At 38.7% G+C, this 144,179-nt stretch overlaps 3 protein-coding genes and 1 non-coding gene across 4 annotated transcripts; 1 reads left to right on the top strand and 3 right to left on the bottom strand.

Annotated features, from left to right (window-relative positions):
* Positions 1-34,429: 34,429 nt before the first annotated feature.
* On the bottom strand, positions 34,430-43,974 carry LOC128199439 (uncharacterized). Its single transcript, XM_052888891.1, has 5 exons — positions 43,915-43,974; positions 43,305-43,350; positions 42,736-42,858; positions 42,172-42,210; positions 34,430-34,671 (listed from the first exon to the last, which is right to left on the bottom strand). The coding sequence occupies exons 1-5, from the start codon at positions 43,972-43,974 to the stop codon at positions 34,460-34,462; spliced, it is 480 nt and encodes a 159-aa protein (XP_052744851.1). The 3' UTR covers positions 34,430-34,459.
* Positions 43,975-44,950: 976 nt separating this feature from the next.
* Positions 44,951-45,023, top strand: Trnav-cac (transfer RNA valine (anticodon CAC)). Its single transcript has one exon. It is a non-coding gene; the product is annotated as a tRNA-Val (tRNA).
* A 1,510-nt stretch (positions 45,024-46,533) lies between these two features.
* LOC112051830 (uncharacterized) lies at positions 46,534-81,259 on the bottom strand. Its single transcript, XM_024090632.2, has 15 exons — positions 81,092-81,259; positions 73,268-73,451; positions 68,418-68,580; positions 63,707-63,796; positions 63,246-63,422; positions 62,080-62,315; positions 61,026-61,224; positions 59,185-59,277; positions 58,361-58,557; positions 57,604-57,735; positions 55,078-55,174; positions 54,362-54,529; positions 53,726-53,826; positions 52,958-53,022; positions 46,534-46,892 (listed from the first exon to the last, which is right to left on the bottom strand). Exons 1-15 carry the CDS (start codon positions 81,124-81,126, stop codon positions 46,727-46,729), a joined length of 2,103 nt encoding a protein of 700 aa, XP_023946400.2. The 5' UTR covers positions 81,127-81,259; the 3' UTR covers positions 46,534-46,726.
* An 803-nt stretch (positions 81,260-82,062) lies between these two features.
* LOC112051843 (octopamine receptor Oamb) lies at positions 82,063-109,445 on the bottom strand. The gene is made up of 9 exons (XM_052888919.1): positions 109,328-109,445; positions 103,615-103,757; positions 94,233-94,469; positions 91,198-91,411; positions 89,330-89,486; positions 86,986-87,265; positions 85,837-86,054; positions 84,732-84,896; positions 82,063-83,994 (listed from the first exon to the last, which is right to left on the bottom strand). Exons 1-9 carry the CDS (start codon positions 109,443-109,445, stop codon positions 83,991-83,993), a joined length of 1,536 nt encoding a protein of 511 aa, XP_052744879.1. The 3' UTR covers positions 82,063-83,990.
* Between the last annotated feature and the right edge of the window lie 34,734 nt (positions 109,446-144,179).

Below are 144,179 nucleotides of genomic sequence, written 5' to 3'. Positions count from 1 at the left end.
TTATAATTGGAAAAAAACTTACCGAAATATTCAAATTTCCCGCGTTAAAACAAAGATCAAATCGACACTTTTATTTTACGTGAGTAGAACTTTATCTCGCTCACTACACGTCCGTATCTCACGGCGGTCACCACGGCACTGAAGCGGTGAAGCCTGAAAGCTTCGCACTACGGAAGCAGCCTCCCGATTGCCGACCGATCGGGATCGGCTTGAGCTTTGACATATAATATGCAAAATATACGTGTTTTTCGCAATGCGTTATTATTTGATTTCGTTCAAAAAGTTTTTAAACGAGTTGTTTCGTTAACAATGTTTGCAATGATCATTAATTTTTATATCACGCATTTTTTTAAGCTTTTTTTATTCTAGATGCGCTATGGTTTCCCTTAATTCCAGTTGCCATGGAAATACGGGGATAGATATATTTTACAGTAGGTACTTAGTGAAGGTATAGTATAAAGGAGTATGAAGAATAATTGTACTAAGTTTCCTTAAAATCCGTCGAGTACTTTTTGTTTTTATAGCGAACATATAGACAGGCAGACAACAATTTACTGATTGCATTTTTGGCATCAGTATCGTTCACTAATCACCCCCTGATATTTTGGAAATGTATTTCATGTACAGAATTTATCTCTCTACATATTTATTATAAGTAATATTATGCTTTTTAACCCCCGACGCAAAAGAGGGGTGTTATAAGTTTAACGTGTCCGTCTGTCTGTTTGTCTGTTTGTCTGTCTGTGGCACCATAGCCCCCGAACGGATTAATCAATTTCAATTTAATTTTATTTGTATGTAAGGTGACTTATGTGCGAGTGTTCTTAGACATATTTGATGGAAACAGGTCAAGCCGTCTAAAAGTTCTGGGAGTTGAAAGTGGGGAAGAACAACTGAATGTCTACAAATATACTCGAGTGGGGTCTCAAATAAAAGCGTACTGAAAAATAATATTGATGACTTGATCGAGAGTGTAATTAATAATTTCTAGACCTTCGGGGTTTTCAAAATTTTTAATTTTATGTTATGAACTACAAACTCAAAGTTGTCATCAATACAAAACGTTAAGCTACTGTTAAACATGCTCATTTCAATCACGAAAGCATGCTACTATTGAGCAGTTACTACTTATTAGCATGTGTATTGCAGCATTGCTAATAATGGGCATGCTTATTTCAAGCTTGTTCAAGAATCAACAGTCATGTGATTTATGAGCATGCTACTTGCTGCGTGGGTGAAAGGCGGCGTGCTTTTAGCGCGTCTGAACAGGTTTGATTATTGAGTATGCTAGTCGATCAGCATTGCTATTCTGTATTCTCTTCTCCTTCATCTCTCCCTGCCTAACACGATAGACAGAGAGCGATAGATTCAAATTAGCATGTGTAATTGGAATGTTTGCTTTGAGCATGCTTATTCAGGAGCATACTTAAAAATAGCATACTTATTGCTAGCAAATGATAAGCATGCTCGTATGGAGCATACTTAATAGCACGTTTTTAGCATGCTATTTTAGAGCATGTGTAACGTTCGTGATACCCGATTCCGATTGCCATTACAATTGCTCCCGCAATCGGTATGCGACATGTCAGTCCAATCCATCGACAGAGATGATAAGGGCTTGAATTTCGCCTGATTTGTGAATAAATCAGGCGTTATTGATGCTTTCTGAGATTTGAGAATGAAATTAATGATTTTGAACCATTGAATCAAAATACGAGAATCAGAATCATTTATTTAAAAAAAAACTGTACATTTTATAATAGAGAGATGTTCTTTTGTTTATTCTTTAGAAGTTAGCTCTTGACTACAGTACACACTTGATGGTAAGTGATGATGCAATCTAAGATGGAAGCGGGCTGACTTGTTAGGAGAAGGGTGAAAATCCACACCCCTTTCGATTTCTACGCGACATCGTACTGAAACGCTAAATCGATGCTGCACGTCTTTCCCGGTAGGATGGTAACTAGCCACGGCTAAAGCCTCCCACCAGCCAGACCTGACCAATTAAGAAACCATCAATCGGGACCGAACCCAGGACCTTGTAAATCCATCAATCCAACAATGTTTCAATATCAGCGAGATAAAGAGATATTTTCTCACCACCGCATTTAAAGGAACCTCCTTACGTACAGCTGGGAGTCAAACCCACGACCTCTCTGTTGGGAACCACATCATTACCAAAGATGTCGTCAATCAAATCAATTATTGCTATACTAGCCCGCCCGCGACTTCGTCCGTGTGAAGTTTATTTTTTCACAAATTCTTCAAGTACCACGGATTTTCCGAGATGAAAAGTAGCCTGTGTTAATACAGAGTAAAATGTATCATCAATATCAACCCATATTTGGTTCACTGCTGAGCTCGAGTCTCCTCTCAGAATGAGAGGGGTTAGGCCAATAGTCCACCACGCTTGCCCAATGCGGATTGGCAGACTTAACACACGCAGAGAATTAAGAAAATTCTCTGGCATGCAGGTTTCCTCACGATGTTCCTTCTTGACTGACGTGACTTTCTTCACCGTTTGAGACACGTGATATTTAATTCCTTAAAAAGCACAAATCTGCAAAGTTAGAGGTGCATGCCCCGGATCGGATTCGAACCCACACCCTCCGAAATCGGAGGCAGAGGTCATATCCACTAGGCTATCACGGCCTAATTACCACGGTTAAATGTATGTCTATTCCAAATTTCAGCCAAATCGGTTCAGTAGTTGCGACGTTAAAGATTAACAAACATCCAAACAAACTTTCGTGTTCATAATATTAGTAGTGGGGGAAATGGGACAGTCTGTCACCGGCGCTTGACCGGAATGGACGTGTGCGGGTTGCTAGCCATACCAGTGTAGGAATGAGCCAGTGATTTGTTTATCTTATAGTAAAGACGAGGGTCCTTACAGTAGGAAAACAATTAAAGTCAAAATTGGAAGTAAAGTCTCGACCTACTACCATTATCATCATTTTGTAGTAAAACAAAATTTCCCAACGAGTATTCTCAACAAAACTTTGGTTTTAACTGAAAGCGAGCCAATTATATCGAGGCAAGAAAATAACTACAAAAGTTATCGCTGAGTTCAGACGATCCGCGGGACTACTTTGAATCGTTGATAGCATTTTAACGAAGTGAAAAGTTCTCTCCGAAGCGAAATCGTTCGATACAACGTTTAGTGGTGCTTCGTTGTGTTCCGAGCTTTTGATCTGTGTCTAAGTTTTTTTTGTATCTATACTAACAGACTACAAGCCCTTGAACAAAAATTACATGTGAAATGACCCAACGTGAATAACGCTTAGAAGGCTGTTACTATATCAGAAAAAACTCTTAACACTATGCCGTCATTTCTGAGCGGTACAAGTGAGTACACGAGTGAAGACTAAGGCTTATAAGTATTCCGACTCCTGCGCTGGAAAAATGTAGTGCCGTACTAAAATCAAAATACCGTTACAGAATAGCCTAGCAGATCTTCATAATATGAGATTCTTGGTTTTGGAGTAAAACGTACGTAAACACAAGGATTTTCGATCGGATCTAGGTGACATTCTCACTAGGAATGAGAATTCTGAATCCTATCAATGCAGGTACTCGTATGTTAAATGAAGATGGATAATTTTAAAAACAAAAAAAATAAACAATGATAAATTTAGTTTGCTACTAAACTAATATCGTATACTAGAATTTTCAGCGGCCCAAAAACAGTTATTATTTTTGGAATAAAAGCTATTGTTTTAGTACTCTTGACAATGTGAATGCAAAATTTGACAATGAAAAATTGGTTGAGTGGTACGATTACTTACAAAAAATAAATATTATTTGCATTCATAAATATAGTTAGAAATAAATAAAAGGCTGGTAGCTGTACGAGTGTGTAGGTATTGTATAAAACTATCGTGCAAATATTTCTAAAACCAACTTATTACGTTTAGTTAGTGGATCTAAAAGAATTAATGTCATATTAAATAACTATAAAACCTATACTTAGTCTGAGGCCGCACTGCGATTTTTTTCAGCAAGCGATAAATCGCTACAACAGCGAAACCGCACGCACACACTACAATTAAAAATCGCGAAATGACCAGCATTTTGAAGATGGATTACAAAATAGTAGTATGTGTTGTTGCACATAAGAAAAAGAAGACAATATTGAATCCATATTTAAAATAAAAAAAAAATATATTTGCCATATCTTTTATAATAAGACCAATATTCCCATTCTCCTCCAACTAGTCGGGAAAGACTGTATTAGGAGTGGGTACGACAATAGACCAACGGTGTGAGGATCGAACCACCACCCCTTGGTGATGAGTCCGACCGCTCTTACCGTTGAGCAATTGAGGCTCTAAATTGTGCGCCAACGCTCTGCTCTGGAAGACGGTCTACCGAATACTGACCAAAAAACCGCACGCGGTATACGCCAGTGCGTGCGCGTCATGTAGATTACAAATTTTACCGCGGTTTTTTGTAGCTAATCACGGTTTTAAAATCAGTCGCGGGAGAAAACCGCAGGTGCGGCTGCTTGTATTAGTTTTCTAGGGGCACAAATTCACGCGATTAAGACACAGCGGTTAATCTGTAGTGTGACCTAAGCCTTATACTACTGACGAAACGGTTAGTAATTTAAACCTTAATATTCCAGAAATGAATACCTAAATCGGAAAAAATGTTTTGACCGACCTCTCACAACAACTAAATATTTATAAAGACCTACTCAACAACTATAAACAAGTAAAAAAACATCCACTTTTCACATGTCGTGAAGGTGTCTTAAGAAATATTTTTCAAGGTAATATTTTACGACTTTGTCGACACTTATAATGTAAACTCATACTAAATTACAGCTTTCGAATAGTCTAATAGAGAGCCGTGATAGCCCAGTGAATATGACCTCTGCCGATTCCGTGGGTGTGGGTTCGAATCCGTTCCGGGGCATACACCTCCAACTTTGCAGTTGAGTGCATTTTAAGAAATTAAAAATCACGTGTCTCAAATGTTGAAGGAAAACATCGCAAGGAAACCTGCATACCAGTGAATTTTCTTAATTCTCTGCGTGTGTGAAGACTGCCAATCCGCATTGGGCCAGCGTGGTGGATTATTGGCCTAACCCCTCTCATTCTGAGAGGAGAGTCCACCTCAGCAGTGAGCCGAATATGGGTTGATAATGATGAATAGTCTAATAGCTAAACCACGGAAGAATAGACAGATAGACCTCTAAAACTGTAAGGGTTCCTTGTAAACTAACGAACCCTAAAATTTGCTAATATTCTTTTAAAATAAATTGGCAGAATGTTTTAAAAAGCTCGTAAAAAGCCCACTTGAAATAAGCGAATTTGTATTTGAATAAAAGTCGCCAGTCCATAAAATACAGATAATTTGTGAGATCTCGGTGTAGAGGGGTAGGTACACTACCCCTCCCCCTACCCCTATCCAGTGCGCTCCAAAACTCGCCCCGCGAACGCTTAAATACGCTAAGATTCAAGTGAAGCGACTATTTTATCTCGGTTTGCGAGTATGACACAAGGAGTTTTAATTCCTTTAACATGATCATCTTCATTTGCAATCGATTTTGACAGTAATGGCTTTTTTTTCGACCTGTGTGCCTAGTGGGAGTTTTCAATATTTTCATACTGTGCCTAGTGGCAATTTAATACTTTTAAATTGGCGTTAACGTAAACGCGAGTTTATATGGTATTAAAACAGTTGTGCAGCAGTGCCACTAGATGGCGCTGTTTCAATTCCTTAGAAGTTCGCGTTTACGTTAACGTGATAGTAACAGTATCAAAATGCCACTAGGCCCTCTGTGTTAAGCTGTTGGTTTAAGAAGTAGAAGTAGAATACTATTGAAGGTGTAATCTCCAAAATAATAAATAATGAGCTTTTACTGTAATTGTGTATCATGTTAGTCGTTCTTATCGTCTGTGTGTAGTATTCATCTCTGTAACATGTAATTTCCTGTTAGTTTGCGCCGTACTATCTACCGCTCGCAGGGCCGTGTGTGTCATCTTATATACATTTTTTAAAATTATTATTTACAAGTTAGCCTTTGTGCAATCTCACCTGATGGTAAGTGATGATGAAATCTAAGATAGAAGCGGGTTAACTTGTTAGGAGGAGAAAAAAAATTCACACTCCATTCGGTTTCTACACGACATCGTACCGGAACGCTAAATTGCTTGGCGGTACGTCTTTGTCGGTAGGTTGGTAACTAGCCACGGTCGAAGCCTCCCACCAGCCTGCAGACCTGGGCCAATTAAGTAAATCCCAATCGGCCCAGCCGGGGATAGAACCCAGGACCTCCGTCTTGTAAATCCACCGCGCATGCCACTGCGCCACGGAATTTTGATTGAGTTAATTATTTTTTGACATATTTACGCCCATACAAAAATAATGCATAGACGCAATATTATGTACTGACAAGTGAATCGTCAATCCGTAGCTCTTTCGTAGCATAACGTAGCATCTCGTAGCATCTCGTAGCTCTTCTTAGAGCCCTATAGCTTATTTTCAATATTCAGTTGGGAATTCTTTCATTTCCAATCGAGAGTTGACCATAGTTCAACTGATGGCTACTTTTGCAACTGTGAAGAGATTTTGGCCGTGGCTAGTTGCCACCCTTCCAGCAAAGACGTACCTCAACACTAATAAAATACATCATCATCATCATTATCAACCCATATTCGGCTCACTGCTTAGCTCGAGTCTCATCTCAGAATGAGAGGGGTTAGGCCAATAGTCCACCACGCTGGCCCAATGCGGATTGGCAGAGTTCACACATGCAGAGAATTAAGAAATTTTTCTGGTATGCAGGTTTACGTGATATCTAATTTCCTACAATGCACACAACTGAAAAGTTGGAGGTGCATGCCCCGGACCGGATTCGAACCCACACCCTGCGGAATCGGAACCAGGGGTCATATCCACAGCTCTCGCGTTTTCGTATTCGCGTTTTACTCACATAGTTATCATATCTACAAAAACTTCTTAAGCAGTTACTAAATCACGGGAATATTGTCAAGTTTTCCAAACTTTCCCTCGCATTTTCTCCTTTTCCCAGCTACAACTACTAAATCATGCAGCAATAGTGCTCGTTCGCGAGGCTCTAGCGAAGTGCGATTTAAGAGTATTTCAGATTTCAGCGAATTCAAGACGAAGTGCAAATTGTATTACATTGAAGCGCTGACAGCCATTCACACCAGTGAGTGGAGCGATACTTGGATTACTTCCTGCTAGAAGGTTTCGTGTGAAATGTTGCTATTTTTTCACTAGGGATAAATAAAGTTAAAGAAAAACATAGTGTGGAAACCTGATACCAGAGAATTTTCTTATCCTCTGAGTGTGTGTAGTCTGCCAATCCGCATTGGACCAAATATAAATTATTGGCCTAACCCCTCTCATTCTTAGAGGAGACTCGAGCTCAGTAGTGAGCTGAGTGATAATGATGAATGATGGTAAATAAAGTTATTATATATTAGCTAAATTTATAGTAAAAAACTCACTACATATTTTTTTTGTTTTTGTTATCATCTAACAAGTATTTCAAAATAACATTGACTGCGCCATTTCATATCAAGTGGCAGTAATATTTCGTTTTTATGATCGTCTCTCATGATTATTTCAACAAAATCACGTAAATATCAGTTTTTCGTTAAAATAAAGTTATTACTTGCTACTACCGCTACTGTACTAATGCTTTTTTACTTAAAATGACGATAATTATGTCATTTTAATTGATTATGAAACACGGCTAAAACTCACGTGATATTAGGTCGGAGTATCCCCGATTAGCTTCGAACCCATACGGGGCCCTTAGTCATGAGCTGGTCCTTGCAACGCGGCAGGATCCAAACTGCGACGCGCAGTTGCTCGCATCGCGCGCTGGGAAAGGGGTTGAGTGATGGGGAGTGAAGGTTCCGTTACACTCTCTGACGGTTCATTAATGTCATCTTCATTAGACTCGTCTTCTTGTAAGCAGACCAAACTAACGCTATCTTGTTCCAAATTAGTTGTATGTGACAATGAAAGAAATAGCGGTTTCCACGCTGTCGGCAGCAATCCCGATTAAAATTCGGGTGACGACTAATTTCAATCGCTTCTCGTAGCGAGGTACTAGATACTTTTCCATAATCAATTAATATGAATAACACTCACGATAGTTTAAATAGGGATGATGACAGTTTTTTAATTTGTATATAAATTAAGAGTTTGCTAATAGTAAAGAAATTTTGTAAAAGTAACAGGGTATCTGCGATCATTACTTTCGGAGCTACAGGGATTTAAAGAGTCAGATTTGCGGCGCTGCCGTGGATCCCTGAAAAACGCCCCATACAAAATGGTACGAACTTATATAACGTCGTAGGCAATTAATGATCGTTAGATTTGTATGGGCGTTTAAACAAAATTACTAATATCTTTGTTATTTCTGCGTTTATTTTTATAGTTTATATATATAATGATAATTATTTCACATAAATGTGATAGTAGTAATAAAAGCTTGATTGTGTTTCTATAAATAAAATATAATTGTTATTTACAATATTTTACATTAAATTATTAAATTAAATACTAAACTAAAACTTACCTATAAATAAAATATAAAAACAACATTCAACGCTATTATTTACATTTACTTTATATTTTAATAAAAATTTTAATGTTTTGCTAATAAGTCAAAAATAATATATCGAATATTTCAAATGTGACAATGTCATGAAAAAAAAGTACCAAAAAGAAATAATATTAAAGAGGTTTTCTTTTTACATCTCCCCCCCTTAAAAAAGAACTTTATCTAAATAATGTTCTCTAATTTATAATTGTTCTCTCATTAAGAACAGGATACAGTTTTGTGATATGATAAAAGTTTGATTCCGCTTTTTTGTGGCCGGTATCAACTTCATAGATTGAATTGGAAATCCTTTGTACAATTTTGAACGGTCCAATTCTTAATTCATCGGTTTTCTTTCTATTTAAACGATTTCCGTTTTCTACATATACTCTATCTCCTATTTTCAATATATATTCTTGCCTATTCTGGTCGAATATTTTTTTATTATAATTGTGAGATTTTAGTGTGTTTTCCAGAGCTAGTTTTCTGTCTCTTTCTAGATCGTCTTTAGTGTATCTTGATTTCAGTTCATTTGGCAAAATATTCACATTTTCTCCTTCTAAAAGGTATTTTGGAGCAAATTTCGTAACAGTGTGTTCTGTTTCATTATATTTTTCTACACATTTTTGCGCAATTGTACTCCATGCTGTTTTATTCTGATTTTCATTAATCTTACACCTTATTTTATTGACTAATGTTTGATTTAGCCTTTCATTAAGTCCATTTGAAAAAGGTGTATCCACAGCAGTGAAAATCATTTTTATATTTTCCTGGTTCAGAAATTCTTTGAATTCCTTGGAATTGATACCAGGGTATTGGTCTGTTAATACCATATCTACTTTGTAAGTTTCTGTAACATTTTTCATTAGTTTAATAAAATCTGTGGAGCTTTGTGTCTTAGATGTAGAAATATAAGCATATCTTGTGAAATGATCAACTAAAAGATGTAAGTATTTTTTTGTTGATCGTGATCCTCCAAAACCGCCAATGGTATCAATTGATACAATGTGAAAAGGTTGTGTTGCAGGACCTAAATGAGACATTAAACCATATTTTGATTTCTTCCTTGATTTGTTTTTAATACAAGTTTCACATTCATCACACATTTCTTTAATGTTTTTGATGAAATTTTTTGCTGTATAAAATGGTGTTAATTTATTTATCATCTGGGTCCTCCCAATGTGACAATAACTAACGTGAACATCTTTTATAAGATTTATGCTCATCTCTTCTGATAATATAATCTTTTCCCGTCTTTTATTCTTTTTGTAGTAAATTCCATTTTTGTTAATAAGTTTTTGTTTTTGCAGGTCTTGATTTCTATATTGGTCATTCTTTATATCTTGTAGACTTATTAAATTTACAACTTTTAAACAATCATCTCTGTTTTCGTGTGGTTCTAAAACTGGGTTTCTGCTTAAGCAGTCGGCTTCCTGGTTGGATTTTCCTGGGTTATATTTTATCTTGAAATTATATTGAGATAAATAATACATCAAATCTCCTAGTTCCTCATCAGTCCTTGATTTAATGTTCATATTTTCTAATGGTTTATGATCTGAATATACAATAAATTCTTTTCCCATAAGCCAGTGTTGCCAATATTTTATAGATTCTTTTATTGCTAGGCACTCTAGATATATAGCTTTCTTCTTTTTTTGAGTTTCAGTTAACTTTTTTGAGAAATAAGCAACTGGTCTTATATCCTGATTTTTATCTTTTTGTTTCAAAACCGCTCCTACACCCTTTATACTAGCGTCTGTATAAATGTATATTGGTAGTCCTGGGTCAAAAATATTTAAAACTGGTTTTGAACATAATAATGTTTTTATTTTATCAAATGCTTCTTGACATTCTGCAGTCCATATGAATTTCACATCTTTTCTTAATAAATTGTGTAATGGATCTAAAATAATTGCACTGTGTGGTATGAATTTATGATGAAAATTAACTTTTCCTAAGAATTGGCGTATATTTTTTTTGTTTTTGGAAGCGGAAAGTTTTTTACAGCAGACAAATAATCTTTCAAAGGCCTTACTGAATTATTTTCTATTATGTGACCCAAATATTTTGCGTATTTTTCCGCAAAAGTACATTTTGAAAATTTCAGTTTTAAGCCTTCCTTTAGTATTGCCTCAAGTAACTTAGATATATGTAATATATGTTCTCCAAAAGTTTTAGAAAAAATTAAAATGTCATCTATAAAGTTTACTGCAAAACCAGAAAGTTCGTATTTTCTTATAATATTTCCCAATATTCTTTGAAAAATGGCAGACGCAGTCTTTAATCCAAACGGAAGACACGTCCATTGAAAGTGTCCTTCTTGTGTAACAAAGCCAGTTTTGTACCTGTCTTCTATTTTCAAAGGAATTGACCAAAAGGCTGAATTTATGTCAAAAGTAGAAAAATATTCGCAATTCACAGCTTTGATCATTAAATCTTCAATCAATGGAAATGGTTGTGATTGGGGAATAACAATTTTGTTCAATTCTCTAAAATCTATACATAGCCTTGTTCTCTTACCATCTTCCTTTTTATATGCTAAAGTAACTGGGGCAGCAAATGGGCTATAAGATTCCTCAATTAAATTATTTTTTAATAGTTTTGATATCTGGCTTTCTATTTCAATTCTGTCTTCAGCTGTACATCTGTAAGGACGTTTGCAACAATATTTATCTACACTTAAATCAATATGTGCTTCATAATCCCGTACAGTGCCGATATCATATTTATCCTTAGCAAACACTTGTTTATATTTTTCTACCAACTTATCAATTTCTGATTGTTGGGATAAATCAAGATGATTTACCAATATTTCAAAATTTGCCGTGTCAATATGTTCATTGAAATTCACTTCATATTTATTTATGTCTTCATTTTCTTTTGGATCATTAAATTGTACGATTTTTAGTTGTTCATTTTGCATCAACTTAAAGTTTTTAATACAATCTAGTCCAATCAAAAAGTCATAATTAAAATTTTCATTATCTATTATGAAGATATCCATAACTCTTTCAATATTGTATATTTTTATTTTAAGTTTTATTATACCTTTTGTTTTCTTCTCACCATTATTAGTTTTCAAGCTTACTATTTGTGTATTCTTTGAATTTTCATTTTTCTGTATTTTTAACAATTTTGCATTAATCAATGATACATTTGAACCTGAATCATAAATTCCAGAAATATCTAACGTATCATTCAATAGTAACTTTACTTTTATTAATGGTGGCACATCTAGTTTTTTGGACTCTCTTCATTCAGTTCAACTTCCAATTCAGAGTTATTTACAGTTTTAACAACTCCTGTTTTATCTTTATCCTTAAACCAACATTTTTCTATTAAATGGTAACGTTTCCCCTTTTTTTCTTTCACACATATGGGGCATGGTTTTGTTTGTTCCTTTTTATTTAATTTAGTGTCAGAGCAAATACTGTTTTTATTATCATATTTATTATTTCTTACAAGGTGTTCCAATTTCCCAATTTCATAATAAAGATCCTCAGTACTTTTTAAAGCTGCTCGATCAATCTGATCCCCCACATAATTCGGTAATCCAACCGCTATAAGGTCAATAAGTGTTTCGGTATCAATTGATTTCCTTACTTCCAGTAAAAGTTTTTCTTTTTTTAAACCATATGCAAGTAATGAACCTGTTTGATATTTAAAGGACAGAGCATATCTAATGGGTGACAATCCTTTGTTTGCAAATGTTTCACAAAAACTTTTTTCCCATTTGTCCCATTTTGATTCTATTGTATGTTTCATTATCATACAACTATACCAATCGACACTAGATTGCTCCATAAAATTTTTTAAAACTTTAATTTTCTTTATATCTTCTTTTATATCAAAACGTTCACATTCTTTATTAAAATCCTTTAGCCATTGATAAGCATTTGAGTTTCTACCATTGAATTTTTCAATCATGAAATCTTTTGCAATATTCCCTAAATTTTGATTTTCAGGTTTGTTATGTCTTTCTTCAAGCATTTTTTCTAACAATTTTTCTAGTACTTCATGTGAACTACTAGGTATAATTTCAGAATAGTTTAGAATTTCTTCGAGATAAAAATCATAAAATTGTACATTTTGCTCCGCATCCAAATAAATATCTTTTACTAGCAGGTGCCCGCGACTTCGTCCGCGTGAAAATCGATGTACATTTTCGACGCCGTCGCCCCTTCTATTTATATTTTCGTATGTTTTATATATAAAAATTATAAAATCACAGCCCCGGCCGAAGGCCGGTGTACAATAATGTGCGCGTTTTTTGTGCTTGGGTAAAATGCAAAGTCGTAGCCATCGTCGGAGGCCCTATCCAGCCCCCGGCCGACGGCCGGCGTGCAATTAATTGTGTCTGCGTTAAGTGCCCAGCCGTAGCCACGGTCGAAGACCCTATCACAAACTCCCGGACGAAAGAGGGTGCACAACAAAGTACGTACTTTTTTGTGCTTGGGTAAAATGCCCAGCCGTAGCCACGGTCGGAGGCTGCATCACAAACTCCCGGCCGAAGGCCGGGCCACAATACAGTGCGCGGCCGAAGACCGCGCGTCCCGTATTTTGTGCTTGGGCAAAATGCCCAGCCGAAGTCACGGTCGGAGGCTGTATTACAAACTCCCGGTCGAAGGCCGGGTCACAATACAGTGCGCGGCCGAAGACCGCGCGTTCCGTTTTTTGTGCATCGGTAAAATGCCCAGCCGTAGTCACGGTCGAAAGATCTATCACAAACTCCCAGCCGAAGGCTGGGTTACAATACAGTGCGCGGCCGAAGGCTACGCGTTCCGTTTTTCGTGCTTGGGTAAAATGCCCAGCCGTAGTCACGGTCGAAGGCTGTATCATTAACTCCCGGCCGAAGGCCGGGCCACAATACAGTGCGCGGCCGAAGGCTACGCGTTCCGTTTTTCGTGCTTAGGTAAAATGCCCAGCCGCCAGCCGTAGTCACGGTCGAAGGTTGTATCATAAACTACAATACGGCTACAATACGGTGAGCGGCCGAAGGCCACGCGTTCCGTTTTCTGTGCACTGGAAAAATGCCCAGCCGTAGCCACGATCAGAGGCCATGTTACAAACCCCCGGCCGAAGGTCGCGCTTTTTTTGCTTGGGTAAAATACCCAGCCGTAGTCACGGTCGAAGGCTGTATCATAAACTCCCGGCCAAAGGCCGGGCTACAATATAGTGCGCGAAGGCTCTATCACAAACTCCTGGCCGAAGGCTGGGCTACAGTACGGTTCCGCGTTCCGTTTTCTGTGCATCGGAAAAATGCCCAGCCGTATCCACAATCAGAGGCCATATTACAAACCCCCGGCCGAAGGCCGCACGTTCCATTTTTTGTGCTTGGGTAAAATGCCCAGTCGTAGTCACGGTCGAAGGGTTTATCACAAACTCCCGGCCGAAGGCTACGCGTTCCGTTTTTCGTGCTTGGGTAGAATGCCCAGCCGTAGTCACGGTCGAAGGCTGTATCATAAACTCCCGGCCGAAGGCCGGGCTACAATACAGTGCGCGAAGGCTCTATCACAAACTCCCGGCCGAAGGCCGGGCTACAATACGGTTAGCGGCCGAAGGCCGCGCGTTCCGTTTTCTGTGCATCGGAAAAATGCCCAGCCGTAGCCACGATCAGAGGCCATATTACAAAACCCCGGCCGAAGGCCGCGCTTTTTTTTGCTTGCGTAAAATACCCAGCCGTAGTCAAGGTCGAAGGCTGTATCATACACTCCCGGCCGAAGGCCACGCGTTCCGTTTTTTGTGTTTGGGTAAAATCCCCAGCCGTAGTTACGGTCGACGGCTGTATCATACACTCCCGGCCGAAGGCCACGCGTTCCATTTTTTGTGTTTGGGTAAAATGCCCAGCCGTAGTTACGGTCGAAGGCTGTATCACAACCTCCCGGCCGAAGGCCGTGTACAATACGGTGCGCGGCCGAAGGCCACGCGTTCCGTTTTTTGTGCATCGGAAAAATGCCCAGCCGTAGCCACGATCAGAGGCCATATTACAAACCCCCGGCCGAAGGCCGCGCTTTTTTTTGCTTGGGTAAAATACCCAGCCGTAGTCAAGGTCGAAGGCTGTATCATACACTCCCGGCCGAAGGCCACGCGTTCCATTTTTTGTGTTTGGGTAAAATGCCCAGCCGTAGTTACGGTCGAAGGCTGTATCACAAACTCCCAGCCGAAGGCCGTGCTACAATACGGTGCGCGGCCGAAGGCCACGCGTTCCGTTTTTTGTGCATCGGAAAAATGCCCAGCCGTAGCCACGATCAGAGGCCATATTACAAACCCCCGGCCGAAGGCCGCGCTTTTTTTTGCTTGGGTAAAATACCCAGCCGTAGTCAAGGTCGAAGGCTGTATCATACACTCCCGGCCGAAGGCCACGCGTTCCGTTTTTTGTGTTTGGGTAAAATCCCCAGCCGTAGTTACGGTCGACGGCTGTATCACAAACTCCCGGCCGAAGGCCGGGCTACAATACGGTGCGCGGCCGAAGGCCACGCGTTCCGTTTTTTGTGCATCGGAAAAATGCCCAGCCGTAGCCACGATCAGAGGCCATATGACAACCCCCCCGATCGAAGGCCGCGCTTTTTTTTGTTTGGGTAAAATACCCAGCCGTAAAGACCCTATCACAAACTCCCGGCCAATTGCCGGTCTATAATAAAGTTTACGTACAAACTTTCAACCCTTATTTCACCCCCTTCTGATTTTATTTTCGCTATAAAAAGTATTCTATAACCTGCCCCGTATTATGTTCTCAAACCGTGCTAAGTTTCATTTGAATTCATTCAGTAGTTTCAGTGTGATGCCCGGTCAACAAAAAATAGGGACAGACAGACAAATAATCGAAAAAAAATGTTTTTGAATTCAGTATCGATTGTATAATGCCCTATGATAATTTTTTTTTTAAATTAATCAAAAAGTTCTGTAATTTGACCTGTTACAGTTTTATTATAAGTATATAGATAAGTATTTAATAGCTATTGCGCCAAATTCGTGCTGTTTTTATAGTAATAAATCTTGCATAACATTATACGATAAAAAAGTAGACAATGTGACTATTTAAACACAAAAAGGATTATTCAGTTTGAACCTGAACTTTTAAGTAGTTCCTGAGATTAGTTTCGCGCGTTCAACCAAATAAACAAACAAATTGGTCAGTTGAGTATAGAATATGTGCCTCAATATCGATATTACACAGTTTTAGTGGAAATCTCGTTTCTCCAAATAACGCCTGCGAATCAATTTGAGCAATCCGGTTTTTTCAAGATAACTTTTTTCTATCTGTCCGATTTTAATGAAACAAAGCCTATATGTTGCCCTGAACTTTGCTTAATCTATTTGTGAAATCCACGTCAAAATCCGTTCAGCAGAACCAGAGAATAGCACGAACATACAGACAGAAGGACAGACAGACAGACAGGCAAAAAAATAAAAAAATATATTTTTGTATTCTATTGCTCATTTCTAATCGCCCTAACTTGATTTTAGTTAAATTTGGTCAAAGTACAGACACTCGATTTCTACTCTTTTATTATAGTATAGATAAATAGATAGATAGATATATGCTGTCGCGACATTTTTTGTAGAAAATGATGTGTGCTGCGAGTGAATGACGCTGCTGTATTTGCAACCCCTTGGCCTTTTGAATAGCAATGACAATGCTTGAGGGAATTAGCAGACTGTTGGGAAGGCGCCATGTACACCTTGGGTTACATTATTGGAGTTTTAGGAAGGATCCCTAATTTTTTTAAAATAAAATATAGCCTATAGCCTTCCTCGATAAATGGGCTATCTATCACTGAAAGTATTTTTCAAATCGGACCAGTAGATCCTGAGATTAGCGCGTTCAATCAAACAAACAAACAAACAAACAAACAAACAAACTCTTCCGCTTTATAATATTAGTATAGATTTCCTTAGTTAAGGTTATCCAGACTTTTCTCGTTTGGTATCTTTTATTGAAGGATTTTTTTACCTTAACAAAGTTTGGAGTATTATAAATGGTTTGGTGGAGATTTACCGGCTGATATTCCTCTGGTATACTGAAAGTTTTACCATCAGGTGTGGCAATCGAAGTTACACATATTGCGTTTGATTTTCCATCACTTGTTGGTTTTACTTCAAAATCAAACCTCAGTTTCTCCATTTTTCGTAAAATAGTTAATAAATGTTGTTTTATAATGATAATTATTTCACATAAATGTGATAGTAGTAATAAAAGCTTGATTGTGTTTCTATAAATAAAATATAATTGTTATTTACAATATTTTACATTAAATTATTAAATTAAATACTAAACTAAAACTTACCTATAAATAAAATATAAAAACAACATTCAACGCTATTATTTACATTTACTTTATATTTTAATAAAAATTTTAATGTTTTGCTAATAAGTCAAAAATAATATATCGAATATTTCAAATGTGACAATGTCATGAAAAAAAAGTACCAAAAAGAAATAATATTAAAGAGGTTTTCTTTTTACATATATTAAAAAAATGTCACATTTAATGCAAGGAAGCTAAAACTGTATGAATTTTCATCTAATTACGATAAAAAAAATTTAATAGATTTTGAAATTTTATAATCTTATTTATTTTGCAAATATCCAAAATCAATGTCAATCTTTGCTTTTTATGTATAAATTAGTTAACGTTGACCTTAGTTACCCGAATGTATCATAAAAATCAATATATTCAAACCTAGTCATCATTCCCATTCTAAAATTATGTCATTTCGTTGAAAAATCAATGTTAGATATAGTGACTGATTTGTATGGTACACCGAGTTACATAATAACCCTGCTGGTCCTTCGCGCTACCCTGCCATATCTGCTACCCACGCAAAATTTTACCATAATCAGAACAAACAATCAACACTTCTTATCCACCAATTAGGTAGGTATCTATTTAACCAGAACCCTGTAGCAGACAGGGGCTGGGCTATCACGAACATTATTTAAATTCCGATTGTAAAAGTAACCGCGGAGCCGAAAGGGTCGTAATTTATCCACCCCCTCCCCCCACTTGTGGCACAAAGAGATTAAAACAATGACTGGTGAACAATGGTGTTAATTCTATTCAAAAATAACTTCACTTAATCGACACAGTTAAAAATTTAAATGAGTAACTTAACTTTGAAAATACACACCTGTATTTTAAGTGTAAACGAGCTGCTTTAACAGAATAAATCTTGGAAATTATCAGCTACTAGCTGACGCCGCTCGGTTTCTCTCGCGTGGTTCCCGTTCTCGTAGGAATACCGGAATAATATATAGCCTATAGCCTTTCTCGATAAATGGGCTATCTAACACTGAAAGAATTTTTTATATTGGACCAGTAGTTCTTGAGATTAGCGCGTTCAAGCAAACAAACTCTTCAGTTTTATAATATTAGTATAGATTGAAGGCCTACCATCTTATAGGAAAAGGGATGCTTAGGCCCATCACGCTGCGCCCATGTGTGTTGGTGGGCTAAGAGTTTGTTTATTGACAATAGGCTAGTTGACACTTTTTTTTTAATGTTCTTATATTGTTCATTATCATTCTACTAGATTGAAAAAAGAATTTTAATATTTTTTTGTTGCGTGATTACATGAAAATTTTAGTTTTTATATATGTTTTTGACGGTCTGTGTTTCAACTGTTTCATGACGTTACTATAACAAATCCCTTACAAACGGAGCGTTTGACAAAAGTATTAGATAACAAGTGACGTCACAAAATGGACGAGAGCCATTTTTGACATTTAGAAAATTTTAAAAAATGCTTGATATTTAAATTAAATTTTTTAGGAAATCCTTAACTTTTATGAAATAATATCGATATATTTCGGACCCTTATTCCACGTACTACACGAAGTTAATACTGTGTGTATTAAATTTGATATGAATCCACAACCCCTATTATCGATGCATACTGCTAGACTACACTTAAGTCAATTTAGAAAACATAAAATCTTAATCTGAAGGTACTGAGATCGAACCCAGGACCTCGGTAAGATAGTCCTTGCTTTTCACTCAACGTATTTAACTCTTTAATCATTTAATTAATATCGCGTGGTATGGATATCCTTGTAGTTGTGTATGTATCTGTAACTCTATACTTTATACATATAACTAAATTTTGTTAATTTCGGCATTCTGAACTGCCCTACAAGCAAGTTTAAAGATGTATTTGCTAAAAAAACCAGCCAAGTGTGAGTTGGTGCAACGTTAAGGTTCCGTAAAAATGAACTTTTTAAGTAAATTAGGGGCGGTTTTTAATTTCTTACAATGGAGAATGTTACTAGGTATGCAAAATCACTTGAAACATACAGAAAGATTTTGAAAATAGAGAACATTCTCCATTATACCTAATTGCCTCCTTGGTCTAGTGCTTAAGATCACGAATTCCTGGGATCCTGAGTGTTTTAGTCCTGGGTCCAGATGTGAAATCCAGGCTAAACACTAAGCTTTTCTTTCTTGTAAGGAAAAAATCCGCAGACGAACCAAAGTCACTGACATAGCTCAGGGAGTCGCAAAGCTGAAGTGGCAATAGGCAGGCCACATAGTTCGAAGAGCCGATGGACGTTGGGGTCCCAAGGTGCTGGAATGACGACCCCGCACCGGAAAGCGCAGTGTTAGTCGACCCCCCTCTAGGTGGACCGAGGATATCAAGCGGGTTGCAGGGAGCCGCTGGATGCTGGCGGCTAGAGATCGTTGTGCTTGGAGGCCCATGCAAGAGGCCTATGTCCAGCAGTGGATCTAGATCAGCCTAGATTTGGGATGTTATTGTTACACCCCCGTTCTTCGGAAAGCACGTTTAACCGTCGGCGCAAGTCTTTGTAAAGAGTTAAACATAAATTATTATCATTATCTTAAGATGTAGGCATAAGCTTCTTATTCATTCTTCTCTTAAAAGGAAAATACTAGATTATGGTGATTTAATATTTAAACATTATATTTTCATCATTACCGTACTCATTATGTTAATTATTAACTAAAGTAAAGAGAGCCGGATATGACCTCTGCCTCCGATTCCGGAGGGTAGGGGCTCGAATTCGGTCCGGAGCATGCACCTCCAACTTTTCAGTTGTGTGCATCTTAAGAAATTAAATATCAAGTGTCTCAAACGGTGAAGGAAAAATATCGTGAGGAAACCTGCATATCAGAGAGTTTTCTTAACTTTCTGCTTGTGTGAAGATTGGGCCAGCGTGGTGGACTATTGGCCTAGCCCCTCTCATTCTGAGAGGAGACTCGAGCTCAGCAGTGAGCCAAATATGTGTTGATGATGATGATGATGATTAACTAAAGTAATACAACTTTAGAAAATTATTGTTGTTGTAACGGAACTCTAATAAAGTGTGTAGGTTAGCTCGGGCGCCATGTTTGTTTAGGCGCGGAATTTGTTTGCAATCAGAGCTTATTTGATATAATTAATTGCCTGCAGAGCGCTCATTCAGCGCGCCCTTCGCTGGGGGCGATATGTGGAGGTGCACTCATGATATACATAAGTCAAAGATACTTATAATAGCTTTTTTTATTTAATGACAAGGCCTTGACTTCTACTTTATGTTATGAGACAACAAGTGGACGCCCGCGACTTCGTCCGCGTGGAATTTAGTTTTTTACAAATCCCTCGGGAACCATGGATTTTTCCGGGATTAAATGTAGTCTATGTTTAATCTATGCTATAATATATTTTAATACCAAATTTCAGCTAATTCGGTTCAGTAGTTGAGGCGTGAAAGAGTAACACACATTCATATCATCAAAATCATCAGTTTTCGCAAATCTCGGGAAGCCATGGATTTTTTCGGAATAAAAAGTAGCCTATGTGTTAATCCAGAGTAAAATCTATTTCCTTTCCAAATTTCAGCTAAATCGCTTCAGTAGTAGCGGCGTTATAGAGTAACAAACATCCAAACATACATCCAAATACCCATACAAACTTTCGCATTTATAATATTAGTAGGATAGGATAAAAAGATAAAATCTTCAGTAAATCCATATCCATGGTGCACACCTTTAGATAAATGAATAGCGCGGAAAAATACGGAAAAGGTGGAAAAAAATATGATAAAAGCTCAGCTTCTGTTTATTTTCCCGCAAGGATTACCTGCTACGCCGTGCCGCTGTTTATACCTAATTTGCTGACCTTACGTTTCTATAGGTTTCGTAACAAAAAGTAAATCGAAATTTAAAATTAAAAATTAGTTTATTTCAAGGTTTTCAAGCCCTTACCTTTACTTTTTTTGACGGCCTCCGTGGAGCAGTCGTATGCGCGGGGGATTTACAATACCTCTGGTCCTGGTTTCGAATCCCTGGTGGGCTGATAAAGGTTTTCTTAATTGGTCCAGGTCTACCTGGGAGGCTTCGGCCGTGGCTAGTTGTACCGCCATCATGGAATAAAGGTCAGCAGCCAAGCCAGACACTACCAAAACTATCACCATCATCATTTATCAACCTTATTCGGCTTACTGCTGAGCTCGAGTCTCCTCTCAGAATGAGAGGGGTCAGGCCAATAGTCCACCATGCTGGCACAATGCGGATTGGCAGTAATCAAAAAGCAGATAATACCTACGAGTAATTAAGAAATCTCAGTTAAATTTTATTTAATTGCTAATGACTTTCTTTTTTAATTTTAGATTCTAATTGTCTGTGTCTTTATAAATTGTTGTATGCCATAAATGGTCAAATGCATAATTATCTGTGTATTCTCAACAAATAAATGAATATGAATATGAATATTCTCTGTTATGCTGATTTCCTTGCAATGTTTTTCCTTCACCGTTTGAGACACGTGATATTTAATTTCTTAAATAGCACGTTAATCATAATATAAAAACAATGAAAAATTGGAGGTGCATGCCCCGGATCAGATTCGAACCGACACTTTCCGGGATCGGAGGCAGAGGTCATATCCACAAGGCTATCACGGCTCAACCTTTACGATATTTATTGTTAACTAGCCCGCGACTTCGTCCGCGTGGAATTTAGCTTTTCACAAATCCCTCGGGAACCATTGATTTTTCCGGGATAAAAAGTAGCCTATGTGTTACTCCGGGCTATAATATATTTCAATACCAAATTTCAGCAAATTCGGTTTAGTAGTCGAGGCGTGAAAGAGTAACAAACATTAATATCATCAAAATCATCAGTTTTCGCAAATCTCGGGAAGCCATGGATTTTTTCGGGATAAAAAGTAGCTGTGTTAATCCAGAGTAAAATCTATTTCCATAATCAGCCAAATCGCTTCAGTAGTAGCGTTAAAGAGTAACAAACATCCAAACATCCATACAAACTTTCGCGTTTATAATATTAGTAGGATAAGATTAACCTCGCAGAGGATATTTGTTGTGAATAAACAAATCCGTTATTTTCCTACATTTCTGAACTCATTTGGAGTTTCAAAGGACGTCAATTTCAATTAGTTGCCGGCCGCCTGTTGTGGGAGTTAATGGAACGCGAGGTTTAACGGATTACACATAATTGCTGTTTATTAAATTTATTTCCAACTCGTTAGTAATAAGTAATAAAATTTTTAACTATTTACCCGAAAAGGTGAAAGATATGACATTGAATGAATTCAAAAATTATATTTTTAATAAATTAATTAATGCAAATATATATAACTACAAAGACTATTTTCAACTGAAATTTCGACTAATTGTAATAATTGACATTTTTTAAAAAAATTGACATAATTTTTTCTTATATTGTTTTTTTTTTTGTTTTGTAATTTTGTAGCTTTTGTAATTTAGGTATTGTTCCATTGACACATTTCATAAATATTTTGCACGCCTATAGGCAAGACATGTTTGGATCGAATAATTAATTGTATATTTAATTTTATAACAAGTGTAACCCATGTTTAAAGCAAATAAATAAATAAATTATTATTATTATTATTATTAATTGAGTTAAGTAACAACGTGAACCATAGCTTGACCGAACTCATTTAATTACCCGAGTACGGTGAAACCAAAAGGAAGTCGATCATCATCATCATCATCATCATCATCATCATCACCATCATCATCATATCAGCATCATTTGACGGCTTCCGTGGCGCAGTGGTATGCGCACTGGATTTACAAGACGAAGGTCCTGGGTTCGATCCCCGGCTGGGCCGATTGAGGTTTTCTTAATTGGTCCAGGTCTGGCTGGTGGGAGGCTTCGGCCATTACTAGTACCACCCTACCGACAAAGACGTACCGCCAAGCAATTTAGCGTTCCGGTACGATGTCGTGTAGAGACCGAAAGGGGTGTGGATTTTCATCCTCCTCCTAACAAATTAGCTCGCTTCCATCTTAGATTGCATCATCACTTATCATCAGGTGAGATTGTAGTCAAGGGCTAATTTGTAAAGAATAAAAAAAAGAAAAAAAGAATCATAATATCAGCCGATGGACGTCCACTGCAGGACATAGGCCTTTTGTAGAGACTTCCAAACATCACGATACTGAGCCGCCTGCATCCAGCGAATCCCTGCGACTCGCTTGATGTCGTCAGTCCACCTGGTGGGGGGTGTACCAACACTGCGCTTTGTAGTTGTTTGCGCCATTCCAGCACCTTGGGACCCCAACCTCCATCGGCTCTTCGAACTATGGTGCCCCGCCTATTGCCACTTCAACTTCGCGACTCGTTGAGATATGTCGGTGTCTTTGGTTCTTCTGCAGATCTCTTCATTTCTGATTTATGATATCGTATTATTTAAATTATCATGACTGCAAGGGAAAGCTCTCTCTGTGGTTACAAGGGCACACACAACACGCTCACACACACGCAGACACAAGTACATGCACACACACATACACACAATTTTATTCTTATTCTCACTTCATATTTTGTACGTTAGAATTGTAAGAAAATTGTTAAAAATTGTTTGTCATTATTTAATTAAGTTAAAATTATTGTTATTGTTCTATAATTATAATAATATGTATTTCTCCGAGTCTCCTCTTAGAATGAGAGGGGTTAGGCCAATAGTTCTCCACGCTGGCCCAATGCGGATTGGCAGACTTCACACACGCATAGAATTAAGAAATTTTCTGGTGTGCAGGTTTCCTCACGATGTTTTCCCTTCACCGAAAACCTCATATAGCCCAAGATAATTTGTTTCCTAAACTATTGGTGTAGATAATAATAATAATTATAAAATTACAATCTACTGGCTTACAAACTAATAAAAAACATTAAAATAACTTAACGATGTACAATTGTAAGTTAGTCTATTATTACTTAATTAATATTAAACATTCAACTGAATGGAACGCTGCCTCAGCTCTATGCTACAGCTTAAGTTAAGTTATGGAATGCTCTCCCTTTAAACATACGGCAATCAAAGACACTGGACATTTTTAAAAATGCCGTAAAGTCTCATTATCTGGTGCAGTAAAGACGATCTGTATATATTATTTCTTTTCAATATAAGGTATTTATTAGTATATTTTGATATGTATTTTATTCATTATTGTAGGTATTTGTGTAATATTGAATAGAATAGAATAGAATAGAATATATCTTTATTTGTCCACACACGAGTAATAAAATAAAATAAACAAACAGAACATATCATACAAATATCTGGTCGTGGACAAAACAGGTATCCACCTCAGCACAATGCCACAGCGAGCTGTGGCGCTGGTTTTCAGGTGAAACCTTGTGAGTTCACGGACGTGTCTACGTGACGTGTCTTAACTTAAAACTTATACATGAATACAAAGTAAAATAAAATAATGAAACAAGAACGAACAGAGTAATAAAATAATAAAATCAACAATAATAATTAATTAATTATTGTTTATGTATTAGGATGTAAATTATTTGTATGTATGTGTATTACTAATACTATGGTTATTTTTGTTTTATGCCACCTGCTGATGTCCTTAAGTTTTCCTAAACCGAAGGTTGCCTGGAAGAAATCGCTACTTAGCGATAAGGCCGCCTTTTGTATGCTGATCTCTTCCTAATTTGTTTTTTATTTCACTTGTTTTTGTCTTTGTGGTGTGCAAATAAAGTATATTTATCTTATCTTTATCTTACAGCTGAGATACTGTAGCGCTGATTTTCAGATAAAACATTAAAAGCCTCAATGCGTAATAATACCGTGTATAGGAAGTATTTACCTACAAAATATTATTTTTCATTATCCCAGCGCGTCCTAATAGCCAGGGAGCCGGTGGAAAAGTTTTTACACCATTAATTCATGTGCTGAAAGTTGAAAATAGGAAAAGTTTTCATTGTGAAATACACTACCACGTTAATAAGAATAGATACACTTCTTACACGTATTCAGTTTTTCGTTTAATGTAATACTAGCGAAAGCCCGTGACTTTGTCCACGTGGAAAATAATGTTTAACTATATGTATTACTAGCTGACGCCGCGCGGTTTCACCCGCGTGGTTCGCGTTCCCGTAGGAATACGGGAATAAAATATAACCTATAGCCTTCTTCGATAAATGGGCTATCTAACACTGAAAGAGGTTGTCAAATCGGACCAGTAGTTGCTGAGATTAGTGCGTCGATACTGCCACCATATAGTAGTGGTATACCACCATATTAATTTTTAGGTACAGCATTATTTCAAAACTATTGGAAAAGTATGGCTGTTGGTGAAGTTACAGCTACAAGAGGCTTTAACCACTTGAACGTTCACGAACGTTGATAAAAACATTAACCAGGATAACACTATAACACCGATTCTAAAGTAAATTATAACGTCTATACACTGCTCCTACTGAGCGTGCTACGAGAAGTGGGGGTCAGCAAATGCGAGAATAAGTCTGTCTGTCCGTCTGTTACCTTTTCTACTAACTACGGCCCCAGAACAGATTTGGATAAAATTGGACCTTGGAGCAGAATATAGCATTCTTTTTAACCCAGAAAGATCCATAGTTCTCCTAGAAATTATAAAAAACGCGAACGACGTAGTGGGTGTCTGCCATTACCGAATACAACCTTCCCTAAAAAAAAAAACATTTTCGAACATTTGAAAATTTATCATCAATATCGTAACTGCCGCCGGCTCCCCGACTATAGCACCTTACTCGCAAATAAATAACCCATTTCTCTGAGCATGTTTCCAAATAGATTATTTATTTTCCGTCAGCGAGCGGCACGCGTTGTTTATGGCCCCACCCTCCTCCTCCCGCAACCCCGGGCGGAGCCACGACCTCTTGCATAACGCCAGCTACACACGGTCAAGTATATACAGTCCGTGTGTAACTGGCGTAAACGACTTAGGCTCTTACTACTATCGAATTACTTATTGGTTTCGTTATTTTCAATTCATGTCCCCATTCCAAGATGCTGGAATCTTTACCTTACCTTACCTTATCAGCCGATAGACGTCCACTGCTGGACATAGGCCTCTTGCATGGATCTCCAAGCACAACGGTCTCGAGCCGCCAGCATCCAGCGCCGCTGCAACCCGCTTGATATCCTCGGTCCACCTAGTGGGGGTCGACCAACACTGCGCTTTCCGCTGTGGGGTCGCCATTCCAGCACCTTGGGACCCCAACGTCCATCGGCTCTTCGAACTATGTGGCCTGCCCATTGCCACTTCAGCTTCGCGACTCGCTGAGCTATGTCAGTGACTTTGGTTCGTCTGCGGATCCCTTCGTTCCTGATTCAATCACTCAGAAAAACTCCAAGCATAGCTCGCTCAATCGCCCGCTGAGTGTCTTTGAGTCTTCTAATAAGACCCATAGTCAGCGACCAAGAGATGCTGGAATGCCTGAAGACAAAAGTCTTGAAAACAGTGCATATTACCGATGATGACCTATGGTTCCGAGACTTGGTCGCTAACTATGGACCTCAAAAGAAGGCTCTGACTCATATTGGCGAATGATCTCTGCGTGATGAATCAGAAGCGAAATAAGAGAATCCGCAAAAGAACTAAAGTAACGAATTAGCTTAATAAGCCGCAAAGTTGAAGCCGCATCTTATGTATTACGGAGCATTGGCTCACTAACTCACAGCTGTCAGTACTTAATATTAATAATTATTCATTGTCAAGTGTGTTCTTCAGAAGGGCTGGTCAAGGTGGCTCTTTAATTATTTTACATAATAACTTAAAATGTAAGGATCGAAAAGATATAGTTAGCCTTTCTGTAGAATGCATTGTTGAACTATCCTGTGTGGAGTTGGAACAAATTGTTATAGTATGCGTGTACAGACCCCCTCCGGCTGACTTTGATCAATTTGAAGAGGTAATGGAAGATGTAATGAGGCGATTGTGCACATCTTCCAAACAAATACTGATTTGCGGCGATTTTAATGTTGATATTCTAACAGAAAACTCAAAGTCTGTTAGATTTCTTAACTTATTCAAATGTTTTGATTTGACACATGCTTTTAACGAACCTACTAGGATAACCGCAACTTCAGGTACCTGTCTAGATAATATATTTTATAATTGTGTGCTTGAGAGAAAGAAGATAATAAATAAATTAAGCTCTGATCATAGTGGTCAAATAATTACTATTTTAAATAATAAAACCAATAACAATCAATGGGTAAAGTATAGGCCAATAACTGAAGGTAAATTAGAGCGATTCAAAAACACAATTATTTCTAAAATTCCAAGTCTTGCATTTGAAAATAGTCATCCAGACTTGCTCTTTGGTACACTTTTCAAGACAATAGACAGAGAGTTTAGTAAAATTTTTAACTTCAAACGCATTAATGCTAGCCAAAAATTAAAGTTTAGCGAATGGGCTACTGTAGGTATCTATAAAAGTAGAGATAAATTGTACGAGTTGTACGAAGAAAAACAATACACTCAAACGCGAACTTATTTAGATTATGTAAAAAGATACCCAAAAATTTTCAAACGTGTTTGTATTCTTGCGAAATCGTTACACATCAAACAGAAAATAATTGAGTCTGAGAACAAGATACAAACCACCTGGAATATAATTAATAGAGAATCAGGAAAAATCAAACTGCGTGATACGAGTTTTGAATTAATTGTCAATGACAAAAAGGTAAACACTGATAACGAGGTTGTTAATGCCTTTGAAGATTTTTTCCAGAATGTTCCTATCTTGTTAACAGATTCACTGGATTCGTCTGCTACGGAAGCTCAGAGACTATTAAGAGGCAATGTTAAAGAGTGCAACGATCTTTTTGAATTTCACCATATCACTGTATCTGACATTAAAAAATCTTTCAATTTGTTAAAATTAAAAAGAACTGGAGATCTGTGGGGCATGTCAGTGAAAGTAATATCTAATATAATTGATGTCATTGCTCCCCACTTAGCCATTATTTTTAATGAATGTGTGGACTTAGGTATTTTTCCGAACCTAATGAAGCATGGCAAATTGATACCACTTTTTAAATCAGGAGACAAATCAGATCTTAATAATTATAGACCGATTACAATATTGCCAACACTTAGCAAGGTCTTTGAAAAAATCATATTAAATCAACTTTTATGTCATTTTAATTTAAATAACTTGTTTCATCCTGAACAGTATGGTTTTACAAAAGGTCGCAATACTACTGATGCAGGGGCTAAACTTTTAAAACATATTTATGAAGCATGGGAAAGTTCTAAGAATGCTATTGGTGTGTTCTGTGATCTGTCCAAGGCGTTCGATTGTGTTGACCATAACACTCTTTTACTCAAGTTAAGCCACTATGGCATCAAAAGTGTTGCGCTTGATCTCATTGCCTCTTATCTCAGTGATAGAACACAAAAGGTATGCATAAATGATATAAAGTCGCACGGTTCCACTACCAAAATGGGCGTCCCACAGGGTTCAATTCTGGGTCCTTTTTTATTACTAGTGTACATAAACGATTTACCATTCCATGTCAGCGGCATATGTGAGATTGTACTGTTTGCTGATGACACATCCTTAATTTTTAAGACGGACAGAAATAAAGATAACTCTGACGACGTAAACCGTGCCATGTCGCATGTGTCGCATTGGTTCACTGCAAATAATCTACTTTTAAATGCCAAGAAAACTAAATGTATTGAGTTTTCATTGCCAAATGTAATAAAATTAGAAAAGTCTATAATGATCGATGGTGAAACACTGGAAATGGAGAGCTCCACAGTTTTCCTGGGAGTGACCTTGGATTGTAAACTTCAGTGGGGTGCTCATATAGAAAAACTGTCTGGTAAACTCAGCTCAGCGGCATTTGCAGTGAGAAAAATAAGACAGTTCACTGATGTTGATACAGCTAGGCTAGTTTATTTTGCGTACTTTCACAGCGTAATGACTTACGGAATTTTATTGTGGGGCAAGGCTGCCGATATACAATCTATATTTGTACTTCAAAAAAGAGCAATTCGAGCAATATATCAATTAAAATCACGCGAGTCCCTTCGTCAAAAGTTTAAAGAAATAGGTATACTAACAGTAGCCTGTCAATATATATATAACAGTATAGTCTATGTAAGACAAAATATTAATTTGTACAAACGAAAAGGAGATTTAAACCCACGTCTTACTAGACACGGGCATAAGTTAGTTATTTCTGCATATCGTCTCCAAAGAGTAAAAAAATCTTTTGTAGGTTTGGGTGTACTCTTCTATAACAAGATCCCCAAGACTGTGATGGACCTGCCAATGCATAGCTTTAAGCAATGTGTTAAAAAACATTTACTTAGTCGAGGTTACTACAACATTGATGAGTTCCTTAAAGATAAAAGCGCTTGGAGGCCATTGGATCAGCTTCCACCTTCACACAGGAAATAAAACTATAAGAAATTGTAATTGTTATCAATTGTAAATTATAATACTGTATGACTTTTTCAAAAGAGCAACTGTTGAGTTTCTTGCCGGTATCTTCTCAGCAGAACCTGCCTTCCGAACCGGTGGTAGAATCTTTACAAATAGTCAACTGACGTGTCAAAAGTGCTTGTAAACTGAGCCTACTTGAAATAAATGATTTTTGATTTTGATTTTGATTTTGAAGTGGCAATGGGCGGGGCACATACTCGTAGTTCGAAGAGCCACGGGACATTGGGGTCTATCGGCGCAGCGCAGTGTTGGTTGTCTCTCCACAAGGTGGTAGATTAAGCATGTTGCAAGGAGTCGCTGGATGCTAGCGGCCCGAGACTGTAATGTCTCGAAGTTTGAAGTTCTACGTCCAGCCGTGGACGTCCATTGACTGATAGTGTTAAGGACTAGCGAACGTCCCGCGGTTTCATCCACATAAATCCCATTCCTGTATGTATGTTAACCGATAATTCCGTTAATAATGTGGATCGATTTAAAAGGATATTCTTGTAGGGTATTCTCACAGGGTGGTTTTATAATAAAATAATAATTTTGAAAATTAAAAATTTTTTGTATTTTTTTTTTTATTATTTTTCCTGTTTATTTCGAGTAGTGTTACAGAGCTTGACTTGATCATACTCGTAGATACTCCTGGAATAAGTAAATCGTTATAAATATTCGTGGATACCCCTGTAATTTAACCTCTATAGCTAGTACCCGTTCATGTAGGAATACGGGAATCTATACTAATATTATAAAGCTGAAGAGTTAGTTTGTTTGATTGAACGCGCTAATCTCAGGAACTACTAGTCCGATTAGAAAAATTCTTTCAGTGTTAGATAGCCCATTTATCGAGGAAACCTATAGTATATTGTCTCCGTATTCATACGGGAACGGGAACCACGTGGGTAAAACCGCGCGCCGTCAGCTAGTAATATATATTTTCGATCGAATATTAGCAAATTAAATTATCTTATATATATAACGAAAAGACTGGCATCTATTCATTATTCATATATTCTACTCTAGGTTGATAAGTGATTTTACATGGTGCCGAAAGTTTAAATTGGCGATATCAACTTCTTGCAGAGTGATTTTGGGTTATGACCCACCACGCTACTACATTGCAGATTGGCGGGCTTAAGACTTAATCGATGACAGATTTTGATGCAAAAAAGTCGGACTGCTGAATTTCTTGAAAGAACGAAAAAAGTATTTCATAGTAGTCTAAGATCAGTATTAGAAACGACCTTCACCCATCTGTTTAATGGATGAAAAGTGTTTTATATCTTTAGTACGTTGAAAAATATGCCTGCAGGCAGTTGGTACAAATTGACATTCGCAATCATAACCTATATGTGAAACAATCAACCCAACTTGTTTTAAAAATATGAAAAGTTACTTACGGTTTAATCGAGTACATCATAGGTGTTCATATACTTGACCAAAACATTCCCTGTCAATCAATAAAACCTTCAAAATATTAACATCACAAAAAAACTAGCAAACACCTGCGATTTCGCCCAAAAGAAATTCAGTTTTTCGCAAATCCCGAGGAAAACTGGGTTTTTTAAAAAAATAGCCTATTTGCTGCTCTCTGCCTCTGCCTCTAATCTTCCAGTGAAAGTCCTATTTAAATCGGTTAAGCCTTTTGAAAGATGAGTCCAGATAAAGATTTTAACGGGATAAAAAGTAGCCTATATGTTTATGTAGCTCAATCACCTCTATCTTTTAGTAAAAGTCCCATTAAAATCGGTTCAGCCGTTACAGAGATTAGCTCGGACAAACAAAAAGTCAGACAGACGGACAAAAGAAGAGAGGAGGCTCGAGCTTAGCAGTGAGCTAAATATGGGTTGATAATGATGAATATTGGCGTATTAACAACTTACCAAAGTGATCAACTGAAAATTGTAATAATTTAAAAATGGGCAAAACATAATATCAGCTTAATACAATTATACAATAATTATAGTTAAATTATTAGAAGCCCGTGAGTTTACATCGCATCCAATCGAGTATTTTGGGTGGTGGGATACTTCGGCCGAGGCTAGTTACCACCCTACCGACAAAGACGTACCGCCAAGCAACTTAGCGTTCCGGTTCGATGTCGTGTAGAAACCGAAAAGGGCTGTGGATTTTCATCCTCCTAACAGGTTAGCCCGCTTCCATCTTAGACTGCATCATCACTTACCATCAGGTGAGATTGTAGTCAAGGGCTAACTTGTAAAGAATAAAAAATAAAGTTTTATAGATCAGTGTGCTCTAGTGGGAGTTTTCAATATTTTTATTCCGTCACTATCGCGTACGTAAACGCGAATCTAAATGGAGTTGAGCAGTGCCACTAGATGGCGCTGTTTCAATTCCCTAGAAATTCGCGTTTACGTTAACGTGATTGTCACATTATCATACTGCCATTAGGCCCTCAGAAGTTTCATACAAACTTCCCCTCCTATTGTCTTCCGCCCCTTCTCCCCTTTAAAGTAAAACAAACATACACTCTTCAATTGTGTTATATTGATTTCATGAATAATTTTTTTTTTATGACAAAGCTTTATTGAAATACTACCGCGTGTAATACTTTCGTCCGCGTGGAAATTAGATTCCACAAATACCCCGGGAACCATGAACTTTTCCGGGATGAAAACTTTCGCGTTATATTAGTACAATGTATGGAATGGATGGGAAGAACAATAAATATTTTGAGGCGAATTGGTAGACTATTTGCCTTATCAGCCGATGGACGTCCACTGCTGGATATAGGCCTCTTGCATGGACCTCCAAGCAAGACGGTCTCGAGCCGCCAGCATCCAGCGGCTCCCTGACATGACACTGACATAGCTCAGCGAGTCGAGAAGTTGAAAGTTCAATGGGCAGGCCACATAGTTCGAAGAGCCAATGGACGTTGGTGTCCCAAGGTACTGTAATGGCGACCCCGCACCGGAAAGCGCAGTGTTGGTCGACCCCCCACTAGCTGGTAGATATATTTAGCACACTTACTATCTACATCTGTTATTTTCACTTCATGTTTCTTTTCAATAGCTGTAACAAAATAATTGTGTATATTAAACTTAACTACGAACCTTGTAATTGTATATCTATTTAGATATACAATATAGGGTGTCCCATAAATAGCACAAAACACTCTACAGTATGATTGGAAGGCTTCGGCCGTGGCTAGTAGACACCCTATCGACAAAGACGTACCGCCAAGCGATTTAGCGTTCCGGTATGATGTCGTGTAGAAACCGAAAGGGGTGTGGATTTTCATCCTTCTCCTAACAAGTTAGCCCGCTTCCATCTTAGATTGCATCATCATTTATCATCAGGTGAGATTGTAGTCAAGGGCTAATTTGTAAAGAATAAATAAAAAAAAAAAATCAAATCGGTTCAGGCGAGGTAATCAGTGAAAATACTTAAACAATAAAAGATTCCGACGAATTGTTATTTTTTACAAGTTAACTCTTGACTACAATCTCACCTGATGGTAAGTGATGATCATGATGATCTAGAATGAAGAACTTTCAATTTCCTTTTTTTAAAATCGGTTAAAAAGTGGGACACATCGTAATAAATCTAGTTTAGTCACTGTACGCAATTATTTTTCAAAAATCGGTTTAGATAGAATCCGTTGTCTTCATGATCCATGGTTAAACTTAATGGACCTCAGTTACCCTGAATGGTGGGCTGTAGCATCTCCATGACCTGATGTCGCGCGAACAGCTGCACGAGGCTCTTCACGAAGTCCTGGAACTCCGCCAGCCACGAAGCCGTCTGCAACCCTGACCCAAGAATTCAATCTATTAATTGCCCGGACATCGGCTGAAATTCAACCATTATCTAATATATAGTCAAAGTCAAAGTCAAAATTCATTTATTTCAATTAGGCTTAGTTTACAAGCACTTTTGAAAGGTTAAGGTTAGGTCATAATATAATTTAATATAATGGTGGTAATAATAGTCGAAAACTTAAAACTAAAGTTACGAGGATTCCAAACGCGCCTTGGTCCGAGAAGAGCCCACAACAAACTCAGACAAGGTTTTTTTTTAATAAAAAATAAAATAAAATATAAAATTCTCATATCTGAATGTTCGTTCCCATACTCCTCCGAAACGGTTTGACCGATTCTAATGTAATTTTTTATGCATATTCAATAAGTCTGAGAATCGGCTACTATCATTATTTTTCAATCCTTCTATTTCAAACCCCTAAGTGATAAGAGTTTTCCACCCTAACATATTTTTCTATATCTACAAACTAATCAAATTAGGGTATGTATCTTTGAAGATTTCATTTGGGGTTGATCCAATAATTAATTATTATTATTAGGAAATTATTATTATTTTTTATTTTATTTTATTAGGAAACACCAGTGACGTAGCGTGCCTTGAAGGGGCCCTGTATCAAAATTAGTTGGGGGGGCCCAAATGAAAGGTAAATTTCTCACAATGTAAAACAAAAATGCTAGTAAAATCAAAATCAAATCAAAATCAAAAATCATTTATTTCAAGTAGGCTCAGTTTACAAGCACTTTTGACACGTCAGTTGACTATTTGTAAAGATTCTACCACCGGTTCGGAAGGCAGGTTCTGCTGTGAAGAAACCGGCAAGAAACTCAACAGTTCAAATCATACAGTATTATAATTTACAATTGATGGTAAATTGATGATAACATTACAATTACTTATAGTTATATTTTTTGTGTAAAGCTGGAAGCTGATCCAATGGCCTCCAAGCGCTTTTATCTTTAAGGAACTCATCAATGTTGTAGTAACCTCGACTAAGTAAATGTTTTTTAACACATTGCTTTAAGCTATGCATTGGCAGGTCCATCAGTCTTGCATCAACTAAATATGACAGTGACTTTAACATAATAAGTAGGATGTATCCAACTTTTGGCTGCTCGCTTAACCCGGGAAATAAAGACATTCCTATTTTACTTTGCCGTTTCTGAAGTGAAACTCCAAACGCAGTTTTTTTTTCGGAAAGCACCAGTTCGGTGTTATTCTGGATTAAATTTTACAATTTTACAAAGTTTTTTTTCACGTGATAAGGGGCTCCTCTAGTCCGGAGGCCCCTTATCATTGATACGGCGGTAGCTACGCCCCTGGGGGACACCCTGTATACCTAGTAATATTATAAATTCGAAAGTAAGTCTGTTTAGGCTTAAACTGATAATTGGAACTTGAACATTTTCAAGCTACTTATTAAATAAAATGGTATTTTTATTTCCAACGGTATTTGTGAAAAATAGCGAATTGTCACATAAACGGAGTCGTGGGCAACAACAAGTCTTCTTATACTATTTATAATTATTGTGAAAATACCTTTTTTGTGTCTGGCTTTGAACATGGGCCCAAATTCTATAGAGGAAGTTCCTGTAATTTTTTAACATATTAGCACTTATCAGTCTTCATGAAAAGATAGATTCATCTTTAACATTCTCTATGATATTAATTAATAGTTGATGGATGAAGCGGATCATGTACCCAATGGTAAATGGAAAACAGTCTTAGTAAGGAATGAGTAGGTGTAACTTATTAGTTTTCTCCCAAAGAAAGTTCTTGCGAGCGATATTTTTTTAATTGGATCAAAGGAATGTGTTCCAAATTCAATCAACGCCAACGGAGTAAGCTATTGAATCATAGTCATATTCATAAAACGCAATCAATCTATGCTCTATACTAATATATAAAGCTAAAGAGTTTGTTTGTTTGTTTGATCGAACGCGCTAATCTCAGGAACTACTGGTTTTGATTCCAAAAAATCTTTCAGTGTTAGATAGCCCTTTTATCGAGGAAGGCTATTGTCTATTTATAATTCCCGAATTCCAACGGGAACGGGAAACACGCGGTGTCAGCTAGTAGGTTACTAGCTGACTAGTAGACTAGACTACTCAGACTTACCGTTTTCCGCAACTAGAAGCCATAATATAAATATTAATTCAATTAAGAAGTATGTGTAATTATTATTAATGGTAAATCCAGGATAATATACCCTACGCAGGTGTGTGGCGGGTTTGTGAATAAGTCCACACAATCAGTTCGGATATTTATTAATGAAACACAAATATAAACTTAAAGATACGTGAAATCTATAAAACACATGGCGCGAGCACAAGTAGGTATCATATCTTTATTAGCGGCGGTAAGCGACTGACTTCTCTCGAACGTGCGGCGCGCGGACGGCTGTCGGCGCGCGGCGAGTCGCTGTGACGTCAACGCAAAACCGGTTTATAGATAAGAAGCTAGGCGGACGGCTCGATGCGCGCGAATTTATGATGTTAATATGCACGTAATATTTATGATTAGGTATTCTTGTTTATATGTAGTTTGTGTATATAAGTTATGTATTATTTATTACTGTAGTTATTTATATTTATTTACTTAGGTGTTATTATTGGTGTGTGTTTAGAAGTGTGCTGGTATATCCATATCACTCCCTTCCAGAGGCCGTAGCTACGGACGATAAAAATCCGGAAATCGGACGCGTCTGCCGGATCTCGTCACGCGTGTGGTATCCGAACTACTGTCCGTGACTTTGGGAGTAACTTGGGTAGGTGGTTTGGAAATTGTGGGGAGATGTGTTTCAGGAGTGGGGTCGGTGGCGGTGTTAAGTATATAGGCCGGCTTAAGGCGGTCTATTGAAACTGTTACCTCTTTACCTTTTAGCCTTATCTTGAAAATTTTGTCATCTCTTTCTATTACTTCATGGGGACCAGAATAAGCAGGATGGAATGTACTTCTCAACGCGTCTTCTCTAAGGAATACGTGGCTGGAGGTAGCTAGATCTTTGTAAATAAATATTTTATTTTTACTATGACGTGAAGCAGGACATGGCTGTAATCGTTCGCAAAATGAACGAATCCTTGCTGTAAAATCAGTAATGTCCGTTGTGGTACTCACGTTGTTTTCGAAGAATTCGCCTGGGAGTCGTAAGGGCTCCCCGTAGACGAGTTCTGCCGACGAACATTGCAGATCGGCTTTGAAGGCACTTCGTATACCTAGTAGCACCAGTGGTAACGTCTCTGTCCAGTTACTATCAGCGTGGCATGTGATTGCTGTTTTAAGTTGGCGATGAAACCTTTCCACTAGGCCATTGCAGGCAGGATGATAAGCCGTGGTTTGACGGTGTTTGAATCCGGTTATTTTGGACAAGCATTTGAATAAGTCTGACTGAAATTGGGCTCCCCGATCTGTCACAATGTCTGTTGGAACTCCGAACCTTGAAATCCAACCAGACAGAAGAGCTTTGGCGACTGTTTGAGCCGTGATATCTACAATGGGGATGACTTCTGACCACCTAGTAAAACGGTCTACTGCTGTCAGACAATAACGATATCCGTTTGAATACGGTAAAGCACCGATAAGATCAATATGTGCGAAAGAAAATCTAGCTCTAGGTAAATCAAATGTACCTAAAGGTGCTGAGACGTGACGATGGATTTTAGAACGCTGGCAAGCTAAACACGTACGCGACCATTCTCTAGAGTCTTTCCTAACAGCTGGCCAAACGAAACGCTGAGCTATGAGTTTAGCGGTGGCATTCGCGCCTGGATGACTTAGTCCGTGAAGACTGTCAAAAACTTGTTTACGTAAGGACGTGGGAACGAAGGGTCTAGGCGTGCCGGTGCTTGTGTCGCAAAGTAATTCGATTTCGCTTCCAGGATCCTTTACTTTAGCTAATCGAAGTGAAGATTGATCGATCAGGTGTAAAAGCTCAGGATCGTCAGTCTGTGCTTTAGCGAGAACTTCAAGGTCAACTGGATTTTGTATTTCATCTACGCGAGACAAGGTATCTGCAACAACGTTATCTTTGCCAGATATGTGACGAATGTCACTCGTGAATTGTGATATTAAATCCAGGTGTCTATACTGACGCGGGGAGCAGTTATTCTTCCGATTGTGGAATGCATAACATAAAGGTTTATGGTCAGTATAGACTATGAAATGGCGGGCCTCAAGCATATGTCGGAAGTATTTGATTCCTTCATATATAGCAAGTAATTCGCGGTCATAGGGCGAGTACTTCTGTTGTGAAGGGCTAAGCTTCCGAGAAAAGAATGCCAAGGGTTGCCAGGCTTTCTCTTTATATTGCTGTAGCACGGCACCTATTGCTAAGTCAGACGCATCTGTGACAAGAGCAAGTTTGGCTTCGCAATCAGGGTGTGCTAATAAGGCTGCATTACATAAACTGTTCTTTGATTGTTCGAAGGCGATGAGAGTTTCGCCTGTCAGGTTTACTGGGTGCGAAGCTTTTACAGAACCGGTTAATAAAGCGTTCAGAGGTGCTTGAATTTTCGCGGCATTAGGTATGAACCTCCGATAAAAGTTAAGCATACCTAAAAAACGTCGAAGAGATTTCACTGTCTGTGGCTTGGGGTATTCCCTGATGGCTTGCACTTTGGATTCCAGTGGCTTAGTACCAGTGGCTGAAATATGATAGCCTAAGAACTCTACTTCTGACACCCCAAAAACACACTTAGAGGTGTTTACTAGAACGCCATACTTCGTCATCCTTTCGAAGAGTACATTGAGATGTCGCTCGTGCTCCGTAGCATCCCTAGAGAAGACTAAAAAATCGTCTAAATAACAATAACAAAAATCCAGACCTCGGGTCATCTCATCTACGAAACGTTGAAACGTTTGGCCTGCGTTCCGTAGTCCAAAGTTCATAAATGGGAACTCGAAGAGGCCAAATGGGGTTGTGACAGCTCCCTTAGGGATGTTAGGTTCGAAAACTGGGATTTGGTTATAGGCTTTGACAAGATCAATGGTGGAAAATACTGTACAACCAGATATGCTATGAGCAAAGTCATGAATGTGTTTTATCGGGTACTTATCTGGTATAGTGCGTGCGTTGAGCTGCCTGTAGTCTCCGCATGGTCGCCAGCCGTTGTCTTTCTTCGGGGCTAAATGTAGGGCGGATGACCAGGGGCTCTCGGAGGGACGCGCTGTTCCATTTCTCAGCATCAGATCGAACTCTTGCTTCGCTATTTTTAACCTGTCAGGAGCTAATCTACGAGGGGGGCATGATATAGGAGGACCGGGTGTAGTGCGGATGTAGTGTTGTGTGTTATGTTTAACTGTGCCTGGTGTACCGGCGGGGCGGGTGATATCGGGGAATTTCAACAGAATATTATGATACCTACTGTTTCCGCCAGCCGGTATCTTAACACTAGTTACGCGCGAGTCGGGTGACATAATACCAGTTATACTACTAATGTTGGTTAGGCTATCGATAAGCTTACGGTTACTTATATCTACTATTAGTTTATAGTAGGAAAGAAAGTCTACGCCGATAATAGGCTTTGTGACATCTGCGATTATAAAGCGCCATGGAAAGTCGCGGCGTAAACCTATATTTATTGTTAATTGAATGTACCCGTAAGTATCGATAGCCGTACCGTTTGCCGCACACAATGTAAAAGAAGTTTTCCGACATTCGCGTAGTGCACTACTCGGGTAAACACAAACATCACTCCCGGTGTCTATTAAAAAGTTCCTCTTGGTGACGCGGTCGGTGACAAATAGGCGACCCGGTGACTTTGAGCAGTCGTCTGTCGCCATTATCGACTGCCCTGCGAGTTTCCCAACCTGCCGTAGTCACATGGTTTGGTACACTTCGTGGCCTTAGCGCCAAACTTGGAGTGGTACCAGCAGGTTGGGAATTTTTCATAGTTACTCGTAGACCTGGACCTGGAACGTCTGCGATTGTTGTAGCGCTCGGGGTTTCTGCCCTGCCTGTTTAGTTGCATCGTCAGGTTTTTCACAGCTTGCTTCAGCTCCGCTATCTCCCTTGACATTACTTCCATACTGGAACCTGGGGCGGCTTGGGCTGCAGAAGTTGAACAGGCGTTGACGTGGGGAAGCGGCGAGACGATGTCACAGACCCTGTCGGCTAGGTCTGCTAAATTATCTAATGCTCCAGAGGGTTGTGAAGCGATCAACGCCTGAATGTTTGGTGGCAGTCTGCTGCACCACATGCTTTTAATAAATTCCTCTGGGATAGAGGGGCCAGCCAAGCTCTGGAGGTGACGTAAAAATTGTGATGGCTTTCGGCTTCCCAACTCCTCATATTTTAGCAGTTGTTGTATCTTCCTGTCGCGGGAGGCCGAAAGCCGTTTGATAAGCTCCTCCTTTAATTTTTTGTACTTGTTGGTCGCCGGGGGGGAGGTAATCAGATCTTTTACCTCTTTTGAATGTACATTGTCGAGGTTACTCACGATATAAAAAAATTTTGTATCCTCTGACGTTACCCCGGCGATCTCAAACTGGCTTTCAATCTGTGCGAACCACAACTCTGGGTCGTCCGGCCAAAATGGTGGAACCTTTATTTTTATATTATGGTTCAACGTTTGTTCCGCTGTATGTACCGGTTTTGTACGCTTCTTGCATCGACGCGTGGTAATTCGGTCTTCCGACTTAACGGTGGCATCCGTGTCACTGCTGTCGTTCTCCATTTATATTTTCACGTGTTCCAGCGGGGTCACCAGTGTGGCGGGTTTGTGAATAAGTCCACACAATCAGTTCGGATATTTATTAATGAAACACAAATATAAACTTAAAGATACGTGAAATCTATAAAACACATGGCGCGAGCACAAGTAGGTATCATATCTTTATTAGCGGCGGTAAGCGACTGACTTCTCTCGAACGTGCGGCGCGCGGACGGCTGTCGGCGCGCGGCGAGTCGCTGTGACGTCAACGCAAAACCGGTTTATAGATAAGAAGCTAGGCGGACGGCTCGATGCGCGCGAATTTATGATGTTAATATGCACGTAATATTTATGATTAGGTATTCTTGTTTATATGTAGTTTGTGTATATAAGTTATGTATTATTTATTACTGTAGTTATTTATATTTATTTACTTAGGTGTTATTATTGGTGTGTGTTTAGAAGTGTGCTGGTATATCCATAGGTGTACAAAGTTTTTGATTAGAGTAAACTCTGCCTCTAGGCAATATACGTACTAGGCCTGTAGCCATGTGGCACGTCGATTCTCTTTCTACTAACGCTACCTATCTTACCTTATCAGCCGATAGACGTCCACAGCTGGACATAGGTATAATAAAACGACTTATGTTGCACCGGAAGAGAACTAAACTTTATTTGTCTTTGACACACATTGTTACACAGCTTTGATATGTGCGTAGAGTGACGAATCAATTGTTAATATAAGCTTCGCTTTCGTTTTCGCATCAACTGCGGCTTCTTCAGGATCCGACTTCGTGACTTTGATGCACTCCAAAGTCCCTTCCAAAATGAGAAAATTCTCCGCGGCGAAAGCCCATTCCTGGTAGTTCTCTCTTCCTTTTAATTTGGGCACACTCACAACATAATTCGAAGCCATTTTATTCGTTCGTCGTCGTTATCAACCCATATACGGCTCACTGCTGAGCTCGAGTCTCTTCTCTAAATGAGAGGGGTTAGGCCAATAGTCCACCACGCTGGCCCAATGCGGATTGGCAGACTTCACACACGCAGAGTATTAAGAAAATCTCTGGCGTACAGGTTTCCTCGCGATGTTTTCCTTCACCGTTTGAGACACGTGATATTTTAATTTCGTAAAATGCACACAACTGAAAAGTTGGAGGTGCATGCCCCGGACCGTATTCAAACCCACACCCTCCGGAATTGGAGGCAGAGGTCATATCCACTGGGCTATCACGTCTCAGCCCAGTGGATATGACCTCTGCCATCTCAAACCATTTTAATAATTTATTTTTACTGGGCCCATAACCTATAATAAAAAGTTTAGTTCTCTTCCGGTGCAACATAAGTCGTTTTATTATAATAGGCATCTTGCATGGACCTCTAAGCACAACAGTTTTGAGCCGCCAGCATCCAGCGGCTCCCTGCAACCCGCTTCATATCTTCGGTCCACCTAGTGGGGGGTTCGACCTACACTGCACTATCCGATGCGGAAAAATTCATCCCTGCGAATGACCAACCCGCATGCCCAGCGTGGTCATTCTTTGGGCATTACCCTATATCAGGGGTGGCCAACTTGATTTGACCCAAAATCTCCTGTTTACTATTGAAACCCTGTACGATCTACCAATTACATACCTAATGAAATCTTAAATGAAACAGGATAGCACAATCATGTAGTATTTTCTTATTTTATTAAAATAAAAAACATAAATGAAAAAATAATTCACTAGGTACTTATTTACCTACTCGTATATATTAATGTAAGTAGGTATTGCGTCTTTTGTAACCAATTCATAGATATCACTATGATCAATGGAATCATTAAACCGATGAATTGAACCAACTTCTCAAATTTCTGAAATCGCTAAAGCGAATTTCGAAGTCTGCTATCACTGCTCTAATTTCTGTCGATTAATTCTCAGAAATTAAGTTGTAGGTAGGTTTTTCATAATAAGATCCTTGATATTTACAAATTGTTCAATTTTTTTCTTTTTTATGTCACTATCATTTATTATAATTTTTATAAAAATTATACAAGATGATGCGTGAAGGAGTTGGTGATTACGTTGTGCAGTCTGGTCTACGTATTTACTTACATTTTATACCTCGACACGATCTACTGGACTAACAGTCGTGATCGACCGGTCGATCGCGATCGACATGTTGGCCATCCCTGCCCTATATGGACAAAGACAAACGCTAACGCTTCAAAATTTTAACTGGAGGTGACTAAAACTCACATTCCGTACTAGGTGGAGTCTGTCATACCCCAAAAACAAAATTTAAACATCGAACGGTGAACGCACTTCTTCAAATGGCTCCTTAATACTACACCCGGGAATTTTTCTCTACCTCGCGATGATTCCATGAGATGCTGAGATATTCGTCTCATAGTGCTATTTGAGTAATAAAAGAATTGTGATGATGATAACTCACTCACCTTTCACTCGAAGAAGTAGGTTTGTTGAATTTTCGGCATCTTAAACAAAATAGCGTAAAATGATTTTCAAAAACCGACTTCGCATTCACCTTTAATTCTATGCAGTGTTTTATTAGGTACCTTCTAACAGATGCTTGTAATAACTCTTCATACACACCCTTAGACCAGTTATTAATGGTCTAAGTACACACCCTACAAAGTGCCGGTCTGTGTATGAATCTATACAAATATTATAAAGCTGAAGAGTGTGTTCGTTTGTTTGATTGAACGCGCTAATCTCAGGAACTACTGGTTCGATTTGAAACTTTTTTTCAGTGTTAGATAGATTAGATGTGCCCGTTTATCAAGGAAGGCTATAGGCTATATATTATCCCGGCATTACCAATTTTCAATTCCTTGGAAATTCGTTACGAATAGAAGCGATAGTCGCAGAATGAAAACATTGAAAACTCTCACAGAACACAGTAATGCTGTAGGTATAGGCGGCAGTATGAAATATGGTGTAAGCATCCTACTTCCCCGGACGACCTCTGTCATAAAAGTACTACTACAACTATAGAATACCTTCAACTATCCGTCGTATATAAGGTCCGGCGTTCTGGTACCCGTGACTCAACACGGCGCGAGAGATCCTGCCGCGCAAAGTCTTGAGCCACAGCGGCTCTGACGATGGTGATGCTACCGTAGCTGGAAACATACAAGGTATGACAGTGGCGCAGCGTGACTTAGCACGTTCGCTGCGGCACTGATTTTTCTGTACTTTCCCCTGACGCGGTACGAGGTTTTTTGACCTCGTACCGTACCTTCTGTTATGCGGAACGGGGATTATCAACCTCTTAACTCTTGATGACGCTAAATTCCTTTTTTTATGGTATAGCGAACGTGTTAGAGGGGTCCTGTATTAAAATTAGTTGGAGGGCCAATAGACGAGAGGCAAATCTCGGAAAGTTTATTTTTCACCAGATTAGGTAATACTAGAGGTAATAATTAGATTACTTATTACAATTTTTTGCTTTCACACGTAAGGGGCCCCTGTAATCCGGGAGCCCCTCATTGATACTGATACGACGTTAGCTACGCCCCTGATGACGGCTATGTCGTAATAGGCTAGTTGACTAATTTTAAAAACTTACTCGAATAGTGGCTGCCTCGTTCTGCAGCAACATATTGTGTAAATTGCTGTGTAAAATAAGTAAATTATTATGGACGAATTAGTAGTTAGCAGAATGTTTGTATTATTGTAGTAAGTACCTACAGTAAATACCTAAGCATGTTCGCACTAAGTGTCGCCACACACGGACCACACGCGACAGCCACAAACGCCGCTACAAGAAGCAAGAAGGGGTCACAAAAGTAGCTGTAGCACGCGACAGTCACTCGTGGCTGGAGGTCGACACTTGTGGTCGGTGGCTGCTGCTTTTTTAACCCATAGACCTTGTACAGAAGGGGCGAATTCTTCGCGAATCGTATAGCGCGAATTCATACGCGCGTTGTCGAAGTACTAGACATCAATACATCGCGTCCACAAGCATCGCGCGAATTCAAAATACGCGCGTAAATCGCGTGCACTACGCCAGACTTTCGACTCGCGCGTGATTCGCGCGTATTGCGCGCGAGTCAAGATACTAGGGAAGCCTTGTTGCGTCCAGTTAACGCGTGAACCAAAGAGTAGAGTAAGTATAGTGAACTCTAGAGCGAATGCACGTTCAACTCCATGTTTCGTACTGAATTCCTCCCCAATACTCGCGCGTTGGTACGCGCCTTGTGGGCCCTTTCTGGACAAAGCCATACATGCAGTATCATAATCGCGCGAGTGGCGTTTGGCGGCGTTTAGTGGCCGGTGCGGGCCATAAGAAGCGAGCAGCGACGATTGTAGCGTGTGGCGGCCACCGGCGTCAACCGTGTGCGGCGAGTCATTATAAAATGTATGAAAACTACAGGAAATATGCCGGTAGCGGCGTTTTGTGGTTGTGGCAGGTGGCCCGTGTGTGGAGAGCCCTAAAATAGGGAGGTACCTACCTAGGTACCTTCCTATTTTACTTTGTAGGTAAGTCTGTATAATATCATTAACTATCTTTTTTATTTCAAAGGGTATACACGTAGATAGGTATAGCTACATAGCTTCTTCCATACTGGCCCTATTACATTTACACACAAATCGGTTTAGTAATTTGGTTTTGAAATCAAAGTAACTGTACTAAGTGAACGAAATTGTATATACCTACAGAATAAAATTCTGTCTTAGCCCTCATTCGCACGAGAGTTTTTTTAACGGGCGTCTAAAAAGTGTTCACATATAGTATGAAGTTAAATGTATTTATAACGCTCAAAATTGAAAATGCAACACTTCGACAAAGAGTTTTGTTTTAAAAACGCTGTCGTGTGAACATATACTTGGTAATGCATTTGTTGTATTTGAACGCTTTTTGACGTTAAAAAAACTCTCGTGCGAATGGAGGCTAGAGTAGGTCCTTATCTAAATAGTCTGAGGGTTTAAATAACACACGCTTTTTTTCGCAACATGGGGATTTTTTTTTTAATTTTTATTCATATTATCAATGTAGGCGGGACACATAGTTCGAAGAGCCCATGGACGTTGGGGTCGCAAGGTGCTGGAATGGCGACCTCGCACTAGTAAGCGCAGTGTAGGTCGACCCCCTACCGGGTGAACTAACGATATCAAGCGAGTCGGAGGGATTCGCTGGATGCAGGCGGCTCAGGATGGTGTGATACTCAGGATTAACAAGTTACAATAAGTAAATTCAACACTAGACATCAGGTTTCCGTAGTGTAGCGGTTATCACGTGTGCTTCACACGCACAAGGTCCCCGGTTCGATCCCGGGCGGAAACAATTTTTTTTTATTTACAATAAAATATCTGCAATGTCCATGCATACATTTTTCGTGTTCTTATTTTCCAAAATGCGACTGCAAATGGTTCTTTTTTTAACTTTTTTTTTAAATCAAAGCTAAAGAAACTATATCATTGCAATTTCGTTCGTAACACACCCGACGTTGCGCGCGGGGGGCGTGTAGCGATGAATGAAAAATCCACGACTGATGCACGTCACTGCCCCGCACGCACGATTTCACACCCGCGCAGTCTTTTTCCCTGCCAGACTATACCTAGGTAATTTTTTTTTAACCCAGTTTAGGTTTGCTTGATACAGTTTTTCATATGAGCTCCCGCGGGAACCATGATTTTATTGTTTTTATCGAATCTAATGACGGCCTCCGTGGCGCAGTGGTATACGCGGTGGATTTACAAAACAGATGTCCTGGGTTCGATCCCCGGCTGGGCAGAGTGAGATTTTCTTAATTGATCCAGGTCTGGCTGGTGGGAGGCTTCGGCCGTGGTGAGTTACCACCCTACCGGCAAAGACGTACCGCCAAGCGATTTAGCTTTCCGGTACGATGCCGTGTAGAAACCGGAAGGAGTGTGGATTTTCATCCTCCTTCTAACAAGTTAGTCCGCTTCTATCTTAGACTGCATCATCACTCACCATCAGGTGAGTGATGATGCAGTCAGTCAATAAAAGAAAAAAAAATCTAAGTAATAAAAATAGTAAACCTTACCAAAATCACGTAGATGCAAAGGAGAAACGCTAAAACTGATTTCATGGCGTTGCAATAGTTATAAAAAAATTATAATGCGAAGTTAATAAAGATTACAGCAAATAATCGATTCTTTGATTTTTTAATTAATACTGGTGATTTTTATTACTACGAATTAAAAAAAAACAGTTTAGCAAGGTTTTCAGTGTGTTACTAACATTACCAAACGACCTGTAGGAATAGCTTTGTGAATGGTTTGAGGTTTTTTATTGAATAGATTCTTCATCATCATCATCATCATCATCATTGTCAGCCGATGGACGTCCACTGCTGGACATAGGCCTCTTGCATGGACTTCCAAACAAAACGGTCTCGAGCCGCCAGCATCCAGCGGCTCCCTGCAACCCGCTTGATGTCTTCGGTCCACCTAGTGGGAGGTCGACCAACACTGCGCTTTCCGGTGCGGGGTCGCCTTGGGACCCCAACGTCCATCGGCTCTTCGAACTATGTGGCCTGCCCACTGCCACTTCAGCTTCGCGACTGGCTGAGCTATGCCAGTGACTTTAGTTCGCCTGCGGATCTCCTCATTTCTGATTCGATCACGCAGAGAAACCCCAAGCATAACACGCTCCATCGCCCGCTGAGTGACTTTGAGCCTTCTTATAAGGCCCATAGTTAGCGACCAAGTCTCAGATCCGTAACTCATCACTGGCAACACGCACTGTTCGAAGACTTTCGTCTTCAGGCACTGAGGAATTTCGGACGAAAAGATTGAATAGATCACCAAATGGGAATAGAAAAACACCGTTGTACAACATTTCAATACTTTATTCAATCTTATAATACATCTGTATTCTGTACAAGCGTAAGGCGAACACGCCCGGCGCGCTCTCGTAGATGTCGGCGGTGGTGCTTCCGAGCGCTGCGTAGATGTCGGAGATGTCGGCAGCTTAGTCTGCGGGCGTGCGTAGATGTCGGCGGTGGTGCGTGCGCGCGCGCGTCAGTGCATCTCGGGCGTGACGGTGAGGCGCACGCGTGCTCGGCCGCGCACCGCGTCAACAGTGAGCGGGCCCGGCGTGCTCTCGAGCGCCGCGTAGATGTCGGCGGCGGTGCGTACCGGCGTGCCGTTGATGTGCGTGACTATGTCACCCGGTTGGAGCCCGCCACTGCGCAAATAATCATACAATTAACCGTACAACATATGCATATAGTGCCTCGAACTTTTCTGACCCGATGACCAAAACTGGAACGTCGCGACGGTCGCCATTTTGCAAAACATTATACTAAAAGCGCGACAACACTCCCTCACCGAGAGGCGACGGTGTTGAAGACATTGCAGTTTCGTTCCATTCCTATGATACGTCTAATGCAGAGAGCTGATATGTGTAGCATGACAAGTTGATGGTTGGTCGTTGATGACACTCCCATTATGCGGGCGACGGGGGAAAGGCCTACACGGGTGTGAAGTCGGGCGCGTGGGGCAACGCTACCCCCCTCCCGGCCCGTGTTACGAACGAATTTGCCAAGCTATATAAAATAATAAATAAATAAAATAAAAAGCCTTTTATTTCGCACATAAGTAAGCATATACTATACATATTAGTGTTAATAAAATTTATAAAAAAATAAATTACAATTTTTAAATTTTTGTAAGTACAAACTCAAACTTGAGGTTGAGTAAAGTAACTACTTTAATACTTATTTATAAAGTTTAAAAAATTTATTGCGAACCCCTCTATTTGAGGGTGAAGGCCTCCTCCAGAGATGACCAGTACTCTCTATCTGTGGCTTTTTTCCTCCACTGTTTTCCAGCCGTCCTTTCAATGTCGTCTGCCCATCTACTTCTAGGTCTTCCTCTTTTTCTAGCACCTACAGGCCCTGTCCATGCCGTTAGCCGAGAAGTCCATCTATCGTCATTTATTCTTGCTACATGGCCCGCCCATCTCCATTTTAATCTCATAGAATAGTTTAGTGCGTCTATTACTCCTGTTTTTTCTCTTATAGTAGAGTTGCGAATTTTTTGAATTTTTCGGATTTTCATCATACTTCTTTCCATGCTCCGTTGGCATGAATTTATTTTGTTCTTGACATTTCGCGTGAATTTCCATGTTTGACAGACGTATGTGAGAGACGGTAAGAGACAGGTGTTCATGACATTTCTCTTAATTTTTGTTGGCATTTGACTTTTGAAAATTTCTTTAAGGCTCCAATATTTCTTCCATGTCCCTTTTATCCTTCTTTCAATTTCTTGCTCGTTACTTTTATTATCAAAAGAGAGTTGCTTGCCCAGATAAATGTACGAATCGACAAACTCTATTGAAGTATTTTCAACTTTAATTTCATTTTTTAATGCATTTGTCATCAATTTTGTTTTTTTGAAGTTGATTTCTAGGCCAGACTGTCGGCTCGATTGTTGCAGCGTGTATATCATATGCTTTAGCTCTAGGCTGTTTTCAGAGAGCAAGACTAGATCGTCAGCGAATCTCAAATGGTTTATATAACTTCCGTTTATATTTAAGCCCATCGTATTCCAGTTTAACTTGTTTATAACGGTCTCTAGTACTGCAATGAAAATCGTTGGTGACAGCGGGTCCCCTTGTCTGGTTCCTCTTTTAATTGGAATAGGGGTTCCTGTTGACTCTAGCCTTACTCTACTGGTGTTGTTTTTATAAATGTTTTTTATCACTCTAATGTATTTGGCCTCTACATTTTGCGAGTACAGAGCTTCCCATATTGATGAATGGAGTATAGAGTCAAACGCTTTTTGGTAATCTATAAACGCTATGTAGAGTGGTCGTTGGAACTCTTGGTACTTCTCAATAAGTAGCTCTACCGAGTGAATGTGATCTACTGTAGAGTATCCTTTTCGAAAGCCTGCTTGTTCTATTGGCTGATGTGAATCAAGTGTAAAGATTATTCTATTTTTTATAACTGAAGAGAAAAGTTTATATAGCGACGGCAGAAGGCTTATGGGTCTGTAGTTGCTTATGTCGTTGGGATTGCCCTTTTTATATAACAATATAATATCTGACTCTGACCACTGCTGAGGCGTTATAGAGGTGTCTAGTATTTTATTGAAGAGAATCATCAGAGGTGTGGCAAGAATGGTATAAGCCGCTTTTATAGCTTCGTTAGTTATTTTGTCCGGCCCTGGACTTTTCTCTACTTTAAGGTGCTTAATTTCTCTTATTATTTCTATTTCTTCTACTGGATTTATTTCCGTGGTGTTAATATGTTTTTCCTGAGACATATGAAAATGTAGAGTACTTGCGTTTTCTATCTCTGGGGCATCATATAAGGTTTTGTAAAACGTAGTGGCTATATGGAGTATATTTTTTCTATTTTGTGTGACTCTATCTGATTCGCTGAGACCCTCAATCCACGTCTTATGTGGTTTTAATGCTTTGTATGCTCTTTTTAAGCTTCCTGATGCATTGAGGTGTCTTTCTATGGTTTGGTGTCGGTGGTTATTGTAGTCATGTCTTATACACTTGCTTATAAGTTTGTAGAGAGCACTTAGTTCGTTTTTCATTGATCTTGATTTAGGTTTGGTCTTTTGTAGGTCTATTCTACGCGTTATTAGCCTTCTTGTGCGTTCAGATATAACACTACAATGTATCTTTTTATTGCTAGGTGAAACAGCCGTTTTAAGACTATTCTCAATAGCGTTTGTTATCTTATTGTAATAAGTCTGGACTGTGTCGTCTTCATGATGGTTAAGAACCTCTTGATATGAGCTCAGTGTTTCTAAGTATCTGGACGTTTCTGCAGTACTTTTCAAAGTGCTTTTCGGGCAACTTGAGTATTTGTTTCTTCTTTTTTTAATAGATTTTAAGTTAAAAGTTGCTCTGACGCACCTGTGATCTGAAGGATACTGAATATTTAGTACTTCTATGTTTTGCACTGATTTCTGTATGTTAGTAAGTATGTAGTCTAGTTCATTTTTGGTATTTCCATCGGGCGATCTCCATGTCCACCTTTGTTTGTTTTTCTTTTTAAAGAAAGTGTTCATTATACTGAGGTTATTTTCATGTGCAAATCAGTCGTTCGCCACTGCAGTTTCTTTTGCCGTATCCATATTTGCTTATAACTTGACTGTCTTCGCGTGTCGGTTGCCCTATTTGTGCATTAAAGTCGCCCATAACTACCATGTTTTCATCAGATAATTTCACAGCTCTTTCGAGAGTGTCATAGAAAGCTTCTCTTGCTTCGTCAGTGGCTCCGTCTGTCGGCGCGTATACTTGTATAAGGCTTATTTTAAATCCGTTTATATTTAATTTCAAGAGCGCCACTCGTTCTGATAAGCCAATGAAACTCTCTATAAAGTGTTTAAGATACCTATTTACGAGAAATCCTACACCGTATAGTCCTGGGGTTTGTCCTATATAGTATAGAATTATGTTTTCATATTCTTGTATAGTGTTGCCCAGACGTCTCACTTCCGACAAGCCGATAATGTCGAACTTTGTATTTTCTAGTGCGATTAATAGCTCTAGGAGGTGTGCATGAGTCGATAGAGTTCTTACATTGTATGTAGCTATATAAAATAAGTTTCGGTTTTTTGTTACTAAATTATTTATCTCTGGAGGGTTTCGGTCTGGTTCTCCCGCGGTGACCAGCCGTCTTGGGAGACTGGAGTAGAGAGGGGTTCGCGCTAATTGTTATTGTGTTGTTTCCTTATTGTTTTGTTGAGGTATTGGCTGGGAGGAGGATCTTTGAAAATTAAGCGTTGGTTTTTTGAACAGGTAATTTGTCATGTTCATGTTTTTTGTAGTTTTTGTTTTTGTTGCCTGTTTCTTGTTTCCGCTAATGCTAGAGCCTCTCAGTGATTCTGGTGATTCTGATGAGTTCCTTTTCTTTTCGTTTTTCCCTTGTTCACTGTGTTCATTTGAGACATTTTCCTTTACTCTATTTTTGGTTCCTAAAACGATAAGTTTATCGTATTTTATGATTGCCCTGTTTCCCAAGTCTCTCTCCTTATTTAGCTCTATTTGAAGTTCCTTGCGTTTTTTTAGTACTTCTTGAGGAAAGTCTTCTTTTATGTAGAAAGGTGATGGTGTCAACTTTTTCTTGCTTTTTAGTAATTTAATTTTTTGCCCCATAGTGCTTAACGTAACGACAATGGGTCTCATATTTTCCCCTCTTTTTCCAAGTCGCCTTACAAATTCAACACTATTTTCGTTGCATTCAATATTTAAATACTTGTTTATTATTTCTAGCACAATTTCCAACAGCTCCTGATATGATCTTTCACGTTCTTCGACACCGAAAAATAGTAGATTTTTTTTCTTCATGAATCTCTCCATATTATCTATCTTATTTTTCTGCAAATCAAGTTGTTGCTCTAATAACTCAGTTCTTAATTCAAGACCATGGAACCTTTCATTTATGGTGCTAATAATGGTATTTTTAAGTTCTTCTTTCATATCTAGCATGTCAGCCTTTTGTTGTTTCATGTCGTATTGCATATTTCTAAGTATATTTTTGATTTCATCCATTTTTATCGTAAAATGTAAGTTGGTGTTGCTAATACGTTTTATATACTAACACCCTCTTGTGGTAAGTAGCGCAAACTACATTCACTATAAAGACGTGTTGAAATCTTTCTTGTTGAGCTACTCGTCACTAGATGGCGCTGATTTGTTTTTATATGAGATGGATGACTTAACGGAAAAAATACTTATTTTGAGGTTATACACTTTGATGCAACACATAATCTTTGGGTTCACAATAACAGTATAATGTTTTTGATGGTTATTTTTGTCCACTTCACTGTATTTAACAAGTTCTAAATTATTTACACTTCAAGTCAATTGAAAAAAGTCCGTTGCAAGTCCTTCAATTTTTTGTCGGTTTTTGCACAGTATACGCACTCTCACAGTAAAATAATTCTTTGTCCATATGATTTTTAGTATTGCACGTCGATTTAACACTACTTTATCGCAGTTTCGCCACAAATACTATTTTTAATTCAATTAAAAACACAGACGTCGAAGTGAATGCCGGCACAGTAGCGCCCTCTCCCAAGCTATAGCAGACCGTAACTAGAATATTCCATGCTTGTTCGAAACTGCCTGATATAGGGTTAGAAGCTGTTTCATCATCATCATCATCATCATATCAGCGGATGGACGTCCACTGCAGGACATAGGCCTTTTGTAGGGACTTCCAAACATCACGATACTGAGCCACCTGCATCCAGCGAATCCCTGCGACTCGCTTGATGTCGTCAGTCCACCTGGTGGGGGGTCGGCCAACACTGCGCTTACTAGTGCGGGGTCGCCATTCCAGCACTTTGGGACCCCAACGTCCATCGGCTCTTCGAACTATGTGCCCCGCCCATTGCCACTTCAGCTTCGCAACTCGTTGAGCTAGAAGCTGTTTAGCAGAAGCTGTTTAGTAGAAGCTGTTTAGATGGGAAATACTGCCTAACCTTTCTACTGCATAATTTTTTAGCAGGACTTGGCCTTACTCTCCTTAATGCATTTCCCAAAATTGATATTAAATGAGATCTTAACACCCAAGAGCTCAATGCTGTCGCTGATGGCGATAGATATATTTCAGAAAATTAGAGCCCGAATAAATAACGAAGATGGTCCAAAATTGGACCCCAGGAAATAAAAGAAGATATTTTTTTAACTATTTTTGATTTTACAAATCTACGAATTATAATTCTTTCGAAATAATATTCATTCTCTCCCAAGAAACGCAACACTAATATGGGTAATAATGGCGGACTGATGACGTTTTCAACGCAGTAGGCGATTGACGTTTGCTGTCAATTGTCATGTCATAGTTGCTTTGTGGGCGCCATCTTGATATAACTCAAAAACTTGGGTTTACCATTCGCTGCCCGCGAGTATTTTATCGGTGAGCCCGTCTGCGTTGAAGAAGCTGACAGTCAGGGAATGCGGTTTTAATCTACCGTTGTGAGCCATTTAAAAAATCTTTATATTCCTCTATCGCGCGGAGCATGATACTGTGCTCGCCTATTGCCCTTAGTGGTAGTTATATTTTTTTACATGTCACGTAACGGATACGATGGACGACCGGTCGTCCATTTAGGAGTCAAATGGTTAATTTTATTTATTTCTTTTTATTAAAATTTCACTAAAATTCTTGTATTTTTGAATTTTTAATGATACGGGGAACAAGAGTGGACCTGAAATGGACCATATCCTTTGACCAAGATATCTTTAAGTTAACTGGTTTCATATAATCTAGCACGTACTTGTATGCCGGCGAGCCGATGATGACTTTCCACACGAGGATTCCGTGCTCTATGTCCTTCGGCATCTGCAAGTGTACGGCGAGGGTCAACAGGACTCTGTTAGTGATTCACTACATGGTCAGCTATTTATTGATAGAACAACGTATTAGGGTTAGGGAGGGTAGAAAGAAGAACCATTTCATTAGGGCATGTAGCTAAATGTGCAATGAAATCGAGTAGAACAATATTAATTAGTTGTAATAAAATCGTTGTTACAGAAAACAATTTACTTTCTATAATTTGATTTTGAGGTAAATTAATGAAAGAAATCAATAAGGCTAAAGATAGATGAAAAAAGGAATGTAGGTGAGTAGATGATCAATTGCCGTATGATAGAAACTTCTAAATTAGGAAGTTAAACAAAGGACTTATTTATGACCTGCAGTGGATGTTTTTTTTTTAATATTTGATTTTGAGGTAAAGTAATAAAAGAAATCAATATGACAGGAAGGCTAAAGATAGATGATGTAGATGATCAATTGCCGTATGATAGAAACTTCTAAATTAGGAAGTTAAAAAAGGCTTATTTATGACCTGCAGTAGATGTTTTTTTTTTTAATATTAGCCAGTACGAGACATGCATGGCTAATTCCTCTTTCTTTTCTTGTAACATGAATGACTACGCATGTTGAGTGGGAGTGGGTATGACAATACACAAACGGACAGGGTATTTCGGCCCTTGACTGAGGTATAATTGGGTGATGATGATGATGATGATGATGATTTTACCTCTGGGTTCCTCATACGCAGCTCCATGAGGATGTTGTCTGTGAGCGACAGCATGGTGATGCCGAGGTAGCGCTTCGACACCGGCGGCGCCTTCGTCTTGCCTGCGACATACGTCATCCAATAAACACCACTAAGTGAACTAGATGGCGCCACTGGTACGTTAAACTGCGCTGTTGTTTGTCTTATCACTACATTTAAAAGCCAACCGTTTTTAACCGACTTCAAAAAAGGAAGAGGTTCTCAAAGTTGATCAGTGTTTTTTTTTCATGTATGTACATTGATTACTCGAAGACGTCTGAACCAATTTGAAAAATTCTGTTTTTGTTTTTAAGGGTATACTCTCCATGTGGTCCCATGTTCATTATGACGTCAGGGTCTGATGATGGAAACCTGGAGAAATCGAGGAGAACTTTCAAAAATCATATGGATGACTGACTAGTGTGTTCATAATTATTTTTAACCGACTTCAAAAAAAGGAGGAGGTTTCTCAATTCGACCGTATATATATATTTTTTTATGTGTGTTCGCGCATAACTTCGTAATTTTTTCAATAACAGAAGATCATCTTTTAGTCCTTAAATCAGGAGATTATTATGTTTGTTTTACACCATGTCTTTATGTTTGTTTGATACGTACTCTTAGCCAGGAACTCCTTGACGTAGTCGATGGGTATGGCGAAGGAGATGCCGGAGGTGACCTTCATGCTGTTGATGCCGATGGCCTCGCCGTCCAGGTTGACGAGCGGCCCGCCGCTATTGCCGAACGTGATCGGCGCGTCCGTCTGTATGTACACCATGTCTTTGCCTGTATACATTAAAAAAATATAGTTTATAATGTTAGTATCACATTCTCTGTTGCTCAATAGAGATTATTTCTAAGATACACAGCATATCCCGAACAAATGTTTATGAGAGCATAAAAAGCTATCACTTTACACCAATCGTGGTGATCCATCTGACGATGAGAGTGTGGGAATAGAGTGCCCTATACCTTTGCTTTTTTTTATTTTATTTATTACAAGTTAGCCCTTGACTACAATCTCACCTGATGCTAAGTGATAATGCAATCTAAGACGGAAGCGGGCTAAATTGTTAGGAGTAGGATGAAAATCACAGCCCTTTCGGTTTCTACACATCGTACCAGTACGCTACAGCGCTCGGCGGTACGTTTTTGCCGGTAGGGTGGTAACTAGCCACGGCCGAAGCCTTCTACCAGTCAAACCTCACACCTGTGTTTGCGCACACATTTTGTGCACCATTACATATCTTCCGTACATGGTTAATATCAACATAATATTGGCCATAATAGGCCTTTTATTAGATTATAGGATGTATAATTTTGTAAGACTCCACCTCGTAGCCCCAACTCCTCGCTGGCTCTCTGTGTGGAGCTGACCACTCCCGCTGTCACAGTATTGCTGAGAGCCAAGGGACTGCCCATTGCCACCACCTACAAACAGTTTGAGTATGACTTCATTTGATGATTATAAAAATATTATAAAGCTGAAGAGTTTGTTTGTTTGTTTGTTTGTTTGTTTGTTTGATTGAACGCGCTAATCTCAGGAACTACTGGTCCAATTTGAAAAAATATTTCAGTGTTAGATAGCCCATTTATTGAGGAAGGCTATAGGCTATATATTATCCCTGTATTCCAACGGGAACGGGAACCACGCGGGTGAAACCGCGCGGACTCAGCTAGTAAATAATATGATTCATATGTATTTTGATATAAACACTAATGAAATATTTTCCTAAGAAAGAAAGGCACAGTTCAAAATCAGTAGACCTAAAACGTGATAATCTATACTAATATTATAAAGAGGTAAAGTTTGTAAGTTTGTAAGTTTGTAAGTTTGTAAGTTTGTAAGTTTGTAACAATTTTTTGAAATGGGGTAATCTTCGGAACTACTGGTCCGATTTTAAAAATTGTTTCACCAGTAGAATGCTACGTTATTCTGTCATATATAACTACTGAGTTATCGCGGGTTTTCTCTTACAGGTCGGACCGAAAAACTTACTTATTCGCATGCGCTGCCTCAACCATTGCGTATAACTGAAATAAATGTATGGAGAATTTTTGAACCTTTAAAAGTTCTACAAAAAAGTCCGGGACACCATATATCTATTTTTTATATTTTAGCAGATATAGTACCTTTAGTACTTTAATAAATTATTTAATTTTTAAACTAAGGTTTACGTCATTATTTACACAACTAAACTTAAATCCTTATCAAAATAATCACAAGGATATTATAGAGATAAGATTTACCCTTTACAGTATGTTAATTAGTTATATAGTTTCGGAGATAATACAAAATTTCTGAAAGTCGCAGAAATGCCGCTATATGACGCCCCACGGTTTTAATTACGTGGTTCCCGTTCCCGTGTGAATATGAGAAACAAACATAACCTATGACACTCGCAAATAATGTAGCTTTCTGTTGGTAAAAGAATTTTCCAAATCGGTCCAGTAGATCCAGAGATTACCCCCGACAACCACACAAACTTTACCTCTTTATAGTATTAGCATAGAAGTCGCTTGGGAAATTTTAGTCTTTTGGTCATTGCACCACGCTCAAAAGGCTGGACCAATTTTGCTGAGGGTAAGGATAGGATAGGGGTACGGAAGGGGTAGGATAGAGATAGGGTAGGGGTAATTTAGGGAAAGTGTAGGGTAGGGTAGGGTACGGATAAGGTACGGGTAGTGTAGGGTAAGGGCGAGGTAGAGGTAGGGGTAGGGTAGGGTAAGGTAGGGTAGGGGTAGGGTACGGGTAGGGTAGGATTAGGGTAGGGGTAAGGTAGGGGAAGGGAGGGGTTAGGGTTAGCGGTAGGGTAAGAGTAAGGTAGGGGTAGGGTAGGGGTAGATTAGGGGTAGGGTAGGATAGGGTATGGATAGGGTACGGGTAGGGTTAGGGTAGGGGTAAGGTGGGGGGAGGGTAGGGTTAGCGTTAGCGGTAGTGTAGGAGTAAGGTAGGGGTAGGGTAGGGTAGGGTTGGGTAGGTTTACGAGCAGGGTAAGGTAGAGGTAGAGAAGTTAACATCAATTTTTACGCGGACGAAGTCGCAGGCGTCCGCTAGTATAATATAATATAATGTAGTAGTCTGAGACGGATATGATGTCGATCGATCTCATGTTGACTCGTGCCGACGCTAGGTGGCGCGACTTGTTTCCGTAAAGAGTAGGGAGTTAGTGAGGGGTGGCGATCGGTTGGCGAACTACTTGGAATATATGGCGCTCGTCGTACGGTCGGCTTCAGTATGCTTGTGGCGTTCGAGCCGTTCACATTTCTTCTTGTGTGATACTTGATGCGTTACTTTTGAGTGAGTTGAGTGGAAAGTGTTAGATAGAGCTGTCAAGGGCACCCTTAACCCTACACACAGCGTTCACAAGGGCGTGACTCCACTCAAGGTCATTCTATGTCATTCTAGGGTCTTATTTTGGTTACAGTTTAATCTGTTAATTAAGTTGTCCTCTTGGTTTACGTATTTTTTAAATTCCACTTTTGAAGCTTCTGCTAAAAATAACATATTCACTTGACGCGCGCCACAACATTTATCTCATGAGGACAAAATGACATATTTCCGACTAATAGCGCCAAACCAGAAATCTCACTATCTTTTTCATTGCATTGGGACGAAAGACTAGTTTTTACTCCGAAGATGACTTTTTTAATAAATTTTCCTTAAAGAACGAAGAAGAAAGAAGTTACAGGAAATTATGCCAAGCACCTTGTATGTGTAATCTAAGCATGTTTTCCCCAAAAGTGACAGACAATTTTGTTTGTAAGTTTGGGTGTGATAATAGCCATTATGTAATCAGTCTGAGCGTGGCACACATTGTAGGCCTACTGAAGGTAGACAAAGAGGCGTTATTACAAACCCACTCGCCAGGCTTGAGGTCGGCAGAGGAGCCCAGTCTCATGGTGGGCAGGTTCTTCATGGGTATCCGGAGTGTGGCCAGGTCTGACTTCAGGTCAACGTCCTCCACAAAGCCTGTGTGGTTGGAGCCATCCTAGAAAATGTAAATCGATAAATGTTATTATGCAAAAGTTGTTTCTGTAAATTTGTCTGATCACTTGCCCTTAAGTCAAATATAGTTTCTCACCATTTGCTAAATGGTGAAAGAAAAAGTAAATATAATGATAATAATTCCAAAATTGATTTATTTCAAAAATGTTTATTTTAGATACACTTTTGAAACATGGTTTTGCTGTTATGGCGGTTACTAAAGTCAAAAACTGAAAATTAAATCAACGAGGACTATTAAACCAGGGCTTTGATTTTATTTTATTTAATCACCATTTCATGTCTAAAACAAGGTAGGTACCCAGTTTTATAATTAGTAGAGCATTTAATTCCTAAGCTTTTATATTGTTTATATAATCACTAACTTTATAAAAAGGTTTTTCTTTAAGCTTTTATAAAATACTTTTTAACTTGACTCCTTAATTTTTATTGTGCTTTTGGATCATAGGGATTATAAAATAAAGCTTTTTTTTTTATATTCTTATTAAGCATGACCGTTACTTGTTTTTGTTTAGATAAAATGCAGCTTTGTAGTATTTAGTCTTGGGTAGGACATCTTTAAGGTCACTAGTTCTAAACAATAAAGAAAAGATTTATTTTATCAGACTTACCATAAGCTTGACTTTAACAACAGCATTGGGCTTGTTGACCACCACGTGAGCATTGGTCAGTATCAGCCCGTCGTCTTTCACTATGAATCCAGAGCCGTTGGACAGTGTGAGGGATTCACCAGTATACGGGTCTGTTCTGCGACTGTCTTTTATCTCTATGTACACCACTGACGGTGCGGACACTGCTACTACATCAGCTGTAAATAAAAATTTATATAATATTTTAATAAAATGATTGGACACATGCAGGGTAGACTAACAACAGAATGACATCTCTTGTGAAAATTTCAACCGTTTTTTTTTCTCTACAAGTTAGCCCTTGACTCACATAAACTCACAATAGTAATAATGTTGATGCAATCTAAGATGAAAGTGGGCTTATTTGTTAGGAGTTGGATGAAATCCACACCCCTTACAATTCCTACACAATATCATACTGGAACGCTAAATCGCTTAGCGGTACGTCTTTGTCCATAGGGTGGTAACTAGCCGTGGCTTCGAGCCTCCCATCAGCCAGACCTGGACCAACTAAAAAGCAGAGAACTGTACCTGGATAGACCACACATTACCCCCATAATCTTGTCTTCTACGGCTTAAAAACTAACCACTTCCTCAGAGAAACTGAATTACAAAAAGCTCTTATATAGTAAGTAGTAAATTTCGAGTCCGCTCTGAACGCAAGACTTATGGCTTCACTTCACAGCGGACAAGACCTTTGGCGCATACTTTAATAGTATTTGAAAAAAAAGAACAGAGAAAAGGTTATAACAACATATTGTTCGCGATGTATAACCGATTAAAAACAGATTAGATAAATGGATTACCTATGAAATTAAATTGATCCCGCCTTCCTGCGAGTTTATCACTTATCAACTTGGCAGCATTTAACCTTTCCTTAGCACTAACGTAACCTATGACTCCGGCCGCAACCAATAAACCTCCGAACAAATATCCGCTGTTTGAACTGTGGTTCCGCTGGTCAAAGGTTGTGTAACCCCGACATACACATCTGCTGTTTATTTTTATCAATGGTTTTAAATTGAATTTGAAAAACCTAGCCGCGGTCCGTACGAGTGACATTTTGTTATGACATTTAGCGGACATTTTGATTTTGACAGTTCGGTCGGTTGCCGATTTAACGTTTCGGTAGGGATTGCCAGTGATGTACCATCCAAAAACCGGTTATGATATAATAGTAGTGACAATTTGGGTCGTTTAAATTATTATAAAAAATATTATTTTACAAAAAAGTATGTTAATTAATAATTGCTTTTCTTTATTTTCATTGCGTGTTATGTATATGTATTAAATTACGAGTAAACGAATAAACTTGTTATACTATAAGCCTGATAAAATATAAATAATTGTACCCTCTATTAGGTATTTAATCTTCCTGTGTGACTAGCAAATCAGTGGTGCAGTAAAGTAATAAAACGACGTTTATCAATCAAATCCTGTATTTACTAGAACTAGGAAAATAATAGTTTTACATGAAATTGATATTATTATGATACAAATATAATATAATATGTATATTCATTAAAACTTATATCTACTATACTTAAATATCTATATACGATATAGGAACTATAGCTATATTTTACACTATGAATATTATAACAATATTTACACTTTTTCTCGATCTAAACAAAATATAACTAGGTAATTTATAAATCTGAATACAAATTTCGAGACTAACTAACATGTGATATGTTTTTTTTAAATAACCAAAATATTTATTACTGATTGTACCCATCTTCAATTTTCTTTGGGTCGGGAAGTAAATTAGGCTTACAAATACATATTTTTCTACCTACATTCAGATCATTACATAATGCAATCCTTATGACTAGATGGTAGGTTAGAACCATGACCCAAATACTTTTGATGATTATGAAAGTTAATAAACAAACATTTCTAGGTGTTAGTACCTGATTCTAACATTTTTTTTACAAACAAAGCTCTGTAGCTTTTTTAATAGTTTTACGAATAAATAGTATCAGTTTGCCATCTACATCATGGATATCGTTCATCATTCTAACAATAAACTAAAGTATCTATTAATCTTTTTAATAGATAGCAAAAATGAATAAAAATGTAGTTTTCGCCAGGCGAAAATAATATTTGATATTACTAAACAAAATTTTTAATAGCGTATAATTATATTTTATATTTAATTATTATTTTAGATCCGAATTCCACTTTGATTCATGTCAATACAATTTTTACTTCAATGCGATATTTACAAAGCTGATATGCAATTTTTTGCATTTCCCTTTTGAGGTACTACTTTATAATTCGAAATGATAAAATGATAATCTTCAAACATATTCCGTGTTACATAAAACACGGTACAGATTTTTTTCCTGTAATTCCTTCCGAAATGCTTAATATCGAGATTACATGCGTTACGTTATGCGTAACGTTAATCGGAATGTAAGATATTTCAACACAATCGACGTTTATAAGGTGAGCAAACTTGTATTAGTTCAGTCAACACTTAACACATTATCTGCACTAACATTTCCATTATACATAATATATACTCCACTATAATTACACTAGCTCCAATTTGACCAATCACTGCAACCGCATCCGTGTATGCCGTTTTCGGTTTTTCCGTTTCCAATCACAGCTTTTTCAGTTATACCGTTTTCGCTGGTACCGTTTTCGGTTATACCGTTCTCGATTCCGTTATGTGTACCGTTAATTTTGCCGTTAATATCCGATCGGTATGTGTAGAAGACTTCACAGAAGGCGGTATCATCCCTCGGTAAATCGTAGTCCACCTGCTTGGCAGCCAGCCAGGCGGCTCCCATCGCGCTCGATACTCGAAGTCGGACAAGCTCAAGGTCGAACTTTACCTGGAATACAGAAAAATAATTACATCAGTGATTATAGGATTTACAATAATCATAGTTAACGGTTACATTTTCAATTACAGTTTTATTGAAAATTATAAAAAAAAGCTAGAAGTTAGAGCTTAGACAAAACGTCTGAAGTAAAACTTCTCTGTCTTTCTTAGGAGCAAGAAATATATCATACGAAACGTAACTGTCCCTCTTTCTATCTTCACTAGAGAGGGAGAGGTAGTTATACCGCGCTCGATCACATTTTTCGTAACGTTCTTATCACACAGTCACCAGCTTAAGCGTGCGTAAGGATGTATTACAAAAATATTGTTGATAGGTGTCATTTTTGCGTTTGGTTAACCAGTTGAAATGATCCTATTTGTAGGTATATAACCCAGAAGTTATCATCTAGCTGTGTTGCAGATTAGGCAATTCCCGCGGAAACAAAAAAAAACATTTAAGATTGCCTTCAATTTTATTTTTATGTTTTGACTAGCTGACGCCGCGCAGTTTCACCCGCGTGATTCCCGTTCCCGTAGGAATATGGGGATAATATATGTATAAGCTATAGCCTTCCTCGATAAATGGGCTATCTAACACTGAGATAATTTTTCAAACCGGACCAGTAGTCCTGAGAATAGCGCGTTGAAACAAACAAACTCTTCAGCTTTATTATATTAGTATACATTAAGCCTGTCTTTCAGTCGACAAATCCCGCACTTCCAGAAATAGTGCAACTAAAGGTTCATTTACACGAGCGGCAACTCTACCGACGTCCGCAGTCGACTGCAGTCGTCGGTAGCAACTGCCGCTCGTGTAAATGAACACTAAGCCACCGCCTTGAAAAGAAAATCAGATAAGACTAACTCGTCTCGCCGCCAGCTGGTTGAGCGCGCCCGGGCGGAGCGCGTGCCAGCTGTTCCACACGGAGCCGACGCACACGACGCGCACGCCGCCGCGGAACAGCACGGCGCCGTGCGCGCGCTGCGCCCGCTCCGCCAGCGCCGCCACGTGCGCCGCCAGCGCCGCGCCCGCGTCCGCGAACAGGTGCTGCGACATCGCGTCGCCGCTTTCCGCCAGTTTTGACAGCTTTGCTGTTAGGCCTGGAGAGAGACCAACCATTGTTATCAGCTTGAGGTACTACCGAGGGTTGCTATACTTTTTGAGACACTTTTCAATAATGAAATAAGATCATCATCATCATCAACCCATATTCGGCTCACTGAGCTCTAGTCTCCTCTCAGAATGAGAGGCGTTAGGCTAATAATCCACCATGCTGGCATGCTGGATAGGCAGACTTCACACACGCAGAACTCTCTGGTATGCAGGTTTCCTCACGTTGTTTTTCCTTCACCGTTTGAGACACGTGATATTTAATTTCTTAAAATGCACACAACTGAATAGTTGGAGGTGCATGCCCCAGACCGAATTCAACCCACACTCTCCAGAATTGGAGGCAAAGGTTATATCCACTGGGCTATCACGCTGTCGAAGTAAGATAGGTATTATTAATTTATTATGAAATACTGCTTAAACTCACGTAACAGAACGTCGAAGTATGCTGGATTTACAGTTACGGTTTTTAATGCTAGATTATATAGCACTCAAACTTTCGCCAGTATAATATTAGTGTGATATTGTGTGTAATCTAAGTCCTAAAAGGTCATTGACCCCATACCGAACAAACTGTTATCGCCGCGTTGCAACGACTTGCGGTGCGGACGGCTTCAGTGTGCTCGTGGCGTTCGAGCCGTCCACATCTCTTGTTGTATAATTCTTTATATATATTTGGGATAGGCGGGGAGAGTGACTTGAATGGAAAAGTGTGGAGTGGTTAACAGTCAAAGGTACCTTTAACCTTACACACAACGTTCACAAGTGCGTGACTTCATACAAGGTTATTCTCTGCCATTTTAAGGTCTTATTTTGGTTACAGTTTGGTTTGTTGTCCTGATAAATGTTGTGAATCATAACCTTTGTTCGACATTAGTTTTCTTATTTTTGTAATCACTTCTGAGTCTGCTAACTCTTACCTGCGAAGTGCGATTTGTCGAACAAAGTGGAGGCGTAGGGCAAAAGGTCGGCGCGGGTCTCTGCGCGGAAGTGCTCGCGCACGGCGGCCCACACCAGCTCGGTGTCGTGCGGCGCGGGACGAAGACCATCCATGTCGTCGAACACCGTCTTCACTGCGCGGAACGCTATCCAGTACGCTGCGGACACATACAAACATAAATAGATACAAAACTGCAAAAAAACAAAACTAAAACTAAAAAGAAAGTAATTTTGGTTTGAAGCTCTCGATTCGCACTGCAAATATTTGGAAAAAACATCCGTTTTCTCTAAAGATCAAATCAAATTAAAATGCACTCAGTTTACAGACAGTTGCAAAAGTTTTTAGCCATTTGTACTGACTCTACTAACAGGCTAGAAAGCATAAGCATCTTATCATCATCATGTTGTCTTATAGCCCGAGAACACTTTCAATTCAACTCACCTCCTCCCTCGTCTCCGAAGAGGTACCCCCACCCTCCACAACCGTACTGGTGACCGTCTGGAGTACGCAGCAAACTGTTCGACCCCGTACCTGAAAATTTTAAACTTATTCAATATGTCGCTAAAACATACATACATACGCAGTAAAACTCGCCACACAATGATCTACTTTCGCTTCTAGGTAACAACTTATAGAACGTTCTATAGGATTCTCGGTTAATAAAAAAAAATACGCGTCAAATGAGTACCTACTACTTTTGTTCAAGTCGGTTAATAAATATACCAATGCTTTACCTATACATTTCACTGTCGAAAACACATATTAATAGACTATCTGTAAGTAATCAAAAATGTTGGTGAATACATTCATAAAGAAACTTTTTTTTTTAATGCCAGAAGTCGCTAGTAATAACTACTTACTATAATGCAATAATAACGTTAATTATATTGATAAATAATCGTATAGTTCCGATTAATTGCCAATATAACGTTCTCGCAATCACTAGTTCTAACTGTCAAAAGACAAAATAATCTGTCGTAAAATAAGTAATCTGTTGGGTGGAATTGTGGTGAAAAAAATAGATTAATAGAGTTTGGCTAACGAAAGTAACTAAAATCGCTCGGTAAATTTAAAAATAATAGGAGAGCATTCCAAAGTTAGTGCAAAAATATTGGAATGGCTCAGTTCGATACTTGCAATTAATTTTCTGTCTACGGATTACTACGGATCTACACAATATGACAACAGGTATTGATACTCAAGATATTCAAAGTACCAACCATAAATTCAACGTATATAATTGATGAGAAATTGAGAACGATGTTTATTCTTTGGACGGATGCAGGGTTCCCAACTTAGAAGTTTTCCCCCCAGATTTAGGGGGCAAATAAGCGAAATGGGATTTTTTTAGGGGTCTGAAATTTTTAGGGGTATTTTCAGGGATTTTTTGACTCTTTAATATTTTTAAATTGATGATAATTTTAATATTTCTTTCTTGGCCTAGCGACTTATAACTACATATAATACGTTATTCTACAACCACTCTGAGGTAATTGGAGGCAATTTTCATCGAATAAAAAAAATTGGTAAATTTATTAATTGTCAAAAAATCTGAATCTTCAGATAAAGACGTAGTATTTTGTCTGTATTAAATATAGACTTTTGAAACATATGACAGCATATTATTTCTAAATTATTATGAATTAGGGATAGCGGACGCCCGCGACTTCGTCCGCGTGAAAGTCGTTGTAAACTTTCAACTACCCCTATCCTACCCTACCCTAACCTACCTCTACCTTACCCCTACCCTACCCTATCCCAACCCTACCCCTACCCTACCCCAAGCCCTTCCCCTACCCTACCCCTACTCCTACCCTACCCCTACCCTACCCTACCCTACCCTACCCCTACCCTACCCTACCCCTACCCTACCCCTACCCTACCCCTACCCTACCCCTACCCTACCCTACCCTACCCCTACCCTACCCTACCCCTACCCTACCCCTACCCTACCCCTACCCTACCCCTACCCTACCCCTACCTTACACCTACCCTACTCATTAAGGCTGCACTTCTTTATTTATTCCTCCCACCGCGAGTCGCGTCGAGCGTGGCAACCGTTACACAAAAATAATCCTTAAAGTCCTTAAAGCATGAATTAGTATTCACGCGCGATGGCTTTGCGTATTTCATGTATAACTTTGGTGTTTCTTTACCGATTTATATGATTCTTTTTTTATTGAATGGGTAATAATGTTAACTTTCTTATTAGGGATGAGTGATGAGTGTTATAAACATAAGAGTAGACAAATATAATTAGAAAGCTCCGAACTGCTAAGCTATCGGGAGTTACACGTGTTATTGTAAGTCAACCATAAAAGATAGATATATATATGCTGTTGTGTTTTTATAGATAATTTTAAGGAGAACATTTTCGTGATACATGATTTCTATGTAGCTTTAACCATTAAGGCTGTACACGCGATGGAAGCTTAAAAAATTGGGTAACTTCTCCCGTTTTCTCAACATTTCTCTTCACTGCTCTGCTCCTATTAATCGTAGTGTAATTAAAAGTATACTATAACCTGCCCAGGAGCATGTTGAATAATTGTACCAAGTTTCGTTAAAATCCGTCCGGTAGTTTTTGTTTCTATTAAGAACATACAGACAGACAGACAGACAGACAAAAAATTTACTGATTGCATTTTTGGCATCAGTATCGATCACTAATCACCCCCTGATAGTAATTTTGGAAATATATTTCATGTACAGAATTGACCTCTCTACAGATTTATTATAAGTATAGATTTATATTTTTTAGGGGGACAACTCAATAATTAAGGCGATTTTAGGGGTTTTTGACACCAACTTTAGGGATAAATATTTTGGAGAGTTGATAACACTGGACGGATGTCATATATCATGATTATCTTGAGTACAAAGTGGGAATAATTTTGATAAGATGAGTCTTTACAAGCAACGTAACGCCAGCGAAACCCATGAAAAAAAAAACAAACGTCACCCGTCTTCTTGACAACCGCTTAAACAATTTTTTTTTATAATTTGTATTTCAAAATTTAACACTAACAACAATTATGTAAATTAATAATAATCAATGAATAAAAAAATACTCTAATTTATTTCTTTAATTTTTGTAAACAGTTTTTAAAATATTTAAACATAAAATAAGACGCCATTTTTTCTTGAAAAATATTGAAAATTTCTGATGCGTCAGTTCGTGTCGTATTGACTCGATAATGTATTACTTTTTGAATTTTGTATTTAGAGCGGCTACGACACCGTCGTGTTCCGTACGCTCCATCTGTTTATTATTGATTAATCTGTGAGAAATGAACAAATATCTCCTGATTATCAAAACAAGTAGTGTAACACAAACAGTTACGCGATCATGTGCCGGAACACGAATTTGTCATTGAATTTTAATTCCATTAATTTCGATGCTCGTATAATTAACAAGATGTCGACCTCATGGTAGCATTTGATTGGCCACTTTAATTTACTTTTTTTATTCGTCGAAGTTAACGGCCTACTTTAAATCTGTACTAATATTATAAAGATAAAATAGATAAAATAAAATAAGGAATGAGTATATAAGAGGAAGTCTGAAGGTGGCGCCAGTGACAGAAAAATTGAGGAGTAGAAGGTTAGCTTGGTATGGACATGTAATGCGTAGAGAGGAAAGTCATATTACTAGAAAAATGTTGAATGTGCAAGTGGAAGGACATAAGAGGAGAGGAAGGCCAAAGAAGAGAAGGTTGGATTGTGTGAAAGTGGACATGTGTGTAAAAGGAGTGGATGATGAGTTGACGAGTAATAGAGACAAATGGAAAAGATTGACATATTTTTCCGACCCCACTTAAGTGGGGATGATGATGATGATGACTAATTATTATAAAGATGAAGATCAGATAGTTTGTTTGTATGTTTTGAATAGGCTTATAATCAATAATAATTACCAATAAGAAAATACTCCATCTCATTTCTTTAATTATTGTGTACAGTTTTAAAATATTTAAAAACATAAGACGCCATTTTTGAATTTTGTATTTAGTGCGACTACGATACCGTTGGGTTCCGTACGCTCTATCTGCATATTACTGATTTTTTTTTTATTCTTTACAAGAATTCTTTTGATTAATCTGTGGATTCAAATTCTGATGACATAACTCAAAAAAAATGTGGAAAAAAGCAGTACCTAGATGCATTATCTGTTGTTTTGTTTCATTGACCTTTAGCGTTTAGGCTATCTACCTATCTAATAGGGGCGTCGGAACACATTTAGGTCATCTGATAACCTACGCCCCGGGTGACCTTGCCGCCTGGTGATACAGCCGCGAGGCTGTGCCGACTTACAGTCACGGACAGCTCTGTTTGCATAATACAAATACTTCTTTGTAAAGCGTCAGCTTAGTCATTTTCTATGGCCTGTGTTTCGTGTCAATGGCCAGGTTAAACATAAATTCTGATTCTATAAACGTAAACGCTTCGAAAACTAAACATTGTATGGGGATGACATTCGCTATTTTACCCCATACCATACGTAGATTACCCCCTACAACCACACAAACTTTACTTAGGGTAAATCGCGGGCATCCGCTAGTATTTTATATGCAAATTGAAGTCTGTTTGTTTGATTGTTTTGCTTTAACATCTAAACTACTAAAACAGATAAAAAAAAAATATTCTCAAATGCAAAGCTACATTATGAGCGAGTAACAAAGTCTACATATTTTATCCCCATATTCCCACGAAAAAGAAATCTACGCGGGCGAAACCGCGAGGTGTTGCTAGTACAAATGCGAGTTTAATAGATATGCTTTCACGTCTGCCACTAGTCTATTTCAGAAATTCATTCACTAACGTAAAGCTACATTATCAGCGAGTAACATCGCTTACATATTATTAGTAAGATGTCACCGACAGAGCTCAGCGAGTCGCGAAGCTGAAGTGGCAATGGGCAGGCCAAATAGTTCGAAGAGCCGATAGACGTTGGGGTCCCCGCACCGGAAAGCGCAGTGTTGGTCGACCACCACCACTAGGTGGACTGAGGATATTAAGCGGGTTTCAGGGAGCCGCTGGATGCTGGCGGCTCGAGATCTTTATGCTTGAAGGTTTATGCAAGAGGCCTATGTCCAGCAGTCTATCGGCTGATAAGGTAAGGCTATGACGATCACTAATGGTGACCACTCACCAGCAATAAGAACCATGCCACCATTGGGAGCTCCCGTGAACAGCGAGCCGGCGGTGTCGGAAGCTACGTAGACGGCCTGAGCGCATGCTGCGTCCTTCTCCCTCACGCGCGCTGCCAGCATTGCGTTGCTGCTTTCCTGCTCGCACCCTGACAACGTCAGGCCCTGAATAAGAGAATATAAATGCATAAAAGACAGAGCCGTAATAGCCCAGTGGATACGGCCTTTGCCTTAGATCCGGAGGGCGTAGGTTCGAATCCGGTCCGGGGCATGCATTTAAAATTTTTCAGTTATGTGCATTTTAAGAAACTAAATAAAGTGTCTCAAACGGTGACGGGGAAATATCGTGAGACAACCTGCCCAAGCCAAGTGGCCAATCGATTCTCATTCTACGATCGCAATCGCTTTGAAAACTACAAAAATTACATTTGCTATCGACAGATACGTGTGTGAAGTCTCAAGTCTGCCAATCTGAATTGGGCCAGCGTGGTGGACTATTAGCCTTACCTCTCTCATCGAAGGCGAGTCGAGTCGAGCACGAATCTCCTCTCAGGAGAGGAGACTCGTGCTCAACAGTGAGCCAAGTATGGGTTGTTAATGATGGACTTGGAGCCACAGACATCTAATTTTTTGAAGGCTGAAGTTTGACAGCCTATAGTCTACAATAGATTTATAAAAAACTAGCAGACACCGCGCGGTTTCACCCGCGTGGTTCCCGTTCCCGTAGGAATCCGGGAATAATATATAGCCTATAACCTTCCTCGATAAATGTGCTATCTAACACTGAAAGAATTTTTCAAATCGGACCAGTAGTTCCTGAGATTAGCGCGTTCAATCAAACAAATAAACAAACTCTTCAGCTTTATAATATAAGTATAGATGACCTATCTTTCTGTTGCAAGCTCTTGGTCCTACAAAGACGTTTTTCAACCCGCAGAGCTACAAAGTTGATGCCATGTCATCAATTGAGGACAACAGAGGTTAACAGCAATAATGACCAACAATTGGATGATGGACGGTCAATTGACCGACCCAATCTGCATCTGTGGGAGTATTCTCGAGAATACTTATACGCAGTGGCGTGCACTTCATAGATGCAATAATGCACTGCCTACCCTATGGACTCAATACAATCCTATGTTTATTTATTATTTATTTATTATTATTTAACAAACAACACATTGAAATTAAGCCTAACCATAGTGCAACACAAACCACAGTTAGTTTTACTGTGCACTGGTTATTATTGCATACAATAAATAAAATATTTAGGAACAAACAGAACATTATTAACAAACAGAAGAGGATAAATAAACAGATTAACAAACAGAAGAGGATAAATACCAAGAATAAACATTATAGGGTAGTTAAAAAAAAAAAGTGTGAGTGAACCGGTGCTGCGACGCTACACAGGACCACAGAAATGTTGGACCACAGAATACTTAATTGGACAAGGAATTTTTAAATTTTTAATTATAGTCTCGTGGTGCAGTGGAATGCGCGGTGGATTTACAAGACGGAGGTCCTGGGTTCGAACCCCGGCAGGGCCGATTGAGGTTTTTTTAATTGGTCAAGATCTGGCTAAGAGGCTTAGGCCGTGGCTAGTTACCACCCTACCGACAAAGACGTACCGCCAAGCGGTTTAGCGTTTCGGTACGATGACGTGTAGAAACCGAAAGGAGTGTGGATTTTCATCCTCCTCCTAACAAGTTAGCCTGCTTCCATCTTAGACTGCATCATCACTTACCATCAGGTGAGATTGTAGTCAAAGGCTAAGTTGTAAAGAATAAAAAAAAAAATGTGCATACCCTAGTTACCACCACTACATACCACTGCTTACACGCAAACATTGCATGTTATAGGTATACTAGCAGACGCAGTACCCGTTCCCTTGGGAATACGGGGATAAAAATGTATAGCCTATTATATCACACTTATAACTAGCTGACGCCACGCAGTTTTACCCGCGTGGTTCCCGTTCTCGTAGGAATATGGGGATAATATATAACATATAGCCTTCCTCGATAAATGGTCTATCTAACACTGAAAGAATTTTTCAAATCGGTTCAGTAGTTCCTGAGATTAACGCGTTCAATCAAAAAAACAAACAAACTCTTCAGCTTTATAATATTAGTATACAGGTTCTCAAGTGATTCAGTACATCCAGACATTACTTACTACAACACCACAATCTTTACCTTTTTATATATGGACATTAGACACATTATAACTAATTATAGGGAATAGTTCAAGTGGTTAACCAATGATATTAAACACTGTTAGATGTGTTACTAACGCATAAAAAATGCGGCGCTCAAAAGAGGAAATTTTTACATAACTGTAATGTTAGTTGTGGTCAACAACAACCATTATTTAAACAAGTAATACATAAATATCGTTTGCTATGTCGAGTTATGTGTTCAGGAAGTGTAAAAACTATATATATATATATATAATGGAATTAAAGACAAAATTGTACATGTATGCGCTCAGTGTTGTAGTCTATTATTCGAATCACTTTTTGCGGTGATTTTATAGGGACGTAACCGATCTATAGTATAAAATTATCATTGTAATAAACGAAACATTGATGAATGGTACTCAGTACGTGTAGGTCAGAGGTTATAAAGCAATGCCCTAAGATCCGAACTGACCGTATGGCTAGTTACGGAAAATGAAAAGGAAAAATAACAAATAGGTACAATTATGGAACACGCAAAGAGGTCAACGCCTTCGGTGAGAAAATCAGATTTATTTAGAAATCTCAAATTGAATTGATGTAAATTTTCTGATAAGATTAGAGCTAAATGAAGTAAAAAAGTTCATTTACATAAAATTGAAAAATAGGAATAATCTATACTAATATTATAAAGCTGAAGAGTTTGTTTGTTTGTTTGAACACGCTAATCTCAGAAACTACTGGACCGATTTGAAAAATTCTTTCAGTGTTAGATAGCCTATTTATCGAGGAAGGCTATAGGCTATATATTATCCTGGTATTCCTACGGTAACGGGAACCACGCGAGTGAAACCGCGCGGCGTCAGCTAGTTTGATATAAAAATGAAATTTTTGAAAAACCCCTGAAGGTCATGAAACAGACTGACAGACAGACACGTCAAACTTATAACACCCCTATTTTTGCGTCGGGGGTTAAAAAGATCACCTATTGAGTTTATTGCCGGTTCTTCTCAGCACAATCTGCATTCCGAACCGGTGGTAGAGTCTTTACAAATAGTTAAGTTTCAGAAGTGTTTGTACCCAAAATAAGCTGTTACTACTTCTAATAAACGAATTTCGACTTTGAATTTAGCACTTCAAGTCGTACAATATGTAACTGTTTACTATAGAACCCCATTAGCATATAGCCCTTGATGACATACTCAGCATCGAACCTTGTACGCGACTAGCTTGCACGCCTTTCGCCCATGAAAGGGAAATCAACTTTTTACATAACACCACACGCCATTGATCTTGCATGCTTCAAGAAGGTCGAAATACCACTTCTGGCCAAACTTCTACTATGTTATTTGTCTACGTAATTAAAAAAATAATGTTTAACTGCTTGCCAAATGAAAAATCACGCCCGTTAAAGAACATTTTAACCCAAAATTAAAAAGAAAATCCTACCTAATTCCTTTATCTATACTAATATACAAAGCTGAAGAGTTTGTTTGTTTGAACGCGCTAATCTCAGGAACTACTTTTTCGATTTGAAAAATTATTTCAGTGTTAGATAGCCCATTTATCGAGGAACGCTATAGGCTATATATTATCCCCGTTTTCCTACGGGAACGGGAACCACGCGGGTAAAACCGCGCGGCGTCAGCTATTATTAATAAACAAGTAGGCTTGGTTTACAAGCACTTTTGAAACGTCTAGTTCGACTAATTGTTTAGACTCGACTAGACTAGTGTAGAGTAAGTAAATGTGCACCAATCAATTCTTCTCTCTAATTAGTTACTAGTTCAAAGTGATTGTTAAACGCAAGCTTTTAGTAAAATCTTATTATAGTGTTAGTGAGTATATAAATGATAAAAAAATCTTGGTGTTAAACTGTGTATACGACTGTGTGCTTAGTTTTAAATAAGTTTGTAAAATGGTGGTAAACAAAAAAATAAACCTTGGCTGAGTTTGTTGTGGGCTCTTCTCGGACCAAGGCGCGTTTGGAACCCTCGAAACTTTAATTTTAAGTTTTCGTCTACTATTACCACCATTAGATTAAAAAAAAATTAAACTAAGCCTAATAGGGATGATGACAGTTTTTTAAATTGTATATAAATTAAGATTACGCTAATAGTAAAGCAATTTTTTAAAAGGAACAGGGTATCTGCGATCATTACTTTCGGAGCTACAGGGATTTAAAGGGTCAGATTTGCGGCGCTGCCGTGGATCCCTGAAAAACGCCCCATACAAAATGGTACGAACTTATGACGTCGTAGGCAATGTTATCATCGTTAGATTTGTATGGGCGTTTAAACAAAATTACTAATATTTTTGTTATTTCTGCGTTTATGTTTATAGTTCAAGTATTAAAAAATGTCACATTTAATGTGAGGAAGCTAAAACTGTATGAATTTTCATCTAATTACGATAAAATATTTTTTTATAATCTTATTTATTTTGCAAATATCCAGTCAATCTTTGCTTTTTATGTATAAATTAGTTAACATTGACCTTAATTACCCGAATATATCATAAAAATCAATATATTCAAACCTAGTCATCATCCCCATTGATGACAACATTACAATTTCTTATAGTTTTACTTCCTGTGTGAAGGCGGAAGCTGATCCAATGGCCTCCAAGCATTCTAGTGTGACTATGTCCCTGGGTCATCGCAGATCTACTCACCAAGGAGTCCAAGGGCGTGTCCAGCGGTATGCCGGCGTCTCTCTTGGCGGCGTGCAGCATGGTGATGACTCGCTGGGCGCACTCGTCGATGCCCATGGACCAGTGGTTGGTGCCAGGCCCTCGCGAGCGTCCCACAACCCGCCCCAGACCGTCGCAGATCACCAGGTTGGAGTGGGTGCCGCCACTGGAAATGGTAACACAAGGTTTGTTATAAATTAACTAAAAGCCGAAATCGATAAGTGGCACATATTTGAATGAGCACCAATTGAAAAACTTATGTCGAGAAAACCAGAAAAACCAAAAAAATAGTTACAATTTTCAATTATTATTATTTCCTCTCATTTATTTATTTATCTTTTTTATTAATTTTTTTAATATAATACAAAACACTATTAAAAATTTATAAAAAATAAAACCCCCGCTGCGGGACATTTGAGTGCCCAAGCAACCGTTGGTCAGGGCTCCAGAGTGAGGAACCTCCTCACAATACGCGCCGTCTCAAGAATCACTGCCTTCTGTATCCGACCCTTGATTCAGTAGTTAAGTGAAAGCTTCTTAAGATGTTGGTCGAAGCTTTTCGCTATAAGACCATTGACTAAAACAACAGTTAGTTATTTGGGTCGTCTGTTTTGTGTTCAGAACAATAATTCGTCTGAGGTTTTGTGTAAAGTATAGAAATTAAAACAGATGACTTGCATGAATTTTTGTCATTGAGAATCAATAGTCCTTAAATAATTTGCTGTAAACTCTTCAATGGGACTGCAGCAATTTCACCGGGGGTTTGGGGTACAAAGAAGCTTTATTAGCGCCGACCCCTTGGGCTAGAGGAATGTAGAGGAATGCATCGTCCCTCTAAAGGCGTCTCCTCTGAGGCCTTGGCTTAGAGGACTGGGTGATGGGGTTTTGACGCCTCCATGAATCGACGAGTGATGTAAGAAGTCTAATAGTAGAATAATAAACGCTACAAAGTAGGCTAAAATGACTTGCATTTCTACTACGTATGTTAACTACAAGAGCCGTGATAGCCCAGTGGATATGACCTCTGCCTCTTATTTCGGAGGGTGTGGGTTCGAATCCGGTCCGGGGCATGCACCTCCAACTGTTCAGTTGTGTGCATTTTAAGAAATTAAATATCACGTGTCTAAAACGGTGAAGGGAAACATCGTGAGGAAACCTGCATACCAGAGAATTTTCTTAATTCTCTGCGTGTGTGAAGTCTGCCAATCCGCATTGGGCCGGCGTGGTGGACTATTGGTCTAACCCCTCTCATTCTGAGAGGAGACTCGAGCTCAGCAGTGAGCCGAATATGGGTTGATAATGATGACGTTAACTACAATATAAATATTAGTATTCTTATAGCTTGCAATATATTAAAATAAAGACAATGGCGCAATACAATTATTACTATTACGCAGAATTTAGAATATGAAATATGAAGGCAGATAAACTGATATAAATAACAATAAACTTGAGAGTTCGATTTAGCGTTCCGCTTTACGCATTTTCAAACCCTCAAAGCCAAACTCTGTATTGTTGCCTACCATACTTACGAATGGTAGGAGCTGATTAACTTTCAGCTTTGATAAAATTACAAAGGTCTAGTTTATCACATCTCGTTGTGATAAACTAGACCTTGACCTTTTTTTCTGTAAGGGGGGGGGGGGGAATCCTCATGGACACCCGTTTGGGTAGTGCCGGACTCCTACCGGCTAAAAACCCCTCCTAACTACAGAACGCTGGTTTACCTGCCATTCGGCCTACCACCAACGTCGCAGTCTTTTCTCAGTTCAACTCGTTGCCCTGAGCTGAGCTATTAGAACGAGAGCTTTACCCATACTAACCTCATTTTATGAAGATAAAAAGATTATCATCCCACTATTACCACGAAGTTTAACATCTGGCGAATTGAGACATGATACCTCATACTAGAAAATGTCAATAAATTGCGTTCTATACTTGGATCAAGGACCTTCCAAAACTACCACGGTCAAATTTCATAATGTGCTACCATATTTACCTACGAGTACCAGCATGCATGCAGTCAGGAATACTCCAACCTTATATCAAGTGAGTTTTAGTCGTGTATCATAATGTATACTAATATTATAAAGCTGAACAGTTTCTTTGTTTGATTGAACGCGCTAATCTCAAGAACTACTGGTCCGATTTGAAAAAATCTTTCAGTGTTAGATAGCCCATTTATGGAGGAAGGCTATAAGCTATATATTATCCTCATATTCCTACAGGAACGGGAACCACGCGGGTGAAACCGCGCGGCGTCAGCTAGTACTTGGATAGTTGGAGATGTGGACGTTTGAAACATGCTACCTTCCAAAACTACCACGGTTAAACTCCACAATTTGCTACCGTAATTACCTATGACAGAAGAAGAATATATGATAAACTTTCAACCTTCCTAAAAGGTATGTCAAAAGCAGGCGTTTCAAAGACCTTGTACGTGTCAGATCTGTGAAAACAATCATTATCCTCATTCCTAGAACCGTTCGTGTCAAAAGAAGGCCAAGTTCATGATTATTGATACGCTATCGTGTAGCAGGATAACGGCGATATTTTTATCAGTTATCGACGGATTACATATTATTATAAATCCATGAATAAGTGTTTATGTTTACGATGCGATAGGAAAGTGCAATAATGCTGCAAATTGAATGACTTCGATGAATAGGGTATGATAATAATTAACACTTTGACATTTTTAGTTCGCAGAAGGTGACATTTTTAACATAATGGTTAGTTAGTTTTATAGAAGATAGAAAGAAAGATTTTTATTTGTCAAAACACAAAAAAGGAAATCATGAAACATAAATACAATAGAAAAATATGAATTTCATGTTTATAGTTGTATATATACATGAGAAAACACAATGACTAAAAACAAATATTTAGTAGATAAACTAACTTCTACTCAACTCTGGAAACGACGCAAATGTCTGCGCAACAAACTAAAACATCCCAGATTATAATATCTGCGCAGTTCCGCGTGTTGCAATATATTACAGTATAAAAAGTAGAGTCAAAATGAATAATTAAAAAAAACTTATTGAGATTGTTCGCCAAAACATCTCAACTTAAACAGTTCGAAACAAAGCTGAGCTGGTTTGTTCTATAAATCTTTGTCATTAAGAATCTAATTTTCTTTTTACCGATGATGTATTTGTAAAAGAAAGGAATCTGAGCTTCGTCACTAACTCTGCTAGATGAAGGAACGAAAGTGAACAACTATCTAAGTCTGTCCTGTAAGACTCTTGCCAAGTCAAGCTTGAAAGACATTCGGGGCCTGACTGCATCAATCACCCCAGTGCCAGTGGTTAGAATTTACACCCGGGTGACGTAAGAAATCGTGGAGTCAAGAAAACTATCCATTACAGTATCCTCGACCTAATAAACGGTTTAAATCACAAGCCAAAACCCTGCAATTGATAACCATGAAGTGGGTGTGTCTCAAGACAGATAAAGGTTATTTCCCGCGACCGCGCATTCCATCGCACCATGCTAGCTGTGACTACACGTGGAGCATTGCAATCACAATCACCTGACGGACAAAACACGCACACACACACACAATACACAACACACAGACACAACACAGAGACAGAACGAAGTGAAGGGGGCGTGTCGGAACCAGAATAACAAGTTCTGATTGTAGACTTGAGTGACTTTTGATTGTACGATTCTATTTATACTTGAGTAAAGGTGATTCTGGTGATCCTTAATAAGGGTCTTTTCACTTTATATAGGCTATTTTACAATTCGTAAAATTTACGGTAGATCGAGAGCATAGAAGATGCCTATTCAGTCATGATTTCGAGATATTCGAGATATGTTGTATTTCATATTTCAGCAGAGAGAACCAGCAAACTGTAGATGTCTGGAAAAAAGATAGATAACGAAAAATCAAACTGTTTTGAGCTGCCCCAAAATATATCGGTTAGGTAAGGAAGCAAATTCTATGTATAATTATATGTGGTTTTTTAGTAATAGGGTGAATGAGTTTATACCTACTACATATGACAGATGCAGCTCCGGATTTAAAGATAAAACGTTTTAAAAGGAACGGAAAGTGGAAGCTAATAGGGTATTTCCATATCTCGGCAGTAGAAATCGAGCTTACTGACATATTTGAGCGTCCAAAAGGTTTCGATTACGTAAGGATGCAGATTACTGCGATTATCGCAGTGCTATAATATGTAATGGTGTTATGGTAAAATAAAATATGTGTAAAGGGTTAACGAGGCACATTTACTCAATTTTATTAAAATGTTCTCGAAGAGCAGTCTCCGAAATACAATTACTAATAATTTAGCTTGAATAATGACTTTTTATTAGAAAGTCCTTTCATTATAATGAAAAAATACTGATATCTCTTCATAAAAATTCTTGGCGATTAGCTTACTTATTCTTTCTTCATCGTAAATGGCTGTTACTATGTACTTCTATATCAGTTTTTGCTACAGATTCTGTTCCAAGCTATAGCATCAAGACCAGGTCAGACAAGCTGTCTTGACTCTCTCATTTGTGGTTATATAATCCAAGTAGTGTTTAGCTTTATTTGCCATGTTTTGAATAGGACTCCAGGTACGAATCAAGTTACAAAAAATATAGTTATCATGAAGGTTGCTGATTAGAAAAGGACTTACCATATATTTGGGATCTGCCAAAACATTTTACGCCATAAAAAAATACGACATTGTTTTTTGAAGTTAAAGAAATAAGTCAAGTTAATACCCTCAGATAGCGCAAAAACCGACGAGTATGTTTATGCCAAAGCAAAAGGAAAATTGAATTATTAATGATGAATCATGAAAAACTCGTGTTTATCATCGCTGACCTAGTAGTAAACATTTTACACGTTTCACTTATAATGCGAGACTTAGACAAAAATAATATCAAGTCTACACCGGTTTTAATGATAAACTAGTCAATTTGAATTTTGATTCGTTATTGACCTTCGGGCATTGGATTTAATCGATCCGCTACCTGTTGAAAACGGTCACCGAATTCGATCATTATCAACTTTTCGATAAAAACAAACTTATTTGCTGATCATTATTATTTACAAACATAAATTTCTAAAAACTAGATTGTATGGTACCGGTTCTATGTGTCTCTCTATTTTTAAAGGTCATAAATACAAACTATAGATATAAATATAGACAAAAAACATCAGACCAAGTCAATGAGAAATGGTTGTCTAGAATTTGACCAATACTACCATGTCACCAGAAAATAAAATATTCAAGATATAATCCATATCATGAATAATTATAAAAATACTTGAGCTTGCTTGTTTGTTATGTTACGCTTTCACGGCTCAACCTCTAAATCATTTTTCTCATTGTTATTAGTGGAAAAAATCCATTCTTTTGACCAATAACGACAACTGAAGTACGAGATGGTAATAAATTAAACGCGAAGTTGTTTGATAAGTCAAAATATGTACTTAAATAAAAGGTAAATGACAATATTTCGTAGTATTCTTGTACAGCGAAATGTCAAGTGTAGGCAGGTAAAATGTAAATAGCAGATCGCTTCGATCAAGGTTGGAAAAAACGTCTCGATTTGTTGCTTTGCATACCAATCTATCTTGTATACATGCCTAGTATTTGTCAATTTTCCTATTCTTTATCATCTACTACTATCCGGTTAATCAGGGTTGTTTTATTATTTTATCGCTAGCTGACGCCGCGCGGTTTCACCCGCGTGGATCCCGTTCCCGTAGGAATACGGAGATAATATATAGCCTATAGCCTTCCTCGATAAATGGGCTATCTAACACTGAAGGAATTTTTCAAATCGGACCAGTAGTTCCTGAGATTAGCGCGTTCAATCAAACAAACAAACTCTTCAGCTTTATAATATCAGTATAGATTTAAAAAGTCTCAAAACCTTATAATATCTTTCTCTAATCGAAGTCAAGAAAGCTGGTTAACAATGCCCCTTTGACATTTTATGGTTTTCCACCAAAGTTAAGCTACGCTAATATTTTTTTCATCACACAATGAAACCGTGAGATACAATTTAAAATGTAATGATATCAATTACGAAATCCGCTATGGCATTCACGCGTAGAAAATCATCGCCAAAATTTTCTCTAAATTATTTCACCACTTTGCGTGCACCTCCAAATTTTCAGTCAGAGAAATTAAATATCACGTGTCAAAAGGGAAATTAAATATCGCGAACAACATCGCGAAGAGACCGGCATACCTACCTACCTAAGAATTTTCTTAATTCTCTAGGTGTGTGAAGTATTCCAATCCGCATTAGGCCGCGTTTTGGACAATAGGCCTAACCTCTCTCATTCTTGAGACAAGAAATGGGTTGCTAATGATGATGATGGCCAGTTGTCTCGTCTGGTGACAGAAAGATGGAAGCTCTTTTTTGCGCAAAAGATCAGCCTGGATAACCAACGCGGAAATTCAGCCAGTTATTGTTACCACCATTACAAGTGGTTATGATTTTTGTAGCTATAGGATATAAGTTAGCCTATGTAAAAGATATGTAAGACATTCTGAGAGCCACGGTAGAGTTTTTTAATTCACAGTTAAAATCCAGCAGATTTCATAAATAAGATAGAGCCTCTTTCTTATCATTCTCGTGAGTATATATTAATAGGAGGGGGTGAACTAGGGGTTCAACAATTACATCGAGTTATCGCGGAGGAAGTAGCGGGCTTCAGACAGTTTCATATACTTATATTATGTAGGTTTCGTAAATATTCTGAGAACATAGCTTCATCTTTAGCTGTTAGGGTCTTTTGTACAGTCGAGATTAGGCCTAAAACTCGTGGATTATTAAAAGGTAACCCGATAGGAATCGGTTTGTTAGGAACCACCGCCCCTGCTACCTAGGTATCCCGATATTCCCACAAGAACCTGACCGATGCGGGCAGATCCACCGGCTACTTCTAGTATACTATAAACACATAAATGTTTTTCTTGATAATAGCAAAATAACATTGCGATTCATTTCTTTGACTGAATTTTTTCAAAACTACAGAAGCATCTTTTCAATAAAACGTTTTTTACCCTATTATGTATAAATGTATAGGTATTTAAACTAGATCTTGAGGCAGATCAATTGTCGCCTTTGCTATAGAAAAGTAAATGTAAAAAAAAAACGTTCATGGTCGCCTGCCGAGCCGATGTTGAATTCCGTGCATATTTCATTAAAACTTCAATTTAATAACACCCTTATCACAAGAGCAATAAAGTTCATTAACGAACCAATGACGTGTATGCACTGTTTGTTTTTCACAGATTATAACAGAGAACAGTAAATTATGACAACATTATTGTGTGTTATATTTAATTAAATATGCATAAGGAGGTACGTTATTATAAAATTAAAATAATTGTGTTGCTTTTATGTCTTGACAATAGCACATACCTAGACAATTATTTTAATACAATAAATGAAATACTTACTGTATATAACTTAATTGGAATCGTATGTCTAAATTAAATGAACAATCAACATCCTAACTACATCGTTTAGTTAATAATAATTGTTTCCTCACTTTAAATTGTCTACGTGGATTAAATTTTGTTAATTAAAAAACACGACCTGCAACTCTCTATGGAATTTATTGTATCGATCTTTGCCTCGACGTAGAAAAAAAAACAAAACGTAAACATTCGATATTCAAATAGGTAAACATCAGAAGATTGCTATTGAATTTAAAATAATGAACTTTAAAGTGCAGTACCGCTATTTATTACAATTCTGTCGAAACTACTATTTTCAAGGCAAGCCTTTCTACTTTCAGCTGTTTACTTTTGTAAATTATTCGTTCAGACTTACCCTTCTACGCCTCCGAAGTACCGAGTGGGTTCCATGCTAATAAGTGTTTATAATTTATTTCTATAGTGGGTGGTCTTGATAACGCGATCGCCGGAAAATTGATAACAATACAACTTTATTTTATACACAACAACTTGCCACGAACGCGTTTGACGGACTGAAAAGAGAAAGTGCGATGTCAATGTCTGACGCTGACAAGTGACAACGTCAAGTGTCAACGAAATCTTAAAAAACGTCAATTGTCACTGTCAGTGTTTGCACAGAATAGTGATGTGCATTTATCGTAACGAATGCTAGAGTAACGTTATTAATCAGTAACATATTTAGATTTTTAACGTCAATTGTCACTGTCAGTGTGGGCACAGACTAAAATATAATGTGGAACTCGTCTAGTGATGTGCGTTTATCGTAACGAACGGAAAGTAACGTTATTGCTCAGTAACAGTTATATTTAGATTTTTAAATAAATCAATAAAATTTATTCTACAATAAAATAATTTTGCGAATTGAACTGTTTTATGTATGTTTTCAACGCTTCCATATTGTAGTGTACCTACTGCAAATTATTGCAAATCTCTCAAAAACAGTAATAGTAATTTTGAAGTATCCCTTTCAACTTTTGCTTGTATTTCAGAAGTTGCGAACAAAAATTATGTTTTGGTAGGTACTCTGCTCATTTTATTTTCTTTGCTATAGAGTTCTTCATCATCACCATTATCAGCTAATAGACCTATACAGCTGGACATATACTTCCTGTAAGCACTTCACTGCTTGCATCCTGCCGTTTTCAAGAACCTCTTTGAATATATTTTGTCGTAGGGGGTAAACTTATATGCTGCACTTTTTGTTGCAGTCTTCCTTCCAGCACCATATGATAGATTTTTGATTGTTTGAGTTTTCAAATGCGTCTTTTATGTTATAGTATGTATAAGATGGATGGATTCAATTAAAAAGTCAAAATATATGTAACATCTCATATATTTGTACAAGATTAATATCGGCATCAGTTTGTACATAGTACCACTGGCGCACTGACGGACACGATAATTTATTTATTAAAACATCGAACACACCAATATAATATTTTAATTAAGTAATTTAGTTTCAGGAACATTCAGAAAAAATGGCGCCTTATCTGCTAGTACAAATATTTTGAAACAGATGGCGCTGTTAGAGCATATTATAAAAATTGGGACTGCGTTGGTGCCGCAAAAATAGAAACAGTGTACACTGTTCATATTATTGTAGACAGAGAAATAAATAGATGGATAAAATTTAACGCGTTATCTCAAACAAGAGAAAAGCTGTGGACTCAAAAACGAGACAAGGTGATATTACAAAGAAAAAAAAAACAGGTAAAAGTATTGTCAATACAAAATTACAGTTGTTAAAATAAATTATCTAGTAACCTCAGAAGCTAAATAAAAAACTAAGTTATATTCTTGAAAAATTGGTTCATTTTTTCCAATATAGTAAAATAACAATTTTAGTTTACTTTGATGCAAAATCAAAAATATTTTTTGACTTAAAATGGCCCGCTATTCATTTGTCTATTGATTTCTCTATCTACGATAGTTAAAGATGTATGAATAATAATAATAATTAATTATTAAGAAGGTAGACAGTAAAACCGCACTGTAAGTTAAAATTACGTTGTTTTTAAAGTATGTGCCTGCAGCAGTAACGCATTTCGGCGAATGACTTCACACATAGATGGTTTAATTCAAAAATATCTGCAATATTAAGATAATAATAAATAATTGCTTGTGCAAAGCAACAGGTTAAAAATATGCCAAGGAAGTTAAATATAAGATTTAGCAATAGATTTTTTTTATTTAATAGGTAACTATAAATTTTAAATGACAAACTTAAGAAATAAATAGTAGATAGGTACTTAATTACTACTGGATAAAGTTGACTAGAATTGCACTTTTAAAATAAAAGGGAATAATTTATTTATTTTGCTATTCTTTGCGAATAATCGATCAATCCAAGTTGAAAGCTATGCGACAGAAAGTCCTCAATATGATATGGATCTCAGTGACGTTGTTGATTGGATTCGTTGGTTTTTCCCAAAAAATAGCAAAATTAATCAAAAATTCGCTATTCATGTTCAAAATATAACATAGACTCTAATTGAGAACCTTCTCTTTTTTTAATCGGTTAAAAATATTATGGTATTGTCTTAATGAAAAAAATGGCTAGTTTAAGATACTCGTATGAACTTTGCATTTCGTAAGCAGATAGGTGAAAGGCGTTTTTAGTAATTTTGGTTAGCAATAGCAGGTATAGAAATAGTTAAGTTGCCTTTTTTTCTTTTTTTTTTTAATGCTGGAACATTGAACCTTGAAAGTGAATCCCATGAGCTTGTGTTGGTCTGATCTTTAGCAAACATTTATTTCAGTAAAGTTATATTATTTATTTCAATTTTCTCCAATGACGGCACCATCTTGCAACACAACCGGACTATCCTAAGGAGATATTCATTATATTGTAAAATGTATAGTAAAACATGACACTTGAAATTGCTTCGGTTTCGGAATAAAATGCACGGTTACTGTAGCTTACGAAGTATGGGTGACTTCGTTTGGGTTCACTGATGTAATACGGATAATTATCAAATAAACCAATTATCAATTTTTCTTAATAAAGTAGCGCCTCTTTTTATTCAATAAAACTTACGAAAGCTAAGGAAGTTTCACTTCACGCATACAATACTTGCATGGATTTTTTTATTTACAAGTTATTATACACAGTAATTTATAATAATATTTATACACACACAGAAATATTAGGTATATTTTGAAAATAGTCCGTTTTTTATAACATTAAATTATGGTTGCTACACGCAAGCGACGGTTGCTTTGAATTGAGCATTTTGCCGCCGCATAACTGGTCGTCACCTGTAAGAACATAAAAAAGAAACATTTTAAAAATAAATCATAACGTTTTAGATTAAATCAGATAGATGCATTACGCACATTAATTTTAATTCAAAGTCAAATACGTTAAGTTTGATTATTTGTAAAGAGAATACCGTAGACAGAGATTTGTCCACACTACCACTAGCTTTGAAAGTAAGTTTGACTATAACTTTCTCTAGATGGCGCTGTTCTAGCGTTAAATTAGATGGAACAAAATGGCGCCGTATGTTTTCTCATTCAGAGAGAAAAAAATTACGTTCAAACCAAACACTGCAGCATTATGCTGAGGCAGTAACCTTTTTAGCTGAAGTAACATTATTATTAGTTTTATAAGTTAAAATAAGTGGCATGTACGAAGAGACCGCACACCAGGAAGCCACACACTGCAGAGTCTTATCGGATGGTGTGCAGTCCCTTTTTAAATTTTTTTTGTTTACTAAATTTGTATCTGTTTTTTTTTCTCAGTTGTATGTACTCAGCTAAATAAAGAATTTTATTATTATTATTTATTATTAAATCCAGTTTCTTTCATATTTTTCTAATATTTTGTAGCGACCACGACAGAAGGGTGGTTTACCGATAACGTTGCCGGTTTGCTACACATCCCTTTAACTATTTACATTTAAGGCCCGAAGAGACAGTTCACAACGTAGACAGAGAAGTTCACAACGAGCTTACCGTAGACAGACAAAGGAGCTAATTATAGTAAACGTCACCTGTCAGTGCTGGTGGTGTTAGTGGACGTGTCGTGCTCGTCTAACGAGTGGGAGTGCGAGTGCGAGTGAGCGGGACGGCGGCGCGGCGGCTCCTCCGCGCCCGACTCCCTTCGCACCCCACCGCCCGCACAGAAGCACTTGCAGATTATGCGCTTGAACGCGAACCTGGGGTTGAAATGCAAAATATTTAATTTTAGCCTTTTAATAAGTAAAGATTTCTAACAATACCATGAAGAGACTCGTAAGGACTTTAGTCTTCTCAACCTTTCTCTATAGTTCCGTGGCATGACGAATACGACTGATAGAAAGAGAATAGACACGTTTGAGATCTGGTGATGAAGAAAGATGCTTCGTATGCCATGGACCACCAAAAGAACAACATCTCGATCTTGAAATAGCTTCGCATCACTACGATACCCTCAGCTACCTGTAAGGGTTCATTTACACGAGCAGCAACTGCTACCGTAGCGGTTGCCAGCTGCCGTTGGCAACGTGCTGCTCGTGTAAATGAACCTTTATCGGAGGACTTCAAGTTATTTCAGTTGTACTTGGATAGGCTGACAGTTGTAATGACCTAATTGCTGGTCAGACCAATCTAGGATGGGAAATTAGTAACGGGTCTCCTTTTTATAGAGGCCATTACAAAACTGAGGACCGAACTGTATGGAGACTGAAAAGGGATAGAAAGCAACGCGACAAAGGGTCTGGAATGCGACAAAGAAGAGATACTTTTATACATAGTCTTATATTTAATTACTAGCGGACGCCCGCGACTTCGTCCGCATAGAAATCAATGTAAACTTTCAACCCCTATTTTACCCCTTCTATTTTAATTTTTGGGTCAAAAGTAGCCTATGTTTTGCTCCAAGGCCCCATTTACCATTATTCCAAAATTCATCTTCATCGGTTTAGCCGTTTAACAGACAGACTTACTTTTGCATTTATAATATTAATGGATGACCAATATTCTCGTCCAAATAGGCGAATAACCTGTGTTAGAAGTGGGTGCAAGATTGCCCACCAGCCGAGTGCATCGAATAGATGAATATATTGTAATACTACGTATATTAATACGCAGAAGATATTAAGTAGGTAATCCTCTAACCTAAAATCCTTAGAGAAGAGCGCGTATATCAAGGGATTGATGGCGGAGTTGCAATAACCCAGCCAGAAGAGCACAGAGAAGATGATGGGCTCCACGCAGTCGCCGCAGAAGGCTCGCACCACGTACACGCTGAAGAAGGGCAGCCAGCAGAACACGAAGCCTCCCACGATGATGCCCAGGGTCTTCGCCGCTTTCGTCTCCATGCGGAACCGCTTCACCTGGAAGATAAGGGAACTACTTTTACTACTTGGCACATTTTGTATCTCTCACCTCGGTGACCGTCCGTAGGTACCTAATATACAGGGTGCTCGGGAGTATTTTCCATATCTCTAGGGTTATAGATATTATTATATTCTTTTAAGAAAATAATTTAAAAATGTCTAAAAAACATATGTTCTAAAATGAACATTTTCGGAGTAAAAAATATTTCTTTTGTAAATAGATCGTAAATTGTGTCCCTCGCGTGCTTATATTATGACATAGCCAAACTTATTAATTGATAAATATCATGAAATAGCTTACTAGTGAAGCGTGGAGAGCAAGTTGCAATATCGACAGTCTTACTACGGTTACGTATTTTAAAATGCAAGGATAGATTTATGTGTTACATGGAAAGTCGGTATTATTTTAATTATTCTGTATAAAAACATAAAGTTTTTTTTTAATTAAAAAAAAATAGTTATGTAGTTTGGCTCCTAAAGTAGTCAACACCTTGAAGTTATGGGAAATGCTCCCGAGCACCCTGTTTATCACGAGCCCCTCGAACCCAAGATACTAATTAAAAGTAGTAATTTATTAATACAGCGTTGTCTAAAGAGTGTTACTTTCCTTTTAAAGAATACTAACACATAGGCTACTTTTATCCCGAAAAAATCCATGGTTTCCGAAAACTGATGATTTTGATGATGTGAATGTTTGTTACTCTTTCACGCCTCAACTACTGAGCCGAATTAGCTGAAATTTGGTATTAAGATATATTATAGCCTGGATTAACACATAGACTACTTTTTATCCCGGAAAAATCCATGGTTTCCAAGGGATTTGTGAAAAACTAAATTCCAGGCGGACGAAGTCGCGGGCGTCCGCTAGTTGTATAATACATTTCTTCTTTTAAATAGCTTCGCGATAACTAAACCAACTTCTAATTACCTGCGCTTTAATATTCCTCTTCCCCATACGCCGTGTCCTTGGCTTGTTGTCATCATATTCATCATACAAAGGTCCGGGAGCCAGGTGGTGGGAGGGCCTGACCCTCAACCGACTCTCCGTCAGCTCCCTCCCATCTCTCTCGTAGTGAACAGCGTAGAGGGAGGGACTCGGAGAGCGGCTGGGAGACCTGGAGTTCTCGTGCGCTGGACAAATCTGCTCTGATGATGGGTAGGAGACAGAGATCTTGACTTTTTCGTGAGCTCGTCTTGCGCTGGAGTGTCTGGAAAATTAAAAAGGGTTATTATGTGTCTATCAGTCTAAATAAATTTATTCATTTGTGGCGCTCTCGAGAACGCAAGGTTCACTTTTGTTGATTAGATTTCTTTGGTCGTGTAAGTATGACAAAATACATGACAGTCACAATTATACAGGTTGTCGACATCGACAGACTTATTACTACTATTACGTATTTTTAACCGACTTCAAAAAGGAGGAGGTTCTCAATTCGGTCGGTATTTTTTTTTTTTTTTTTTTTTTTTATGTATGTACACCGATTACTCAAAGACGCCTGGACCGATTTCAAAAATTCTTTTTTTGTTTGAAACGGTATAGTCCCCATTTGGTCCCATTGCCACCATGTCAAGATCTGATGATGGAATCCTGGAGAAATTGAGGGGAACTTTCGAAAATTATATGGGTGTCTAGTGTGTTCGTTAACTTTTCCATTTAGTACTTTTAAGCACTACAATTTCATGAAGGTTTAAAATCGATCTGATGATGGAGCCATAAAACACACGAGGGAACTCCTCGGCGATTTGCAGCAGTTACCTTGTGTTTGGGCTTGATTAATTTGTATTAATGAGAACTTTCCACATAGATAGGTTGTGACTGTCATTTATGGGTTTGGTGATGAAGACCAAGGACAATTAAGGGAACTCCTTAACAGTTTACAGTAACTACCTTGTGTTTGGCCTTGATTAATTCGTATTGCTGAGAACTTTCGACCTAGATGAGTTGTGTCTGTCATTAAGGGTCTGATGATGAAGACCAAGGTCAATTAAGGGAACCCCTTAACGGTTTACGGTAGCTACCTTGTGCTTGGGCTTGATTAATTTGTATTGCTGAGATATTTGTACCAAGATGGGTTGTGACTGTCATTAGGGGTCTGATGTATTCGTTTAAGATGAAATTTTACACTAAAAATGGAAAAATAATAAAAATTTTAATAAAAAAAATACAACCGACTTCAAAACCTAAAAACGTACTCACTAAACTAAAAAGTGAAAAATAACATCATAATATGTTCTACCTGCTGATCAGTATGAAGGCGGTGCTTAGCCGGTGTTGTCTTAATTTAAGCCATTTCTGACAGGACCACATGAAACAACACTGTCTGCAAAATGTAAATCTAAAAGATGTTCTCACATGGCTTGAATTATACATCACCGGCTTAGCACCGCCTTCATACTGATCAGCAGGTAGAACATATTATGATGTTATTTTTCACTTTTTAGTTTAGTGAGTACGTTTTTAGGTTTTGAAGTCGGTTGTATTTTTTTTATTAAAATTTTTATTATTAAATGTAAGGATAGTTAAAGGCTTGTGTTACATAGATAGTGTTACTTGGATAGTCGGAATTATTTGAATTACTTTGTTTGAAAACACGAAAAGTTTTTTTTAGTAAATAAAAATAAATTATGCAGTTCGGCTCCAATAAGTGGACTTGTCAACACTTTGAAGTTATAGAAAATACTCCGCAACACCCTGTATAGTAAAAACGAAAGCTTTCAAATTTAAAAATTCGTTTCCATTTATGTTCCATAATATGGGTGTATAATGGGGAGTGACAACGAATTTGGGCCAAAAAACTTGGGGCAACTTTGGGCTGCAACTGAGACTTTATTGCACAAAAAGAAAATTTTAAAGATTGGAGATACGGTTACCTATAGCCACAAGGGCATACAATAACCCTACTCCCGTCCCGGATTCTGTTCGGAGTTTGTCTGGCACCCGCACGTAATCCATGGAATGGTAAGATCATTATTATCAACACTCACTGCTGAGCTCGAGTCTCCTCTCAGAATGAGAGGGGTTAGGCCAATAGTCCACCACGCTGGTCCAATGTGGACAGAGAATTCTCTGATATGCAGGTTTGCTCACGATGTTTTTCCTTCACCGTTTGAGACACGTGATACTTAATTTCTTAAAATGCACACAACTGAAAAGTTGGAGGTGCATGCCCCGGACCGGAATAGCACCCACATCCTCCGGAATCGGTTATATCCACTAGGCTATCACGGATCGAATGGTAAGCTATCCGTCTTAATTACAATATTCGTTTTACCTTCTCAATCTCTCAGGAGAAGCGCTGAGCGAGGTGCTGGTGGAATGGTTGGACGCGTTGGACAGCGGGGAGCCGTGAGGCCTGCCCCCGGAGCCACGGCCTCGGTGAATCCGCAGCGTGAGACGGTTGTCGTCGAACCGGCTACCGAGGCCTCGACCTGGAAAAGAACAACACTAGGTGCTTTACACAACATTATCGTTATCAGCCTATTATATTATGGAAACCTTTCTTGTAAGTAATAAGCTCACACTTGACCACGATCTCACCTAATGGTAATTGTAGATGTGGCCTAAGTAGGAACGCGCTAGCCTCTAAGATGCCTATTCACTCTCATCTTAAAGATGCCCAAGTTGCTTAGGAAATACCCTAGCAATGCGTATAAGAAACGAAGAAGCAAGTACTTCGTAAGAGTTCTGGGGTTGTCAATGACATAGGGATAGATACCCGGTGTTTTGCAATGCGATGGTGAAGACCTGCCAAAGCCGCCAGGGTCCGAAACTTCACAGTATACCTACCGTACCAAAGCTATTGATGGCTGATGACCTTCAGTACCAACTCTCTGGCGCCATTAGTAGTGCTGCGGTATCACAAGAGAGATTCTGAGTTCGATATCCAGATCGGGTAGAAGACGTCCGGTTATTAGAAATCGTCATAACCATGGATAGAAGAAACTTGTCCCTCTTTCAAGTAAGTCCGCTTGCACCTTAGACTGCATCATCAAACATCAGGTGCGATCGGTGTCAAGAGCTAACTGGTCATTGAAAACAAAATCGAATTTGAAGTAAATGAAAAGCGCTGTTTTAGAAAATTAAAGTTAAATGGTTTGAAGTGTAAAGCTTCGTCTTACAAGTCGCATTATTCCTGAAGCAATTTATCGTCCATGCGTCACGATAACAGAGGCATGAGCAAGTAATGGCCTGTTATAATTTTATTCATAGAGCCTTCGAGATGACTTATACCGTTCAACGACAATGCAAACTGTCAGCAATTTAAATGAGTTTCTGACCTTACACGAGGACGTTGTGATATCGTCAGTTCATTACTTAAATGTCGCCTTTTTTCATTTTTTTGTGCACAATGATAAGACTTTAGCCCTTGTCTGATTATCTGATGTCAAGCTGATATCAGTCAAGTGATTGATGATCAGTTTGATCTGATAGTAGCGGGCTTAATTGGAGGCACAAGTATACTTATACGTCCCATATATCTAGAAAGCGCAGTGTTGGTCGACCCCCCACCAGGTGGACTGACGACATCGTGATGTTTGGAAGTCACTACAAAAGGCCTATGTTCTGCAGTGGACGTCCATCGGCTGATATGATGATGATGATGATGATACCTATGACGGTCTTTGTCTTTGGAGTTTCTCTGCGTGATCGAATCAGGAATGAGGAGATCCACAGACGAACCAAAGTCACTGACATAGCTCGGCGAGTCGCGAAGCTGAAGTGACAATGGATCGAAGAGTCGTTGGACGTTGGGGTCCTAAGGTACTGGAATGGCGACAACGCAGCGGAAAGCGCAGCGTTGGTCGACCCCCCACTAGGTGGACCGAGGATATCAAGCAGATTGCAGGGAGCCACTAGATACTGGCGACTCGAAACCCTTGTCCTTGGAGGTCAAAGGAGGCAAGAAGCCTATATCTATATCGGCTGATAAGGTTACTAACTAATAGGTATACCAGAGAGGACCAATCCGAGGCAGGGGACATCACCGAGCTGAGAATTTCATGAAAAAGCTCAGTAGCTATTTCACCCACGACCTTGTCATCCGAGAAGACTCGTATGCTAATCGGACCAATGAATAATTTGACAGTTTTCCGTATTCCGTTTGTTCAGTATTAGGTCAAAATGAAAATTTCAAGTTACCTCCGCCCTTCGTGGTCCGGAACCCCTGGTTGATGGCCTTAGTAGTTCTGACAGCGGCCTTGTATATCCTCCAGTAGAAGAAGAGCATCACGAACATGGGGATGTAGAAGGAGCCCAGCGCGGAGTACACCACGTAGCCAGCGTCGTTGGTCAACTCGCAAGTCCACGGGCAAGGAGGGTTCAATCGGCCTTCTTTGAGCTCTGAGTCTTCGGGCTGTGGAAGAAGTAAGAATTTGGTTGGTTACTTGTTCCTCGGGCTAATGAATAAATAAATATACTTGAACAATCACACTTTACTATCTAAGAAGAGAACATGGATGGTATGCTGTTTAATTTCTCCTTCTATATTCGTGTTCCTCACATATGAGGGTCGTGACCATCCATCCTTTACTCAGTGTGTGAGTCAAGTCTGGTACGGATCTGATAAGACCATCTTACTTTCCACTTTGCTTAACTCATCATCGTCATTAGAAGCTGATGAACGTCTACCACTATATAAAACTAGAAAAAGTAATACTATAGTGTTAATGTTTTTTTCTTAAATAATTGAGGGTATGGACCATGCAATGCTGGACTAACTGGACCAATTTCACTATATTTTTGATGTGTTTGTTACTGTCAGGAGAAGGTTCTTATGGCAGAAAAATTTAAACAATTAAGGGGTAGGTTAGGCTTTGAGGTAGGGGTAGGGTAGGGGTAGGGGTAGGATAAGGGTAAGGGTAGATAAGGGGTAGGGTAAGGGTAGGGTGTTGTAGGAGTAGGGTAGGGGTAGGGTAGGGATAGGGTAGGGATAGCGTACGTGCTCTCACAGGCACCGTCAACTTCCCAACACGGAACTCCTACTAAGAATTTCATGGATAAAGGAAAAGCTTAATATTTCTTAGCCGACTATGAATGTCATTAGATCGAAGTAAATTAGATAATAATTACTTAATAAATAAAAAAAAATATAAATCAATGAACGTAAGTCAGAAAGTTTACAAAATAATCACAAATAGAGTGTATTCCTTCATTCACTATTCTATTTCCGCCATAAATGCAATTCGCTACAATGAGGAATATGATAACCTTTGACGATATTTTATTATTAAAGGAACTCGGTATTTTTAAACTTAACTAGAAGGAAACCTAAAATAGAAAGCGAGTATCAAGACTAATAGGAATACATAGGCGAGTTACGTAATTTATTCTTTAACTTTGACCTTTTGGAACGTGTTGTTTTTGTTATATCTGTACCTTATTATAACTTTATTTAACTGAATGAGATAAAATCATTCTGACTATCTGAATTCCGAGAATCTTTGATTTTCTTGGGTGTAACTCCTGTTAGAAGAATAATTCAGGTAGTTCAGGCACATTTTAACTGAAGACTTGCGCGATAATTAGCAGGGGGTAACGCAAGTTTCTATTTTTTAACCGACTTCCAAAAAGGAGGAGGTTCTACGTTCGGCTGTATGTATGTTTTTTTTAAGTTTTTGGTTTGCTTTTTGTTCGTTGCAAAGTGCAGTCTTCGGGATATTATACGTAAGTGTAGAGATCCGAATGGACGGTCAAACAAGATGTATTGTCTGATCATGACATGAGTTCTTTTGCACTGGCGTCTGAAGTGAACATTGTGTGGCAAAGTTGTTTTCAACATGTGTTAGCTTCGAGTTAACTTTACTCACGATACCTTTTAGCGTTTTCTTTTCTGTGGCTTTACTAAAAGCGTATGTAGCAGCATCAAATATATCTACATACTGCATTCCTGATGCCTGAATTTCACTGTGTGTCCATTATATTTAGTGATTATTATTAAATTTTGGGTCGCAGCTTTTTGGTTCCGCATCCAGGATTTTAGGAATGCGACCCTCAGTGCATGCTTCGAGGACATCGCGATACAAGCTTAACCTTAAGGAAGATGTAGGTACAGATAACTTAACGTTTTGTCCTTCCACCCGACTAAAGGCGGGAAGCAGATGACGAAAGACTGTACCCACAGGCCCGCAATGAGCGCCTTGGCGTGCTTTTTGCCATTGGCGCATCTAGGATATTACCTAGGGTGGACCTGGCCCCCGACATCATGTTTTTCATTAGAATCATTAAAGAATTCTATATCGGTAGCCCAGAATCCTAGGGTGGGCACAGGTCTATATACACCTATGCTTCTTGCTCATGATGCTGGGTTAGCTGACGGGACGCGTGACGGCCACGTAGTGATCCAGCGAGATGGCGCACAGGATAAGGATGTACAGATAAGTTACCGTCTTGTCCTTCCACCCGACCAAGGGCGGGAAGCAGATGACGAAGGAGAGCACCCACAGGCCCGCGATGAGCGCTTTGGCGCGCTTCTTGCTCATGATGCTGGGGTAGCTGACGGGACGCGTGACGGCTAAGTAGCGGTCCAGCGAGATGTACAGGTTGAGGATCTACAGATAAGTTACCGTCTTGTCCTTCCACCCGACCAAGGGCGGGAAGCAGATGACGAAGGAGAGCACCCACAGGCCTGCAATGAGCCCCTTGGCGCGCTTCTTGCTCATGATGCTGAGCGACATGGCGCACAGGTTGAGGATGTACAGATAAGTTACCGTCTTGTCCTTCCACCCGACCAAGGGCGGGAAGCAGATGACGAAGGAGAGCACCCACAGGCCCGCGATGAGCGCTTTGGCGCGCTTCTTGCTCATGATGCTGGGGTAGCTGACGGGACGCGTGACGGCTAAGTAGCGGTCCAGCGAGATGTACAGGTTGAGGATCTACAGATAAGTTACCGTCTTGTCCTTCCACCCGACCAAGGGCGGGAAGCAGATGACGAAGGAGAGCACCCACAGGCCTGCAATGAGCCCCTTGGCGCGCTTCTTGCTCATGATGCTGAGCGACATGGCGCACAGGTTGAGGATGTACAGATAAGTTACCGTCTTGTCCTTCCACCCGACCAAGGGCGGGAAGCAGATGACGAAGGAGAACACCCACAGGCCCGCGATGAGCGCCTTGGCGCGCTTCTTGCTCATGATGCTGAGCGAGATGGCGCACAGGTTGAGGATGTACAGATAAGTTACCGTCTTGTCCTTCCACCCGACCAAGGGCGGGAAGCAGATGACGAAGGAGAGCACCCACAGGCCGGCGATGAGCGCCTTGGCACGCTTCTTGCTCATGATGCTGGGGTAGCTGACGGGGCGCGTGACGGCCACGTAGCGGTCCAGCGAGATGGCGCACAGGTTGAGGATGGACGCCGTGCACATCCACACGTCGACTGCCAGCCACACTGCGCACCACACGTCGCCGAATATCCATATCTGGAACAACCCAATCGAGGAAGTAAATGACAAGAGGCAGAGAGAATGAGGCAGATCTGTCACACGTTCTCAGAAATCGATGATCAAATGACATGCAATCAAAACACTGGTCTGTTGTGTGAATGTAAATATCAGACATTGCTCAGAATGTTTGTAAGCTTGTAAAAACTCATCATTATCAACCCATATTCGGCTCACTGCTGAGCTCGAGTCTTCTCTCAGAATGAGAGGGGTTAGGCCAATAGTCCGCCAGAAATCACACACGCAGAGAATTAAGAGAATTCTCTGGTATTTCCGGTTTCCTTACGATGTTTACGACACTTGATATTTAACTTCTATAATGCACACAACTGAAAAGTTGGAGATGCATGCCCCGGACCGGATACTAATCCACACTCTCTGGAATCGGAGGCAGAAGTCATATCCACTGGGCTATCACGGCTCAAGGTAAAAACTCATAGCTGAACTGAACTAACTATACTTCTCCTCAAAAAATCGAATCAGTCCACAAGTAGGCACAGTTCAGGCGGACTGTTTCGATTTTTATGATGAGAAGTATGCTTTATCAATTCATAAATATTCTAGTGTTCAATTTCAAAGGGTTTAAACAGAAGCTCGTTGAAAAGGTGATTTTATTTAACGAATTCACACTTACAATCATTCCACGAATGATCCATTTGTATTTATTTTGTAACAGGAATATGGCAGGAAGTGTTCTGGCGTACAGAATTAATAAATCCGAAATTAAACATCATATGAATTGCTATAAAATAACGGCAGGCGTTGATGTTATCGACACATCTTTAATTACGATTCTACGACTGAACGAGCAACTTTAAACTTTCTAACAATCAAAATCGAAGATTTCAGTGTATACCTAAACATACAAGAGGCTTTAAGTCTTTCGGAGACTAGCATTGCCTAATACTTGGTTGAATTAACAGTAATCACGGAGAGAGATCGGTGGCTCATGAAGGCGCTTAGCGGCCACGGGTTCAACCAATATTCTCTTTGCAAGATCTGAGACGATAATATCTCTATTTTAAATTTCGGGGTACAACCAGTACCAGTAACATTAAGATACTGAAAAGAATTCAGAACAAGGCTCTAAGATGTCTTTATAACATCCCGCCCTACATAAGTAACAGAAATATCCAAAAAGATCTTAATGTTAAAACAGTCAGACAGGAAATACAGTGCTACATTATCAAATATCAGGAGCGACTATCGATTCATGTCAATGACTTAGCACGCAATCTGTGAGAAGGCAGCCTGCTGTTTTGCAAACTGAAGCGCAACAGTGTTCAAAATCTAGCTGAGAAAGATAGCTAGAATACAGCAAAGTAGGAGATTCGTTAATGGACTTACGCCCCAATGTCGTATGAGAGATTGCCGAGTAACAGAATAAGAGATGAGAAAACAAAAAAAAAAAAAAATTTAAATATTATAAGTGCTGGCAAAACAGTCTTTTACAAATCATCTGGCTCCAGCATTAGCCGACTGACTACAGCTGACTAAAGCCATTACACAGCTGTAATAGAGTTTTAACTCCTTGCCTTCAGTGGCCAGCTGAGCAAACATTCAATCAGCCGGACCCCTACTATTTGTTATCACTTTTTACTCGACTGTCGACGGACTTCGGGAGTTGTATTTTTTTTTTACTAAAAATTAAGGAAACAATCAGATGTAGAATCCAATTAGTAAATATTTTTCCATTTATCGACAGTGTAATGTGAGTTTCGTATTTACTGTAACTGTAGTAACTTTTTAATTGATTATGAAACACGGAGTATGCCCGACTAGCTTCGAACCAATACGGGACCCTTAGTCATGAGCTGGTTCTTGCAACGCAGTACAATCCAAACAGAAACTATACTACAGCCTTCCTCGATGAGTACTGTTTACCAACAAAGAAATTAGAAATGAAGGTAGAAAACATGTCATTTCCTCATTTTATTTCAAATTATGTATAGTTTGTAAGTACATATAAAATGTTATACAAAATATATTAACCATATTTAATTGTTCTAAGCTTATTATTCAAATTTATTTTAATTAAGAAAAAGTTTTTTATAATTATTTATTTATTTGTCCTTTTTTAAATTTTTATCAATGTCAATAAAATAAAATACAAAACAATATTAAAAAATTATAAATATTAGGTGTGAAATGACTAGTTTTAGATTTGTTTTTTGGTAAACAGTACTCATGAAGAAAGGCTGTAGTATTGTCGGGCATACTCCGACTTTTTATAATGTGAGTTTTTTTTCATTTTATTCCTTATAAGTTATCCATGCCTACAATCGCACCTGATGGTAAGTGATGATGCAAAGATGGAAACCGGCTAACTTGTTAGAAGGAGGAAGAAAATCCACACCTCTTTCGGTTTCTACACGAAATTGTACCTACCGAAATGCTAAATCGCTTGGCGTTTTAGCCGTGTTTTATAATCAATTAATATGAATAACACACACGATAGTTTAAATTCTAGAATGTAGTAATGTACTTCTACCTACTAATATGTAGAAGAAGAAGAAATTTACTTTATAGTACACTAAAAATAAAAATAAACGATAAAATTTAATAAGACTTAGAAACCTAACAATCAACACAGTCGTACAGAAATAGATCGGCTGATATTAATAAACTTGGATGATCAAAGCCATTGCTTATACAACTTATCACCTCGCAATACATAATAGTTGTGCAAAATATAAACGCTAACTTTTGCGAATTTAAAATTTACAGCAATTAACTTCTATGGTATAAAGTAAAGTGACAAAAATTGTCAAGGAATTGCAGTCAATAAAAAAAAAGTTCCAGTAGCGAGTTTAGCAACCCGTGATTAAATCCGAGAAGTAGATAAAACCAGACCAGGATTAACCCTTTTGGATTTGAGCTGGAGCCTTTTACGCAAAGCTATTTGACCTATTAATGATCCAAAAAGTTACAGAAGTGCTGTGCAAAACGCCGCAGGCCCCTCCCTCTACCCCCTAGGTAGCCCACAAAGGAAAATCTGTGATACGAATAACGGATGTAACTTTGGCGTAAACCCATTGTTCCATTACGTGTGGTAGCTAAGCGAGAAAACGATACGATCGCTTTAGGAAGTGTAAATGAAGTCAGTGCTTTGATCTAAATTGGTTCTTGAACATGCTACTTGCAAAAGTGTCCTGTGAAGTATCATAGACTAGCCGATGCCGCCCGGTTTCACTCGCGTGGTTTCCGTTCCCGTTGCCGTAGAAATACGTTTTCCGTATATTATCTCCGTTGTCCGTGAAAAATTCTTTCAGTATCAGATATGATACTGAAAGAATTTTTCAAATCGAACCAGTAGTTCTTGAGATTAGCGCGTTCAATCAAACAAACAAACTAACTCTTTAGCTTTATAATATTAGTATAGATTTATAGTTTTCTACTTCACAACAATAGCCGGAGCATACATCAAAGACATATCTCATGAAGAGAAACTCACATATTGTCGACCAAAAGTGGCAGAGTTGAAATATCAAATTTTCTTTCAACCCAACGTAATGAAAAAAGCGGTATTTTCGAGTCTGCACCTATCAATGTATTGTCTTTATCTCGTCTTGAGATATATGTTGGTCTATTGGTGGGCCAGCGGCAACTATAATTAATAAATAAAAGAGAAGGGAGAAAGCTTTTAAAAGTGGCTCATTTGCATTCTGCTTTTTTGTTACCTAAATCATAGTTTTCTGTGCCTAAATTCAAATTATGGGTAATTTTGTTCAAGGACACACAACAATTAAACAATTAATTAGTTTCTTAATGATAAAAGTGTTTGGAGGCCATTGGATCAGCTTTCACCTTCAGACAGGAAGTAAAACTACAAGAAATTGTAATGTTGTTATCAATTATAAATTATTATATGTTGAGTTTCTTGCCGGTTAATCTCAGCAGAACCTGCCTTCCGAATCGGTGGTAGAATCTTTACAAATAGTCAACTGACTTTTTAAAAGTGCTCGTAAACTGAGCCTACTTGAAATAAATAAATTTTGAATTTGAATTTGAGCTCCCTAATCATTGTAGACATTTTTATTTTAAAATTAAAAAAAGCAAGTAAAAATATATTTCTATCTACACAGTAGGTCCTAAACCTAACGTTGGCAAATAAAAAGGGACGATCCAAACGAGCGTACAGCTGAACTTTTCAAATACAATCGCGAGAGTTTGAGACTTGTTGTGAACTAACTCGCAAATGAATACAACTCTTTCTGTTAACGGTAAACGGCTCAAATGGAACACTGGGTTTTATACTTTGTGTGCATGTGTTTTTGTAAGGTTTATATGCTAACTATTAGGCGCCAGCAACTTTGGTTACATGGAATTTCATTTATTAAGTTACAAGCAGAATTTTCGAAAATAGACTGTTTTGTACAAAATTTCCCCTTCTTTTATCCTTTAGTGTAAGCCTATGTCATTCCTCGTAGGAATGGCTATCATACACAAAAATGTCATGAAATCGGCTAAATACGATATGAAAAATCATCAAACAAACAAAAATTTCAGCTTTTATATTAGCATTGTTAGATTATTTCTTTACGGATTAAACATTCTTACGGATTCTTAATGAAAACTGTCTGTCCTTGTCAGGCCATGGCCTTCATGATCATAGAAGAGATAGTTGGGAGTGTACAGAAAAAGATATGATGTGTGTAAAAGGTTTGTGAGGAGTTGATGTGTGATAAAGGTGAATGGAAAAAGTTGACTTATTGTGGGATAAAGACAAGACATCTTGTCTTCTTGTAAAATATTTTTTTTATTTCTTATTTAGAAGTTAGTCCTTGGTTGCAAGTGATTATGCAATTTAAGATGGAAGCGGATAAACTTGTTAGGAGGAGGATGAAAATCTACACCTCTTTCGGTTTCTACACGACATCGTACCGGAACACTAAATCGCTTAGCGGCACGAGTTTGTCAGTAGGGTGGTAAATCGGCCGAAGCCTTCCACCAGCCAAAACGTGGCAAACAAAAAGTGAGGTTCTTGTGTAAAGACAAGTACATGATGACTATGGCTATTAACTTCAGTTTCGATTTATCGTGTTTCATTCGAGTAACGTTAGTAGGGGTAACGAAGTCGACAGATGGCGTCACGATTCAATTCAATTACAGCCGTAATAACGACTGCATGCTTGAAAATACATGCAGAATATACGACTCCCCCCACCCCGCGCCCGGGGCTCTGCGCTCACTGACTCACTATATAAATATCTTAGTGCCTTAAAAGCAAATAACCTAATACCTCAATGATATTTTATACTAGAGATACTAGTATACTAGAGGCACTAGCGCATCAAAACAGGCGGACAAATGTGGAAAATTGACTTAATTTCATTTAATCGCTTATTAAACCACGTACGTTATATAAACAAATAATACCTAAATCTCGTCGATTATGTCGAGTTGTGTGTTCGTTGTCGTCGTTATCCACCCATATTCAGTTCACTGCTGAGCTCGAGGCTCCTCTCAGAATGAGAGGGGTTAGGCCAATAGTCCACCACGCTGGCTCAGTGCGGATTGCCAGACTTGACACACGCAGAGAATTAAGATAATTCTCTGGTATGCAGGTTTCCTCACGATGTTTTCCTTCACCGTTTGAGACACGTGATATTTAATTTCTTAAAATGCACCCACACCCTCCAGAATCGGAGGTTGAGGTCATATCCACTAGGCTATCACGGCTCAGTTGTGTGTTCAGGAAGTGTAAAAACTATATATACATAAATGTATAATGGAATAAAAGAAAAAATTGTGCATGTGTGTAGCTCAGTGGTGTAGTCATTCGGATCAGTTTTTAACCGACTTCAAAAAAAGTCAAGTTCAAGTTTCTCAATTCGACCGTATATATTTTTGAGGTGTTTTTATAGAGACGTAACCTATCTTTATTATAAAAAATATCATCAAATTCAAGAAGTAAACCTTGACTTAAATAAACTTTTTCTTTCTTAGTTTTTTTTTGTAAAAAAAAATCGACAGACAGAACAGATGACAAGGATGAAACCCCCTAGAATTCTCTAAGAAACTGCCGTGGTAAGTGCTCGGTTTTATACAAAATTCGATGAACAACACTATTGCGTGCTATCAAAACTAATTACCAAAAACTCATCAATATAGCATTGTAACGAAAGTTTACGCCGAACGCAATGCGGGGACGAGGGTAGGCAATGAAAAACTCGTTACTTCTGACCCCAATACGACGATATCAAAGTTTCTCATCAAATTAGTAAACAGGGTACGGGTCACGGCAATTTCGACTTCTTTTTAACCTCCAACGTAGAATAGAGGGGCTTTTTAAGCTAGACGTCTGTCTATTTTCGAGCAATCTTGCTGACAACATGGTAAACTCATTTTGTGAAGATTGAAAGTCTCTTGGTCCTTAGAGCACATGTAATCATACTTTAAATATTGGATAGAAGCAGGCGTTACTTTGCGGAAGTCCATCTTGAATATATAATAATTTATTTATTTTGCTATTATAGGCGTAAAACCGACGAACCCACGCGACAAAGTCACCCAGGTCCGACGAAATACTCTCTACGTACGTTTCAACATCTCCTGAGGATGCTCCGGTATCGGGGTGAAACTTACGTAGAGAGTATTTCGTCGGACCTGGATGACGTTGTCGCGTGGGTTCGTCGGCTTTTCGCGGATAATAGCAAAATAAATAAATCATTATATATATTATAATTTAAATTAAGACGAGCACTTTATAACCAGAGTTATATTAATTAAACATTTAACCATATTAACATCACTTCACAGTATACTTAGCCACTCATTACTACGTCACTCACTTAATTATCCAATCCAATCGCGACTCACCGCTTTTAGTGAGAACCAATATCGGTGCAGCAAGATGTCATTGCAGCAAGTGAATTAGACAGTGTTGGCAATTTAACTTTATTCTTATTATTATTGTTATTTCACGTATACAATACATTTTATAATTAACCTAATAATATTTGGTAACAGAAGAGCTGGCTCATTTTTTGCGCAAAGGACCAGCCTGGCTGTCCAAGGCGGAAATGCAGCCACAGTAAGTTTGATCAAACTTACTGCCAGTGGATATGACCTCTGCCTCCGATTCGGGGGGTGTGGGTTCGAATCCGGTCCGGGGCACGCACCTTCAACTTTTCAGTTGTGTGCATTTTAAGAAATTTAATATCACGTGTCTCAAACGGTGAAGGAAAAACATCGTGAGGAAACCTGCGTACCAGAGAATTTTCTTAATTCTCTGCGTGGTGCGTGGTGAACTATTGGCCTAACCCCTCTCATTCTGAGAGGAGATTCGAGCTCAGCAATGAGCCGAATATGGGTTGATAATGATGATGATGATGAATGGAAATAAGCGATATCATATCACTATAACTTTACAGAATGCAAGGGTTGGAAGATAAAGAAATACACCGACGATTCGCTACGCTCATAGTTTTGTTTGACTCGCCTTGGATACCACCATACACAAAGTTTGAGCCGTAAGTTTGGTCAAAGTTACTGCTCAAGTGGTGTCAAACATTTGCCAAACAAAACATAAATATTTACCAGGACCAATAGGCCGGATGCCAATCTAGATGTCTTTGTTTACGCTGATTGGACCCGTTGGTCTTGTAACACACGCTTTACTAATGAAGTTGGATCGTAGCAATACATTGTTTCCAACACGAGGGCAATATTTTCTACATGTAGCTAATTATGTTGAACAATATCGACTCTTACAATGAAATGATTCCCGACTGGCAGACATGCGCTGAATTTGTCCTTATTTGTTACAGTCATGCTATCAAAATTAAAAGTACTGTACGAGTATTATGTTTCATATAGACGAGTATTATGTATGTACATAGCCCATAGTTAGCCTTCTTATGAGGCCCATAGTTAGCTAACTATGGGCCTCATAAGAAGGCTCAGAGTCACACAGCGAGCGATGGAACGAGCTATGTTAGGAGTATTTCTTCGCGATCGAATCAGAAATGAGGAGATACGCAGAAGAACCTAAGTCACCGACATAGCTCAACGAGTTGCGAAGCTGAAGTGGCAATGGGCGGGGCACATAACTCGAAGAGCCGATGGACGTTGGGGTCCCAAAGTACTGGAATGGCGACCCCGTACTAGTAAGCGCAGTGTTGGTACACCCCACCAGGTGGACTGACGACATCAAGCGAGTCGCAGGGATTCGCTGGATGCAGTGGCTCAGTATCGTGATGTTTGGAAGTCCCTACAAAAGTCCAATGTCCTGCAGTGGACGTCCATCGGCTGATATGAAGATGATGATGAAGTACATAGCTAAAAATATGAAGATGATAATATGTACCTTTACGTACCTTTGTTATTAGTATGAGTACATACTTATTATCATTATATATCATAGAATTAAGAATTCTCAGCTACACAGGTTTCCTGATGATGTTTTTCCTTTACCGTTTATATATCGTCGTCGTCGTCGTTATCAACCCATATACGGCTCACTGCTGAGCTCGAGTCTCCTCTCAGAATGAGAGGGGTTAGGCCAATAGTCCACCACGCTGGCCCAACGCGGATTGGCAGACTTCACACACGCAGAGAATTAAGAAATTCTCTGGTATGCAGGTTTCCTCACGATGTTTTCCTTCACCGATTGAGACACGTGATATTTAATTTCTTAAAATGCACACAACTGAAAAGTTGGAGGTGCATGCCTCGGACCGGATTCGAATCCACACCCTCCGAAATCGGAGGCAGAGGTCATATCCACTGGGCTATTACGGCTCTCGTTTATATATGTTTACGGCTAATTTCCTACTGATGCGATTTTGAAATTTCTTTTACTACTAGAAAGCTACGTTATTAGTAAGTGGGTTAAGTTATATTCATTTATTATATATTCAAAGTAACGGGAACCACGCGAAAGAAACTGAGGGTGTCTGCGGCCTCTTTAAAATAAAATTGTGCTTAAATGTGTATGTATAACTTGGCAAGTTCGTTGATGACACCCCTTGATATGCGGGCGACGGGGGGAAGGACTGCGCGGGTGTAAAGACGTGTGCGCGGGGCATCGCTACAGAAAGACCCTCCCGGCCCGAGCGGTCCATCGGGAGTGTTACGAACGAATGCCAAGTTATAACCAGATTTTGCCAGAGGCGAGTACCTTGAAAACCTCCCTCGTGGCGGAGAAGGGAAGCACCGCCACGCCCACCAGCAGGTCCGCCACTGCCAGCGACACGATGAACAGGTTGGTAACGCTGCGCAGCTTGGACGAGCACAGCACCGCCGCGATCACCAGGCAGTTTCCTGGCGACAAACACCGATTACATCAGATTCCTTAAATAACACATGCCTGTAATAAGGCCATTAGGTGGACCCACTAAAACCAGGTCTTCCTCCTTATAGGAGAGAGATTTGGAGCTTACACTCAGCTCATGAGTAATGTCGCAACAACCAGCCGTGTTTGTATTTTTTTTCACCTTGGGGCACTTGACTTTATTTTATACCACATATGCTCACAATATTTTACAAAATCCTATGTAATTAAATTTTACAATATGGTTTAAACGAGTAAAAAACAGTCCCTTATTTACAAATAATTTCTAATTTGGCTGGTGGGAGGCTTTGGCAATGGCTAATTACCACCCTACCGACAAAGACGTACCGCCAAACGATTTAGCGTTCCGGTACGATATCGTGTAGAAACCGAAAAGGGTGTGAATTTTCATCCTCCTCCTAACAAGTTAGCCCGCTTCCATCTTAGATTGCATCATCACTTACCAATAGCTGAGATTGTAGTCAAGGGCTAACTTGTAAAGAACAAAAAAAAAGCCTAATAATCGGATCGTAACCGATCTATAGCGTAAAATTATCATTGCATTGCTTATTCTACTCTACAGGCTATTTGTCTAGTGCTAATAGTCGCTGATCTTAACCGCAGACAGACATACATGCCGAAACTATAAGGTTTCTTGGTGACTACGGAACGCTAAAAAGGCTATAGTATAAGATAAATCCATTTAATAGGTAAAACTATTTCTACATACAACTAAAAAGCTTACAAAGCCGAAACTTCCGTCCAATAAGGGAAACTAAATAGCCCCGAGAAATAGAGTTTCAAAGCAGAAATCGCAAACAGTTCGATTAGGTTACAGCAATTTGGTTATAAATGGTAGGTGTTCTGGCAAACTAATATTGTCCCGGGGCAATTTATAGGAGGGACGCAGTTTTATAACGAGCCCCCCAGGCCCCGGGTGGGGGGTCGTATGGGTTTTTATCTCTTATCGATCTCTTTATTGCGGGTCTCTGGGCTCGTTTCTTTGGTTATTATTGCAGGAAAGTGTGTTTTTTTTGCAGGAGGATGCCAACTGGACTTACGCCAAAGACTAGAATGAATGTGAAAGTTCGTTTGTATGTTACCTATACTGCAAACCGTTGGTACTAAACAAAGTAAAGAGACAAAGTGAACAGATAAAATTGAAAATTTTGTAAAACCCCCGAATGTCATGAAATTATCAATTACACTCCCGATCAACTCATCAATATTCTCTTTCAGTGCCCTTACATTTTATTTATTTATTTATTTAGACAGGGCAACAACATTTATGCACACAAAATAATTTACATAATATGATATAAAATAGATATACTGGAAATACAGATTTAAAACATAAACATTAATAACTGGCTTTTAGAGTAGACACAGAAATACTGAGGATATAAGCAGAAAAAAACACACTATAAAACAATATAAACTACAATTAACACAAAAAATAAATAAATAAAGAAGCAAAACAAAGAAGAAAGAGCAAATTAATAGTAAAAAAAGGAAATCCTAAGAAGGTTTTTGAAAAATCCCCGAATGTCAAGAAATTATCAATTACACTCTCGATCAAGTCATCAATATTCTCTTTCAGTGCACTTACATTTGAGATTACTCTCGAGTATATTTGCAGACATTCGGTTATTCTTCGCCACTTTCACCCCCACAACTTATAAACGACTCGACCGATTTTCATCTAACAAAAAAAAACTATATTGAAATAGCTTCATCCGTTCGGGAGCTATGGTGCCACTGACTGACAGACAGACAGACACGTCAAACGTATAACACCCCTCTTTTGCGCCGGGGGTTAAAAATAGGCTACTTTTTATCGGGGCTAAACTGAAAAAAGCTTCTGCTTATATTTTTAATAATCCATTTGAATCATTTGATTCATTATATCTTTAACTAGCTTACGCCCGCGACTTCGTCCGCGTGGAATTCAGTTTTTCACAAATCCCGCGGGAATCATGGATTTTTCCGGAATGAAAGTTGCCTATGTGTTAATTCAGAATAAAATCTATTTCCATTTCAAATTTCAGCCAAATCGCTTCTGTAGCTGCAGCGTAAAAGAGGAACAAACATACTTGCACACAAACTTTTGCCTTTATAATATTAGTGTGATGATGTATGTATGATGAGTGTGAATGTTTCAAATGGATGACATTTGAAACATTACTAGGAGTATGTACCTACTTACTGATATATTCAGCATAAGATTAAAAAGGCTAGATCCGTAAGAAAAAAAAGCTCGTCTGAATAAACCAGAATGCAAAACAGCGGAAGAAGGCGACGGATGTCATTACCGCTCCACGATGTGCGCGGAATCTAATCTATTGAACTTAAAAGTAAATCGTTTGTAAAATAATAACGCTCAAGAAAGTCTACATAACTAACTACACACGGAAGTTATTAACACATAAAATTAAGTTTTGTGATTTCAAAATAACAAAAGTTTTTCATCGATACGAGTTTAGTATTCTCTTTTGTGCTTGGTTGCGTAGAGTTATTTAGGCAATACTGAAACACGAACAATTTTTTTTTATAAATTTTCGTCTCTCTGTCTATCTCTTTGTCTAGTCTCTAGGACTGCTGAACCGATTAAAATTTAAATTATGTATGCAAATATGATAAAGAGATAATTTTTTTTTATGAGTTTGTGAGATTTTAGGTGTCTGAGTATACATTCGAGTTAAGTTTTAACAGGTTTTTTACTAATGGAAAGCCACGTTATTTGTGAGTGTCATAGGCTACATTTTATCTCTGTATTTCTATGGGAACGGGAACTACATCTGTGAAACCGCAGGGCGTTAACTGCAGAGTGTTCTTCGACATGTTTGATGAACATTGATTGAGTCTTTTAAAAGTTATGGGGGTGAAAGTGGGGAAGAATAACCGAACGTCTTCAAATATACCCGAGTGGGGTCCCAAATGAAAGCGCATTGAAAGGGAATATTGATGACTTGATCGAGAGTGTAATTAATAATTTTTCGGGGGTTTTTCAAATTTTTCAATCTGAAGTTAGGTATAAAACTGAAATTGTTTACATTTGTGGACTTCTAAAAATTATATCCACAATTTCCTACCCATCGTTCTTCTAAAACTTCCAACATTGATGTAGTTATCTCTTCAAACTTGTAATTCGGAGTGACGTCACACTCTCCGTGAAAAGCTTCCTTCCGCAAACGCATTATGCCTTTATTGGGATAACTTTTATCATATTACGCGAAATGTCTGTAAAGTTAGCAAAGTTACGGCAAAGGTGAAAAGTTTGTGCGATACACTCACTGGGTGATTACTTATTCACTCCTCTTCCAAGTATAAACATACTAGCTGACGCCGCGCGGTTTCACCCGCGTGGTTCCCGTTCCCGTAAGAGTACAGAGATAATATATAGCATATAGCCTTCCTCAATAAATGGGCTATCTAACACTGAAAGAATTTTTCAAATCGGACCAGTAGTACCTGAGATTAGCGCGTTCAATCAAACAAACTCTTCACCTTTATATATTACTATAGATTTTGATGAGTTCTATCAAGAGCTTTTACTACTATTAAAGGTAAAACGATTTAAACGTTTTTAACTAAAAATCGTAGGTACCTGTAAACTTTGGTCTTCAAACTGTACGCTAGCTAAAATGTCATTCGGCACTGCATTAGTTGATTACTTCTGTTTCTTTGTCGGCGTTCGCGAAAGCGACAAAGCGAAAGGTTCTGTATTTGTTGAAAGTTGAGAAGTTGGTGGTGTTATTATATCTATCATCATCATATCAGCTGATGGACGTCCATTGCAGGACATATTGTAGGGACTTCCAAACATCACGATACTGGGCCACCTGCATCCAGCGAATACCTGCGACTCGTTTGTCGTCAGTCCACCTGGTGGGTTGGTGACCTTCGTGACTCGGCCGCCGCCGTCGGTCATTAATTTTTAACATTTAACAGTTCTCGTTACAAAATCATTGCACCAGCGTGGTGGGTTTAAACTTCATATACCCTGACGACGTCTGTGTTGCAATAGTGTACACGGTGGATTTACAAGAATCAGGTCCTGGTTTCGATCCCCGGCTGGGCCGATTGAGGTTTTCTTAATAGGACTAATTTTTTTTTTTTTTATTCTTTACAAGTTAGACCTTGACTACAATCTCACCTGATGGTAAGTGATGATGCAGTCTAAGATGGAAGCGGACTAACTTGTTAGGAGGAGGATGAAAATCCACACCCCTTTTCGGTTTCTACACGACATCGTACCGGAACGCTAAATCGCTTGGCGGTACGTCTTTGTCGGTAGGGTGGTAACTAGCCACGGCCGAAGCCTCCCACCAGCCAAACTACGTCTACCAGTCAAACTAAGACGTCCGATTGAGGTTTTCTTAATAGGTCCAGGTCTGGCTAGTTATCCTACCGGCAAGAACGTATCGCCAAGCGATTTAGCGTTCCGTAGGATGTCGTGTAACCTAAAGGGGTGTGGATTTTCATCCTTCTCCTAATAAACTTGTTATAAATAGGGCTTGAAAGTTTACATCGATTTTCACGCGGACGAAGTCGCGGGCGTTCGCTAGTTACTTAATAAAGTATTTTTAAGCTCCCATGAAGTTGAAGTGTATAAGTTCTTGAACGATATTTTTCATTACGTATATACGTAGTATTTTTTTTTAATTTCTTTTATGAAAGCAGCGCAAAGTGCTTTTTAAGCGTATGAAAAGGAATCTCGATTGAATGCATTCAGTTTCACGTCAGAAGTATTTGCACCGCTCAGAGTTTTTTATTTTTCCTCTTCCAAGTAATTACTTAACTCGACGGTTTTTCTATGGCATTATCAAATCTTGTTAGTTAATGGTAAGTTTGTAGTCTGTTCGGAATGAATACAATAGAAAACTTAAGCTTTCATACCCTAATAAATATGCTAAGCATGCCCACGTAGTGTTGGCATGCAAAATGTACGTACCACAGAAAGACAACATACATCACATTCGTTAGTCGGCTCGTTTCATGCTAAATTTGCATTTACTATAGCGTCATGGGTACCGACTTGGTACATTAGATGATAGGAATAAAAAATGGTTTAATATATTGTTTTTACATAAACTACAGGCTTTAAATAAATAAAAGAACCTCGATGGTCGCTTGAGAACAGAAATATAAGGGTTTTATTTTGTAACTAAGAATCCACCCAGTAACGTTATATCATACTGAAAGTATTAGGTGAGCCAATCTTTTAGCTATTAACTAACTAATTTTTTTCCTAACTAACGTGCTAGTTGAGTATTTATCTATAACCAAACCCTATTAAGGGCTAATACTTGGTACTCAACGTGCAAGGTTTCCCTTATGTTTATATGCCGCGTTCGAGTTACTCAAAAAATCTTATACAGCGAGCGCATGATACGCACGACGCACGGGTGGTTACCTGCGATCACCAGCACGTCGATGAGCGCGAGCACGGTGAGGCTCGCGACGCTGGTCGGCTCGTCCCAGTGCACGTCTTCCAGCAACGCCGCGCACGCTGTGACGTTCAGCGAGCGCATGATACGCACGACGCACGGGTGGTTACCTGCGATCACCAGCACGTCGATGAGCGCGAGCACGGCGAGGCTCGCGACGCTGGTCGGCTCGTCCCAGCGCACGTCTTCCAGCAACGCCGCGCACGCTGTGACGTTCAGCGAGCGCATGATACGCACGACGCACGGGTGGTTACCTGCGATCACCAGCACGTCGATGAGCGCGAGCACGGCGAGGCTCGCGACGCTGGTCGGCTCGTCCCAGCGCACGTCTTCCAGCAACGCCGCGCACGCTGTGACGTTCAGCGAGCGCATGATACGCACGACGCACGGGTGGTTACCTGCGATCACCAGCACGTCGATGAGCGCGAGCACGGCGAGGCTCGCGACGCTGGTCGGCTCGTCCCAGCGCACGTCTTCCAGCAACGCCGCGCACGCTGTGACGTTCAGCGAGCGCATGATACGCACGACGCACGGGTGGTTACCTGCGATCACCAGCACGTCGATGAGCGCGAGCACGGCGAGGCTCGCGACGCTGGTCGGCTCGTCCCAGCGCACGTCTTCCAGCAACGCCGCGCACGCTGTGACGTTCAGCGAGCGCATGATACGCACGCACGACGCACGGGTGGTTACCTGCGATCACCAGCACGTCGATGAGCGCGAGCACGGCGAGGCTCGCGACGCTGGTCGGCTCGTCCCAGCGCACGTCTTCCAGCAACGCCGCGCACGCTGTGACGTTCAGCGAGCGCATGATACGCCCGCACGCAACAGCGCACGCGTCGCGCGGCGCATCGCCTCGCCTCACGCGCCCATCGCGCCGGCCCGCCCTTCTGTAACAACGCAGAACTGTGTAAGCGACACTGAATCTTTTTAACGGTTTTCACGCTGGAATAATTTTCATGCTGAATGTGAATTTTTTCTTCTACACAATTGAGATCTAATCATGCGCGTTAAGACAATATGTCGTAACAGCAGGGCCGGCCCGCCCTTACAGCGAGCGGAGCAGTCGCTCCAGACGCCAAATCCTAGAGGGCGCTTACTAAATGGTAAATAAAAATAAAATGAATTTTCGATTGTCTATATTTTAAGCGAAGAGATGAACGCTCGCGAATAGAGTGCGCGGGCGTAATAGCCGCAATCGCTTCGCCATCCGATGTCCTGAAGTATGGTTTTAGAAGTTATCGATATTTTATTACTTCTAAAATCCTTGTCGACCAAATACGGTATTGCGCCTGATTTTCAATCGATCACTCCAAAGTATCGAGATCGATCGAGATCTTTGCGTTCCATACTTACCTACTATATAATATTAGAAGCAAACAGGAGAGGCTCCAGAATTGGATCTCGCTCCATCCTAAAATTTACTTTGGGCCGACGCTGCGTAGGTACCGGTTCACATTATTACGACATAATTTTACATAGAGACAAATACAAAAAAAACATACTCTTGAAAAACAGCCGGAGTAAATAAACCTAATATAAACTTAACAATATTTGCCGCATTAAAACAAAGTAGTTAAACATTAAATATGAACACTGCGCATCACTAACCCCGCGCCGTTTAACTGTGACCGCAAAAAGGCCGCAATTACCGCCATCTGTTACCGTGCGCCCGCACTACGGTACCAGCCGGGCGTTAATCAAAGCTGCTGCATAATAAATATTCTGGCTACTGAGTGCGCTTAAATAAACTGATTACGACGCAGTAATGCACGCCATTGACGATCAATTATTCTCACGTTTCTGTAGCACCCACGACTATAACTGATCGTGTATTGGTCACTGCGTGCATGACGCCTCGACGAATGAAACGTCTTCTTTGAATGAGAATAATTGACCGTCAATGGCTGACTTAAATGTATCTCTCCACTGGCTCATCATAATCATTTCATCATTATCAGCTGCGGCCTTATTATGTACCTTAGTGTACCATTCAAACAATGAGTCACTACATCGATTTTCGTCGTATTTTCGTTTTTGTTATCATCTAATATAGTTATTTCTACGAAATTACCTTGACTACGCCATTTTACATCATGTGGTAAAGATATTTCGTTTTAACAATCGTCTAATATTTCAACAAAATAACGTAAGTATCAGTTTTTCGTTAAAATAATGTTACTACCTGCTACTACCACTACTAGACTAATGTTCGTCATCAACCCATATTCGGCTCACTGCTGAGCTCGAGTCTCCTCTAAGAATAAGAGGGGTTAGGCCGATAGTCCACCACGCTGGCCCAATACGGATTGGCAGACTTCACACACGCAGAGAATTAAGATAATTCTCTGGTATGCAGGTTTCCTCACGATGTTTTCCTTCACCGATTGAGACACGTGATATTTAATTTCTTAAAATGCACACAACTGAAAAGTTGGAGGTGCATGCCCCGGACCGGATTCGAACCCACATCTTCCGGAATCGGAGGCAGAGGTCATATCCACTGGGCTATCACGGCTCAGACTAATGTTACTTTACGTAAAATGACGATTATTGTGTCATTTCGTTAAATACACAATGTTAGATGATTGTAAAAATTAAAAACGATGTAGTGACTGATTACTTGATTGGTACACCGAGTTACATAATAACCCTGCTGATGGTCGTCCACTTGACATTGCATGGACTACCAGCAGTACCAGCCTCTCGATTGATATCATCTTTCCTCCTAGAGGGGAGTCGACCAACAATGCGCTGTAGCAGCCTAAGTTTTAGGTCGCCACTGGAAGGTGAACTGATTACGACGTCAGCATTTTTGTCGATACAATAGCTGCGCGTTACACAACTCAACAAGAGAAGTTATGACTTTTGCGATGTATATCTATACTAATACTATAAAGCTGAAGAGTTTGTTTGGTTGAACGCGCTAATCTCAGGAACTACTGGTCCAATTTCAAAAATTCTTTAGTGTTAGTATCGAGGAAGGCTATAGGCTATTATCCCCGTATTCCTAGGGGAACGCGAACCACGCGGGTAAAACCGCGCGGCGTCAGCTAGTGCTTAGATATGCCAACTAAGCGATATTTCCGACGCGCGTTGGCCAATGTATTTTAACTTTAGCCCAAAGAGTATAATAAGTAGGTATATGCTTTAGTCATTCGATGATCTCTTGACGCAACGGTTTGGTTCCACATTTCGCTCAGCAAGTAATTACTGTTTCTTAATTGTATCTTGTATATTCAATAAACAGTGTCTTAACTTCAATGCTTTATTTTATTGTAATCCTTGGCAGTGGCACGCAATAGATATGTAGCTAATAAAGATTAAGCCTCTCTCTCTAAACAATATACAAGCAGTAAGTTCTTTCGATGTCGCTTTTAAAAAAACAAAAAGCGTCTTTGATTCTGCTTTCAATACGCCATCACTCGGGACCCACACGAAGTCCATACAGTATTCTAATTAACTATTACTGTCGCGCTGTTTTGTTTGTCCTACTAATTGCTTCGTTCGAGTTAGTTATTCATTTGAAGCAATATATCTCTTTGTGACAAGGCTCCGGGGAAGTCGTTAGTACTGCCATGTTATTTCTACTGCAAAGCTAGTTGATAGAATTATAAGCTAAAACCTCTTATAATAAAATATAATAAGACCTATAATAAAAGGACGCACAATTATGTAGAAAATATCACTTAAAAACTGGCCAATTTTGCTTTGACAGTTTTAGAAGTATTGGTAAAGAAAAAAAAACATACATACAGTCGAACGTAGAACCTCCTCCTTTTTGGAAGTCGGTTAATTATACATAGAGGCCTTTAAATATAGTCCAATGTTCAATAAAATCGCAAATTCAGATCAAATTCAACATTAAGGATTTAGTTTAAGGTTGAATTTGCAAATGCGACTACTTTTTAAATTTTTTTTTTATTCTTCTTTACAAGTTAGCCCTTGACTACAATCTCACCAATTATAGAGAATATTGAGGACTTGATCGAGAGTGTAATAATAATTTCATAACAGTCGGAGGTTTTTCAAAAGGAGAATGGCGAGGTTGCATATATTTTGGGACTAGCAGATTTTATCTAGCGTACATAATGGAAACGCATTAATAGTTGTTAATCATGATTAAACTAAGAAAAAGAAAATGGTAACCAATCTTGAAAAGCAGGGAGAAAAGAGATATACCTTTAAATTAGAAGGTACCCTATCTATGCATACGAATAAATGTGAATTTTATACTGAAAAACACCACCGCTGACATACAACTGCGTGATTGCTTTATAAATACGACAAGGCGTTTCGATCTCAGGCAACAAGTAGAACAATTTTACTAAGCTAAGTATAGAAGTAATCTTGATTCACGTTTAGTAAAAGCTCAATATTTTTTTACAAGCATCTTATAAAATAATAGTTTTAATCAATACAAATGTATGAGTTTTTTTTTATTTTTTTTTATTAGTTACAAGTTAGCCCTTAACTACAATCTGATGGTAAGTGATGATGTAGTCTAAGATGGAAGCGGGTTAACTTGTTAGGAGGAGGATGAAAATCCACACACCTTTTTGGTTTCTACACGACATCGTACCGGGACGCTATATCGCTTGGCGGTACGTCTTTGTCGGTAGGGTGGTAACTAGCCACGGCCGAAGCCCCCCACAAGCCACGAAGCCCCCCAGCACACTTCTTAGTGTGACTCCCACTTTCGCCATTATCCTTTTAAATTTAAGGTTATTTATCAACTTAAGCAATTATCTAAAGAGAACCCAAGATATGAAAAAAGGTAAACTCACACAGACAAAGTCCTGGGCGTCAACTTGTATAAAGTAACCACACATAACCAGTACACAATACAGACGTACAGACAGAGAGTTTTATTTGTTTCCGCTCGCTCGCGCGATTCAATCCACTGAGTGCAGGAAAGATTCGCGGCTGCTGCGAGTGCATTTGATTTGCTCGTACTAGCTATCGGCAGTATCGGTTCTCTGCTTGTTGGAGCCATTTGCATATAGAATGTTTCTTTCTTTGCGCTTCGAATCTTTGCACTTTATAGCTTTGAATTGTGCGTAGCTATAAACTAAGGCAGAATAAAAAAATTAGATACGCTAATTTTATATAAGGGGATTATTTTGAAGTGTAGGATAAAGTTTTGGACTCAGATTGAAGTGAGAAATCCTCTCTCTGGGGTGATTCCCAAGCAAAAACGTTCTGCTAGCAGCAAATAGGTTTGATCCTAGCATTTATATAGAGATACTTTTATGTATTTGAAGAAAAAAATTATATAGTAAAGAGATTTTAATCAAAAGGTTTTTGAGGGAATATATTCGTAATTATCCAAAAATTTGAGATTCCGGCGTGTTGTTGGATTTTAATCGCAAGGATAAAGCTGTGCAAGTCAATTGTATACAGCCTGAAGCAATAATGAAATGTAGTAAATGGTTGTATACTTCTCCGTCCAGAGTCCTATTTCATTGCCTCGGGGTATAGATACACGGAGATAGAATAGCTAGATGCCTTATATTCAGTTGTAGATACGTCAAATGTCTCAGGCCTAGATCATAAACTTCAGATAGGAACGGTTTATTTTAGACTAGTAGACACCGCGCGGTTTTTCCCGCGTGGTTCCTGTTTCCGTAAGAATACGGAGATAATATATAACCTATAGCATTCCTAGATAAATGGGATATCTAACACTGAAAGAATTTTTCAAACCGGACCAGTAGTTCCTGAGATTAGCGCGTTCAATCAAACAAACAAACTCTTCAGCTTTATAATCTTATCTTATATATATATAAAAATGAATTGCTGTTCGTTAGTCTCGCTAAAACTCGAGAACGGCTAAACGGATTTATCTTATCTTGGTCTGGAAATGTTCGTGGAGGTATAGGGAAGGTTTTAAAGGTAAGAAAAATTAGTTTAATTGCCGGGATAACCATAAAAACAACCCTTTTCTACTTCCCATACAAACATTTCAGAGTCAAGCGGTAGGGGTAGGGTAGGGGTAGGGTAGGGGTAGGGCAGGGGTAGGACAGGGGTAGGGCAGGGGTAGGGTAGGGGTAGGGTAGGGGTAGGGTAGGGTAGGGGTAGGGTAGGGTTAGGGTAGGGTAGGGGTAGGGTAGGGTTAGGGTAGGGGTAGGGTAGGGGTAGGGTAGAGTAGGGACAGAAAATAAGTGCACTTATGTCAAAACGAAGCTTGACCGTGTCCGCTAGTATTAGTATAGATTGGAATCCAAGATTCCTGTGTATTTTCTGTATTATATGTATGTTGTATGTTGTTAAGTACCTTCACCAAGTATGAGCCCTTATGTTAAAATTGTGCATTTCGAAAAGCTGACGATTTAAGCCAAACTTGGCTTGGCAACATAAATTAGTAGGTATTCTAGTTACAGCATATCCTGAAAATTTGCATTTTAACCCAGTACCCAGGCCTTTTTTTATTTATTTATTCTTTACAAGTTAGGCCTTGACTACAATCTCACCAGATGGTAAGTAATGATGCAATCTAAGATGGAAGCGGTCTAATTTGTTAGGAGGAGGACTTTTCGGTTTCTACACGACATATAAATCGCTTGGCGGGACGTCTTTGTCAGTAGGGTGGTAACTAGCCACGGCCGAAGCCTCTCAGGCCAAATTTATAAGAGCACAAAAATACGTAGAATCATTTCGTGAAAACAATAGGTATTGTGCTACCGTTTTCCATTTCATTGCCATGGAGATGCCCCCACTAAGGCGAAAACCCGTGACGCACGAGTAAGGACGCTTTTAGCATCACTATAAGTATGGACGCAATCTCGTTATATCTAGTCGCTCTAACTCGATGTTCAAGCTGTGAGTAAATAAGCCTTACAACTTTTTGTTCGCCATAGCGTTGGACTTTAGTCGCTCCTGTACCGGACTTTGGAAAAAGAACATCTACACATATCACTGTTTAAAGAGATTTTGATAAAAGAACTCTTTTGTAAAAATATCTCCAAAATGCTTTCCACCTTGCTGCAGTGCACTCGAGGAAGTTTTAGCTTTAATAGTTCTTTATTTTTCTTTTCAAAGTAAACGAGCAAATGTTTTAAACGGACAACTCTTTAACTATTACAGTTTAATTGAAAACTCTCAGTTATAGAAGCACTGTAAATTGTTGCACTTCCTCTTCTTATCTACAATATTTAAATAAGAAATTCTTGTATAATAATTACTCTTTAACTATTAACAAAAGCGCTGTAAATTGTTTTTGTAGTGAATAGTTTCCTTTTTTACTCAGGTTCGTTTGTATTTAACTTACGCTTACGTTGGCTATTTAAATTACGGTACTCATTATTACGTTACAATTGCTACACGTTCTTATTCTTCTATAAGTACTGTATAATCTATATATAACTTTACCTCTTTCATCATCATCATCATCATCATATCAGCCGATGGACGTCCACTGCAGGACATAGGCCTTTTGTAAGGACTTCCAAACATAACGATACTGAGCCGCCAGCATCCAGCGAATCCCTGCGACTCGCTTGATGTCGTCAGTCCACCTGGTGGGGGGTCGGCCAACACTGCGCTTACTAGTGCGTGTCGCCATTCCAGCACTTTGGGACCCCAACGTCCATCGGCACTTCGAACTATGTGCCCTGCCCATTGCCACTTCAGCTTCGCAACTCGTTGAGCTATGTCGGTGACTTTGGTTCTTCTGCGGATCTCCTCATTTCTGATTCGATCACGCAGAGATACTCCTAACGTAGCTCGTTCCGTCGCCCGCTGTGTGACTCTGAGCCTTCTTATGAGGCCATAGTAAGCGACCAAGTCTCGAAACCATAGGTCATCACTGGCAACACGCACTGTTCGAAGACTTTTGTCTTCAGGCACTGAGGTATTTCGGACGAAAAGATGTCGCGAAGTTTTCCGAATGCAGCCCAGCCGAGTTGTATTCGACGGTTCACCTCTTTCTCGAAATTGGACCTACCTAACTGGATCATATGTCATAGGTATACGTATTCGTCTACAATTTCGAGTGCAGCGTTCTCCTCTTTATTATATTAATACTAATATATATAACCTCAGACCGTCTTTTCTGACTAGATAGAGATTAAATTTATGTCAAATATTCTATTTACATGCTCTTTCGCTTCTTTATTCAGTTCTTTACTATCCTCCAACACCGCAATACCTGAAAGAGCGATTCAACTTTCGCAATATTGTCTGTAACTTGCGGGCAAGAAATGAAAACAAGTTGAGTGTTATACCCAGTCGTACATTAATATACAGAAATTCATTTACAGTTAAAACTGTAGCTTTGGAATGGATTGCCAAGGGACATTAGATGTTCTGAATCATTAAATGTCTTCAAAGATCGTTTAAAAAGTTACTACCTGTCTATATTATGAATAATACAATATAATAATACAATAGTAAGACATACATATACAACGTGTCCCAAAATTCAACGATAAGCGGGCGCCAAAAGATTGACCTGCTCATGAGCACTTAAGGAAAAATAATAAAAAAAATATACCTAAATTTTTTTTTTAGTTACAAAATAAATTTTAAAATTCTTTGAAAATTTACACCTTGTATGATATTTTGAACTACCGCAGCTACAATTTCTTAAATATGCTTAAGATTTTTTTTGTATCGGAACCTAAGTAGTACTACTATTCACCACAACTCTTAAAAACACCACAATGCCCGCAGTTTTTACACAAAAAAAAAATCAAAATATTTTTTTTCCCTCAAATTTTTAAAGATTTTTACTTTCAGTCTACTTTGACTCATGGTCTTGCAAAAAAAAGTATGAACACCGCTATGGCAAGTTATTTTCAAAGTTGACGCAACTAATCAAGATTTCAAAATAGTATAATACCCTAGGATAACTAGTCACAAAAAAAAATATGCGTACCATTTGTAAACAAGAACCAAATTTCTTAATTGTTCTTGTTGTTAGTAATAAATTTTACTATGTTCCAAAAATGTGTTTGTTATTTTAATTACACAACATTAAAGTAAATGTTCGAATTGTTTTCCACCGGCATTAATACAGGCACGACATCGCCTTAAAAACGACCGTTTTATTTTTCGCGCATATCTTCTAGCATTGATATGTGCCGCAGCCTGAGTGATTTTTTGCCGAAGCTCGTCCAATGTCGTAATCGGTTTTGCGTAGATCCTGTCTTTGAGACAACCCCAATAAAAGAAATCCAGGGGGTTTAGGTCGGGTGATCGGGGTGGCCATAGGATAGGACCAAGTCGCCCGATCCAACGCCCCGGATACTCGTGGTCTAGGTATTGTCTCACAGGACGAGCGTAGTGAGCTGGGCAACCATCATTTTGATACCACATATTTTGAAGGTCGCTTAGGGGGACGTCTTCTAGTAATTCTTGCAAATCATTTTGTAAAAAGTTCAAATAACTGTCCCCATCTAAGTTTCCTTGTAATTCAAAAGGCCCAATCACTTTTCCATTTAAAATGCCCGTCCATAAGTTGACCTTAAATTGATATTGGGATTTGTCTTCTCTCATCAGGTGCGGATTCTCATTGCTCCAGCTGTGTAGGTTGTGAAGATTTAAATAGCCATCTTTCTTGCAGGTTGTTTCATCCGACCATAGTACTTTATCCAAGAACTGAGGATCTTCCCGATGCTTTTGAAGCATCACTCGGCAAAATGCGATCCGCAGTGGATAGTCCCGTGATAGTAACGTTTGTACACGTCTGTAATGATATGGGTGTAGCCGATGACGTTTTAGTATTCGATGTGCTGAACTTTTTGGGATTCCCGTAGCTGCTTCTATGGCACGCACTGAGGTAGTTGAATCAATGTTTATTTCATTGAGAACTTCTTCATCGCATTCCGATCTAGGTCTTCCAGCGTTTCTTCTAGCTGACGGCAAACGACCCTCCGAAAACGCTTGATGCACATTCATAAATACCCGATAATCTGGATATCTTTGAGCGTTTGGGTACCTTTCTCGATACAATCTGCTAGCAGCGTTAGCATTGCACCGACATTCTCCATAAATGAGATGCATGTTAGCGTATTCCATCGGCGTGTATGGTTGCGGCATGATAACGCTAAACAGTCCAAAATACACCAAAAGTCCAATTCACAAAACACAGGCACAGTCCAAAATAATGCCAGGTCAGTTCAGTTTGCAGATCACTTAAGTCCAGTCCAAAATGCAAAGCCAAAAGTCGTTAGTACGAGAGCCACGTCAATTGAATACGGAAAGTTGCGCAGTAAACAAAGGAGCAGAGCGTACTGACTTGCTGGGAACAGGATTTTCTTTACCTGCATCATTGTCATTCAACAAAGAACATCTGTCTATCCCTCTCTAACGTATACTTATCGCTATCTTTCTCTCTCTCTCTCTCTCTTATTTTTAAATGTTATCGTTCGTTCCATTAAAATTCTAGGAAATTGCAACGTATGACTCACATCATTTTGTGCATAAAGTAAAAGTGATTTCTAGGAGCAAAAACATTTTAGAAATTTAGTTCTTGTTTACAAATGGTACGCATATTTTTTTTTTGCGACTAGTTATCCTAGGGTATTATACTATTTTGAAATCTTGATTAGTTGCGTCAACTTTGAAAATAACTTGCCATAGCGGTGTTCATACTTTTTTTTGCAAGACCATGAGTCAAAGTAGACTGAAAGTAAAAATCTTTAAAAATTTGAGGGAAAAAAAATATTTTGATATTTTTTTGTGTAAAAACTGCGGGCATTGTGGTGTTTTTAAGAGTTGTGGTGAATAGTAGTACTACTTAGGTTCCGATACAAAAAAAATCTTAAGCATATTTAAGAAATTGTAGCTGCGGTAGTTCAAAATATCATACAAGGTGTAAATTTTCAAAGAATTTTAAAATTTATTTTGTAACTAAAAAAAAAATTTAGGTATATTTTTTTTATTATTTTTCCTTAAGTGCTCATGAGCAGGTCAATCTTTTGGCGCCCGCTTATCGTTGAATTTTGGGACACGTTGTATATATAATTTATGTATGTCTTACTATTGTATGTATGTATTATTAGTATGTAAAGTATATGTAGTTTATTTATTATTTCGTTTTCTATTACTTGATTCTTACATAGCGGGTTGTCTGGAGGAGATCGCTATTAGCGATAAGACCGCCTTTGTGCATATTTCTACCTACTAATTTTGTTACTTGATGAATATTGTTTTATATTTTTTTTTATGGTCAATAAAGAATATATCTATCTATCTATTTCTTTTTTAATTTTAGCCAACAACCCGCCAGTGTGACCAGCAGTGTTTAAGCCAAATGCTCAAACGGCGTAAACACGTAAGCCATTCATACCGCCGATATCGCCGCGTCCATCCGAGCGTGTATCCATTCAGTGGCCTTAATTGAAAAACGAATGGCGCCGCTGACTGGGCCCGCACCATTATGTCCCCCCCATTACTACCCTCTACTGGGCCTTTAATATAAGCCTTTTTGACTGGCTGGATATTGGTTACTCTTTCTCGTATTCCAGAGGATTGTTCGTTCGTTATCAACCCATATTCGGCATTGCTGAGCTCGAGTCTAATATCAGAATGACAGGTATTAGTCCAATAGTCCACCACGCTGGCCCAATGCGGATTGGCAGACTTCTCACTCGCAGAGAATTAAGATAATTCTCTGGTGGAATTAAGATAATGCAGGTTTCCTTACGATGTTTTCGGAACGTCACAAATTTTACGCGGCGAATCAAATGCAAGGTGAAACACACTGCGAGTGGGCGGCTAGACTCAGAGGGCTGACTTCACAATGTGGGTTCCTCAACGTAGAAGAAGCGTTAGGAGACCGATTTATTATGGGTTTGCTTCCCGGTGTGGTAAAGGACAAGCTGTTTGTGCAGAAATAAGAGAACATAAGTCTAAGCGAAGCTTACAGAGACTGCTAGTTTTGAATATATTTCCCCTGATTGAATTATATCGAAAGTGAAAACCGAAATTGATAGTCCTCAAATAAGCTATGTTCAAAAAAAGTAAATCACTCGAACTAAGCCCTAGACTGCGGAGTACGTGCGACCGAACGCAATCTGGGGGATTACCTCCTATGAAGCCTTTTACAACGTATGTTTGATAATAACACAAAAATGTGCGGATTTCCACACAAGGGGAGAAGTTTTAGGTAAATCTAATAAAATATCATAAGACCACTAGGTCTGGAATTTCATTGTTTTGGTCTGGAATTTCATTGTTTTGGTCTGGAATTTCATTGTTTTATACTCAATTTAATATTTGGACGCCGTTTCTATAGTTATATTTTAGAAAAAGCTATTTTTGAGATAAAATTTAAAAATATGCATATTTTTCCTTATTTTTGTAATATAAATATTAGTATTCCTTATGTAATAGATAATTATTAGACGATATTACTTGCCAAATTTCATAGTTCTGGGTCAACATGAAGTATTCTATGATATATATTTTAGTTCACTTGAGAGAGTCGAAATATACGTTTCTTGTGACATAAACGATCATATCCTTTTACGTTAAAATAGAAGTTTAATTTTATCACAACTTCAAGGGACCGTAGACCTGAGTAGGTATAATTTCAAGTAATCCGCATTGGAGTAAACACAATCACAGTTGTAAGTTACAAATAACCCTCTCAAATGAATGATTATTTCTGTTGGCCATTAAAGATATGCTGATTAAGATAAGTTTTAAAAAGTGTATATGAGGACTCGGAAGAGGAAGGGTCTACTCTTAGCCGCGTCACTCAAAGATTTCGATCCAATAATTCTGAACATGAATATGCATGAATAAATGTAGGAGCGGGAGTATTTGTTTAGCGCAAGGAGCCGTGAGAGATATCCTAATGTCGTGGGGGATGATTTTGTTTTTAGGAATTGTTAAGAACGGTAGGGTGTTTTCTATTTCAATAGCTCACTACAGTTCACCAACACGCAATGAAGCAGCGTGGTGGTTCAAAGATTTCAATTCCCCTTCTTAAAGGGTAGCGATGATAATGAAGTTCAAGATTCATAAAATTCAAAATACATCTATTCTAAGTAAGCTTAGTTTTTCAAGCACTTGCGAGCGAAATAATTTTTATCATGATTAACATGGGTTAACAACAAAAAAATATGGGTTATATTTTTTTTTTATTCTTTACAAGTTTCCTTGACTACAATCTCACCTGATGGTAAGTGATGATACAATCTAAGATTTAAGCGGGCTAACTTGTTAGGAGGAGGATGGAAATCCACACGCCAATCGGTTTCTACACGGCATCGTACCGGAACTCTAAACCGCTTGGCGGTACGTCTTTGCCGGTAGGGTGGTAACTAGCCGCGTCTGAAGCCTCCCACCAGCCAATTCTGCTCATTGTTGAGCACGAGTCTCCTTTCCGAATGAGAACAAGGCTGGCGCATTGCAGATTGGCAGATTTCACACACGTTGGAAATTAAGAAAATTCTCAGGTATGCAGATTTTTTGTTTTTCCTTCACCGTTTGTGACACTTGATATTTAATTTCTTAAAATTTAAAAAGTTGGAGATACATGCCCCGGCCGGATTCAAACCTAACGCCCTCCTACAATCTAGCCTAGCCTCAATCGACAAAACGTTGTCGATTGAAGCTAGGCGTTCAATCGAAACGTTGTCGATTGAACGCCTAGCTTCAAATCGAAAGCTGAGGTTATATCCACTGGGCTATAACTATATCAATATTTTTTTATAAGCATTGCTAATATAGATTCAAATTGGAAACTCCCACTAACGAGAAAAACATCGTTACCAAATATCATAATAGATCAACACAATTTTCACAGTAGAATAAGTAGGTAATTTCCAAAAACGTCTAAATATATAATAACACTTCGACTGACGCCCCTAATTAGACCATTTACGTGGAAAAATATAACACACCCTTAAACCTGTCGAGGATAATTTTAGTTAAATTTAATAAATTCGTTCAATTTTCTGTTACACCTACGCGGCATTTTTTCGCAACCTACGCGTTGATCAAATATATTTTTTACCAACTTTTTTAACTCGGTTGATAATGCACATTATCAACCGAGTATTTTTTCCAAAGTGCGTTATCAACTGAGTCATTTCCCCAAATCTGTCCTCAGCTTTATTTTAAATTCTGTGATCTCTTAATTGACATTTTTGGCATCAAGACTAAGATGTATTTGCGCAAACTAGTCGGCTTGCTTTTAGTATACTCAATAGGAGTGACAGGTTTACTTTAAAGGGGAGAAGGAGGAGAAGCTTTTTAGGGGAAATATCTTTAAAAACCAAAGAGGGTTTTTTACAAAAACAGGCTGAAACTTAGAGAAACAGCTGAATAGCTAAGCATTGACTAAGCCGTAGTCAAGTAGGTAAAAAGAAAATTCCCTCCAGTACCTAAGTTGTCGACTCCGTGATAAAATATTTGCGCAAATATTCACAACAACAGCCTTCTAAAATATGCATTCACATGCGCTGAATATCATTTTAATTTTTCGTTCCAAGCCAAAGCTCCTGAATAAATAAACTCAAGTATTCCGCCATAGACTACGAAGATATAGACGGAGTTTAGAGATACTTTTATTCAACTACTAGCGGACGATTGCGACTTTTTCTTCGTCAGTTAATTTTTTCACAAGTCCCACGCAAACTATGAATTTTCTGGGATGAAAAGTAGCCTATGTGTTAACCTACAGTGAAATCTATTTCCATCCCAAAATTCAGCCAATTGATTCAGTAGCCGCAGCGTAAAGGGGGAACAAACATACACACTTACACACAAACTTTCGCCTTTATAATATTTTTTAAGAATATTTGCCATATCTTGTATAATATGACCAATATTCCCATTGCCCTCCAACTAGTCGGGACAGACTGTGCCAGGAGTGGGTACGACAATAGACTAACGGGGCGGGGATCGAACCACCACCCCTCGGTGATGAGTCCGACCGCTCTTACAGTTGAGCTATTGAGGCTACAAATATAGTGTGATAATGACGGTGCGATTTAAATTGGGCAACTTATTTTTTGACGGCCTCCGTGGCGCAGTGGTATGCGCGGTGGATTTGCAAGGCGGAGGTCCTGGGTTTGATCCCCGGCAGGGCCGATTGAGATTTTTTTCATTGTTCCAGGTCTGGCTGGTGGGAGGCTTCGGCCGTGGGTAGTTACCGGCCAAGCGATTTAGCGTTTCGTTACGATGCCGTGTAGAAACCGAAAGGGGTGTGGATTTTCATCCTCCTCCTAACAAGTTAGCCCGCATCCATCTTAGATTGCATCATCTCTTACCATCAGGTGAGATTGTAGTCAAGGGCTAACTTGTAAAGAATAAAAAAAAATTGCTTAACCACACATAAAGGATCAATCTGCAGCAATTATAAAACGAGAACCTACGTACCTCATTTCATGAAGATTGTCAGCTATTGCATTGATCCTACCATAGTAAGTACAGGCTCGTAACGTAACGCGTTACGGCGCCACTTTGTCTGGCTTCCCTTTCTCTCACGCATACGGCAGCAGGTTTAAATTATCACTAGTTAGACAGACAGATAGACAAAAATTTTGCTAATTGCATTTTTGGCACCAGTATCGATCACTAATTACCCCCTGATAGTTATTTTAGAAATTATATTCCATGTACAGAATTGACCTCTCTACAGATTTATTATAAGTATAGATAATACACGGTTGACGGTTGAACTATAATTAGTTTTTAGTTGCGGCCAAGTTTGTATATCATCACGCATTGGTTTTCGCTTTACATCTAATTCAAATCACAACGATTACAAAAGAAGTTTTACTGATAATAATTGGTTAGCTTAGTTCTTCTATATTCCCTCACTCTAAGTATTTTGCGTAATATCTCTTCGCCAGCGGGTGCCATTTGAATAATCGCCCGCAATGCCACCTACCGTTATTAATAAGCATATTTTTTTTTCAAAAACATCCTTTTCCCGAATTGAAAAGGCCATTTTTAAAACGTTTCCGCTGCAAACTCCATTCATAATGTAGATGCGAATATAAATAATTGAGAGCGCCGTCCATTTAGGTTAATTACCAACTGCCGCGATATCGAATGTATTTATATTTTTTATGTATAAATATTTGCGAACTGGAGTTTTGCATCCGAGTTCACTCGCTTGATTTTCAAGCATTTTCTATCGCTTTTCAGAAAGTAGAATGAGAACCTTTGTGTTTTCGTAAATGCTGTAAGTCTGGACATACACAACCTGATAGTTAGACTGTGATAGCTAGATGTTACCATTAAATTGTAAAATACGATACTTTATAAACTCACTCGTGATATTATAATCTACCGTCATATTGTGAACTAAAAATGTTGATTACAATTTAACGTGTTATTTTTCGGTAGATTATAATATCACGTATGAGATTATATAGTAACTTATTTTACAATTTAACGGTGACATAGATAATGAAATCATCTCCGCAATCGCCTGACACTTAACTAATAGATTGCGTTAAGTGTCAGCCTGACATTTGGTTAAACACAGGGTGTCGGGAATGCTACGAAGTTATTTCGCCGTTAGCGGCTTCAAAGTTTTCGGACAAATACCTCCCAAAAGACTGTCTCTAGGTTGCTTCGTTGCTAAGTAGTCACCCCGATACCTTCGAAAAACACCTAAGTCTAGTCCAGGGTATGTAGATTTTCTTGCATTTCCTACAAAGTGTTATTCTGTTTAAAGATGGTTTTTCACTTAATTCCAACTCAAACTTATATTCGAAATTTATTTATTTCAATTAGGTTTTACAAGCACTTTCGAAACATCAGGTAATAATATTATTAGATAATGATGATAGTAATTAGTTTTGGCCAACACCTTATGAAGCTTTCGCTTACTCGTAACTGTTGGATCAAGAGTCGGATACAGAAAGCAGTGATTCTTGAGACGGCGCGTATTGTGAGGAGGTTCCTCACTCTGGAGCCCTGACCACCGGTTGCTTGGGCACTCAAATGTCCCGTAGCGGGAGGGTTAAATATTTTTTATGAGTTTTAATAGTGTTTTGTATATTTTGTGTGTATAACACTCTTGTGGTTCTCGTCTCTTGAGCCTTTTGAAAAATGTACTAGGTTTCTAAATAATTAGATTCATTGCAAGTTGATTTGGATGTTCCCGAATACGCTTTTGGTATGTTATCATTGAGTGTGCAACTTTTGTCTTTATAGTTTTAATTTTTAGTTTACAATGCAAGCGATCATTTTTGATGCACCAAGGAGAATTGGTATTTTTTTTTCATTCTTCACAAGTTAGACTACAATCTCACCTGATGGTAAGTGATGATGCAGTCTAAGATGGAAGCGGGTTAACTTGTTCGAAGGAGGATGATGATGAAAATCCACACACCTTTTCGGTTTCTACACGACATCGTACCGAAACGCTAAACCGCTTGGCGGTACGTCTTTGACTGTAGGGTAGTAACTAGCCACGGCCAGACCTGGACCAATTAAAACATCAATCGGCCCAGCCAGGAATTGAAACCAGTACCTCCGTTTTGTAAATCCACCGCGCATACCACTGCGTCACGGAGGTCGTCAATGTAATCATGCAATGTAACAAAAACTTTTAAAACATTAAGTTTGACTATTTGTAAAGACTACCGTTTCTATAGTCTCATGGCCCTTTGCCCCATAAAGATGATTCGATTTGAATTAATTTGATTTGAATTACTAAAAGTTAGCTAAAAGTTAGCAAAGTTTAACCAGGCCAAGGCGGGCTGTATCTAGCCGCGCATAAATCACAATAACAAATGCTGATACGGGCTCGCGTGAGTAAGCCCGCTGGAGCAGTGCCAAGCGCTGCATGTACCGATATGCATGCACAATGCACATGCGGATGCATGGCTTCTTTACGGACTTCCTAAACAGGCGGGTAGTCTATATAAGTGAATAACTTTATCTTGTTAGGGTTCCGCATTACGAGTTCATTTTATTTTAATTAATTAACTTTATTACAACGAACATATATTTAAACATACACAATCATAAAAATATGATAATATGCAGTGCAAGAGGCGACCTTATCACTAATAGTCATCTTATCTAACCTCTTCCAGGTTACCTAACTTGAAGGAGCATATAAATGTCACCGTTAAATTGTAAAATACGTTAGTTTATAATCTCACTTGCGCTATTGTAATCTGTCGATATATTGTGAACTGAACATACTGATTACAATTTAACGTGTTATTTTTCGGTATATTATAATCTGTCTATTAGATTCTATAGGATATACATCATATAGTGACATAGATGTAACATCTAATAGGACCGGTGCAAAAAATGTTACAAAAACGGAAAGAAAATATTCCTTTTGAGAGCTTCTTAAGTTTCATCCTCCTCCTAACAAGTCAGCCCGCTTCCAGCTTAAATTGCATCATCACTTACCATCACCTCTACACTACAATCTCACCAGGTGAGATTGTAGTCAAGGGCTAACTTGTATAGAATAAAAAAAAAGGTTCTCTACTGTCGGATACAGTATGCTAACCATCAGTTCCATAGTAGTAGTAAAACCGCAGGAAATAATACAGCCTATAAATGTAATCGATGCGTTTGACGTGATGCTGGAAAAATTGCAACGATGAAATATTAAGAAGTCATCATTATTTTAGCTTCTCTTACAGTCTTAATGATCTAGCTTTTTGCGCTACCTTTTGTAGGAAAGCTAGTTAATTACTTGCATTACCTTACCTAATCAGCCGATAGACGTCCACTGCTGGACATAGGCCTCTTGCATGGACCTCCAAGCACAACGATCTTGAGCCGCCAGCATGCAGCGGCGATTTCCCCCGCACCGGAAATCGCATTGAGTGACCAACACTGCGATTTCTGATGCGGGGTCGCCATTCCAGCACCTTGGGACCCCAACGCCCATCGGCCCTTTGAATTATGTGGCCTGCCCAATGCCACTTCAACTTCGCGACTCGCTGAGTTATGTCAGTGACTTTGGTTCGTCTGCGGATCTCCTCATTCCTGATTCGATCATGCAGAGAAACTCCAAGCATAGCTCGCTTTAAGCCTTCTAATAAGGCCCACAGTTAATTACTACTATTGAGTTATTGATTGGACCCTGTTTATCGAAAAACAAATATTCATCAATCTAAAACTTTTTAAGGCCATACAAAGCTATCATCGGCTAATTCACAATATTTTACGTATGCTAGTTGACGTATACGAAACTAGCTGGCGCCGCAAGGTTTTCCCCGCGTGGTTCCCGTTTCAGTAGGAATACGGGGATAATATATAGCCTTCCTCGATAAATGGGCTATCTAACAATGAAAGAATTTTTCAAATCGGTCGAGTAGTTCCTGAGATTAGCGCGTTGAATCGAACAAATAAACAAACAAAATCTTCAGCTTTATAATATTAGTATAGATAGATTGAGATTCTACTTTGACTTTTCTCCATGTGAAAGAACTACTCGAACTTGGCGTTTTGGCGCCGAAGAACAGAATTATCAACACCTACAATAATATATTTATAGTTGATATATGTAGATGTCTCAAGTGACAGTAATACGAAATTAAAAAACACTTTCGTTCGTTATCAACCCATATTCGACTCAATGTTGAGCTCGAGTCTCCTCTCAGAATAAAAGGGGTTAGGCCAATAGTCCACCATGCTGGCCCAATGCGGATTAGCAGACTTCACACACGCAGAGAATTAAGAAAATTCTCAGGTATGCAGGTTTCCTCTCGATGTTTTCCTTCACCGTTTGAGACATGTGTTATTTAATTTCTTAAAATGCACACAACTGAAAAGTTGGAGGTGCGTGCCCTAAACCGGATTCAAAACCTCACCCTCCGGAATCGGAGGCAGAGGTCATATCCACTGGGCTATCACGGCTCTATACGCCTGTCATTCTGATTACGTCATTATAAATCTTTGGTCATATGTGAAAGCTCCCTAACAAAGTACAGCCAATATGTCTGACGTAATCAAGAAGACGTCAATGGATGAAAAAATAATAAGTCACACATCGCGGCTTCGCTTTCATTTGAAGGCTTATATCGACGGAATATCACGCCTAATATAAGAGAGAAATTACAGGAGGAATGAGGGATTACAGGCGGTATGACCTCGTAATAAAAACCGGCCAAGTGCGAGTCGTATCTTATTAATTACTAGCTTTTTACCCGCGTGGTTCCCGTTCTCGCAGGAATACGAGGATTAAATAGCCTATAGCCTTCCTCGATTAATGGGCTATCTATCACTGAAAGAATTATTCAAATCGGACCAGTAGTTCCTGAGATTAGCGCGTTCAATCAAACAAACAAACTCTTCAGCTAAATAATATTAATAAAGATTTTTTTTTATCCTGTTGCCCAAGTGAGTAATAAAGTAGTTTTGTGTTTTTAGTGTATGTATGTTTTAATAATTAGCACGTACATTGCAAACTGACTCAAACGTTTAGTCGTTGGTTTATAATTACGAGGTCCTGGGCTCCAGTCCTTTCGTCTATGAAACAATTAAAACTCTCAGCCTGGAGTTGGTAAGTTGGTGATGTCACCTCAAGCCATGGAGAGCATGTTAAGCTATCGGTCTCGGAAAGGATTTTTAATATAAGCCCGCCACATTGGAGCATCGTGGTGGTTCTAAGCTCTATCCTCTCTTCTTTAAAGAGCGAGGCCGCGACTTCGCTCGCTAGTACGTACTATAAAAAAAGCTTTTGCACTAAAGTATACCCATCCTCGATTGAGTACTGCGTAGAGGACTGGTCACAGCATGAGTTTGGTGGTAGAAACTTGATTGGTACTATATAATAGATTTCTTTGTATGTAAAACAATTTTGTACACATTTTCTCACAAAATAAGGTTCAAATGGAAAAACAGCGTTTTCATCTGTTCAAATAACATCGCGCGTGCGGAGAATTTGCGACACACACGGACGGGATGGGTGGACAGCGCCATTAGTTAATATATTTAAAATCATCTATCTATCTATCTTCTATATCTATATCTATCTGAAGCGAGGGGTGTGACATTGACTAAGGTAACCCCATCGCAAATTTAGTTTAATACTGTGTATTTCGAGTGTCAATGTGGCTTTAATTCACGTTAAATGCTGTTTAACAGATTTCTTGCTTTGTGAAGAAACTTGAAAATGTTCAAATATTTCTTTCGAAAAAAAGAAACATGTCATCCAATTAGGCCGCGCTCTTCCAAACATTCCTATAAATTACAAGAGGCGAGATGGATTTTTTAAACATTTCCATACCTCTTTATATGAAAAATATAAGTGGATGACTGGCAGTTGCGTTTGCTTATAAATCCGAACAACCACATAAATCACCATGTAAAATAATAAATACTGAATTTTATAAAACAAGCATATAGGCGTTATAATGGCGAAACGCTACTAATTTAAATTAAATAATTTCTCAGAAAATTGAAATTTACAAAATATGCAATTCATAATAAGCGAACTATCGACCTTATTTTTCAATAATAAGATTTGATTTTTAAATACAGGGATATTTAATTTCTCTCTCATGCGCCCCGTCGAGGTTAGAAAGAGAAGTGATAATAATGATATTCTGTGGATAGTCTAAGTGTTTGTTTGGCTGTGTAAAAATTACACGTGTGTTTATTGCGAAACAATTTATAGTTGTGTGTAGTGTAAGGGCACATAATATATTTATCGGTGTTACGTGAGAGTTTACCTGGTCCCCTTCAAAAAACGACAGACAATTTTGTTGGTAATTCGGGAGCGACGCATCTCCATAACTAACTCCTCTAAGTAAGCAATTGATTAAAAATTTATCTCGAGTACACGCGTCACTTTCTAAGCGTCCGTGTGTCACAATCTCGTTGTCATTCGCGTCAGAATGCGCCGGAATCACAGCTCGTCCGGAAATTCTTACGGCAATTACGAGGCGATACGATATATTATACGAGTACAGCTTGTGAGAAATACGGGTTTCTTCTATATTTTCCTTTTCTGACGTTAACACTTCTTTCGATGATGATGTAGATATACTATAAAACATCATTATCATCATCATCATCATCATCATTATCATCATCAGCATCATTTTTAAAAAGAAAACATCAATCAATATATACTAATGTTATAAAGCTGAAGATTTTGTTTGTTTGATTGAACGCGCTAATATCAGGAATTATTGGTCCGATTTTAATATGTTTTCAGTGCTAGATTCATTTATCGAGGAAGGCTATATATTATCCCCGTATTCCTACGGGAACGGGAACATTAAGAAAACCTCAATCGGCCCAGCTGGGGTTCGAACCCAGCACCTCCGTCATGTAAAATCCACCGCGCATACCATTGCGCAATGGAGGCCGTCAACAAAACCAAAAAAATGTGCCTTAAAAAGTCATTGTATGTTTTTAAAACAATGAAAAAGACAGATAAAAAATAAACCCTTTAATTACCGTTAAACGTTCCCGAGGTAATCTTATTAGCCATTCGTCTAAAGTTTTTCAATTAAATAAAGAAATCGTTTTAATGTTCCTTCATTAATCTGCAGGGATTACTTTGGGAGATTTTGTTCTACATTTTTTTTTTGCGCCGCTGTTTCGTGTTTTATATAATTAGGGACGTTTATTGTAAAATCGCGCCGGCCTTCAAATCGTCAATACCCAAAAGCCTAAAGACAAAAGTCTTTAATGAAGGTGTCTTGCCTGTGATGACATATGGAGCGGAGACTTGGACACTGACGATTGGCCTTATCCACAGATATAAAGTCGCTCAATAAGCTATGGAGAGGGCTATGTTAGGAGTCTCTCTGAACGATAAAATCCGGAACGAGGAAATCCGTAGGAGAAATAATTGATGTAGCCCAAAGGATTAGCAAACTGAAGTGGCAGTGGGCGAGCCATATCTGTCGTGGAACAGATGGCCGCTGGGGCAGACGTATTCTGGAGTGGAGACCGCGTACCAGCAAACGCAGTGTAGGACGCCCTCCAGCTAGATGGTCCGACGACATCAAGAAGGTAGAGGGAAGTGGCTGGATGTGGAAGGTGGAGGATCATGTGTGGTGACGCGCTCTCGGGAAGGCAGCGTGTCTAACAGTGGATTAATACAGGCTGTTGATTGATTGATTGTAAAATCTCAACAAGTTATATCTACGCAGGCTGTGTAGGCTGCTTAGGCTCTTGCGTTAGTGTAAACTTCTATTTCATTTCATTCATTATCAACCCATATTCGGCTCACTGCTGAGCTCAAGTCTCCTCTCAGAATGAGAGGGGTTAGGCCAATAGTCCATCACGCTGGGCCAATGCGGATTGATAGACTTATACACACAGAGAATTAAGAAAATTCTTAGGTGTGCAGGTTTCCTCACGATATTTTCCTTCACCGTTTGAGACACGTGATATTTAATTTCTTAAAATGCACACAACTAAAGAGCTGGAGATGCATGCCCCGGACCGGATTCAAATCCACACCCTCCGGAATCGGAGGCAGGGGTCATATCCACTGGGCTATCACGTCTCTCTAAACTTCTATACCAAGATTTATTTGTGTGCATAGAATAGGCTCTACCAATACTGGACCAATTTGGAAATTCCTTCACCAATGGAAAGCTACATTATCAAACATAGGTTATATTTAAACCGCGTATTCCTGCGGGAATGGGTAATACGGGTAATCTCAGTTAGCTGTTGGTCATTATTATTGTTATTGTAATGTTTGTTAACATTTATTGAGTTGTTTTTTTTTTAATTTGTAGTATCTTTTAAATAAGCATGACTAATAATCCCATTTTGGCTCGAGGCTGGGTTTAGAAAAAAACTACAGCACAATCGACCACATTCACACAATCAAACAAATTTTAGAAAAGAGTACGAAAATCCTATCTATATAATTTTCGTAGACTACTTTGAAGCAATTGATAGCTTTAATCACAACTACATTTGGTCATCACTAAACCAGCAAGGAGTGGAGATCAGCTTCATAAATGTTATTCAAAACATTTTACAACAAAAGCAAAGGGAGTACAACTAGTAGTAGATAAATCTCTGCTTTGTTCCCAAGAAGTCCTGAAGTTCCAACTAGGTACATAATCCATCGCCCAAGTTTAAATTGACAATACAGCTGTTATGAGACGAGAGGAGAGCGGGGCGAGCAGGGTATTATGCGCCTTACGTGTTTCAATTTGGCCCAACTCTCCCCGCGGCTAGCGTTAGTACTACAACTTTGTAAGTATTATGAAAATAGCACGTAATTGAATGCTACGGAGGCATGGTTCTTCGGAAAGTTTCACTATAAAGTGGCTTTATATTAATTTTGAGCTATATTAAGTTCTTAAGCGTGATAGCTCAGTGGATATATCAGGGTGTGGGTTCGAATCCGGTCCGGGGCATGCACCTCCAACTTTTTAGTTGTGTGCATTTTAAGAAATCAAATATCACGTGTCTCAAGTGAAGGAAAACATCGTAAGGAAACCTGCTTATCAGAGAATTTTCTTAATTCTCTGCGTGTGTGAAGTGTGCCAATCTGCATTGGGCCAGCGTGGTAGACTATTTGCCTAACCCCTCTCATTCTGAGAGGAGACTCGAGCTCAGCAATGAATTAATAATGATGATGAAGATGACGTATATAGATTTCTCATAAAGTAACGATGTCAGATACAGCGCGTAATTGGCAGAGCCACAGAGTAGCGAATAATTTCCACTGGGAGGAGATATAATAACCGTGAGGTAATAAAGTGCCTCCCAAATATATTACGACAGGAAATTGATGCTAGCGTCGTTCGCTTTCCTTTGCTTCTGAATTGGGAGAGCAGTGAGTTGTTAGTAGTCTAGACTCGCTAACAGGTCAAAAATAGTTAGTATTATTACAACAAAAGGAAACAGATTTCCCGAAATAGTCGGGAAATCTGTTTCCTTTTGTTGTAATAATACCTACGACAGTCCGAGCGTGTCTAACGAACGCAGTAATGCTGCTAGATAAGCGAAGGCTGGAATATATTGTTCCAACAATCCTTAACTATTTTCCGGATACGGTTAAAACTCTTTTAAAACATACGAATATATTTATATTTACGAATATATTTTATATTTACTGAATAAATATATTATATTTACGAATATGTTTAATAATTTACTAATTAAATGAATACTTTTTGGGACAGTCTGTGTAGAGTCGCAGCAGCGGTTCACTCACACTGTATTTATGATATTTATTTAACTACCCGCTAATAATTGATCTTTGTTTTTCTTCTCCTTTTGTTTCTTAATTATTATTTTTTTTTTAAATATTGTACTATCTAATAATAACCAGTGCACAGTAAAACCAACTGTGGTTTGTGTTGCACTTTGGTTAGGCTTAATTTAAATATGTTTTTTGTAGAATAATAAATAAATAAAAATGGAAATAAGCATGGCGGTACTTCTTCGATTTCTGTCACGAAAGGCTACTATTTTTTGCAATGAAGACCTCTAGAGAACATTACATCTCATTGCTGCGTACGTATTTAGTTTCGAGCATATTTCTTATTTCCGTTTCAGTTACTAGTCGTCACGCAATGCTAGTGATCCTCTGAAATTTTACCAGAATAAAAAAATAAATATCGGAATCTGTTACAAGCTACACTTTTATATAACATTCACGCACTTATACTATGTTTATAACATTCGTTTCTTAATATTAGTAGGTATATTTTGTCTTTTCTATCAATAAATACTCGTTTATAATAGTACATTATGATATAAATGCGGTAAGTTGAAAATTGCAGCTCGAGCTTTGGCGAAAGCTACAGTAAGGAAGCAGAGGCTGTAATTATCAAAGCGCACGTATGTCATACGGCGTTTTATATCACATTTGCGAGGAAACACACTTTGAACACACTTTCTGAAAATTAAATTGCATCATTGCCTGTTTTCCTTATGATGACATTTTAACACGCTTGTCATTTTTGCACAGATAACGAAGTGCGCATTTAAAAATAGCGTTTCTTTTTTTTAGACAAATGCAGCAAAACAGCCGTATTATTTATAAAGTAAATTAATATTTTTGTGTTTCTGATACAGATAAATGGTTGACATTTATTGACAAAATTATTGAAATTAAAGAATTAAATGATTTTTTAATAAATTTTATCTCACAAAGTTAATTTTATTCATAAAATGTTGAGCACTTTTCTGACATAAAAACTCTTTGCCAAGATTTAAAAATGTACCGTTCGTTTTTAGACGGATGATAAAGGTTTTATATTTATATATGGTTGTATATTTTCATTACGACACATGTGCATTTTATTTTACATTACGGCACATGTGGTAATTCTCTGGTATGCAGGTTTCCTCACGATGTTTTTCCTTCACCGTTTGAGACACGTGATATTTATTTTCTTAAAATGCACACAACTGAAAAGTTGGAGGTGCATGCCTTGGCCCGGTTCCGAATCCTCCGGAATCGAAGGCAGAGGTCATATCCACTGGGCTCCATTTTACAAATGAACCATTTTAATCTACTATTATACATTTTGTCTGTACGTGCGCTACCATGGAGGTAACGAAGCGACGCAACCAGGTCAAGCGGCGGGCCGACCTTTTTTCTTGCTACCATTACACAAAAGGTTTACTCTCGTAGGCTTTAAAGGTAGCCACCCCCACCCTCAATCATTTTGACTACGTACTATAAAGTTGAAAAACAGAACATTTGTTTTCAAGAGTCGGGCAAATTTTTCAACTTGGTTCAGTTTACAAGCAATTTAGAAATAGGTACGTGGATTTTTTTTCTTTACAAGTTAGCCCCCACAATCTCACCATCACTCACATGATGGTAAGTGATGATGCAATCTAAGATGGCAGCGGGCTAACTTGTTGGGAGGAGAATAGTCAAAGTCAAAAGTCAAAATTCATTTATTTCAAATAGGTTTAGTTTACAAACGTCAGGTAACAATATTAAACTTAAGATAATGGTGATAATAATTATTCGAAAACTTAAAATTAAAGTTACGAGGGTTCCAAACGCGCTTTGGTCACAATGAAAATCCACACCCCTTTCGGTTTCTACACGACATCATACCGGAACGCTAAATCGCTTGGCGGTACGTCTTTGTCGGTAGGGTGGTAACTAGCCACGGCCGAAGCCTCCCCAGCCAAAAATCGTTCTCATCAATCCATCATTGGATAATTGTTGTACCCACTCTTATTTATAAGGTTTTCTACTCCTATTCCGTAATCTACTTAGTATAAAACCTAAAACCATATAAAGCAAAGCTATAATATAGTCTGGCAAGTTTGTTGATGACACTGCCATGATATGGGGGCGACGGGGGGAAAGACTGCCCAGGTGTGAAATCGTGCGCGCGGGACAGAGGGAAGGAATACGCGGGTATGACGTCTTGCGCGCGGGGCATCAGATAGACAGACGCGGCGCAGTTCTTTGTTTTTCTTTTTTTTTAATTCTTTACAAATTTGCCCTTGACTACAATCTCACCTGATCGTAAGTGATGATGCAATCTAAGATGGAAGCAGGCTAATTTGTTAGGTGGAGGATGAAAATCCACACCCCTTTCGGTCTTTTCCTGTAGGACCCTCCCACCAGCCAGACCTGAACCAATTAAGAAAACCTCAATCGGCTCAGCCGGGGATCGAACCTACCATACTACTGCGCCACGCCAATTATATAGAGGCTCACAATGTATATATACAGGAAGAAAATTTTTTTAGTGCGGATATTTTTATATTTTGTACATAAACAAAATTTAATGATCACGTATTTTTTCTTTTTTTTTTTAACTCAAAAATAACAAAATTATCGTTAGCTAAAGTTATTTACTTTTGAACAGAATTTTAGGGTCACCCTATTGTGCGTTTATTTTATTTTCGTTTGATACCTAAAGAACGTCACCAGATCACTTTTAAGCTGAATATATCTTGTTTAGTAATAATATGTACATTATTTTGTTATTTTAGAGACATAAATTAAAAAAAAAAATTACATAAAATGTATCGAACTGTTTGTAGATTTATATTCTATTAATGATACAGAACCACGAAAAAAAATATCCGCACTAAAGACCGAATCACCCTGTATATATGTTTTTGTATATTATGTATAACATATAATCCTCAGTAGCTCAACGGTAAGAGCGGTCGGTCTCATCACCGATGGGTGGTGGTTCAATCCTCACCCCGTTGGTCTATTGTCGTACCCACTCCTAGCACAGTCTTTCCCGACTACTTGGAGGGGAATGGGAATATTGGTCATATTATAAAATATATGACAATATTCTTTTAAAAAAAAGAAAATAAAAAAAAATAAAAAATTATAGCTCTACCACGGATGAGCTAAGTGTACTTGTTACAGATTTTCAAAAGCTTTTCTAAGCTTGTTGGCGGCTTTTAAATTTACATGTTGTAATAAACAGTGTAGGAAATAAGAGGAGGACGAGACACCGCTACACGTTATGCTCAGTTGCAGAGGCGTAACGGAACAACGAGCAACCTACATTGGCTCCTCAGAGACACTCCATGAGGCTATCGGCGACCTGGGCGGCCTGCTAAGCTTCTGGAGCGAGCTCGGCTGGATGGAATAAATCCAGCGGGAACCTACACCGGAGGGACCCACGCACAACGGCCAATCAAATGGCTAAGTGCGGAAACGGCCCAGAATAAAGAAGAAGAAGAAGAAGTAGTCTGTGACGGATATGATGTGTGCTCGTGGCGTTCGTGCCGTCCACATCTCTTGTTGTGTAATTCTTTATGGGTTACTTGGGACAGGCGGGGAGAGTGACTTGAGTAGAAAAGAGGAGTGTTTGTTAACAGTCAAAGGTACCTTTAACCCTACTCACATCGTTTACAAGTGCGTGACTCCACTCAAGGTCATTCTCTGCCATTTTGGTTACAGTTTGATTTATTAATTAAGTTGTTGTGTTCTTGTTGTGAATCTTTTGATCGACATTAGTTTTCTTATTTTTGTAATCACTTTTGAGTCTTATAATAAGCTTTCTCGCGAATCTACCCACAGTTTTACTATTATTGCAGGAAGTATATTTCGTAACGGTCCATATATTTGATAACATGAAAGATGTTCCACAAATATTATTGAACAACCGCGTTGGCGGAGGGTTTCCCGAGCACCCGCCATTTTGCATACAATATTAAAGCATATTCCATTAAACATATTGAATATGGCTAAGGTTTACTTTTCAGAAGGAATATGTTAGTAATTTTTAATATACGGACCCTTTGCCCACTGGCTCAGTGATTGAATGTCCTAGATTTGGATTTATTTTAGATAGGTATCATAATCTCATCACACTAATAATATTATAAAGGCGAAAGTTTGTGAGTAAGTGTGTAAGTGTGAAAGTGTGTAAGTGTGTAAGTATGTTTGTTCCTCTTTTACGCTGCGGCTACTGAAGTGATTTGGCTGAAATTTGGAATGAAAATGGATTTTACTCTGTATTAACACATAGGCTACTTTTCATCCCGGGTTGGTTCCCGCGTATTTGTGAAAAACTGAATTCCACGACGACGGCTTCCGCTAGTATTCAAATATTAGTCGACGCCCCGCAGTTTCACTCCCGTAGTTCTCGTTCCCGTGAGAATACGGGGATAAAATGTAGCTTAGTAAGACAATTTTCAAAATCAGTTCAGTAGATCCAGAGATTATCGTACTACTAGCGCACGAATTTTTGACCACTGGCATATAGAGGGACTTAGATTCAAAAATAACAATTATCATATTTAAACCTTGGCAAGCCCAATGGTTAGCCTATGTGGCTTTAAATTATGAGGTCCTGGGTTCGAGCCTTGGGTCGGGAAAGAAATATTTAGCTTTTCTTTCTTGCTAGAAATTTTCAATTCGGTTTTGGGCAGTTGGGAGTGTATTCGACTGTAGTGCAGCGATCGAGAAACGAACCCGTAACTTCTAGCTGTAGAGTCCAAAAGACCTAAAGAGACTTTTGATTATATTATTACTAGCTGACGCTGCGCGGTTTCACCCGCGTGGTCCCCGTCCCCGTAAGAACACGGGGAAAATATATAGCCTATAGCCTTCCTCGATAAATAGGCTATCTGAAAGAATTTTTCAAATCGGACTAACAAACAAAGCTTTATAATATTAGTATAGATTAATTTATTATTTAATATAACCTCCCAAATTCTCACAGCGCGGGGAAGTAAAAATAAATTAACCTTGAAGGGCAAAATTCCGTGCCACTATAAATTAAGTGCTATCCCTCGCCCTTAACTTGAAACTCATAAAAGGAGAGCGGCCATGCGTTAAAGATCCCTTTATCCTGATTTATTACGCCCTTTAGAAGTATGCTAACATAAGCAAATGGTAAAGATCATCACAGTTTCATCATCATCTTCCATTGTTCATTGTTAACTAGTGACCTTATGGTATAGCCCACATAGTTCCTGTTCTCGTGGGAATCATCATTATCAGCCGATGGACGTCCACTGCTGGACATAGGCCTCTTGCATGGACCTCTAAGCATAACGGTCTCGAGCCGCCAGGACCAGCGGTTTCCTGCGATCCGCTTGATGTTCGCGGTCCACCTTGTGGGGGGTCGACCAACACTGCACTTTCCCCAATATCCATCGGCTCTTCGAGCTGTGTGGCCTGCCCATTGACACTTCAGCTTCGCGACTCGCTGAGCTATGTCAATGACTTTGGTTCGTCTGCGGATCTCCTCATTTCTGATTCGATCACGCAGAGAAACCCCAAGCATAGCTCGCTCCATCGCCCGCTGAGTGATTTTTAGTCTTCTAATAAGGCCCATAGTTATTTATGTCTCGTGGGGATACGGTAATAAAATTTAGCCTATGTTATTTGATGATGATGTAGCTTTCTAGCTGTGAAAGCGTGACGAAGTATTTCTTCGTCATTCTACTATTGGTGTAGAAGTATAAATTGCTACATATGATATTACTGCAGAAAATTATGAGTAAAGACGTCATGTTTGATAATAATTATGAGGTACTTGTTTCATTCATCATTATAAACTCATGTTCGGATCACTGCTGAGCTCGAGTCTCCTCTCGGGATGAGAGGGATTAGGTACACACGTAGAGAATTAAGAAAATTCTCTGGGTATACAGGTTTCCTCATGATGTTTTTTCTTCACCGATTGAGACACGTGATATTTAATTTCTTAAAAAACTGAAAAGTTGGAGGTGCGTGCCCTAGACCGGATTCGAACCCACGCCCTCCGGAATCGGGTGAAACGTACGTAGAGAGTATTTTATCGGACCTGGGTGACGTTGTCGCATGGGTTCGTCGGCTTTTCGCGGATAATAGCAAAATAAATAAACCATTATATTAACGGATTCCGTCAATTAGTTACGGTTAAAAAGAAAATGTTTTAGTACAACTGAAATGCAAAGTGAGATTTAATTAAAGTCACAAGGAATCGATCCGAATAAAGCAACTAGTAAGATGAAGCCCGAGCTATTAATAGATATCACGAGAATACAGTTCGAGACTGTGGTTTAATATAGCATTTGGAGTCAAGCAATCAAGGTTGTATTCTAATTTCTAATACCTAAATCCTGAAATAGTGATAGCCCAGTGGATATGGCCTCTGCCTCCGATTCCGGAGGGTGTGAGTTCGGGGCATGCACCTCCAACCTTTCAGTTGTGTGCATTTTAAGAAATTAAATATCACGTGTCTCAAACGGTGAAGGAAAACATCGTGAGGAAACCTGCATACCAGAGAATTTTCTTAATTCTCTACGTGTGTGAAGTCTGCCAATCAGCATTGGGCCAGCGTGGTGGACTATTGGCCTAACTCTTCTCATTCTGAGAAGAGACTCGTGCTCAGCAGTGAGCCGAATATGGGTTGATAATGATGAAATCCTGATCTTCTCTATTTATTTATTTTTATTATTCTTTACAAGTTAGCCCTTGACTACAATCTCACCTGATGGTAAGTGATGATGCAGTCTAAGATGGAAGCGGGCTAACGTGTTAGAAGGAAGATGAAAATCCACACCCATTTTTCGGTTTCTACACGACATCGTACCGGAACGCTAAATCTCTACGTACGTCTTTGCCGATAGGGTGATTACTAGTCACGGCCGAAGCCTCCCACCAGTCAGACCTGGACCAAGTAAGAAAATCTAAATCAGCCCAGCCGGGGACCGAACCCAGGACCTTCGTTTTGTAAATGCACCGCGCATACCACTGCGCCACGGAGGCCGTCAAACTTCTTCCTGAAACGTAGATCAATGTTAAGTGTTAAGTCTCATGTGTCTATTTTAAACATCACACTAATTTTAAAAATGCGAAAGTTTGTGTTTGTGTGTATGTGTGTGTGTGTGTGTGTGTGTGTGTATGTACCTTAGGGACATTTGAGGCAGTTCAAGTAGAATACAAGCACCTAGTGACCGAAGTGTAATAAATAAGGCAAAGAAAACCCGGATTACAAGCTGCGATCCATTATTATCGCTGTACTTAAGACTTTTCCGACGAGATAACAATAAATATCTCAGGGAAACCGAGTTAGGCTCGTTACGGAATTATCGTCTGGGGTTCCGTACACAAATACTTTTATTTATATCTTATGAAGCCAGCGTTGCATAAGACTTAATTGAATATAACATGAATTAAGATTAATACTCTAATAATTTACATTGCATACTCCACTTATAGCATGGCTATTATATATATTAATACATATTAATATTCACATGGCATAACTCAGCATGCATTGAATTTTAGGCAATTCTCATATTGAAATATATTAAAAGCAAAAAAAAAGTAATAAGTATGAAATAAATAAGAAAATATTTTTTTTTTTATAACCAATTATAATACAATTTATTTTATAACAAAAGCTTGTCGCGAGGTTTAAATACCTATCAGTCCTTAATTAAGAAATTGAAAATATAATAAAGTTACCAGATCAATTTTAAATTAAATTGATAATAGTTTATTTTCAAATTGCCCGATAAGCTTTTACAATCGTAAAAATTGTATACCTACATATTATAATGAGGTTATAAGTTGATAGTTAAAATTTTTAATATCAAATCAAATTTTAAAAATACAATTATTTACTTCTTTTTAGAGCTTTTAAATAAAACCTTTAAAAAGATATTTTTATTTAGTTATGGCTGGCTAGATCTCTGAGTCTGTTCATATTTTCAAGTCACTCTTAATAAGCCCCTTCATTTGATACCCATATTGTAGAAATGCATTAAAATAACTATACTAACATACATACATACATTACATGTACAATATAAGCTTTAAAAAGTAAACTGTTTAAGAATTTTAACACACAGAAAGTTAGGTTAGATAGTACTTAGAAGAAGGTAGCTTCAAACCATTTGTCCGAATCATAATTGTAAGCTTATTTTTAATTATTATTTACTAGCCTCCTTGTAGGATATGGAGCTTAGACCCACCACGATGCCAATACACCTAGGGTGATGATGTTAAATTATTTTTATTATTTAAAATGAAATAATAACTACATATACGATTTACATAACTAAATTCTGCCTACAAGAACTTTATAAGGAACCCTAAAAACCTACCCTACATAAAATTCAGCGTTCATTTTTTTTGTACTTCTTAAGTACTGGAAGACCCTTGTTACCTGCCTCATTATAATGATAGAACACTCAAACCGACCTTTTACGGCTCCGAATACGATGAATAAGTTATTGTTAAACTAAAACTTTACTTACATATTCGAGTTAAGGTGTATTTTCTTTAATGCGACGGCGCGATGGTTGCAAACAGTAAATTAGATTAATATTATGCTATAATTATCAGCCTATTTCAACTACCCATTACAGGGCTAGGCCTCTTTCAGTCTTAAGAGGGATATGGAGCTTAGGCCCACCAGGCCTAAGCTCCAATGCGGTTCAGCGGTGATATTGTTAATTTCTTTAACAACCACTGTCAGATGTTAATGGCTTAAGGTGCTGTCCGAGTAACGAATATATGTAATACAAACAACTTTCCAACTTTAGCCTGAAAACTTAGAAACTTAGAATTTTACTGAAAATTTCTAGAAAGAATACAAAGCTCAGTATTTTTAGTCTGACCCAGGACTCGATCCCAGGATCACGTCATCCAAAACCGCATAGGCCAACCAATCGACCAATGAGACAGAATTAAATATGGTATATTTAAATTATTGTTTTGGAAAAAAAAAACAGTAACATTGTAATTATAAATGTACCTTCTCTATTTAAATTAGACATTTCAAAAACAATAGCTCAATCTAAATCCAACGTAGATGTACTTATCAAATCTAGATGTACAAACAAACACATTTTTACATTACATGAATTTAATATAGAACCTCCTTCTAAATCCTGATTATTTACGTAATAATATACCCCCTGTCACACGTCACACTCAAATAACATCAAACGTATCTCAGAAGAAATCGGGGATGATTCCCAACTCAGGTTAGGTGTTATGTCCATAGCTAGTTGCTAACCTGCCAGCAAATACGTACCGTCAAATACAGCGTTCTGGTATGATGCCACTATAAAGTTTGTGTAGAATAGGCGTACAATTAACTTGTCCCTCTTAAAATTTATCTCGCTTCAATATAGTGCATTGTTACTCAACTATTCAATATCAGTTGATATTACAGTAAAGATAGTGTTGTTTATTTATAAAAAAATGTCTGTACTTTAAACTACACGTCCGTCCGTTTGCCTCACTCGATTACATTTTTCGTAAATAATTTACCAGCTTACTTCTCAAGTGATACGAAAAAGTTTTACTTCAATAAAAACATTAAGGTGTATTTTCTTGAGCGCGACATCGACGCGATAGTTGCGTAGAGAGATGTTAATAAATAAATATAACGGACATGCGATCTATCAATTAAAGTCATATTAGTGTAATTAACATGACGAAGCAACTATTTGATACTGACGATCTGTATCTTCAGTCGCAAATAATTGTTTTTATTAGGGTTCTGTACGCAACGTTTAAAACAGAATCCTATTATACTCCGCTATCCGTCTGTCATATACTATAATACATAACGACAAACAGAAAAAAACAGAATAAATTAATATTTAAGGGGGCTCCCATACAACTAACGT

The sequence above is a fragment of the Bicyclus anynana genome, chromosome 24, assembly GCF_947172395.1.
Source record: "Bicyclus anynana chromosome 24, ilBicAnyn1.1, whole genome shotgun sequence".
Classification (NCBI taxonomy): domain Eukaryota; kingdom Metazoa; phylum Arthropoda; class Insecta; order Lepidoptera; family Nymphalidae; genus Bicyclus; species Bicyclus anynana.
The sequence above is the reverse complement of the archived record's forward strand: the minus strand, read 5'-3'. Positions and strand labels throughout refer to the sequence as shown.

Bases quoted from the DNA above. Each gene is read 5' to 3' on its own strand.
- LOC128199439 (XM_052888891.1), bottom strand. From the start codon at position 43,974: ATGATACTGCATGTATGGCTTTGTCCAGAAAGGGCCCACAAGGCGCGT. The intron at 43,351-43,914 runs GTATTGGGGAGG...TATTTTACACAG, and splicing joins AGGCGCGTACCAACGCGCGA to CAATTTACACAATATGTTGC. The intron at 42,859-43,304 runs GTAAGTTTTTAA...GTATGTTTCCAG, and splicing joins ACGAGGCAGCCACTATTCGA to CTACGGTAGCATCACCATCG.
- LOC112051830 (XM_024090632.2), bottom strand. From the start codon at position 81,126: ATGGAACCCACTCGGTACTTCGGAGGCGTAGAAGG. The intron at 68,581-73,267 runs GTGAGTAGATCT...TCTCTTATTCAG, and splicing joins ACACGCCCTTGGACTCCTTG to GGCCTGACGTTGTCAGGGTG. The intron at 58,558-59,184 runs GTAATCCATTTA...TTTTATTTACAG, and splicing joins GGATCAATTTAATTTCATAG to CTGATGTAGTAGCAGTGTCC.
- LOC112051843 (XM_052888919.1), bottom strand. From the start codon at position 109,445: ATGCGCTCGCTGAACGTCACAGCGTGCGCGGCGTTGCTGGAAGACGTG. The intron at 91,412-94,232 runs GTAACTTATCTG...CTTCTTCCACAG, and splicing joins TCGGGTGGAAGGACAAGACG to CCCGAAGACTCAGAGCTCAA. The intron at 86,055-86,985 runs GTAATTAGAAGT...CTTATCTTCCAG, and splicing joins AGAGGAATATTAAAGCGCAG to GTGAAGCGGTTCCGCATGGA.